The sequence below is a fragment of the Pongo abelii genome, chromosome X (genome assembly GCF_028885655.2).
Source record: "Pongo abelii isolate AG06213 chromosome X, NHGRI_mPonAbe1-v2.0_pri, whole genome shotgun sequence".
In the NCBI taxonomy this organism is placed as follows: Eukaryota; Metazoa; Chordata; class Mammalia; order Primates; family Hominidae; genus Pongo; species Pongo abelii.
The window spans coordinates 115,487,612-115,631,790 of NC_072008.2; the positions used below are offsets into that span (position 1 = coordinate 115,487,612).

The 144,179-nt window shown below is 38.7% G+C and overlaps 2 protein-coding genes across 7 annotated transcripts; one reads left to right on the plus strand and one right to left on the minus strand.

Annotated features, from left to right (window-relative positions):
• Window positions 1–6,999: 6,999 nt before the first annotated feature.
• Window positions 7,000–90,866, minus strand: ACSL4 (acyl-CoA synthetase long chain family member 4). Of its 6 annotated transcripts, none has more exons than XM_002831987.6 (16): window positions 90,683–90,858; window positions 53,565–53,617; window positions 40,503–40,742; window positions 40,085–40,262; window positions 38,634–38,743; window positions 38,373–38,511; window positions 35,634–35,784; window positions 35,357–35,480; window positions 31,779–31,850; window positions 27,927–28,066; window positions 26,991–27,163; window positions 24,243–24,317; window positions 22,033–22,224; window positions 20,342–20,456; window positions 18,165–18,322; window positions 7,000–9,853 (listed from the first exon to the last, which is right to left on the minus strand). In XM_002831987.6, the coding sequence occupies exons 3-16, from the start codon at window positions 40,728–40,730 to the stop codon at window positions 9,696–9,698; spliced, it is 2,013 nt and encodes a 670-aa protein (XP_002832033.1). In that variant the 5' UTR covers window positions 40,731–40,742; window positions 53,565–53,617; window positions 90,683–90,858; the 3' UTR covers window positions 7,000–9,695. The 6 variants fall into 6 exon arrangements, with proteins under 6 accessions (XP_002832033.1, XP_009233442.1, XP_009233440.1 ...); XM_009235167.3 differs by having other exon boundaries at window positions 40,503–40,739; window positions 90,683–90,835; XM_009235165.4 differs by having other exon boundaries at window positions 40,503–41,034; window positions 90,683–90,822.
• Window positions 89,902–95,148, plus strand: LOC103889093 (translation initiation factor IF-2). Its single transcript, XM_054544960.2, has one exon. The coding sequence runs from the start codon at window positions 90,562–90,564 to the stop codon at window positions 91,315–91,317; it is 756 nt and encodes a 251-aa protein (XP_054400935.1). The 5' UTR covers window positions 89,902–90,561; the 3' UTR covers window positions 91,318–95,148.
• The last annotated feature ends 49,031 nt before the right edge of the window (window positions 95,149–144,179 follow it).

The following is a 144,179-nucleotide window of genomic DNA, read 5'->3' on the forward strand; positions in this document are numbered from 1 at the left end:
ATAAAAAAGCAACCTGCCAGGGAGCTCTGGCCACCCCAAAGGCAGAAGGCATCAATATCTTAGGTGCATGAGGAATCTCTTGGAGATCTCTGGTGTAGAACCTCAAGCTATAACCCGTGAGATTCCTGTTGCTTTCACTCCATGTAGTCCATGAAGACTGATAGGGCCTTCAAGGACTACATGGGGTGAAAGCAACAGGAATTTCGTGGTTCAGTGGGCAGAGAGGATGCTGCTTTGAATGAATGCATGCTCCTTGTTATTATCTGGAATTTGGTAAAAGTCACTCTCACCTCTTCAGTAGTAGGCTCAGACTGGAGGCCTTCTCAGGCAACTGAATCCTGAAAGACTCTTTGTCTTTTCCAAATTCCTACATATGTAGAATCTTCAGCTCACAGTTCAGCTTCTCATTCACCCTCATGGTCTGACATCATGTGCTAATAGCACAAGAACTTTTTTGTATCTTCATAACACCTAGCAATACTACACAAGAAGGGCCAGAAGCATTTAAGTGCCATGTTTTAAGACGAAGGAAATCTAAGAGTATTGGAACTTCACAGGGTTTTAAAACAAAAATGGCTTTGCTACCTAAGAAAAGTCCAGTGCTCAGTCTGTCTTTAAAACTTGTAAAAGAGAAACTCCTAAAGTTTTAAGAAAGAGAATGAAGTCAACAGCTCAAGCTAACATATTTGTACAACCTTACTCCTGGAAACAGGATGCTGAGTCCCTGCAGCTCCAGGCCAGTTGGTTTTGGAGTTTGCCTTCTTCTGAGCGAAACCAAAGGCTAACCAAGATAGCCCACAACCCGAGGAGATGGGATCCAGAGAGCTATTGTTTATACCATAAGCAAAAAGGAAGAGTTCACAAGCAAAGAGAGCCCAGGGGGCCTCTTGCAGAGAAAACAAAGACTCCTGCTGAAATGTAACAGAAGATTCCATATCCTTTCCTTCACTTGAACTCCCTGAGAAAGGTTAATCCTGTCACCACCATGAATCTTGATGGGTAATAAAATGTAGATCTGGGTGAGAAATGATGCCACCTAGAGGAAGGCTGGTGAGCACACTTGAGCGATTTCAGCTCGTCTTTCTATATTCCTCCCTCAGTCGGTATCTAGGCAGGAGGGCTTCTTGATTTTTCTCTTTGGCCTTGTCCCTCACCTACTCTTGGAGAGCCACATTGCCACTTTCCTATGTTGATACATGCTATTCAACATCCGAAACTGAATGTGGGGCATGGAGTGCCCTATGGTAAGGAATGTCGAAGATACAGCTAAGGTGAGAAAGTCATTTGTAAGAAGAGCAGTTGGCTATAAAGAAGAAAGTATATGTGGACATGTCTGTAATTTATATGTATGTATATGTATATCTAATTTGAAGCTTCTTATAACTTCATGGGCTAGCAAATAGCCAGGTGCAAAAATAAATACCTGAACCTCAAAAGAATTATTTTCAGATTTCTACTGCAAAAGTCACTCTGGAGAGACACATGCGTGGGTGAATTTCAGCATGCTCTCTCTTCCTTTTTCCCTTTGTTTTTGTTTGACTGATTTATTATAACTTCAAGGCAAAAATATGAAATGGGAAACTTGGTGTTTAGCACTCCCAAGTGTCCCTCCACCACCACTAGAGCCCATTTTTAATTTGTGATACCCTTAGGAGTGTCTTCCAAGAAATGCTCTGATTCTATATCTCATCCTCTCAGAATCTCTCATTCTTTTTAGTGTTAAAGGAAATAGCTAGCTAACTTGCTGATATGGTTAGGCTTTGTGTCCCCAGCCAAATCTCATCTTGAACTGTAATCCCCATAATCCTCATAGATCAAGGGAGAGACCAGGTGGAGGTAATTGAATCATGGGGGCAGTTTCCCTCATGCTGTTCTCATGATAGTGCGTGAATTCTCACAAGATCTGATGGTTTTATAAGGGGCTCTTCCCCCTTTGCTCGGCACTTCTCCTCCCTGCTGCCTTGTGGAGAAGGTGCCTTGCTTCCCCTTCACTTTCTGATATGATTTTAAGTTTCCTGAGGCTTCCCCAGCCATGCTGAACTGTGAGTCGATTAAATCTCTTTCCTTTATAAATTACCCAGTCTCAGGTAGCTCTTTATAGCAGTATGAAAACAGACTAATACACCTACCAAAGTGAAAGAAAAATTGATCCTACCAAGAAGGAAGAGTTAGAAGAGCCAACAGTTAACTAGGAGCCTCCTTCCTTGGTTAACCATGAATACTGTCCACTCCTCTGTGAATTATTTTGTTATTTAATCCTAAAGATAAATGCTAATAAAGGAATTGAAATATCTAACAGGATGGCCTCCATTGGCCAGTGAGGGAGGATGAGGTATGGAAATTGTTTCTCTGTTTTGTTGTTGTTTTTAACCTTCCCATGTGATTCCTAAGTGCAGCCAGGGTGAAGCAGCACCAGGAGAGATGAGTTTAACATACTGGAGAACATACTGGAGTAAAGATCACAATAAATTTGTTGTATCAACAACTTAAAACTCTTCTGCTGAGCACATCTACAGAGGTGCTATATACACCTCTGTTACACAAAGGCTGTACATTTCCTAATTACTGCTATTGTTGTGGAAATATTGCTTCAGTCATTGTCTTCAAATATGTAAATACAAGTGAACTAAATTTATTCCAGACAGTTAAAGATTCAGAATGTGTTATTCCTCCCAGAACAATGACACCGAGGACATCATTTTTCCTTTGAGGCCTTTACCTATCCCGCTGCTGAACCATTATGTGCCCTCTCTTATTATTATTTTTTTTAACAGAATCTTGCTGTGTCGCCCAGGCTACAGTGCAGTGGTGCAATCTCGGCTCACTGCAACCTCCGCCTCCCGGGTTCAAGCAATTCTTCTGCCTCAGCCTCCCGAGTAGCTGGGACTACAGGCACATGCCACCACGCCCTGCTAATTTTTTGTATTTTTAATAGAGGCGGGGTTTCACCATGTTAGCCAGGATGGTCTCAATCTCCTGACCTCATGACCTGCCCACCTCAGCCTCCCACAGTGCTGGGATTACAGGCGTGAGCCACCATGCCCAGCCCCTTTTTTTGTTTGTTTTTATTATTTTAAGTTCTGGGATACATGTGCAGAACGTGCAAGTTTGTTACGTAGGTATATGTGTGCCACGGCGGTTTGCTGCACCTATCAACCCGTCATCTAGGTTTTATGCCCCACATGCATTAGGTATTTGTCCTAATGCTCTCCCTCCCTGTGCCCCTCACCCCTCGACATGCCCCAGTGTGTGATGTTCCCCTTCCTGTGTCCATGTGTTCTCATTGTTCAACTACCACTTATGAGTGAGAACATGCAGTGTTTGGTTTTCTGTTCCTGTGTTAGTTTGCTGAGAATGATGGCTTCCAGCTTCATCTATGTCCCTGCAAAGGACATGAACTCATTCTTTTTTATGGCTGCATAGTATTCCATGGTGTATATGTGCCACATTTTCTTTATCCAGTCTATCATTGATGGACATTTGGGTTGGTTCCAAGTCTTTTCTATTGTAAATAGTGCTGCAATAAACATATGTGTGCATGTGTCGTTATAGCAGAATGACTTATAGTCCTTTGGGTATATACCCAGTAGTGGGATGGCTGGGTCAAATGGTATTTCTGGTTCTAGATGCTTGAGGAATCACCACACTGTCTTCCACAATGGTTGAAGTAATTTACACTCCCACCAACAGTGTAAAAGTATTCCTGTTTCTCCACAGCCTTGCCAGCATCTGTTGTTTCCTGACTTTTTAATAATCGCCATTCTGACTGGCATGAAATATTTTCTTTTATGACTCTTTACAATTGTACTCTTTATTAAGCACTTTGCTGCTGAAATGCCACCTCTTGCCTTTTCAATCGTTAAATTATCTAAATATATTGTTATGGTGTCAATGTTTTTCTATCAGTTTTCTCTCCTATCCCATACCCACCTTTGATTCATTTGAAAAGACTTGAGAAATGTCTTACTACTGACACTGCTCCATGTAGCTCTTGCTTATTTACCCATCTGGGGAAACAGGATGGCTTTCTTAGAAAAGCCAATTTACAGATTACACTAAAATACTACTCCTTCTGCATCACTCAGCTTTTTAACCTGGTAAGTTTTAAGAAATTTCAACAGCAAAGTTGTTATTCAATGGGCATGATGGACTACAAGTGCCTTGAGTTACGTATATCTGCCCTAGATGTAAACTTCATTGTTTTTTGTTGGATGATATTTTAAGAGGATATAAAATAAATTGGTCTAAAGGCCAAAAAGAAAAAGAAAAAAAAAAGAAACTAGAATGGAAAGTTCCTGTTGGAGAGAGAAGACGGAAAGTTTATTGACAATGGAATAATGCTTTCACCACGGAGAGGAAATTTTCAATCCTATACCCAACCAAATTATCAGTTAAGGTCTCCAATTATTTCCCATTTATCCCTTCTCAGTAAGCTGCTGTAGAATGTATTCTATCAAGGAGAAGTAATAATCCAAGTGAGAAAAAGACGTGGGATACAGAAAACAGGAGATCCAACACATGACAAAGGTAAAGGTAAGTCTCAGGATGACGGTGAAGGTAGATGCCAAGATAATGACCCTGCACCAGAGAAAGGAGGGCAAATCATCTGGTTCTAGGAGAGATTTCTTCCAGATGAAATTGTTAGAATTCTTGTTATCTGGAAGTCTAGAGAGATTTAAGCAATTAGTTGGAGAGCCTGCGGTAGAATTAGCGGTAAGTACATAGAAAACGAAGCAAGTGAAAGAAAGACAATCATTAGCTCCAGTGGTTTAAAAGTGCAGAAGAAAATGAATCAGTTTTCCCACTACATTTCAGCTCTGAATAGCAGTTATTATAACGTAAAGACTTATTGATCTAACTATGCATTTATATTGAGAGGATGAGAAGTGTCCCTGTGTACACTCAAAAGTTGATAAAATCAAGAAGCAGGGATACAAGCATGTTATTTAGATACAAGATGGTAAACACCAAAACAATCAATTAAGAGTTAAAAGTGGTTGCCTCTGAGGCAGAGGAAATGGGGAGGATGAAGGCAGTGGATAGCTGTTTTTCAGAGACTTTGTAGAATAGCTGCCTTTAAACCTGTGCTTTTCAAACGGTGACTTACAATCTCTCTGGAGTAATGCTGTCCAATATGGACATAAAAATAAAAATCCAGTTCCTCATACTAACCACATTTTATTTTTTAAAGATCTTTTAAATTTTTATTTTATTTTTATTTTTTTTTAGAGCTGGGGTCCCACTACGTTAACCAGGCTTGTCTCAAACTCTTGGCCTCAAGCGATCCTCCCATCTTGGCCTTCCAAAGTACTGGGATTGTAGGTGTGAGCCACCGGGCCTGGCCAACAATAACCACATTTTAAATCATCCACGGCCACATGTGGCTGGCAGCCACTACAGTGGATAGTGCAGATACTGAATATTTTCAACTTCACAGAAAGTTCTACTGAACAGCACTATTTTACAGGGTAATTAAATCAATTTAGTGAGTAACAGCCAACATTTAAATAAATGAAATAGAATAGAAAACCAGTGTGCATCTCATTAGTATTGTTTTTTCACAAAATATTTTCATAAAATATGTGTGCACAGCATTGTGGATCACAACAAAAAGAAGTTTGGAAGCACTCCTTTACATTATGTGTGCAAAACCCTGATTAAAATTTTAAAAAACATTAAGGGTCAGGCACTGTGGCTCACATCTGTAATCCCAGCGCTTTGGGTGGCTGAGGTGGGAGGATTGCTTGATGCCAGGAGTTCAAGACCAGCCTGGGCAACATAGCGAGACCCCATCTCTACAAAAAAAAAATAATAATTAGCTGGGCATGTTGGTGCGTGCTTGTAGTCCCAGCTACTTGGGCGGCTAAAGTGAGAAAGAGGATCGCTTGAGCCCAGGAGTTCAAGGCTGCAGTGAGCTATGATGGAGCCACTGTACTCCAGCCTGGGTGACAGAGTGAGACCCTAACTCAAGACAAAAATACATAAATAATAAAAAAAAAAATAAGAGTCACAGACTCCTTATACCTAGTAGAATCCTCAAATTCTTGTGATCCATAGCCCCATAGCCCTATAGGAAACTCAGAACCTAGGGCATCATTTAAGAAAATAGAGCTTGGAACAGTAATATCACAATACTAAAGCTAGACATGATGGACCATAAGGACTATCATGTTCCCTATTTCTTCTGTCATTTGACTTTCCCTTTTTGCAAAAGGCATCATTTTTGAAGTTTGTTTGTTTGTTTGTTTCTTAATGGGAAGAAGAAACTAAGGCTAAGGCTAAGGTCATGAGATTGGCCCATGGTTACAAAGCTAGTGTCAATAAGCCCAGGTCTCCTGACCTCTAGATCTAGAACTTTTTTCACAAAATCTTCAGGGGCAGTCAGTTCTTTAAGGCCCTGAGTATGCTAGTCAATACTTTAAACAACCTGACTGATGAATAGTGTCTAGATACAATAATAATTATGATAATAATAGCTAACATAAGCTATTGTTCTAAACACTTTACATTTTAACTCTCACAACAACCCTATTAGGCAGATCCTATTATCCATCAACCCAATTTTTCCAGATGAAGAAATGCACCTCCAAAATGCTAATTAATCTGCTGAAAGTTACACAACTACAGTGGCAAAGCCAGGAAATAGAGCTCTTAATGCCATTTTATACACACCCTCATATAACTCAAATTAATTTCTCTCTAAAATATTAATTAGCCTAAAAGTAGCAGTTATAATTTGGTAGCACCTACTGATAATCCATGTTTTGTCCCAAAGTATCAGTGTTACAAAGGGGTTTTACTCTATTGACTGGACCAAAGTAACAGTTTGGGATTCAAATACTCTGAACTAATGGATGGGACTATACAAGCCGGTTTAACTGCTTAATGCAATTCCATAAACCTGGAGATGAGTACTTTAAAAATATGTGTTTAAAAGTTTGGTTAATAATCTTCAAACTTGGAGATTTTATCTCAATGCGTAATGAAGTACAAATTGGCTTGATAACATGGGTGAATTTATTTCTTAAGATTTGAGTGCAAACTGAAAAACAAGAACAAACAAAGCTTTTCATCAAGAATAAACATAAAATCTAAACAATTCTGCAATCGTGCATTTTAACAGAAAGTACAAATATGAATACATTATAATTTGTAACTGCATTTAAAAATTAAAATATTTCTCTCCAAATCCAAAACACCACACAATCTTTATCTGTTCTCATCTTGTTACCTTAGAAACATTTGTCATATGCTATCAGGAAAATATAGGCAAGACTTACTAATCAGTTATTCATGATCAAAGAAACATGATTCTCCTTAACTGTGACTTTTTGAATCATTTATCTGTATTTCTGAAATATCACACAATTATACCTCTACTCTAGAGAAAAAAAAGAATAAATACAAATATCAAGGAGGCAGGAACATTCATGGAATTAAAGCAAAAGTCACAAGTGTTTGACTTAGAAATGTACATATTGTAGTAAATTTTTAAAGTACAACTTTAGTTGATGGCTGACGTGTATGTAATAATTGTGAGCAAGTTAAACAGGTATAAAAATGTGAGATCAAAATCTTTAGGCTTAAATACTTGAAAAGTCACTATGGATATGGAAAGATTTGTTTACATAAACATGTATATTTTTAGATGGAAAATCAAGGGGTAGTGGCATCTCCCTGGTCCCTTAACAATATTTGGATTTTTGCAAAGAATTAGCAGCACCCAACCTTAAGTGTTAATTATGTGTTTCTAAAGGACCTATAACAGATCAGTTGGCAGTGTTCTAGCTTTTGGGAGTTGGGGGCAGATTGGGGGTGCAAATATCTGAGATAAGATAGTACATGCACTCACACATTTAAAATCACCATTCTAAATGCGAAAAAAAAATCACATATTGGAAAAGTCTAAGAAACTCATTCTTAAGGGATAAACAGCAGGGCAGGAATAAAAGCTGAACAGTAGTCTACTTGATAATAATGGTATTTCACTCTTCAAAGGCAAGTTGGGAAGAATGAGAATACTCACATACACATAACTTCAGGGAAAACTTGCCTAAAATTTTACCTTGCAAAACACTGAACAGAAATCTTTACAGAAACCTTCATTCTTGTTTATAACACTTGATTTTTCCCTTATTACCACCACATACATAACATTTAAGTATTTTCTTTATAAATATTTTAGAGCAAAAAGAATGTATTTTGTTGCAATGGTGGCCCACATCTGTACAAAACAACATAAGCAACACACACACACATATATATATATGCATATATATATAAAATGATTAAGAAAAAGTGCAAAGAATAACAGTATTAAGATTTTTTGCATTTTACAGTAACTATGGTTCAAGTGTGAATATTTATCAGGGATATATAATCCCAGGTTTTAATTAAAGATTCAAAAAGAAACCACACTCCCAAGTTACTGCACAAACATCAGTCCCTTATCAAGTAACTCTGCCCTTCTCCCAAATCTAGTATTTCCAGTTTCTAAGCTCTTCCCAAACAGGAAAAAATGATAACAGTGTTTTCTTCCCTTTAACTTCCCAAAACTCATCCAAGTTAATCACCTGTAAGTTCGAGCAAGATATTGGGGAAGTCATTCATTATAACCCGCTTTGCTAAAATTAAAGCAAAATGAAAGACTTTCTGAAATGCAAACTACTGATCAATAATCAAAGCAGCAACAGCAAACAGACCTTAAATTACAAATGTAATTTAATACATGTACATTTTAAAATCAATCCCTGTTATCAAAGATAAATTCAGAGTTTAAATCTCTTTCCCAGGTTCAGTGCTGTGCAAGGGTTCTAATTCCAAATACTTATGATTTTATCATCTTTTCTAAGAGAAAATGTTTGCCTGTTAACTTTTTACCTTCCTTGCTCTTGGTCTCAGCTTTTCAGTTTGAATAAACACATAAAGACAATTTTCAGCATTTCAAAAAATGTACTTTCCTCTTAAGTCATTCAAATAATTACAGTTATTTTTAGATCTCAAAGTTTCAAAAAAGCAGCTCAATTTCCCTTTAAATATATTACTAGATATTTTTTGGTGTTGTATATGTTGTTTTATTCTTATTTTAGGCACCGTAATTATTCACAACATTACAATGACTCTATATCTAACCTATGCAACAATTATAATCTTAATACCTTCTAAGGTATTATTTGATTTTGTGTATTATATTACTATTGAATTTTTCCTTCAAGATAAATGGTTGGAAGAGAATTTTAAAGCCCTGCAGCACTTTTGCTTTGAGTAGTGTTAATACATATTTTCTGTCATGCTTAATATTTAAACTTCTGAAATAGGAAGACAAGAGGCATTGGAAGCTGCAAATTTCCTCAAACTACATTCTACTCCAACTCCAATTTATTTTGTTCAACATTAAATATTTTTCTTTACAAAAACAAGTATATCTTAGGCTAATTTTTAAAAACAGAATTTCTGCTCTATAATAACACAGCTAAAGGGAAATAACTTTTCAATTTCAGCTGCACTAGAACTATGCAAAACTAAGTTAAAGTAAACCGGACAACAATTTTAATAACTTTTGGTTTTTTTTTCTTTTTACTCTATCTTTAGAATGATATACCTTACATTCTAACAGCTCAACAAAGGCTTAAAATTCTAGAAGTTGAAAACCACCAGGCTACCTCCTGCACAACCATCAATAAGACAGCAACATTTTATTTGCCCCCATACATTCGTTCAATGTCTTTGAGGTAATGGTTCTTCAGCTCCTTCCTTTTCAGTTTGAAAGCATCAGTTACCAAACCAGTTTCAGGGGTCCATGGCTCTGGGCTTAATCGAACCTTGATTGGAATTTCAAATCGCTCCAATTTCACTGAAATTAGAAGTGAAAGATGGGAGAAAAGGAGAGGGGGGGAAAGAGAGGAGAAAGGAGTGGGGACAGGGAAAGAAGGGGAAGGAGAAGCAATTAACAAAATATGAGTTTTTCAGGATTTACCTAGATGATTCGGGTGTTGAATCACCAATCACCACAAACTTATTTAATGGTATACTAGATAGTTTATTAATGCTACCTCTACCTTACAATTTCATTTTATATTTCTCAAAGTATACATAAGTTGTTTCAGTTGGATAGTTTTAGTCTATGTGGTTATTAAAATATACATACATATACACATTATTTATACTGACACACACACACACACACACACACACATACATGCATACACACACATCTTCCTCTTCAGAGACTTTATATTTGCCTGAGATGGTCTTTCTCAATACAGTTGTGTGTCACTTCCATACTTTATCTATATGTCTGCTCAAATGCCACCTCCCTGGAGAGGACTTCCCTGACCACTCATAATAAAAGAGAAGTCCCTTTGTCTCTCTATACCTTCTTAACACTATGCTTTGTTCAAAGTAGTTATCACCACCCAACATATTATATATTTGTTTCACCACGGAGCTAAAATGTAAGCTCCATAAAAGCAAGGTCTTTGATTTTTTCACTGCCATCCACAGGGTTGAGAGCCCTCAATAAATACATACAAGTTTATTAATTCATTCTACAGAAAATCAAGCCTCTAGACAAATATTCTTTATAAACTTTACTATATATTCAAATGCAGATAAAAAAGGGGATTGTGAATTTCATATCTTTAAATGGTATAAAAACTGATGCAATGAATATTGTATTTGAGTTAGACAACTTATACATATTGGAAAAAATATAAGGAAGGACATAAAGGTAATTAACACAGTATTAATACTTTTAAATTCCATAAATTATATGCCATCAAGTTATTTATTATGACTACAAGGGTAATTCTTTAAATTATGGAGGCCTATTAACAGTAATGTTAATCAACAGATGTTATGTTAATCAACATAAAATGTTATTTTATGTGATTATTTAAAACAGCAATTGCCAAGAAGCAAACATTCGCACATTTTAAAAAACTACTAAAAAATAGCCTAGATGAGTTTAGAAATGATTTGGTTTCAGTGGCAAGCACAAAGAACTCACATTCACCAAAGTTCTTTTCTAGTACTAGTCTACATTTTATGAAAGCTTGATTGAACTAGTGAGTTTCTCACTAAAATGACAGAAAAATATAAAGTTGAGTATGAAAAATAATCTTTTAAATATAAATTAGAACGAACTTCCTAAAAATAATGCCTGAATGGGTCGTAAAGGAACATAAAACTTGCTTGAATTAACCAGGTCTACTCTGTTATTAAAGTACAGCTCAGTTACACAGAGGTTCATAAAATAAGCTTATCTGCTCCCAAGGTCACATTTGGAACTCAAGGAAACAGTTAAATTCTCAGCTACAGATTTGGCCCCCCAATTTTTTATTTCATTTTACTTTTCTTACATACATAGGTCCTAGTCCAGAAACACTGACAAAATTGGGACAAGGCAAACACATTATTTCAGGTGCACACAAGCAAATGAAAGCAGGCTGAAAACAATCTACTTAGTTAAATTCCTACTTTAAAGCCAAAAAAATAAAGACTGCCATAGAAGTTTCATCTTGAAAACTCCTAAACATTATCTAATACTCCAAGCCATAGGAAGCAATGGACTGTCACAGTTTCCTGTAAATAGAATAAATTGCCAACAAGTGAGAAAGGTTAGGGGAAGGAAAAACAAAACAAACAAAAATGTGGCATTTTTATCTGAATTAACTAGAACATTATGAAATGTGACTTGCAGGTGGCAGCAAATATCGATTTTCATAGCCATTAGTAGTTGCTCAAATCACCCAAAAACAAGTATTTTGCATTCTTATGATACTATGTATACCTCACAATTATACTTAAAATATGAAGAGGCCTGCTATGAAAGATGTATAACTTCTGACAGATTTGCTGAATACAATCAAAACTATTTTACATTTTTTTGCATAAGTCTCTGAAATTATAATTTGCAAAATGTTGGCAAGATAAATCCTTTGTGGCACAAAAGGTTTATGATTTATACATTTAGCTCATGATTACCACTCATTATCCATATCATGAGTTACACGCCTCACTGTAAGCACAGGAAAGTTATGAGGACCTAGTGGGTCCTAGGATTTTATTCTGCCTTCTAACAAAGTGGGATACAGTTTGACTTCCCCCATTGTTGCTTCTACACAATTAAATATGCAATGGAAAATTATTCAAGTCACATTCTAATCCATTAATATATTCAGAGGATGAATAAGAGTAACTACAGTGCACCTCTGATGATTAGCCTTTTGGTTGAAATACTATATATTTCTTGAAATACTGTATTTAAAGAAAATACTATATTTGAAATGCTATACTTAAATACCTAAAGAAAATACTATATATTTTTAGAAATACTATATTGAAAGCAAATCAGGCTTTGTATCAAAAAAGGCTCTGGGAGCCTGGTGTCATTAATATAAAAGTGTGTTATATCAATAATATTATAACAAAACCACCTTGAAGAAGGAAATATTATGTCACACTATTTTTATAAGTATAAAATATATGTCACACTGCTTTTATAGGTATAAAATAAATAAGCTTTTTCAATCTGATTATGTTAACAGGCAATTGTTATTTAAAACTTTACAGTGTCTAGAATTCAGAAAATTATTCTTGGGGAGAAATTAGTTTTCAGGTAGAAAAACTATTACTATAAACTATATTTTTAAACCAAAATGTAACCTAAGTAGTTAATATTTTTAATAAATAGAAATAATAGGAGCCCAGTTAGAGAAATAGGTATATTCATATATCTCTGATAGGAATATAAGCCGGTTCAGTTTTCCTGGGGAGAGGCAGCAATTTGGCAATGAGGAAAAAAGTCTTTAAAATATATATTCTCTTTGACTCAGAAATTCTGTTTCTAGGAATTCACACTAAGAAAATAATCACATAAGAAAATAATTGAGTATACAAGATTCGTGTTATATTTGTTTACAGTGATGGGGAAGAAGGTGAAACTCACCTAAAAATCTAATAGGGACTTAAATGGCTATTTATGCACTGGGACTATTTAGTATTTAAAATGATACTGTAATCTTCTATTTACTGACACAGAAAAACTTCGATTATGTTGACAGGTTAAGTATATATACCAAAATGTAATCTCGCCACCCAAAGATAAACTACTCTCAAGTGATTTTTACTTCCTTCTTTGTAATAGTCTGTTGTCCAATATTTATAATGAGTATAGATAACCTATAATCAGAAAAATGATATTTTTATTTGTAAGAGAAAAACAATGGGTTAAAATTAGGTTAACAGCTTCCAACAAAACACAAAGAGTATATAGTTTTTCTCTGTTCTGCCTAAAAAAGAATTTAAATTGTTTAGAATAATTTAAAAATGAAAAAGGTATTAACCACAAGGCAAAAAGTGAAACAAGAGAAAATGAGCACTGAATGAGAAAGTATAACAAAATCTTAGAAGACAAAAAGCAAAGGAATTTGTGGTAATTAACTTAGGGCTGAGGAAGCCAAAGCAACTACCAACAAAAGAGGTTGCCAACAAGCAGCAAACTGCCCTCACAGTAGAGCCCAGGCAAGTGCCCCCTAAACCTGTGCCTCTGAAGATAAGAGATGAGGGGTAAAGCTGGAAACAGCAGCACTGGGCTCCAGCCTGTTTAGAGAAAAGTTCTCCCTCCCCCTATGCTGCCCTTCTCAAAGCCATTTGTAGGCAGGTCTACTTTTTGGAAAAACTGAAGCAGAGACTCGGGACTCATGGACATTAGGTACAACAGAAGGAGGGAGTAAGGCTGAAAAGAGAAGGATTCAGTGAGGGTGAGACCCACTGCTCTCCCATCCCCCCCAACAACTCCTTTACCTCTTTTGGCTACCAGAATTCTGGCAGTCAGGCTAATATCGCCCAGGTAAGAGACTGGAGAAATCTCCTTTGGAGAAACAGAATGACTTAAGAGAAAAAGACACTAACATTGGAATGCCTTTTCAGTGAAGCCTAGTAAGCTTTCCAAACAGTTTTTTAGTACCTGGTTCTTAAATATGGACATACGAGGATCAGCAGACACTTGGGACTCAATGACCAAGGCAAGCATAAAGTACAACTTGGAGGTAAAAGAGACAATAACAGGAGAAGAAAACTACATAAAAAGGATTCCTTTTAATATCCTCAGAGGAATAAGAGACAATGCATTGACTGCAACCATGAAAGAGCAACAGGGTGCTATTAAAAAGGAACACTGAGAGGACAGGAACAAGCTCTTGAAAATTAAAATTCTGATAGTGGAAATTGGAAATTCAGTAGACAGAAGAGATGATAAAGTTGAGAGAGTCTGCCAGAATATAAAACAAAAAGAGAAATACAAAATTTTAAAAAGGATAATAAAATTAGAGGATGAAAGCTGGAAGTCCAACAGCCATATAAAAGTAGTCCCAGAAACAGACACACAGGGTGGGGGGAATTATGGGGAAAAAAACAAATGAACAAACAAAAGATAAATTAACATTTCCCAGAACTGAAGGGCAGAGATCTCCATACTGAAAGGGCCCACAACAAGTATGCACAATGATAAATGATCAAAGACCCATACTAAGATACATCATTATGAACTATCAAAACATCAGAAATTAACATAATGACTCTGAAAGCTAGGAAAGATAAAATAGATCATACACAAAGGAATGGGAATCAGGATGCAGCACTGGAGTTGGAAGACAACAAAGCCAAGCCTGCAAAGTGTTCAGGAAAAATGATTTAGAATTTATCACTCTAAAATATGCCAAGACACATCTCAAGGGTGAGGACAGAATAAAAACATATTCAGACACGCAAGCACAGTCTCAAAAATTTACCTCCCATGCACCTTTCTCAGGAAGCTGCTGAAGGATGTGCTCTACCCAAACCGGCAAGTAAACCAGGAAAAAGACAGATATGAGATCCAGGAAACAGGATCCAACATAGGAGAGAAGCAAAGGAAATTCCCAGGATGATAGTAAAGGGAAGCCCTGGGGAGCAAATAGTCTAAATTTCAGCACGAGGATAAAGGGCTCTAAGAAGTATGTCTCCGAGAACAAAAATACAGACATGCTATCCTTTCCTGTATTAGGGAGAATTTTTACAATTTTATCAGAGTTTAGAGGAAGAGTTAAGAATAGGTATACAAAAAACTAATGAAGAGAGGAAATTTTAAGATCCAGGGAAACACAAAAAATTGTCCAAGAAAGGAAATATAATCATAAAACACTATGCAGTTCAGCTGTGAATATTTTCATAATCATAACGGAAACCTGCGTGTAAAATGCAAATTGTACTATTGGAAAAGAAAAAGTGTGGTGGGGAAGGCAAGGAGAATGGTCATAAGAAAGGTAAATCATCTTCTATGGTTAGAGGTCCATAAAAGTCCATAACATCACAAATGAAAAATTCAAGAAGGAGCAATATAACCATTTTCTTTAGAAAAACGGAGACGAATGCCAGAAACTTTAAAAAAACAACTAAAGTTGAAGACAGATGAGAGTTGGGGAAAAGAGGGATATAATATGGGCTGCTTTTGTTGCAAGTCCATAATACTGACATTTTTTAAACTATATATACTTGTTATATTGATAAAACTGAAACTTAAAAAAAGGTTATAAAATCAGCCACCCACATGGAATCCCTTGTTGGGAAAAAAGAAAAAAAAAGCCTACTATTGAACTTGAGCATTAATTTTTAATCTCTTTAATTTTCCAATCAACGTTCCAATAAGCTTTCTCAGTCCTTTCTGCTAACGTAAAACTGTTGATTACTCTCTTTCCTGAAACTCTCTTAGCAGTGGTCTGCATGGGCATTGCTCTCCTGGCATCTTGCCAATCATGCTTCCCCCACACATCTTCTTTCTTCATCCATTCCTTATATGCTGGTGTTATCCAGAGACCCATCCACAGCCTCCTGTTCTCCCTTTACAATCTCACCCAAGGTTGGCCCATCTACTTTCATGGTTTCAATTATCCCCGAGTCTATAGTAGAGTCCAGGCCTTTCCCAATAAGATTTGGACTACACACAACCGCCTGCTGGACATTTTAAATTTGATTATCCAAAATGTGTTTTTTATTGTTTTCTTTTTTATACTTTAAGTTCTAGGGTACATGTGCACAACATGCAGGTTTGTTACATGTGTATACATGTGCCATGTTGGTGTGCTGCACCCATTAACTCGTCATTTAGCATCAGGTATATCTCCTAATGCTATCCCTCCCCCCTCCCCCCACCCCATAACAGGCCCCAGTGTGTGATGTTCCCCTTCCTGTGTCCAATTGTTCTCGTTGTTCAATTCCAATCTATGAGTGAGAACACGCGGTGTTTGGTTTTTTGTCCTTGTGATAGTTTGCTGAGAATGATGGTTTCCAGCTTCATCCATGTCCCTACAAAGGACATGAACTCATCCTTTTTTATGGCTGCATAGTATTCCGTGGTGTTTATGTGCCACATTTTCTTAATCCAGTCTATTATTGATGGATATTTGGGTTGGTTCCAAGTCTTTGCTCTTGTGAACAGTGCTGCAATAAACATACGTGTGCATGTGTCTTTATAGGAGCATGATTTATGATCCTTTGGGTATATACCCAGTAATGGGATGGCTGGGTCAAATGGTATTTCTAGTTCTAGATCCTTGAGGAATTGCCACACTGTCTTCCACAATGGTTGAACTAGTTCACAGTCCCACCAACAGTGTAAAAGTGTTCCTATCTCTCCACATCCTCTCCAGCACCTGTTGTTTCCTGACTTTTTAATGATTGCGATTCTAACTGGCGTGAGATGGTATCTCATTGTGGTTTTGATTTGCATTTCTCTGATGGCCAGTGATGATGAGCATTTTTTCATGTGTCTGTTGGCTGCATAAATGTCCTCTTTTGAGAAATGTCTGTTCATATTCTTTGCCCACTTTTTGATGGGGTTGTCAAAACGTGTTTCAAACTACATGTGTCCCATACTGACCTCATCATCTTCTTGTATATGCCAGCTCTTCCTCTGGTATTTTCTAGCTCAATCAGTAGTAGTATTTACCTTGTCGCTTCAGCTACAAATCTGGGGGCTATCCTAGACTCCTCTTTTCCCTTATCTACATTATCCAATTAATCACTGAAGTGTGCCAATTTTGCTTCATAAACGTTTCCTGATTCCCTGCTTCAGGCCCTCATTACTCACCACCCCCCAGTCTAGGTATCTCCTACAGTCCTCTTCAACTGGCCTTCTGCCTCAGTCCAGTCCCCCTCAAATTCATCTTCAGCACGGCCTCCAGAGTGACTGCATCTCTCCAAAATGCAAACTTGACCACATCACTAACCTAGTAAAACCTGCCAATGCTCCTCACTGTCTACAGGATTACATCCAAATTTCTGAACAAGCATAGAAGGTACTACACAACTTGGCCTCTGCTAACCTCTACAGCCTTACCTCATACTTTGCACTGTACCGGTACCACCAGACTCCTTGTAGTTCCGTGCACACATCATCCTTTTCATACCTATTTGCCTTTCTCATGTTGCTTCTTGACCTAGAATGCCCAACCTAGTTAACTTCTAATTAACCCTTAAGAATGAGCTGAAGTGACATCTCTTCCATGTCCTCCCAAGTAGGTTAGGTACCCTCATCTGTGGTACCATGATTCTCTGTTCATCTCTCTATTGCTGTTAAGATTGTTGTCTCTCTCATGTGCCCCTCTCACCTGATAATGAACTACATGAGAGCAAGAAATGAGTCTTACTACTTCTGTATTCCTAGTGTGTAACACAATTCCTGGCATACACTATATAAGCAGATTTTCTCCAATTGGTTATTAATGTACCATCTGAGATAGTCCATTTACAGAGCCAAAGTATACACACAAAGCATAATCATGGTTATAACACTATTTACTAAACTTAGAGTTACTAATTTCTGCTTTACAGACACAAAGTAGATTTATGTAACAGATCTACCCAAAGATGGACCATTCCAAACACAGGCTAGATGACCACTTTGGGAAAGATGTTGAAACATGCAATAAAGAACTACATAGGTTATTCTACTATATGACATTGAAGGATCCTTCCAACATGGAAATCCATTATACATATTTCAGAAATAGGTTTCTTAAAATCCTGTATTTTATTATTAAAGCAAATGTCTTGAAGAGTCTAATGCAAAAGACATCATTAGATGACTTTTAGGGACTATACCAGTCTAGCAATTTCTTACTTACTGGCATTTGCAGCTTCTCGAATTTCTTTCAGTATTTCAGCTTCCATAGCAGGATTATTGCAGATATCAACCCAAGTTCCTTCTACCCCTTTCTGTTGTGCCAAAAGTGTCAACCTTTTCTGGTTAGGAACCACAAAACTGATCACATAGGACTGATCACTAAAAAAATAGAAAACAAAACAGAAATGAAAACATTGAGAAAAGTTATTCATAAACTAGTCAATAAAACAGTACAATACAGATAATTCCAAATATATATTTCTCTTATTTATTAAAGTTTCATTAGGAAATGATAAAACCCATAGTACCAGCATAAAGAAGGATATATAGACCAATGGAATAGAGAAACTAGAAGTAAACCCTTGTATCTATGGAGAAATGATCTTTGACAAGGGTGTTAAGACCACTCAATGAGGAAAGGACAGTCTTGTCAACAAATGGTACTAGGAAAACTGGATATCCACATGCAATGAATGAAGGTGGACCTTTACCTTACAACATATACAAAAATTAGCTCAAAATGGATCAAAAATCTAAACACTGAAAAGCTATTAAGTGGGTGCAAAAGTAATTGACATTAATGGCAAAAACCGAAATTACTTTTGCACCAATCTGATAAAACTATAAAACTGCTAGAAAAAAAAAAAACAGAAGAAACACTTTATGAGAATAGATTTGGCAATATTTCTCGGACATGACACCAAAAGCAAAGGCAACAAAAGCAAAAAACAGATAACTGGGACTACATCAAAATTAAAAACTTGTGTGTATCAAAAGACTCAATCAGCAGAGTAAAAAGGCAATCTATGGAATAGAAAAAAAACATTTGCAAATCATATATCTGATAAGGGGTTAATAAACAGAATATATAATTTCCACAACTCAATAACAAAAAACCAAATAGCTCAATTAAATAATGAACAAAGAACTTGAATAGACATTTCTCCAGCGATAATATATGAATGGCCAACAATCATAGGAAAAGGTGCTCAGTGGCACTAATCATTGGGAAAATACAAATCAAAACCAAAGCAAAATATCCCCTCACATCCATGAGTATGACTACTATATAAAACAAACAAGCGCTAGTGAAGAAGTGGAGGAACTAGAATGTTTGTGTACTGTTGTAGGAATATAAAAATGGTGCTGTTGCTATGGAAAACAGTATTGCAGTTCCTTAAAAAATTAAAAATAGAACTGTCATATGATCCAGCAATTCCAAATCTAGGTATCTATCCACATAATTGAAAGCAGGATCTCAAAGAGATATTTGCATGCTCATTTTCCTAGGAGCATTATTCACAACAACCAAAAGGGGGAAGCAACCAAAATGTGCACTGACAATGAATATATAAACAAAATACATTATATGGATACAATGGAATATTGTTAAGCCTTCAAAATGAAGGAAATTCTGACATATGCTACAACACGGATAATCCTTGAGGGCATTATACTAAGGGAATTAAGCCAATCACAAAAAGGCAAAGACTGTATAATTCTACTTATGTGAGATTTCTAGAGAAGTCAAATTCATAGAAACAGAAAGTAGAATGGTGGTTCCCAGGGGAAGGAGGGAGAAGAAATAGGAGTTGCTGTTTAATGGGTATAGAGTTTCCATTTTGCAAGAAAAAAAGGTCTGGAGATTGGCTGCACACCAATGTAAATATACACAACACTACTGAACTGTACATTTAGAAATGGTTAAGATGGTAAATCTTACGTTATATGCTTTTTACCACAATTACAATTTTTTAAAAAGAATAAAACCCATAAAAATAAGACATATCAACACATAAAGAAAATGGCTCAGTCTCTTAGGCTTTTGATTTAGAAAAACTTGGGTTCAAAATTCATCTCAACATGTAGTAGTTGTGTTACATTTTTGGGAAAATTACTTATGCTAAGTCTCAATTGTCATGGATGTTAAATGAAATAACTTGTCGCACAGCTAAGTATTTAGCAAGATGCAGGTGTCCAATAAATAGTTAACACGTCTGAGTTATCTAAAATGATCTTCAAGCTGTTGAATTCACTAACTTACATAAATGTACAATTCCCCAGATCTGATGAAAATTCTAAGAGAAGTCTATGTTACCCTTATGGTAATACGTAATCACATTATTTTCTAAATATCTTTTGACTTATGAAACAAAAAATACAACTTTGGAAAGTTACCTTTTGGCAAAAGCACAGATGTTGTCAATAAGTGGACAATTCTTCAGTGCAGCTTCTACTTTCCCAAGAGATACATATTCTCCTGCTTGTAACTTCACTAGATCTTTCTTACGATCTGTAAGTCATAAAGAATGTTAAGTCATCCATAGTCTGTTTAACTAAGGTATATGCAATTCTGACTGTCTTCTTTGAATATCATTGCCTTAATTGTTATTTACAAAACTACTTCTTCTAAAATTACTATTAGGTTGGTGCAAAAGTAATTGTGGTTTTTGCCATTACTTTTAAAATGGCAAAAACTGCGTATATATAATGCTTGCCCATACACACCAGTTAAAAATAAAATGCCTAGTTAAATAAGTATTGGCTAAAAGTTACACCTTATACCCAAAGCTTTAGCATCTTATTATAATCTTAAATACTATAATCAATTTAATAGAGGGAACTAGGACTTTGGAACATTCGATTTGAATGGTAACTCTGCCTGGTACTAGCTAAGTGATCCTGGGCATGTCAGTTAACCTCCTAATCCTCAAGTTGTATCAGGATAATGATGCCTACCTCATATAGACATATCCCACAATGTCTGGCATGTAGAACACATTTAACACATGTCAATTCTCCTTTTCCACTTGTGAAATTATCTTGTTAAAATGACAGTTCTCTAAGAAAGTGCTAGCACAGGATGGCACAGCTTGAATAATCATCACATGGCCTTGAAATGAGTATGAGTGCTGATTTGCCTACCCGTAGCCTGGGAACCCACTCTACATAAATAACCTTTGATTCCAGTGCAATTAAGGAACAAGGGGGAAAAAAGCTTGTTGTTTCTCAACTGAACCATGGTTCCTGGTTCAAATTTCTAGATGAAGAACCAATTTTCCCAGGAAATCTCTAACTATATTCAGGTCAGATATCGTGAGGTCCAGCGACGGATTGAAATCAGTCACTACATGTAGGTGAGGAAACTCTATGTCTTAAAAAAGACCTGACTGGGATCTTGCTGAGGGGTTCTCATCAGCAAGTTTTAACTTTTGCCTCATCCAAGTGAATAGCACAAGGGCCCATTTTGGAGTCATTTTTTGAACATAAAGGTCCACTTCAGTAGACTCAATGAGGACAATGCCAAAGTAACTGACATTCTCAGAACCGACTAGTGCTAAGGATTGATATTAATTTTCTAAGGTTCAGGCCTCGTTAGACCCATATAAATAGCCAACAGTAAAAAAAAAATATATGTGCCCATGCTGCCCCTTGGGTGGAGAGGTGAAGAGTGAGGAAGGCCTAGCATAGAGTATGTTATAGGAAATGGTTATATAAAATCACATGTGGTTGACCAAGAAAGACGTCCTCTGAGCTCTTTTTGTTTTCTCATTACCTATTTGCTATTTCCCTGCCCATTCTCTCTACACTCAATGCTGCTGTTGCTAGTGCTGCTAGTACTTACGCTAAAGTTCAGGCTCCGTTTAGAATATTTTACATATATCAACTCATTTAATCTTAACAACAGCCCTATGAGGTTGGTATTGTCCTTGTTTTGCTGATGGAGAAGCTCATACATAAGTTAAATAACTTGTCCAGAGTTTGAACTAATGGAACCATCAACTTTATTAATGACTGATCAATATTACCTTTCATATATACTGAAGTTATAAAAACTAAAGAAAACTATAAAAAGAAAACATTCTAACCTATAATCTGTAAACATCCATCGGGATGGAATTCTCCAATATCACCAGTGCAAAACCACCTTTGTCCATTTTCATCCACAGAATAATCTTCTGCTGTTTTCTCTTCATTTTTAAAATATCCCATGGAGATGTTCTGTCCACCAATTACGATTTCACCTCTGGGGTTTGGTTTGTCATTAATTGTATAACCGCCTGGAAATCATAAAAGTAAATTAGTTATTGTTCTACAACAAATTTCATTAATTCTTAAAGCTTATACGTATGTTAGTATTTTTCTGCTGATCAAATTTTATATAACTTTATGAGAGAACATTAGTTTATATTTACCAAAATTTACATGAGGATACTGGGTGACTGTGATTTTAAAAACACTAAGAAAGGCTCAATGATAATCACCACCAACAATCACCCATCTCAAACCTTCCCATACCATAACATTTCACACTTAGAACACCATTAGAGCTTAGTGTTCACAGAGTTCTGTTAAGATAAAATCACCCCCAGGAAGAGTAACACTTGAAGCTGTTATAAGTAAATTACTGACATACTGATATCAATGCATTTCAAATTTTTTCTAAGGAGGTTTTAACCAAAAAGAACGTGCAGTTAGTACCCAAAAATGGTAGCACCATAAAGTAAGAGGGAAAGGGGGGACTATGGGAAACAGGAAGAAAATTGCATTAATTTTGCCTGTGGCCAGTCATGACTTTAGAAGTTCAAACACTAAACTAATTGATAATAACTACTAATATATTTCATCACTACTCATTACCTCTGTATTACTGAAGGAGGCTTACTTTAAGGAAAATATACAAAAATCTAAATTTGCAAAATAAGATATAGATTAGATTTTGTGTCATAAAAGGATTAAAATCAGGGTTCCTTTCAGCTGTTAGCTGCTCTGATAAACTTAAAACTATTCAATATTTCAACACGATAAAACCCATTGTATGTTAAAAAAAAACTGAGATCATTCATACAGTATAAAGCCAAAGAGTCTTCACAGCAAGGAAAACTCCAAATACATGTTCAACAAGGGACCTACTCCCCAAAACTGACATTAAGGCCCAGTACCAGGAAATCAGAAAATAAAAATTATAGTAAAACTTGGTAAGGAGATTTTTGCCTTTAAACATTTCTCTGATTCCACTGCCTAACAAATAAAAACTTACCTAATAAAATAATTCTGATGTTGATGTCCAAAACACATACACACATACTATTTTCTTCAGATTTTCATGGTAAAATTGGAAAGCCATTACCATGGAAAAAGGGAAGACTAAGTCCCAAGGTGTAAAACTCTTGCGAATGCAACTGGCTTTTTAAAATGTGTTTTTAAAAAAGAAATAGTCATTTGCTCATAGACCACTGACAATAACATACATAATAAAAAATGCTTTAGAAACTTAAAGTTTATGTTAGATAAAAATGCATTCATTTTCTCAGGGTTTGGAAAACCTAAGGGTTGCATCCTACAAGGTAACTTGTACTTTAAATTTTTAGTCCGTGGTTCCATCCTAAGGTAAATATTCTCTTTTAAAATCTTAAGCATTTTAATTATTCTTCCTTTCTCTGACATGGCTAGGCTGTTAATTATTTGTTTTATTTAACAATCTACTTTATTGTAGTTACTGTGTATGTTTAGTATCTTTCATTAAGAAGACTGGATGATATTTGCCTTCAGCTACTTTATAGAAAGGATGATCATCAATGTCTCTAGTTTTCTTCTAAGTGGCTTGTCTCTGCAGGTACATATAAAAATTCAACTATACAAATAGCTGGACAATTGAGTCTCAACTATGAAAATATTTTCTGGGATCAAGATCTAAGAAGTTGGTGTGTGTATGAGTGCAACCCATCATTCTATCCCCTAAAAATCTGGGGTTTCTCAGCCCAAACATTCTCACTAGTAAAGTCAAGTTTCAAGGATCCTCACCTTCTCCAAACCCAGAAAGCTCCAGTAAGAATTTTTTTTCTCTTTACCTTCAAGTATTGTCAAGTTCAGAATCATTAGTCCTAGATTCTAGAGATTTTATTTTCCTCTTGGGAACCTAAAGGTATCACTGAGGAAAAAGAACGCATGGGGACAGGCAACAGCAAAACAGCAGAGAATTACTTGCTTCCCCAGACTTTAAAGAAATGAAAGTCATAAAGCTGACAGTAGTTTTCAGCATATCTTGAATCACTAGAGCTTTTCATAAAATTCTTACCTTCTTGCCAGTCTTTTAGCTTAATTTCACAGCAAATAAGAGGTGCTCCAACTCTGCCAGTAGTATAGTCAGTTACTGTGAGGGGAAAAAGTAACAGAGATATTAGCATACCACATTCCAGATTTGTACCAATGTACTGGGAATATTAGAGTTAGAGCCAGAGTCAGAAAAATGACAAAAGAAGGAGTGCAAAGTGTGATCATTTTTCAGTATTTCAACTCCATTTCAGTAGTGCAATGGATTCCATTGTTGTTACATCATTTTTGCTTTTCATGGTTATATTTTATGTAATTAAGTATAAAAATATCTATTAAAGGAGGAGAGATGGCTCCACCGTTATCTACCTAAGCTTGTCATAAGATAGATTTTGATTGGAATTCCTGCTCTACCACTCATTGGCTGTGTAATATGGACAAGTAACTTAGCCTCTCTAAGCCTCCATTTCCTCATCTATGAAATGGAGATAGTAACAAAAGCTACTTCACACAGGGATATGCTGTGAGGATTAAATGAGATGATACATGGACAATGCTTAACACTTCTTGGCACAAGCTAAGCCTTCAAAAGACGTTAGCTGCTGTTGTCAAACATCATCATGATGACGATATCCCTTTGCAATTTGTGATTATTGCTAGCAATAAACAAATATTTATGGACAGCCCATTATGTAAACAGCATTATATTAACTATTATGAAGAAAACACATGAGAGATAAGGAGACCCTGCACTCAATGACCTTACAAATGAACTGGGAAGAAATGCATGTGAAACAATTCAGAGAACATTTAAATACTAAACTGCATGGCACTGAAGGTAAGCACAATAGTAGCTTAGAGACTCAAACAATGAATGTAAAATGAAGTGGTTGGGAAAGACATTATTGAAAAGTGGGCATTAAAAGATGGTTGTGATCAATTAGCAAAAAGGGCATTCCAAGAGAAGGGAAAAGAAAATACAGAGAGATGAGACCAAGAATGCCTTTATAAGCAACAGTAAGAAGGCTGGCGGGTCTGGAGAGAAGAGCCAGGCATTGTGTATATGTGGAGAATAATGGAAAATGATGTTGGATAAGTACACTAGCATCAGATTAAAGATGTCAAAGCTAGGTAAAGAGGTGTTTAGATTTGATACATCAGGTATCAAGCAGTGGGTGAGGTGGATGTATCTAATAGAAGGATACAGGATAAATTAGAAGTGATGTAACGTAGGCAGACACAGCTGTTACAAGGCTGTTAGGTCAGGCCAGGCGCAGTGGCTCACGCCTGTAATCCTAATACTCTGGGAAGCTGAGGTGGGTGGATCACCTGAGGTCAGGAGTTCGAGACCAGCCTGGCCAACATGGTGAAACCCTGCCTCTACTAAAAATACAAAAATTAGTCAGGTGTGGTGGCACACGCCTGTAGTCCCAGCTACTCAGGAGGCTAAGGGAAGAGAATTGCTTGAACCCGGGAGGCGGAGGTTGCAGTGAGCTGAGATTGTGCCACTGCACTCCAGCCTGGGCAACAGAGCAAGACTCTGTCTCAAAAATAAAAAGGCTGTTAGGTCGGAGCAGAATGGAGCAATAAAAAGTTGGACGACAAAGGTGGTATGGAGGGAAAGGAGAAACCCAATGAAGGAATGATCTGATGACATTTAAAGATATTTTCAAATAAACAATCAGATGACTTCAAAGCTGATACCTGGAATGACTTTAAGGATGGTATTACCATTGACACAAACAAATAATTTGTCAATAGAGAGACAGTTTAGAATAATGGCATTGATTTTGGACACAATGAGTTTAAAGCGAAAATAAGATTATCCAAAAAAACAATTCCTATACCCCAGTGTTTCTCAACCTAAAGTGATTTTGCTCCCCAGGGGATATCTGGCAATGTTTGAGGATATGTTTCATTGTCACAGCTGGGGTGAGACCATAAACATCTGCTTTGGCAACTAAATATCCTGCAATGCATACAACAACCCTCAACAACAATGAATTATCGGATTCAAAATTTGAACAGTGTCAGGGTTGGGAAACCTCACTTTAGGCTGTTGAAAATAACAAAAGGGAAAGCAAAGAAGTCAGGACAGGAACACAGATTTAAGAGGGAGCATAAAAGTGATACTTCATTTTTAATAGGACAGTTCTCCAAAGAAGTGATCATTTAGAGAAAGAAGACTAAAGGACCAGGGTGACAGGATTTTGAGGACTGACTATGTGGCATAAATATTTATAAGGCGACTGGGCGTGGTGGCTCACCGCCTGCAATCCCAGCACTTTGGGAGGCCGAGACGGGCAGATCACCTGAGGTCAGGAGTTCGAGACCAGCCTGGTCAACATGGTGAAACCCCGTCTAAAAATACAAAAATTAGCCAGGTGTGGTGGCACATGCCTGTAATCCCAGCTACTTGGGAGGCTGAGGCAGGAGAATTGTTTGAACCCAGGAGATGGAGGTTGCAGTGAGCTGAGATTATGCTATTGCACTCCAGCCTGGGCAACAAGAGTGAAACTCCATCTCAAAAAAAAAAAAAATTATAAGGCTTAAAATTAAAAGGTCCACATGATACCTATAATTAAGAATTTATAAACTAAAACTACACTGATTTGCAATCAATCTGATATTAGTTAAGAGGTATTTTAAAGTTGCAATGAATCTGATATTAGTTAAGAGGTATTTCAAAGTTACCATGGTTTCCAAAGGTAATGCAAATATATTTTATTAGCAGCAGCTGATACAGAATATTTACCACATTAATAATGCTTACCTTCAGTAACTGTCCCAGCACCACATGATTCTGTCAGTCCATAACCCTGGCCAATTGGGCAGCAGAAGCAGACATTCATGAATCGGTGTGTCTGAGGAGATAGCGGGGCCCCTCCAGACAGCATCATGCGGACATTCCCTCCCAGCAGAGCCTTCACCTTTTTAAACAGTAACCTTAATAAAGGGAGGATAAATGATTTTAATGTATGCATACATTATTCTTGGCAACACACTAATTTATAAGCTCTGGGAAAGATTCCTCAACTGGTTGAACATCTCAATGTCAGAATCACGGCGAGAATGAGAGGTTAACAAGGCAACAACTAGTAACGCCTTGAAAAAATGCCAGAAAAAAACTCTTTAAAAATGAAGAAAGATAATGTGTAGTATCGGGAAACTATGCTGACACAAGTAAATGAAAGAAAACAGACGTCAGAGGAAAAAAATATTTAATTATCTTTGGAACATTTAATCACCTATCTTATCTCACTTCCAATAAAAAATGCTTCCCCATCCCCACTCCTCAGCATCACATTTCAAATAACAGTTATATTCATATACTTACTGCACTATTTTATGAATACAATAAATCAGAAACCTTCATGCAATGAAGATCACTTTTTTTAGTTAGAAATGACATTTTTTAAGCTCAAGTGTCTTGATTCAAAAGTCTATTTTAGTTTTTCTTTATGAGACTAAATTTTATAAATAAATCTTAAATATATACTCAATTATTAAAATTTGTTAAATTGCCAAGATCAGAGTCCTCTGCTTGCTGTATAAACAATAAGACTTAGAATAAAAGAGAAATTCAACCTTATGATCATGATGGTGATATTCAAATGAATTAACTTGCCATTTATTTATTCATCTTCTGGATTTAAAAGCATAAAAAAATTTAAAGGCTCAAACCACAGAGCCTATGAAATGTACTTACAGATTGCAAAGAGGTGCATCATATCCCTTTTTGATCTGTTCCAATTTGTAATCATAGCCTATCTTGAACAGAGTTTTCTGAATATAATTCATCTCTTGGACTTTGCTCATAACATTCTTATAAATTCTATCCATGATTTCCTGAAAGTTAAACAAAATATTCAATAATCTGAAAAGAATGGAGACAGTCTTTACTTGAAGATACCTTACTTGCAACATCTTGGGTAAAAGTCTTTAGCATAATGGACATATTTGTTTCTTTAATTATATAATTAATTTCACTGACTACTTGTTCACTACTTCAAAAAGACTAAGGACAGATATAGGGGTTTCTTCAGTTCTATACATTAAGTTAATCTAAATTTTTTTTTTTTTTTCTGGGGACGGAGTCTCACTCTGCTGCCCAGGTGGGATCTCGGCTCACTGCAAGCTCCACCTCCTGGGTTCATCCCATTCTCCTGCCTCAGCCTCCCCAGTAGCTGGGAATACAGGCGCCCGCCACCACACCCGGCTAATTTTTTGTATTTTTAGTAGAGACAAGGTTTCAATGTGTTAGCCAGGGTGGTTTCGATCTCCTGATCTCGTGATCCGCCACCTCGGCCTCCCAAAGTGCTGGGATTACAGGCGTGAGTCACCATGCCCAGCCAAGTTAATCTGAATTTTTAAGAAATGTTAGCTCGAGTTTAGAGAATTCACTCAGCTGTCACAGAAAAAAAAAAATTTAATCTCTGTTACAATATATTCACTTATTCTCAAACAGTACCAAAACACCTGACTATGTTGAATCTATTCATAATGCTTTTCTCTTTTTTTTACTACAACTTTGTGACCTTCTTACAGCATGGCAGAAAGCATTAGTTTCTTAAAATCCTAAGTATCTATAGTTTAAGCATTTCTATTACATTTTAACAGAAGCAAAGAACATGATTCTTGCTCACACAAACTTGGAAAACTGGAGGTAGGACCAGGTTTAAGATATACCGACTCCAAGGTTAATACAAAACAAACAAAAAAAATAAACAGCCCAGACTACCACTAAATGATGTTTTCTTGAAATTATTTAACACAAATTAAGAATTATTACATAAAGCACATCTGTTTATAAATACGTGTTTCCAAATATTTAAAATATCAATTATCAGTACAAATTAAGGTATGCTATAATGAATAATTTAATGGGCAGTTCTTTCAATATTAGAATAGAGCCACTCACAAATGAAGACAGCAGAACCATCCCTTAAAAAGGTTACCACAGGCCGGGCATGGTGGCTCACGCCTGTAATTCCAGCACTTTGGGAGGCTGAGGCAGGTGGATCGCGAGGTCAGGAGTTCGAGACCAGCCTGGCCAAGATGATGAAACTCCGTCTCTACTAAAAATACAAAAATTAGCCGGGCACGGTGGCAGGCGCCTATAATCCCAGCTACTAGGGAGGCTGAGGCAGGAGAATCGCTTGAACCCAGGAGGTGGAGGTTGCAGTGGGCCGACATCACACCACAGCACTCTAGCCTGGGTGACAGAGCAAGACTCCGTCTCAAAAAAAAAAAAAAAAAGGTTACCATAGCACTCAAACATAGTACAATATTGTTTCCTCCATTTCCACAAAAGGAATCACTATTATATAACTGAAATATTTATCTACATCTGTGACAGAATCCCCAATCATTCCCTAGCAGGACTTGAACATCCTACTATAACCATCCTTCTTAAAAAGCATATGAGATCTTAAAAAAAAGCGGGGGTGGGGAGGGGAGAGGGGTCTGGGGCTTGGGAATGAGACAGATGTGTGAGAACCATGTCTACTGCTCCTTCCAGCACTGGATACTAATCATAGACATCGGCAAGGCCTTGATGAGTAAGGAACATAATACAGTTGTAACATGTTGGCAGAGTTTATTGTTAGCACATTAAGTCACCCTTTATCTCAACCTAACATTACATGATGTTCAATGGAGCCACAGCTGATAAGTAGTGACTTATTCTGAATTTTCATTGTGAATGTTATAGTATTCAATCAATCTTTCATTCTGACCCAGGAAAGAAACAAACTCAAAAAACAGACTCTACCAAAAATAATTCTCAATAATAAGAGTTTTTTTTTTTTAAATGGCCTATTTCTGGAGGAACAGGAGGGGCTAAAAAGGAAACCCAATAATATTTGATGAGGTGCCAATGGACTAGCAACATAGGAGACCATTACTATATCAAGGCCGCAAGAAATAAGAAAAGTGTCATTGGAACCTGGATGAGGACTCTAGCCATGGGAAAGACCTGGTTACAACCAACGGGAAAGAGACTATCCAACAGGGTCTCCTGACAACTGCTAAAATCTGCAGCCCAGCAGGAAAGGAGCAAAGGTAATAAGTGTGCAGACTCTCTATCTTTCTGCCCTCTGATCTCTCATGAGGCCCTCCAATTGGCTGAACCCAACCAGAAGTCATAAGGCAAGGACGCACTGGTAATTCGTGCACAGAACATAGCCCCTCAAGACACAAAGTAAAGCAGGGAAGAATGGACAATGGGCAATTAGAGGATAAGCAGCCTATGTGCTAACTGTGCTTATCCTTCAGGCCTAAAATCGGAGATTACTTCTTTAACATCTCAGCCCTTACCTCTTCCTGTGTTATCTGAAAAGGTTTGCTAGGGAATTCTGTATGTGAAACAGTCCTAAATAGACAAGCCATAGTGGTTAAGAAGACTGGTAGACTGATACTCCACCAGTATCAGATTGGTAGAGTTCAAACTTTGATTCCATCACCTATGAGCTGTGTGGCTTTGGGGCAACTTTCCTTCTTTATAAGATAGAGTAACAGGGCCCACCTTGCAGTCTTAGAATTAAGTGAGATAATTTATCTAAGGCATTTTGCACAGTGCCTACCTAGCACATAGGAAGCACTGCACTAGCTATTATTAGCAACTTTTTTATGGTTTTAGTCAGATGCCTCTTCTTTCTGTTTGAAAACTTTATGAATTACACAGAACCTCTAAATAAAAAGGCAAAGTCTTCTCTGACCTATTCTACTTCTTTGTTATTTGGTAATTTTGCAATTAGAAGCTAAAAGGACCATAAAGTATCTTCCATCTGTAATTCTCAGAAAAACTTGGACTGAATACTTTCTTACCTAATCTCAGACTTTCCATATACAAAAGTAATTCTGTGAAAGATATTGGGGTAAGATTTCAAGTCTGATCATAATATAAGCAGTAGTGATACACAGTCTTTCTGAAGTTTCTGAAGCATAAAAAAGCTAGAACATATTTGATTACACAAATCTGAAACATGGTGTTAAATGTTTCAAAATTCATCATTACAAGGCTATAAAATGTAACATCTTTTTTTTTTAAGGCAGTATTTCACATGAGGATTCTGAATATATACAATTAAACTTTTTTCCTTTGGGAGCTCTCTCCAATTTTCAGTTTACTTAATCACCATAAGAGAGTTGGGAGGGCTTAGATCCTCGACCTTGTATACGATTCTTCAGCTCCCTAGGATAGCCTAAAGTTTCCTCATTTTTTTAATTAAGAGATTAAACAAGATGATCTTTAGAATATATTCTACCTTAAAATGGTCTGACCAATTCTCATAGTAGGTAATCTGAACTAGGTCATTTTCATCACCTAATTTTCATGTATCAGCAAACTCAAACAGGCGTACATTTCAAAATCTTGCCATTTTGTCTTCCCCAGTATGGTACCTAAGATTTTAATGAACACATTTGCTGTGATTTCAACAAGGTAAAATTATTTTAAAATGTAGACATATCTAAGAGTATTACTTTTTAAAAGGTCCAAGTACGATCAATAAATTATATAAACGATCCTCTTATGTTCATATTTATATTCTGTACTCACCGGAACAGCAGCCATAAGTGTGGGCTTCAGTACAGTACAGTCTCCTTTGCTTCCTTTTTTAATTTTGCTGGACTATATTAAAGAAAAAATAAATATGATCAGGAAAACCAACCTTAAAACATGTTGTAATTCAAGTATTAATAACAAATACAGAAGTTACACTTGGAATTTGAGCTTTTATTGCTCTGTGATTATCTGTTAACAACTATTATAACCTACAAGTCTCAAATGTAAGTACTTTAGTGCTACAGATAACTGCTTCTAGCACATTTCACCTTCCTTGGAGGAGAAACCTTGATCCAGGATAATAAGAGAATGAGATATTTTGATGAATCAAACATTCTTATTAATAACATAGTATCAAATATAGCACAGACTACTACTACATTTTCAAAAAAACTTGCTTAAGACAGATATAACACTAAAACAAAATTGAAGGTGATTTTAACTTTCTTTGATTAACAATAGGCAAAGCCACATCTTGAAGACACCACTATGAACATCAATTAACATCATACTGAAACTCTAATTTGGTAATATTCTAGTTGGTAAGATACAGAGAACACTGCCAGGGACAAAGTAGAGATACACATAAATGTGCACAAATGGCCATCCATATAGAGGATGGTTCTCCTGATAGAACTAAGTTGCCTTTCTCCTACTTTTCTTTAATATGGATAAAGGAGATAACTCGTTTTACGTATGTGCAAGGATGTGCACATTTGCAAGTGGAAACCTACACAGAAACCATGTACACCACACACAGGAGGGCTGCTCTACAGAGACAAAATGGGCTCTCATGTCCTTCAGGTTGGAGTTGCCCTCTGCATGCTATTGACCAGTTCTTGCTACAGAGAGCAGTTCCAGGATAGCAGAAGCCACAAGAAGCCCTTCTTTGTTTTTTTTACTCTTAGTAATTTTATCAGTTATTTTGTCTTCTTGTGATCATAGTAATCCTGGTTATGACAATATTGCTATCATCAGTTGGCTCCAAATGTGGTGCTTCTAGTCTCCTGCATCCTTCTGATTTCCTATGTGAAGCAAGTTCCTGTGTTTTAGATTCCTAGTAAGATTGAGAGTCTTTACAGTAAAGTTCATTTAAAAAGTAGGTGTGAATTTTACTGAACAGGCTTCTAATGTACTAGCTTAGCCTAAGAGACAGCAAGAATTAAGTCAGACCAGCAACAGACTCCAGCTGTCCCTCCTTTCCCACACTGAGGCTATTGTTCTCAGAAAGGCAGTGAAAAATCAAAGAGTGGCTAGTCCTGGCTTCCAAATTCACAAAGGGAAAAAAAAATTATACTCAAAGTTTACTGAAATGTTTTCTACATTTTGATAATGTCTCTGAGCATAAGAAAAACCCACGACAACAAAACATAATGATCAGAGATTTTACTAAATTTTTTTTAGAGTTTAAGCCTCAGTCTTATTGATAGGTCTACTTTGATTTTACTAGGTCAAGTTCTGTTATCAATTGGATAGTGTATTTATTCATACCATTACTATTCTAGCAGATTTTAAGTGTGAATTTATAGCTGAGTGGTATAGTCAAACACAACAGCACCCTGTCATACAAAGATTGTGTTTCTTAAAGTACAAAGCTAGGAGTTGTTTGGAACAGAATGCTTTCTCACAGAAAAAGCCACTTTAAAAGAAGGCTGGATTCTTCTTTCAAAGAGAATCCAATGTGGTAATGACCAGGAGGGGACACAAGGGACATTCACGGGTGCTGATAATGTTCTTTGTTTTCGTAATCTAGATGGTGATGATCACAGAGGTCTATATGTGTATGTGCTTATTAAATCTCATCAAGCAGTACACTTAATATTTGTGCACTTTAAGTCATACATCAAAAAAAAAAAACCACAAAAAAAGGTGATTGGAATCTCAAGTCCAAAAAAAACTATTTAACTTTTTTGTTTTAATAGTATACAACCTATCTAGCCTCTCCCTAAAATGGTATTTCTACAAATAAAGTATTACAATTTCTAACTGAACACTGAGGACGTATCTTACCAACTACATGCTCCATGGAGACTCTCAAACAAAAGGCAGCATTGCCTGGTGGGGGGCGGTCTGAAAAACAACAGCTGGGCCCCCACTGTTGGAAGAGCAGAGCCACTTATAGACAAGTCATTCCTACCTATACTCGCTTTATCTTTCAGCATCCAGAACCCCACAGCTTCTTTAGTGGCTCTTTTTTTTTTCCCTAAGCCTGGTTGAAGCTTTTCTACAGCAACTATTCCAAAGAAGACATAAAACAGAACTGTGGACAATAGTATTAGGTGTGTAGTTTCAAATGGGTATAACATATATGAGTTAGCCCCACCCATTGTTGGGATTTCTGCTATGAACTACAGAAAGAAGGAAGAATCCTAACTTGGTATGGTGAGCTGAGACTACCTTTGGAGGCGCCTCAGCCCCTACCAATAGAACTTTCTGTGATGGTAAAAATATTCTTTATCTTTGCTGCCTAATATGGTAGCCATTGGTCACACGTAGCTATTGAGAGCTTGAAATGTGGCTAAAGCAAATAAAAAAAATTTTTTCAATTTTACTTAATTTTTTTTTTTTGAGACAGAGTCTCGCTCTGTTGCCCAGGCTGGAGTGCAGTGGCACGATCTTGGCTCACTGAAAGCTCCACCTCCCAGGTTCATGCCATTCTCCTGCCTCAGCCTCCCGAGTAGCTGCGACTACAGGCGCCCGCCACCTCGCCCAGCTAATTATTTTGTATTTTTTTAGTAGAGACGGGGTTTCACCATGTTAGCCAGGATGGTTTCAATCTCCTGACCTCGTGATCCACCCGCCTCGGCCTCCCAAAGTGCTGGGATTACAGGCATGAGCCACCGCAACTGGCCCTTAATTTTTATTTAAATATCTGCCTAGTGGCTACTGTATCAGATGGTACTGCTCTAGAAAAATCTCGGGAAAACTGGGCCAAGACCCTAACATATCTCCTCCCAGAAACCCACCAATGCTCATGGGTAGTGTGTCAAAAAGGCTCATTGCATTTATATTCTCTATCGTAGTTCTCAAGAGTAAAAATCTAGTAGAAAAAAGTAATTATTCATTTTTAAATAATTTTAAGACTGGGCACAGTGGCTCACACCTGTAATCCCAGCACTTTGGGATGCCGAGGCGGACAGATCACTGGAGGTCAGGAGTTCGAGACTAGCCTGGCCAACATGGCGAAACCCCATCTCTACTAAAAATACAAAAAAAATAGCAGGGCATGGTGGCGGGCGCCTGTAATCCCAGCTACTCCAGAGGCTGAGGCAGGAGAATCTCTTGAACCCGAGAGGCAAAGGTTACAGTGAGCCAAGATCATACCATTGCACTCCAGTCTGGGTGACAGAGCAAAAGAAAAGAAAAAAGAAATAATTTTAAAATATATAGCTAAAGCAATGCTAACAAACCTACAGGGTAATCTCCTATAGCTACATATTGTTCATGGAAGCTATTTTGAGGTCAAGGAGAAAGCTTTAGCTGAGTTAAAATATCTCGAGTCCTAGTAATATGTTCTCAGCCAAACTATGCAGCATCATATGATCATGCCAATATACTGAAAAGTTTGTCACCTGGTCAGAGAGTGTAAGCGGAGAAGAATATCCAATCCTGCAGCCATAGGTAAAGCAAGATATCTCTGCTGTCAGTTCTAACACATGAGCCAAAGGCAAGTAGCCAATATATGTGTCCTTTGGTCTAAAACAAAATGAGAGAAATATTTTAACCATTCTTGAAAAGGCATTTGAAGTTAGAAATACCAAGAACTTTATCATTTTAATATAGATTGAGTTTAGAGAATGCTGAACATGAACTCTGATTTCTAAGAAGAAAGTTAAAGAATTATCTTACCCCAGTCCAGGTATTCTTTCACATTGGCCTGTCATTCCAGCTATCAAATTGCTATGATGCATCATCACTCCCTTAGGTCGGCCAGTAGAACCACTAGTATACATAACAATGGCCATGTCTGAAGGCGTTGGTCTACTTGGAGGAATGCCCACTAAATGAATGAATGAAAAACATCACAGTTACTTCAGTTCAAAAGTTAAATTACTAAACAATAATAGGATATTTAGATTTTGCATAATGATAAACTATCAATAGACAGTATTTGCTTTAAATCATCAAAATGAGCTGGGTGAGGTGGCTCATGCCTGTAATCCTAGTACTTTGAGAGGCCAAGGTGGGAGGATCACTTGAGCCCTGGATTTCGAGACCAGCCTGGCCAACATAGCAAGGCTCTGTCTCTACAAAAACTAAAAAAGTTAGCCGGATGCAGTGGCATGCACCTGCAGTCCTTGCTACTCAAGAGGATAAGGCAGGAGGACTGGGTGAGCCTAGCAGGTTGAGGCTATGGTGAGTTATGGTCATACCACTGTGCTCCAGCCTGGGCTAGAAAACAAAAATGTGTATCAAATTCTGGTTACAGTGAGCATTTTGGACTCAATTTGGCCCATTTTCTGGATGTTTAACCTAATCTCTGTCTGTGCATTGCCTCTCCACAGTGTTGTATACAGACCAATGTTGTGGAAAGATTTCTGAGACTTTGGAGTATCAGGAGGACAGAGTATTGTGTATAAACTTCTTAGGCCTCAGTTTCTCATCTCTAAAATAAGACAGCTGGACAGATTGTGGTTACTAACCACTAGTGGGTATCAGAATCACCTGCAGAACTTAAATAAAATACTATTTCTGAACCCCCTTTCTGAAAATTCAGATTCAACATGTCTGGGATAGAACAAAGCTCCACAAGTGATTCTCATATATGCCCCTGATTGAAAACCACTGGATCTGATCTTTAAGGTGACTCCAATGCTAAAATTTGAAGGTGATAAGTTTTAAACAGCACCCTGGAGCTTCCACTTTCAAGACAGTGTATAGTGCTAACCTAGTAACCACTTTTCCTTCCAAGAATATACCAAAATGGCTAAGAAGCCACAGATATATCATCAGAATTAAATACAAGTTTAACAGGATTATCACATTTAAAAATCGTTACACAAATTATTTACATTTTTATACCCCAGTTAAAATAACATTTTTTTAAAACAGTGAGCTATACCACTAAACAAAGATAGTTACACTTAAACTGGCTAATTTTAATGCTTTTTAAAGATATAGTCATAGTTTATAAACCAAGCAAATAAGGACTGCATATTTCCTCTGATGATTAACCAAAGCAACAGCAGTAGCTAAATTCTTCTTAATCTAAGCACATAATGTGATACTTTGCTTCTGCCCACTTTTAAGTAAATATGCAAAAAAGTGGCATCATAATAACTGTCTGTACCACAAAAATATACGTATCCTATCTATTGCAGAGATGAATAGAACCAAGTGGGATATGTGGCCTATTACATTATTGCTCACACAAAATTATGAAGACTATTGACCCCTTAGCTTGCTGCCAACACCCTTTGGTATATCAGCAGAACTGTAACTGATCCCTACCAATCAGGACTTCTCAGTCAAGTTTATCCCAATCTTACAGGGTCAACCTAGTGTAGAAAAACAATTCTCTATGGGTCTCATGTTCCGCACATCTTGCAAGCAGAGACATTGACTTTGTTCCAGACTATCTGTACAAGGATATTTGCACAGAGATAGTGTCTCTCCCCAGAGCAAACAGCAGGCATGCTTACTGTCCAGTACAATAAGATAATAAGATATTCAGGCTCTTTAAGCTCAGAGTTCCTCTCTTATGACACAAATGCTGATATGATACTCTGGCTACTGCTATTGTTGTGAGTAAAAAACTGTCCCTCATCTCAGACCCAAAAGTCTATGGCCCCAGGAAGTTTTGCAGGCTCATCTGTTTGCTGGCAAGCAGGGTAAAATCTGACTCTCTGCCATTCTGGACACACGGCAGATGTGTATAATAACACCTGTTATTATAAACGCATGCTCATTCTCTAATGGTAAAATGTTCAGAAGCTGAATAGAGGTTCGACCAACATTTTCTCCTGCAAAAATGAATCCTTTTCTCATTATAGTACGGTATTTTGACCATTGCATTAAACATGATAAGAAAACTCTTCAAATGGAGTATTAATTTCCTCAACTCTCTGCCCTGATGGCCAACTGACATTTTGCTACAAGGTACACTTACTTGTTTCAAATGAAATACCAACTACCACCTCAGTGGTAAAATAAATCCAAGCATTAATCTTGGTAAACAGCTTTGCATCCTCTGAAACATCCTTAAGATAACTAGCATTAAGCATTTATTTCAGAAAGTTTACTGAATGGAAGGCCTGAAATATTTTTCTTTTATGAGGCCCAAATTGGAAGGTTATAGTGGGTTATTTAAAAAATGAAGAAACATTTGGCAGCAACAGCCATAAAGTCTGAACCACAGATTACATCTCAACCATTTAGTGAAATTTACTAACTTATTTTTTTTTTAGGAGAAATGGAGGGAAAATCTTAATCATATATAGTCTTGATGGTTTTTAAAGATTTTTAAACTTTTTTTTTTTTTTCAGTCAAAGAACTTTTGTGGATTTACTCATGTCATTTGTTTCCCTAACCTACCGAAATAACAAACTTGGAATAGGTAAATAAAATTGTTTTTACTGCTTTACTTACAGTTTTCTGGGTCGGATCCCAACTCTTCTACTGATTGCATGCTGTGAATCTCAAATCCTTCAGGGTACTCTGCTTTATTGACAGCCTTATTGTCCACATAAATGATATGTTTAACACAATTGATATCTAACAATGCAGTCTGTTGAGCAGAAAGAAAAAAAACAGCTATTAAATTTGAGCGCAACAAAAATTCACTTACTGAATATTTTTCCGTCCTGCCAGACAACACGACCATGAATTAAAAGAAAATTTCATATTTACCTTAAGTTTACTTTCCAGAAGTTCAACACTGGTAATCAGATAGGAAGCCTCAGATTCATTTAGCCCATGAACCACTGCTTCTTTGCCAAGTGTGGCATATAAAGTCACAACTACATAATAAACATAAACACAAATATTAAGCAATAAACATCTATTAAAAATGGATATTATTGAAGTCAGTCTTTAATAATAGGTACACTTAGAGACACGAAGACATTGTATATTTTAATTTGATTTCATAGTCTCTGTTACCATCCTTCAACCTTGCTTCAAACTCCCTGGGAGCCCAAAGTTTTCCTTACAAATTCCCAGAACTCTCACTTCCTAAACCTGAAGAAACCCAGAAACACTCGCACTGCCACAGCTGATCAAAAATCTGTCAATTTAGATGCTCAAGGCCAATAGGTACTGGCTGAACTCTTAATTCAGGTCAGACTGGCCCAGCTAGGGCTTCTTCTTGATACACACTTTCATCGGCCATAGCCTCCAAAGAATGGATAAGTCCTTGAAAATCTTGAGGATCTTAAGTCATAAGATCAGCCACAGATAATGTTCTTACTCCTTCTAAGAAGCTGTTTTAGTGAGTCCAATGTCCAATGTGACTGGTGACCTCCACACCTTAATTAGAGAGATCAAGGAGATCTACTCTTTAGAAGCCACCAGAGATAACATAAACCAAGATCAGTTAGACTCAAAGGACATCTGCTAAATTTAGAAAGAACTGAAAATTCAGCTCTAGATTGGTAACCAGAAACAACGTGGTTAAAAATAGCCATTTTCACAAGCTGTTCATCGTTGAAAGTGGGTAATGGGTACATAGGGGATCATTTTCATATTATCTATTTTTTGTTTGAAATTTAAGCTCTATAATCCTACCTTACAGTGTTATATTTCATTCAACAAACAACGGAGTACTTAGTATGTGACAATACATTGTTTATTTCTTAAACAATGGCAACAACAAATGCTTTAGTATTAGAAATATACTCAATTTTACTTTCTAACATATCTAATGCCAATTCCAGCTGTCACACGCATATTTCACACGTAAAATGGAATAAGTCAAATAAGAGGTCTCAAAGTGAAGCAATGAACTTGAATTATCCTGAGAAATGGTTTTTTGTTCTTTTAATCATTACTCTTTGTATATCACCCCCCAAATACCCCCAAACTCCATCTCTTTCAGTCACAATTCATTTCCAATTGGAAAATAAAAGTGTAAATCACATTCCTTAAAGCTGCCAATTCCCATATTAGTTCTTACAAGTTACCATATTTAACAGGAGTTATCAGATATCTTTTAGCCACAATATTACATGCCGTATTATGGACATAATTTATGTGTAAAATGGCTAAACAACACCTACTTTGAAAACAAGAGCATCTCAAAACAATTTTCACATGCAAGCAAAGACCCTTCTCTCCCCTCTCCGAAAACACAAGGCACTTACGAGGAAAGTTGTACTTAAAGCAGGTCTGTGCTGCAATCATCCATTCGGCCCTGGTCTCACAGAAGATGGCAATGGTGTTCTTTGGTTTTAGTCCCAGTGCAGTGAGTCCACTACCAAAGTTATTCACTCTGCGGTTCACTTCAAGATAGTTCATCCATTTATAATTCCCAAGAATTAACTGTTAAAGTGATACATTCTCTAATATTAGTATATTCAAACAAGCAATTAAAATACTACCCAAAGCATAAAACTCTAAAAATGCTCTTAAGCGAACACACAGAAGCTACGAGCGGCTTCTGAGTAGTTTTACACAGCAATATAATAGAATGCCAGCATATTTAAAATGCACTCGATTTATGATAAAACAAATGTGTCTTCCTCTTTAAAACATAAAATGAAAAGCACCAAAATACTTTACCTTCTTAAAAACTTTTCCATTTGGCTGCATTTCATTTTCTTCACTTAGGATTTCCCTGGTCCCAAGGCTGTCCTTCTTCCCAAACTTGGATACAGCATGGTCAAATAATTTATCCAGAGTATCTGCTCCGGGGATGTCTATTACAGCTAGTGAGTCGAAGTGTGTGACAGAGCGATATGGACTTCCAGGTTTGTCTGAAGTGGGCTTAGCTTTTATTCTCTTTGCCATAGCGTTTTTCTTCTTGGCATTGGTAAGAAAATACCATGGAATAAATATAAGGGCACTGTATATTGTTATTAACAAGTGGACAGGCAGCAAAATAATGGTAAGCACATTTAGCTTAAGTTTCATAGTGGAAAGGCTTCTAAAATGGTGCTTATTTCTTGTTATTCTTTGGCTTTTGAAAGCCTTATTGTGCTGAAGAAGGCAATAATAGAAGCAGCAGTAAGAATAGCAGTACAGCCAAGGCAGTTCAATCTTAGTGATAACAGATAAAAGTTAGTAATCTTTGGAAGCCGACAATAAAGTACGCCTGTAGGTGATGACAATGAACCAAGCAGAGAGCAGGAAAAACAAAAACAAAAAACAAAAAACAAAAACAAGAGTATTAACAAGTTGATAGCACAATTGATTTAAATACTCAGGTCTTTATTAGTTTACACAATTAATTACGGAAAGCTGAAATAACTGGTCTGAAAGGCTGGCATTTTCCATTTGTAATCATTATTGACGTAAATGTCTTTGAGCACATCAACTTCTGAATTTATTTTTTTCTAGGTTTCTAGGTGTACTGGTACTCTGCATATCATTCTGTGAGTTGAATAACAACCTTAATGCTTACACAAATGCATGAATATGATATTTAAGTTTGTCAAAACTTTGGTAGAATAGGGTATGCCAATAATGAGATTTCTCTTAAACATGTGCATGTAAACTAGACATCTTTAAATAGTGTTAGGTTTATAGCCAAAGGGGGAGTGGTGGGGCAGAAACTATCAACTTAGATTTATTTCTCAAAGGTCAACCCAGAAACATTACTCTGAGTTCTTCATTAAGGTAAATTTCTCAGGTAATGCTATTTACTATCTACTATTTCCCATATGGGAGCAATACAATTGTAAAATCATTTCCTACATGTCCACTTTGTGCTCAAAACTGCACCAGCTGCCTAGGAGTGGTAATAGAAGTCTGAAGTAGTATTAATTCCTGGCCCTTGGCCATTATAAGTTAACACTTATGAGTCAACTATCACACAAGATAGATCCAGTATTTTTGAATCTGTTTGGGGGAATGGGGACAGGGGGTGCAATTAAACCATCTCTTCTAATAAACACTACTGCAAACTGCCCATATATAACACTAAAGTGGAGTTGCTCTGGCCAAAACAGGGTTTGGGGATGTCCAGAGTCCTGCCCCAGAATTCCCGGAATCCCAACTCCCAAGGTGAACACTAAAGCATTTCCACTGAAAAGCCTTGTGGTAATACATAACTAATACATAACTACCACATGCAGTATAGGCAGTAGTATAAGCAATAAATGCAAAAGCAGTTCAGAGGAAGTGCAAAATGGCCAAGAGTAACTAGGAGAGGCTTTGTGGAGATTAGATTTAAGCTGGACCTTATGTTGGGCATCTAGAAATGAAAGAGGAATGGAAGGTATTCCAGGCTCAGGGACCATATGAAAAAAGATACAAAGGTGGGAATGAAAGGACTTTGGGAGAATAGGAAGTACCAATAGCAAGGACACTAGTCTGACTGGGGCATAGCGTACACTAAATACGCTAAATACACTTGACTAAATACGCTATGGTAGTTACAAAATCTAACAAATCAGGCAAAGTAATTTTGATTGGATTACGCGGAAAGCTGGGGGCTGCTGCAGGTTAGAAAAACAGTGCCATTGGAAAGAAACCGCAGAAACAGGCTCAAGAATAGTAATATTTCTTTTCTTTTTTTTTTTTTTTTTTTTTGAGACAAGGTCTCACTTTGTCACACAGTCCGGAGTGCAGTGGCGTGATCTCAGCTCACTGCAACCTCTGCCTCCCGGACTCAAAAGGTCCTCCCACCTCAGCCTCCCGAGTAGCTGGGAACACAGATGTGCATCACCATGCCGGGCTAGTTTTTTTGCATTTTTTGTAGAGATGGGGTTTCGCCATGTTGCTCAGGCTGTTCTCAAAATCCTGGACTCAAGCTATCTGCCCTCGATGGCCTCCCAAAGTGCTGGGATTACAGGCGGGGGCCACCACACCCGGCCCAAGAATAGTAATATTTTTCAAGGAGCTTACCTTCAACTGAGAAAGCTATTTTGGTGAGTTGTAGCATATTTCAACAAGAAAAATCAAAATATTAGTTCACTTTGAAGAGACAAACTGAAGCCCATCCTTCTGCAACTTTTGTAGAAACAGACTGACAGACTTAATTCAATTGACCCCAGGCTAGTTGATTGTTTTTATACCATCTAATATAAAATGGTAGTTTAATCCTGCCTGTGCCTTTGTTCATGTAATTTACTTGAGTACAGTGAAATGAGCAAGAAACTGGAAGTCACTGGGTGTCAATCCTCATCTCTGCCCCTAACTGGCTGTGTAACCTTGAGCAAACCATCTGCCTCAGTCTGGGACCACACTAGATCAGTAGGCCTTAACCTCTTAGAGATGATGGGCCTTTTTGAGAATGAGAATGAGGAACCCAATTCCCCTCAGAAAGACATGCTAAACGATACACACAATTTCAAGTGATTCACAAGTTCCTTGAAATCCATCCATGAACTTCAAAGGGCAACAACCCTGAACTAAAAATGTCTGGCCTAGGTGATTCTTAGGGCCTTTCCAGCTTTAAATTCTATGATTTACCCTACCTGGAAAGTACCTTCTCAGTCTCTTGGACAAGTCTGGTCATTCATTTCTTCAAGATAAGGTATGTCATGTCAAGGGTTTATCATAATGCTGAATGTAAGATCCCCTCTAACAATCCTCTCCTCCCACTGAAGATTTCATAGCTACCCAAGTCCAGAACAATCTTTACTTTTTCTAATTTCACACATCATTAGCAATATCTACCACTCAATCTGAAACATGATTATACTACCATCACTTCCAAACTTCTGGGTACCTCAGTATAGAACACGGACCAGTAGTTCTCAACCATATCAAACCCAGTACCTCTTTCTTATGACAAATATTTTGTGATACCTCTTCATAAACATCAAAGGATAGTCATAATCTACCAACACACCATTTTAAAAAATGATTTCTTACTGGTAATATAAGAGTACCATAAAGAAACTAATTTAAAATTTAACAAAATACTTGTTTCAATACATACATTCTCAGAGATAATATTAGCAGACATAAAAGCATGTCTTCAGATTTATAAAATGCCCCTAAGGGGTGAGCACCACCTTACCCTCAATTGAGAAATCTTCGGACTTAAGGCTGAAGATATATAAAGAAATAGAAAATAGCTTTTGAAGAGCCTATACTTTAGTTGGACTTAAAATGCATTGTATGTTTTTTAGTTATTGATGTTACATAAATTTAATCTTTTATACATATTTGCCTTAAGTCTTGGAGAAAGAGAAATGCTTTCTAGGTAATCCTCATAGTGCTTAGTACAGACACACACACACGCATGCACACGCACACACACACACACACACACACACACAGCAGGTAAGGCTCAAAGAACATTCAGGTGAGAAGAAACCAGAGAGATCATTTAGTCTAGAGATTTTCAAATTCTTTCTGCAGGTAGTGAGGGGGTCACGGGTCATCCATTTGAATAAAACCTTATATAGATATAAAAACACAAGCGTAGATGAAAGCAAAAAACCATAGCTGCTCTGGTAGGGGAGGCTATGACAGACCCTCAAGGGACTCCTTGGAACTTCCAGTTCAGCTGAATATTTGAACCACTGATATTGTCTGATCCCTCATCTTATGAGAAGCAAATGAATGGCAGAGCACAAATCAAGCACCCAGTGCTCTTTCAAGTACACTAGCCAGCCTCTGCCCAGTTTTGCCTATCATCTTAAACTATAGTACTTCCTTGTCAGGGGTTATACTCAGTCTATAGATAAATTCATTTCAAAAAAGATTTAAACATTTCACTTCACTTCAAAAAAAAAAAGAGTTGGTGGTAAGGGTATGATGCTGAGCATCGTACCCATCATTAGGCAGAATATAATGTCTCATAAGAGAAACAACAAAAATTTTCTAGGCTAGCAGATCTGAGTTTAAAATGTGGTTCTATGCAGCCATGAAAAACAATGAGTTCATTTCCTTTGCATGGAGATGGATGAAGCTGGAAACCATCATTCTCAGCAAACTAACACAGGAACAGAAAACCAAACACTGCATGTTCTTACTCACAAGTGGAAGTTGAACAATGAGAATACACGGACACAGGGAGGGTTACATCACACACAGGGGCCTGTCAGGGGGTGGGGGGCTAGAGGAGGGATGGCATTAGGAGAAATACCTAATGTAGATGACGGGTTGATGGGTGCAGCAAACCACCATGGCACGTGTATACCTATGTAACAAACCTGCACATTCTGCACATGTATCCCAGAATTTAAAGTATATTTAAAAAAGAAAGCTCTATATTAGTGGCTTCATCTGTAAAACAGGAATACTGCTTATATTACCTACTTTATAGTGCTTTTGTGAGAAACCTTTGTCTTCTTCCTCTTAAATTCCATAGGCAATCATACTCAGTCCCTCTTGGTTGTCTCACTTGGTTGTACTTAATCATCTCAACCACAGCCTGGTTCTATCCTATACAATTCTCCACCTAATCTGTACCTGTACCTATGCAGCTGAATTTGCTGTGAGAAACACACAACTGTGTTGAATGTCTCACTTTAAACTTGTGATTGCTACCTCAAATGGACTCTCCCTGATGCAGAGAGACCACAATGCACTAGTCCACTCACTGGCCCACTCCTCTGGATTTCATACTTTACTCTCTTCAGACCACCAACATTCCTCATCCAGACTTATTCTCAGCAGCTGACCTATTTTGCAGACAAAACAGCAACAATCCAAAGATAATTTCCACAGACTCTCACTGCTACATCTACCCACCTAATCAAATCTGTGGCCACATGCTGTTTTCTCTCCTGTGACTATGGCTGAACTGTTGATGCTCCAAGCTGAGGCCAACCCCTTCACTTATGCATTACACTCTGTCTTTATAAGGACACGGAAGTGCTGCTCTACCAATTCTTCCCCCTCGTCCTTCCTCATTAATTTTCCCTGCTCTTCTGAACTATTCCCTTCAGCATCATAACCAGCTGTTATTTCTTTCATCTTAAAAAACATTCCCTCCTTTGCATCTTCTTTTCAGCTATAGCCCATTTATTTTCTATCTCTTTGGCACTCCTCAAAAGAGGTGTCTATGGCTCTCTGTCTCCCAGTTCTCTCCTATTTTCTCTTGAACCCACTACAATCAGGCTTATGTCTCCTACCACTCTATAAACTTGTTCTCCTCATCAGGGTCTCCAATGACTTCCATGCTATTAGATCCAAAGGTCAATTAAAGCTCAGTTCTCTTCTTCCTTGACCCACTGGCAGCCTTTAACACAGCTGAGCCCTCTTCTGCTTTAAACTTCTTCACTTAGCTTCCAGGAGACCATATTCTTCAGGTTTTCTTCCTACTTCCCTGGCTATTCCTTTTCAGTCTTTTTTTTTTTTCTGCTTCTTCCTCATATTCCTGGCCTCTAAATGGTATGGGGCTTGGTCCTTGAACCTCACAATTTTAAATACCACATATATGTCGTGACGACTTCCAAATTTCTCCCTCAAGCCTGGAAGTCTGCCTTAAACACCAGATTTGTATATCCAACTGTTCCCTCAACAGATCCACTTAGGTGTCAGTTAAATACCTCAAACTTAGCATGTTCAAAACTGAGATCATCCTTCCACAATCCTATCTCACCCAGTCTTGCCTATCTCTATATATTCCACTTGGTTTGACCAAAAACCTTAGATTCACCCTTTTACCCCCCTCTCTTTCTCACATATTCCACAGGCAATTCACCAGCAAATCCTAATGGTTTGACTTACGAAAAAGGTGAATCTAATTCAACTACTTCTCACCACCTCCACTGTTACCATCCTGGTTTAAGCCAATATCATCTCTCAAGTGGATAAATGGGATAGCCGATCTAGTCTCCCTGCTTCCACCTCATACCCCTACAATAAATTCTAAACTCAGAAGCCAGAGTACTATTCTCAAAATGTAAGTTAGATCATACCATTCCTCTGCTCAAAATCTTTCAAAGAATTCCCATATGACTCACCCAGAATATAAGCTAAAGTCCTTACTATAATCTATAAGACTATATAATCTTTCCCCTACCCCAAGGTTCTGACTTCACCTCCTAGTATGCTTTCCCTGGAACATTCTTCTGCAGTCCCATTTGTTCCTGCCTCATGGCCTTTGTACTTGATGTTCTCTCTGCCTGGAATGTTCTTCCAAGACACCTACGTAGCTTATTCTCTTGCCTCTTTTTTTTTTTCTTTACTCAAAGAACACCTTCTCAGTCAGGCATTTCTCCAGCTACCTTCTTTTAAAATTGTACTCCCCACACTTTCTATCCTTTACTTGCATTATTTTTTTCCTGAGTACTTTTCACTAATATACCATGTTTTATTTTTCATGTTTACTGTCTATGCTCCCAGTAGAATACAAGCTTCACAAGGCAGAGAGTTTGTCTCATTTGCTGCTGAATCTGTGACTGGAACAGTGCCTCCATGTGTTGGCTTCAATCAAATTGTTTACTGAATTAAGAATGTACTGGAATTATTCTGAATCTATAAGGTAAAAATATATGCAAGTACAATAACGTGAAGGTAGCTAGCTTTAATCACCTTAAAAAACAATCACTTGTCCATGTCAACATCCTAGGAAATACTCTTAAAATAAACTTGAACATGTTGTTAGTTGCTTAATAGAAAATATGAAACTGGAAAAACTGCCTGTTGCACAGAGTTGGAAAAGATTGGTGTTATAAAAGCACGAAGGTTACACAATTTGCACTATGTCCATTTTCACTGATACTTTTCACAAAGGTATGCTGTCCTTCCATGTATGAAGAGTGATGCTGCTATCCCACCATTAGGAGGACATGAACTTTGAGTGGTGCTTCCTTGAGATCATGTATTTGTATGTCAGCCAGAAAAAGGCAGGGCATTATCTTCAGTCACTGGATAGTTAATTGCTCCTGTTGAACTTTACCATTCCGTATGGGAATCATAGTAATAACCAGGTATTGAGCATTTACTACAGGCTAGATACTGTGCTAAGTCCTTCAGATATATTATCTCATTTAATCCTTCAGAAAACTCCTCTGAGGTAGTACCTTCATTTTAAAGATATAACAGACTCAGAGAGATTAAGTTGCCCAAGATAGCACAGCTGAGTAGAGATTCGAACCCAGGTCGATTTGATTTTAAAGTCCATGTTTTTAGCTCAATTGTCTGTGATCCTAGTCATACTGGTATAATCTAAATAAGTGAGAGTGACAAAATTTGGGTATGAAGAAATACTGGCAACAATTTTGAGCACTGATCTGTCCTACATCCTAAGACATTTTGTGTGTGGGGGGGGGGGGTGGGGGGGGGCCTCTCTAGATGTCCAGTAAGTACTAGAAGTTTTAGTGAAAAATCAGATTGAATTTTATTTTATTTTTTTGTTCTGAGGTGAGATTTAATAAGTATTTCATTCCAGTTACTTCAAACACTCCGAGATAGGTTAAATACAGAAAGCATTAATGATACATTAAGCTCTAGTACACAAAGTAAACAAACACTACATATTAATTAAAGTCTGAGTTTAAAAGAAGAAATCGTCTTACCCAGAAGCATGTGACACAACACCAATTTGAGAATGAAAGAGAAAAACTACTGAACTGCAGTTGGTTAATGCCAAGATATTTTTTCAAAAGTTTTAGAAAATGAACTAAACCAAGCAAGGATCCATGCATCTGCCAAGTTGAAATATACAGTAGTGACAAATTAACTTTGTCCTTGACATAAGATCTTACAAAAAGTTTTTAAATCAATTTTAAAATCAACAATTAACTATATAAGTACTACTTTTTTAGAAGTCTCATTTTCAAGTTACACATTATTTAAGAGTAATTTAAACACCAAATAAAGAGACAATTTGCCTTCTGAAAAAGATTAGTTGTAACTAGTAAACATTAAATCAGAAAACAATTATAAAAGTTCCAAGAGATTAAACAGATAAGAATACCTGCTGTACTTTAAAAGATCATATTTCTAAATAGATGTTGCATCACAAAGACTTTTGTAAAGGGGTGGAGTGCTTCCTTAAAATCTTATTTTCTTTCATACACTATTAAAAACTTCCAAATGATTGTAAAACATACAAGAGAAAGCTCAACTAGGTTGTCAGAATGGTTTCACTTTGTAAATGAAATCAAACTTTACAAGAGACATTACAATTAACTTTATACTTTAACATTAAAACTTAGAGAATGCCAATACCTAAAGAAAATAAAAGCATTAAGAGTTGCTAACAAGATCTTTCATCAGTCTGCAAGACGAAATAATCATGTAAAATATATGTATCATTACGGCACTTGTCTCATCTGATTCAAATTGTTATATTGCAAATAACAAGCAGTCTACTCAATATGAAATAACTTGTGCAATCAAACCTTAAGCTCAAATATACAGTAATTATAATAAATACATTTTAAAACCAAGAAAAGCAAAACAAAACCTAAGATGACTATGTAGATGCCATATACCAACACATTACACCTGTGCCTGGCTAGTATGACTGAAAGCTTTTCACAATTATGACTGATCTTTGGGTGCGTCTCTCACAAGATAAACTGAACCTGTTTACTTCATCACCTGGGGAGGTATTAATTCCTGAAGTCGCCATTCTGCCAGTCTCTTTGCAGCTTTTCCCAGCAAAGAAAGCACCTCAGCTGCCATGTTGAAGATACTTTTAATGCTCTAGAGTGAGTTCCCTCCCATCATGCCTTAAGAAGATCCCCAGCATGCATCAGATAATGTTGTTGCTAGGTCACAGGATGTTATAATCGGTATCCTATCCATCTATGTTAAAATGAGGAGCTCTAGGAGTCAATGTTGCTGCCTACACACTTCACATACACTGTGTATAATACTTCTATTCCTCATTTTAAGTGATCAAGATACACTTGATTTTTAAAAATGTAGCTTTCTAAAGCTGGGAATTGGTTGTATATAATTTAATCCAATAATTGGTTGTAAATAATTTAATCCAAACCTTACATTTAAGGAATCTTGAGGATAAATCAGGCTAGAAGTGGCACCTACTGGCTAAGCATGATGCTATAATCAAACTTTACTAAACATAATGAAAAAGGGAGAAAAACTAAGTTCTGGGTGATATGTGTTTAGAGAGCAATACAAATGGTTCATTGCTGTAGAAGGGCAGCAGATAGCATAATGACAATGTCAATGTTGTACAACTGATGCTAAAGAGTAACTGCTGCAGGTCCCTGTACACAAAACCTTGCTGCTAAATTAAACTGCCCATTGTACCGCAGTGCAGACTTTTATTTTATCTACAAAGTCTTCGATTTACTGGGTGCTTTTTCTCTGTTGGGATATACAGATGATTTTAACATAAGTTAACCAAAAATAATTGGGTTATAGAATTTAACTTTAAAGTTAACTTTTATAATAAATGTGTTTTGTTCAAGTGAAGAATATACAAAATATCTATAGGTTATACATCTATCTCCTGTCATCTTATATATTTATTATAATAAAGTAATACAACTTAGGGCTTTCAACAATGAGTGTACATTCCAAAAAAGTCTTTAAGCAGCAGTAGTAGTTCCCATAGGAATATATTCATGTTACAGGGAGAATTTTACAACTGTGCCTTTTTTTGCCACATGATCTGCCCTCCCCATTCTGCCAGAGGAGGAACCAGTTTAATAGATTAGTTTGTCAATGTTCTTTTCAATATGTCAGACTGTTAATAAATTATGCAACAATGCAGTCTTAAACCATTTCTTATAAAATGGCCAAATAAATGACTATAATTCAGCTGCCTGACCACCATAATACAAAATTGTATCGTGATTTAAAAAAAAAAAAACTCATTCTGCTTTTCAGTATTAAATAGATCTTAGAAGTGATTCTAATTAAATAACTCAAAGACTGATGAATCTGTTGAATATTGAAATCTTATGGCCATATAGTCAATGCTCACATATTAGCCATAGTAAAGAACAGAAGGGCACATATTCTAAAGACAGCAGATAATTCAAAAATGCATTTTATCCTTATTAGCATTTCATTTTGAGTATGTCTGACATTTCAGAAATTAAAGAATTCCTACCTAAAGAAGGAAGTCACACAAAGCCAAATATAAGAAGCCATGGAAAAGTACCCCTAGAGTTAATATCTCCACATTAGGATTGGGAATACATTCCATTCTGTTCTCTCCCTCCACATTCATTTGTTTATCTGGCTTATGCTTCAGTAAGATGAGTGAGACAAGGGTGATAAGGGAGCTAATTATTTCCATTTTGAAACGTATTTTGGGAAAGTTCAGACAAAGGCAATTGATGGGGGGCCTCTAAAGTGTCACAGAGTACTATCTGCAATCTCCTGAACACAACTGGCCAGATATGTTCATGCCAATGCTTCTGGTAACTCTTACTCTTCACCTTGGTAGTTTTTTCCCTTCCAAATCTAGATGGGCTGCAGATTGATTGCTATAAATATGTATGTGTGTGTGTAGGTGTGCATCTGTGAGAGAGAAAACAGTACTTTCTGTAGTTAAATTAACTATAGAAGTTTGAATACTACCACTCTTCACAGTGGCAGTATAGTCTGTCAACTTCCAAAAGGAAATAATAACTTTGCTGATATTTTAACTTCTTTGTCAGCCACTGGGTAGTGTGTAACACGCAAGTAGCTGAATTCGGTGACAGCTAATTCTGATCTGCTGATACAAATCTTTGGCCATGTTTAAGATTCTTCTAATGCAGGCTAATCAGTGGACTTCAGCACTTAGCTATACAAAAACATGGCCTTTTGAATTTCTTTATACTTGGAAATCAAAAATAGTTATTAGCACATAAGAACTACTATATCTTCAGTTTCAAATTTATAACCTATTAAAATGAAAGCAATTTTCAGAAGACCAGAAATTCTAGAGAGACAGTATCAGATATAGGGTTTTAGTCCTGGTTCACAAGCTGCTGAGCGGTAAGACCTGGAACAAATTAACCTCTCAATGTCTGTTTCCTCATCTGTAAACTGAGAAAGTTGGGTTCATATCTTAAGATATCACAAAACAGTAAAAAATGTAAATGAAAGAATAGTGGGGGGAAATGACACAGAGCTACCAAGTTGTCGTCGTTGTTCTGCCAGGCATGAATTTTTTTAAAGCCCTACCATTTACTATCACCATAATTTCATGAGATAAATAACATGTTTAATTCCCCTAAATTAGAAAGATATATTCTATAAGAAGCAATCCTTTAAACTGAAAATGTTTAGCTTTTAAAAACTCATGATCTGCTATCCTTATTTTTCTCACTTCACCATGGACCAGTAAAAATGTTTTCACTAACCAGCACTGGTCTAAAAATCAACAACTGGGGACTATAGGACTAGGTAAATTTCAAAGTCCAAGCCTCAAACACTATGATTTTAATTTTAGGTGCTCTGTTGTATTTCTTTTACTCCATATTGTAGTCTAGAATAGATGCCTCAATGAAATATATACTTAAAAATTTATGAAGATCAGAAATACACGCAAATCAGTTTGAGAGAGAGCCTCAATGTATACTTGCCCCGATACATTGAAGCTTATTCTTCAATAAGCTTCGGCGCAAGTATACATTGTGGCTGTCTCCCAAAGAATAAGCTTCAGGCTGGTATGGTGGCTCATGCCTGTAATCCCAGCACTTTGGGAGGCCAAGGTGGGCGAATCACGAGGTCAGGAGTTTGAGACCAGCCTGGCCAACATGGTGAAACCCCTTCTCCAGTAAAAATACAAAAATTAGCCAGGCGCCGTGGCGGGCACCTATAATCCCAGCTATTCAGGAGGCTAAGGCAGAAGAATTGCTTAAACCCGGGAGGCAGAGGTTATAGTGGGCCGAGATCACACCACTGCACTCCAGTCTGGGTGACAGAGCAAGACTCCATCTTGGGGCAAAAAAAAGAATAAGCTTCAACGTATCGGGGCAAGCATAAACTGCTATGGATTTAACTTCATCAATAATAATGAACCACTGAGGACGGGCGCGGTGGCTCACGCCTGTAATCCAGCACTTTGGAAGGCCGAGGCGGGAGAATCACTTGAGGCCAGGAGTTCAAGACCAGCCTGGGCAACATGATGAAACCCCGTCTCTACTAAAAATACAAAAAAATAGCTGGGCACGGTGGCACGTGCCTGTAATCCCAACTACTCCGGAGGTGGAGGCGGAGGTGGAGGTGGAGGTGGAGGCGGAGGTGGAGGTGGAGGTGGAGGTGGAGGTGGAGGTGGAGGCAGAGGTGGAGGTTGTAGTGAACTGAGATGGCGCCACTACACTCAAGCCTGGAAGACAGAGCGAGACTCTGTCTCAATAACAACAATAATAATAATAATAATGAACCCCTGATTGTGTACTTACTGTTAAACCCATTTTAAAGATAAGGAAACTGAGATAATGAGAGACTAAGTAGTTTACCAAAGACACATATTCTATAAGCCTCAGTAGTCAGAACTGGAACTCCAATCCCTGACTCCAGTTTTGGGTACGACTCAAATAGAAAGACGTTGTTTGAATTTTAATTACCACTTGTTCTTTTACAAATGAGTGGCAAATGGTTTAAATTTTAGAAGCTGCACAGGGTAAAATGTTTTCCTATTTTGCTCTATAAAATAGTGCCTTTTTAAACACAATCATAAATATTGGTAGAGTTTTTCCTCTATAAAAAGGGTCAAGATGCCTGTTAGTATGGTCACTTAATTTTCTCAAAAAGCTAATAAAATTACACATTTAGAATTTCTAAAGGACAAATACTTACAAATGTCCTCTTTTTCTCTTAAGAAGAACACGAATATCTTCTGTGATTTCAATCTGTAGTAAGAGACAGCATTTATGAGTACAGTGACATAAGAAAAGTGCCCCTTTAAAAGAAATATCGAGTGCTTGTTCACATTATCTGTGCACCTTAGCTCATAAGCCAGGTACTAAAGGAAAAGCAAGAAATGACTAGAGATGAGTGTCTGACTAGAATTAGTGCTATTAGGATCTCAGAAAGTAACTGAGCCAGACTCTAAGTGACAGTAGTTGAAACTCTATGGAAAAATGACAAGAAGCAAGAGCCATGTTCTTAACTGTTTTATTTGTATCTCTGAATCCCCCATGGTCAGGACCAAAGCCATGTTCAGACACAGAGACAATGTCTGACCACAGCAAACTAGTCAGTCACGCAAGACAGCCATCCCCACACACAGATGACTGTAGGCATCTATCCTCCCATCAAAACCAAAAACGAGTAAGTTCCTTGAAACAACACAAGGTTTCTTCCCAAATACAAATATGACACTGGTCTAAGCAGAAACCTAAATATATTTCCATCTTCTTTCAATTTGTAAACACATCATTTTTGTGACATTTTTCAAGATATACACCAAAAGGACCTGGTAATGGTGACTCACGCCTGTAATCCCAGCACCCTGGGAGACCAAGGCAGGCAGATACCTTGAATCCAGGAGTTCAAAACCAGTCTACAAAAAATGGCAAAACCCCATCTCTACTAAAAATACAAAAAATTAGCCGAACATGGTGGTGCATGCCTGTAGTCCCAACTACTCAGGAGGCTGAAGTGAGAGGATCACCTGAGTCTGGGAGGTCAAGGCTGCAATGAGCCAAGATTGTACCACTGCACTCCAGCCTGTGCAACCAGAGTGAGATCCTGTCTAAAAAAAAAAAGAAAGAAGAAAATAAAAGAAAAAAGAAAGAAAAAGAAAAAAATATATACACCAGAAATGTTTGTCAGTTTAGGGTTGAGGGTTTGACCTATTTTGGACAATGCAGGAGTAAACTAGTTACCATCTGAATACTTGGAATAGTAAAATAAGGCCCTTCAGTAATTTGATATTGCTTTCTACAGAGCTGGGGCCCCCTGGGCATGATGCTATATTCTGAAGAACTAAGGCTTTATTCCATCCGGCAGTATTCACTACTATTTGCATATGATTATGTTACGAGAATAACCCTTCGAGTTTTTTGGGTTTTTTTGTTTTTTTGTTTTTTTTAGTCTAGACGCCCCCATGGAAGTCATATAAACGAACATCCACATAACTGTAATCATCACACTAACTAGCTGGTGTTAATTCAGACAGTTAATTTTCTCCTTGCTACCATTAAAGAGATGAAGGAAAGAATGATTTATACCCAAGCCTATTACTAACAAAGGCTAGTTACTAATAGTGAACTACTTTCAACTTTATGTAATATCCACAATCTACTTTTGTTGAGGGGTTACCAGGGACAGTATCAGTATATGTCTTAACACAAATGGTTAAGATTACTTATAAACGGAAGTCAGGTTATTTCATATGTTCTTATTTTTCTTCCAGAAACCTAACATTTGCTATTAACATGAAGGGGGGGTGGGGCGGGGAACTTGCATATAGATATTAAAATAAGATCCAAAGAGCTCACAAGGAGAATGTTGGAGAAGAAAATCTTCATACTTCTATATAAAAACGTACACATTTCCCCCATAGATAATTCCAATAACTTAAAAATGACCAAAAAAAAAAACCCATCCTTCTATAAAATCATCTAAAGATCTAAAGGTGGAAGTTGCAGGGGAGAGGGATAGGGGAAAATACAAAACTATCTGCTAGTTTGCTTAATTTGGAAAATAACTCCATAAATAAATATTTGCAAAGGATAGTCAACTCTTGACCCTTGGTACTAGAGAGTGTCAGGGAATTCTCCAAGCTGGATGAGAGCCCCAGCTTAAACCTTCTACTCGTCTCCATTCTCATAGCCCCAAATTGGCTGAGCAGGAGAAGCAACTCTCAGAGGTTCTCTAATGCGAAGGAAGTAATTTTTCTCAATGCCTATCACCTTAAAAGCCATTTCTTTCATCACAAAAAAATGAAAGTAGCAGCTACCCAGCAAAGAAAAGGAAACCAAATCACATTTTGTAACCTAGCCTTAGTTCTACACAACAGAAAAACTGATCCTGCACTCTCCTCTCTCCTAGTCTCCTCCTACAAAATAGCATCTCCCTGTTAAAGTCATTATACTAAAATAAATTAAATAATTTAATATAAAAAACTAAGCAGATTACCACCATGTGGGTTGCATTTACAGATGATCAGGAATTGGGATGATTTAGCTAAAATTGTAAAACAAACTTTAGACTCTTTCACTTCAGATATATGCAAGGTTTTTGTAATATAAGAAAGAAAGTCTTAGCCTAGCAAATCTTTAACAGACTGAAGCATGTAATATTGTTTGTTTCGACCTAACAGTAACCTGGTGGCATTTAAAAAAGAAAAAAGAGATAATACAGCATCAAGGGTTTATCATCTTACAATTAGAAGGCAGCACTGAGAAAGCCCAACTCACCAAATGTCAATGAGCAAAACAAAGTCCATGCAGCTAATAGGAGAGCAAAAAGTGATATAAAAAAAGTAAAAACTGATACAAATACAAGGCAGTGTCGTTCAATTTCAGACAACCCTCATATTTGGGGACAGACTTTAAAACAAATCATTAATGTGTTTGGCTCTAGCCCTCTCTGCAAATAAGTTGGTCTGTTAAGCAATATTTTGAAAACATTCTTCCACAAGTAAAGTCCATACTAAACTTGTGATAGCATCTGTTGGAAATGTTTCAAGCATGAAGAATCATCGTCCTGTACTTAATGTCTCAAAAATCGATCTTAATAAGTTTAAAATAGAATGTTTCAGAAAACAGTGGAAAAGTATTAAGAAAGCTTTTGGCCGGGTGCGGTGGCTCATGCCTGTTATCCCAGTACTTTGGGAGGCTGAGGTGAGCAGATGACCTGAGTTCAGGAGTTTGAGACCAGAGTGGCCAACATGGCAAAACCCCATCTCTACTAAAAATACAAAAATTAGCTGCGTGTGGTGGTGCATGCCTATTAACCCAGCTACTGGGGAGGCTGCGGCAGGAGAATCGCTTGAACCCGGGAGTCAAGATCACGCCACTGCACTCCAGCCTGGGTGACAGTGAGACTCGGTCTCAAAAACAAAAAGAAAAACAGAAAAACATTAAGAAAGTTTTTAGCATTTGATGTTCAAATCTAAAAGTAAATTCTGGCCAAGTCCTTTTCAAAACAATTCCCTAAACAATGGTCCTTGATAGGTCTTATTTTAGATAAGTATACATAAATCACATATTGGTAAATAGTAGATTAAAACTGCCATACTAAAATACATTTCAATGTTTAGAAATGTTGTTATCAAGAAATACAGGTCAAAAACAGTATGTATGACTGCATTCTAAATATGTACATATATTTGAGTGTTACATATTCATAGAAAAATTAGCAAAATGTACTTCAAATACTAACAGTTATTGCTGGGTGTTAGGATTAGAGGTGAATTGTTTTAATATTTGCATATATTTTGGTTTTTTTCTGCTGATTTAGTGTCTTCCAAAATTTTCAAAACTAAAAATTGTATACTTAAAATTTATTTTAAAAATCATAAAGGAACAAGAAAATGTCTCATTAAAAACAGTACTAAAAAACTGTCGTAAGCCAGTCAAACTACTGGAAGGTATCACTCACATGCTAAGCTGTGGGAGAATCTTTTCTTTTCCCCTTAAGAATATATGTGAGCCAGGTGCAGTGGCTCACGCCTGTAATCCCAGCACTATGGGAGGCTGGGGGCGGGGGGCTGGGGGGGGGGGAGGTGCAGATCACAAAGTCAGGAGTTCCAGACCAGCCTGACCAACATGGTGAAACCCTGTCGCTACTAAAAATACAAAAATTAGCCAGGCGTGGTGGTGGATGCCTGTAATCCTAGCTACTCAGGAGGCTGAGGCAGGAGAACTACTTGAACCCGGGAGGCAGAGGTTGCAGTGAGCTGAGATCACACCACTGCACTACAGCCTGGGTGACTGAATGAGACTCTGTCTCAAAAAAAAAAAAAAAAAAAAAAGAATATATGTGAATGTGGTCAGGCACAGTGGCTCACGCCTGTAATCCAAGCACTCTGGGAGGCCAAAGCGGGCAGATTACCTGAGATCAGGAATTCAAGACCAGTCTGGCCAAGATGGTGAAAAACCCCCTCTCCACTAGAAATAACAAAAATAAATTAGCCGAGCACCACGGTGCGCGCCTGTAACCCCAGCTACTCAGAAGGCTGAGACATGAGAATTGCTTGAACCCGGGAGACGGAGGTTGCAGTGAGCCACGATTGCATCGCTGCACTCCAGCCTGGGTGACAGAGTGAGACTCTGTCTCATAAAAAAAAAAAAAGAATATATGTGAATGTGTAGCACAGGAGGACTAAGTGGTCATAAGATTGAGTCACTTGATTCGTAAATATTAAAACATATTAAATAAATGTTACAACATAAGTACAAATACCCAAAATCTAGCCTGTGCAATGTACAGAATGAACTAGATATGTTGCTTCATGGAAAAGTTAGATAACTTTTTTAAAAAGTTTTTTAAAAATATTCAGGGCTGGGCACGGTGGCTCATGCCTATAATCCCAGCACTTTGGGAGGCTGAGGCGGGCAGATCATGAGGTCAGGAGTTCGAGACCAGCCTGACCAACATGGTGAAACCCTGTCTCTACTAAAAATATAAAAATTAGCCAGGTGCAGTGGCGCACACCTGCAGTCCCAGCTACTCAGGAGGCTGAGGCAGGAGAATCACTTGAACCCAGGAGGCGGAGGCTGCGGTGAGCCGAGATCACACCATTGCACTCCAGCCTGGCTGACAGAGCGAGACTCCATCTCAAAATAAATAAATAAACAAACAAACAAACAAACAATAAAATAAAAATATTCAAACATTACCAAATATATTAAATGAAGTGAAAGTGTCCTTTTTATCCAACCACCTAGAAATAACAGCTTTTTATATTTGGTGGGTAACTTTGAAGCCTTTTTTCTAAGCATATTCTAATACACACATACATTTTTTTTTTTTTTTGAGATGATGGAGTCTCACTCTGTCACCCAGACTGGAATGCAGTGGCATGATCTCAGCTCACTGCATCTCACTCTGTCACCCAGACTGGAATGCAGTGGCATGATCTCAGCTCACTGCAACTTCCACTTCCCAGGTTCAAGCGATTCTCCTGCCTCAGCCTTCTGAGTAGCTGGGACTACAGGTGTGCACCACAGCACCCAGTTAATTTTTGTATTTTGAGTAGAGACGGGGTTTCACCATATTGGACAGGCTGGTCTTGAACTCCTGACCTCAAGTGAACCACCCACCTTGGCCTCCCAAAATGCTGGGATTACAGGCATGAGCCACCCCGCCTGGCCAACACATAGCATTTTTCTTCTTCTTCTTCTTTTTTTTTTTTTTTTTTTTGAGACGGAGTCTCGCTCTGTCGCCCAGGCTGGAGTGCAGTGGTATGATCTCGGCTCACTGCAACCTCCGCCTCATGGGTTCACACCATTCTCCTGCCTCAGCCTCCCAAGTAGCTGGGACTACAGGCACCCGCCATCACGCCCGGCTAATTTTGTGTATTTTTAGTAGAGATGGGGTTTCACTGTGTTAGCCAGGGTGGTTTCGATCTCCTGACCTTGTGATCCGCCCGCCTCGGCCTCCCAAAGTGCTGGGATTACATGCATGAGCCACTCCGCCTGGCCAACACATACAATTTTAAACAAAAATTGAATCATACTATCTATACATGTCTGCAACTTGCTTTAAAAAAAAAAAAAAAAACTGGGCTGGGCACAGTGGCTCATGCCTGTAATCCCAACACTTTGGGAGGCCGAGGTGGGTGGATCACCTGAGGTCAGGAGTTGGAGACCAGCCTGGCCAACATGGTAAAACCCCATCTCTACTAAAAATACAAAAACAAAATCAGTCAAGCGTGGTGGTGGATGCCTGTAATCCCAGCTACTCTGGAGGCTGAAGCAGGAGAATCACAAACCCGGGAGGCGGAGGTTGCAGTGAGCCAAGATCACGTCATTGCACTCCAGCCTGGGCGACAACGGCAAACCTCTGTCTCAAAAAAAACAAAAACAAAAACAAAAAACAAACTGACTCTCTTACATGTCTTTCCATGGCAGAATACATAGATCTATTTTTTTAACCATTCCAAGGCATTCCATTGATTGCATGACCATATTACAATTAAGTTAACCCATATTCTCTGTTGGTAGACATTTGGGGTTTTTCTAATTTCTGATCATTGAAAAGATCACAACGAACATCCCTATCAATATACTTACGCTAGTGATTCTAGAGGATTTATATCTAGCAGAACTGCTGATTCAAAAGGGTATGATCATTTTATATTTAGTCTATTAAAAATTGCCCTCCAGGCCTAGAAGCAGTGATACCCCAATAGCAATGAGCATATCCAGCACACAGATCTTGGGTTCCAAATACTATTCTCCAAGAAAAAGAACCAGAGCTCTTTGGAGCAGTTGATTACAGGGCTGAGGCAGGAAATATTCAAGATGAGGTTAGTGTCATCTAGTGCCAAGGAATAAAGAAGTGCTGAATTTTTTTAAATGGGGACATGTTAAAAGGACACAGGGGCCAACCCAAAAAGAGTTCCCAATGGCCAAAGCTGGCATTAACACAACCTGGGCAACAAATAACAGTAATACTAGATTATATCCCACAGAATAAAATAATACCCATGAGTCCATACTAATATAAATGAACGACTGAATAAGTAAATGAGGGAGAAGAGACTAATCTTCCTCATAGAAGAATTCTAATAAATGTAGAAGGAATAAAGGAAATAGAAATCTCCATTAGGGCACCACAGGAATAATGACTACAGGCAAAATCCATCAGTGAATGCTAATGCTGGTGAGCAAAAGCTGAAACTGGACATTACATGGTCTCAAAGTATCTCCCCCAAACATGTATTAATAAAAAGTATGTGGATATTACTTCATTGCAAAGGGGAAAATAATAACATTACTGTGGAAAAACACAGTTGATACCATCTTAACTAGGTGATCAGAGTTACCATCACCAGTAATAAGGTACATCTATATCATGTAAGCCCTAGCTTGATTCACTGAGAAGAATACAGCATCATTTTTGTGGTATTCTTGCCCAAATTGCATAATCTCAATCAAATCATGAAAAAACATTAGATTAACCCAGATTAGGAACATTTTTAGTTTTTATAATTGTACTATAATTGTGTAACATGTTAACATTGGGGAAATTGGGTAAAGGACCCATGGAAATGGTGTATGATTTTTACAACTCTATTGTGAGTCTAAAATTTATTTTTTTAAAAAAAGTAAAAATGCCCTCTAAAAAAGAATATACTGTTTCATATTCCCACCAGCAGTATATTAACATGCCCATTTCCCCATATCTCCTCCAATACTGGATTGAACTGTTTGATAGATACCAAAAACACTGTCTTAATTTTTTGCTTTTCACTATTAGCCAATGAACATATGAAAATATTTCACTGACTGGGTACGGTGGCTCATGCCTGTAATTCCAGCACTTTGGGAGGCTGAGGTGGGCAGAACACTTGAGGTCAGCAGTTCGTGGCCAGCCTGGCCAACATGGTGAAACCCTGTCTCTAGCAAAAATACAAACATTAGCAAGGTGTGGTGGCAGGCACCTGTAATCCCAGCTATTCGGGAGGCTGAGGCAGGAGAATTGGTTGAACCTGGGAGGTGGAGGTTGCAGTGAGCCGAGATCGCACTACCGCAGAGTGAGACTCCATCTCAAGTAAAAAAAAAAATCACTATGTCTGAATTTCTTAGACATATTAGATAAATATTGTGGGGTTTTTTGTTGTTGTTGTTGGCTGTTTGTTTTTTAGTTTTAAGTAGTAAAATATATCTCCTTTATGGCTTCTGGGTCATTTTCCCACTTCAAGACTATAAAATTATTCCCTCGCATTTCTTAGAAGTATGATTATTAGGTCAAAGATCTTATAAACTATGCCATATTCACATTCTCTGATGCCTTCTTACTTGAGATACCAAACTGCATATCCATGACAACGGTCATATTTCTTTGCATAGATAAATATGCAGTATTCTGATAGTTTTCACTTTATCCATTTTGAAGCAATGTTTATTTTTATTTTTCTTATTTAAATAAGGTAAAAATTAAAGCAAATAAGCATTTATAAATAAACGCTTATTTATCTTAGACCCATTCTCTTCATCTAAACTCAAAGACAGAGTCTAGTTTGAATGCCAAGAGAAATAGTCCAATCTTAGCTAATAATTCTATTATCATTCATTTTGTTATATAAATTCTCCCCCATGATTAGTAAGAAGATATATAAATACGATGTAGATCTATCAAGTGCCTAATGAACTACAAGCACACAAATTTCACTCCTTACATATCAAGTTGTAGACTCTCAGAACCAAAATAGGCTTTAAAGTAAAGATAATGAGCTTGTCTCTAAAAAAGAAACACTTCTCTTGGGCAAACCTGGAGGACACTATGCTAAGTGAAATAAGCTAGACACAAAAGGACAAATACTACATTACACCATTTATAGGAGGAAACTAAAATAGTCAAACTCATAGAAGCAGAGAGCAGAATGGTGGTGACCAGGGGCTGGGTAGAGGGACAAACAGGATGGTATTAGTCAAATGATACAAAGTTTCAGTTATGAAAGATGAAAAAGTCCCAGAGATCTACTGTACAACATGGTGCCTATAGTTAACAATATTGCATTGTGTATTTTAAAATTTGCTAATAGGGTATATCTTATGTTAAGTGTTTTCATCACACACACACACAAATAACAATACATAAGAGGGCAGGAGGAAACTTTTGGAGGTGATGGATGGGTTTATGGCATAGATTGTAGTGATGATTCTCTCCGAATTCATTGAGTTGTATACATTCCATCTTTACAGCTTTTTGTATGTAAATCATACCACAATAAAATGGTTTTAAAAAATGAGGGATGGGTCATTAACTATTATCCATTTTTGGTGCCAATAGTTTTCAAAGGCAACTTTTTAATTATATAGGTGTAATCATTCTCTAGGGAAAAATGAATACAAATTAGAGTGTGCACACAGAGGTTTCCAAATGAATCCATCCATCTCTCTTTAGGAAGTCTCTGCAGTGTACATTTCTTAGGACAGTTTTGCTTAAGGAAGTTTAGCTTGTTCTGCTACCAGTGACAGAGAGCAGGGTAAAAGACACAGGGAACCAGTGAGATGCCTACTGAAATAAGAAATGGAAGATGCTCAAAGACAAACATTGCCTGGTTTGACATTTTGTCTGTGTGGTTTATTCTGCCTATTTGCTTCCTTTACCTGAGGCTTAATTGAAATCTCCAGTTTCTGAACCATACTTTTTATCTCAGCTTTGAAATTCAGTTTAAATATGTACCTTTTGGGAAATTGTTGCTATTTATTTTTTTAACCACAAACCCACCCATCCCTCATATTTAGTGACAAACAGAAGCTATTAAAACACTAGAGGGATTTTCAATATCTGATCCAAGGAAAGCTTTTTTAAATGCCAGAAAATTCCTTTGAGAGGTGGAATTTTGCTCTTGTTGCCCAGGCTGGAGTGCAATGGCACGATCTTGGCTTACCGCAACCTCCACCTCCCAGGTTCAAGCGATTCTCCTGCCTCAGCCTCCCGAGTAGCTAGGATTACAGGCATGCACCACCACGCCTGGCTAATTTTGTATTTTTAGTAGAGATGGGGTTTCTCCACGTTGGTCAGGCTGGTCTCGAACTCCCAACCTCAGGTGATCCACCCGCCTCAGCCTCCCAAAGTGCTAGGATTACAGGCGTAAGCCACGGCGCCAGGCCTCATTTACTTTTTAGCAATAATGTTTAAATCTTGACTTTTGAATAGGGGTATATACTAGCTTAAAATAACTTACTATAACACAAAAATTATGGATGAAGTTCTAGGTTGACATTAAAATTTATTCATCTACTCTTTACCTTCTTCACAGAGGTGGTAAGAATTTTTAAAAATGAATATCATGATAACTGTAAAATAATTTTAAAAAGAAAGAAACAGTTCCCCCCACTCCATGACTAAGAAGCTAAAATAGGGTCTGCTTTCTAGAACATTAAGAAAGTACCCTATGTGCTTCCCTCTATACTAAAGTTAGGAAATTCTTTCTAATCAGTTATAATTACAGCTTTACTCTTAAGATCATCTTGAGACTAGATAAAAGATGAATGTGAGAATATGAAAAAACAAGAAAGTACACCATTCCTTTTCTTTCAGTTACCTAGAATTAAATTAGCAGCAGTATCAACAGGGAAAGCACATTCTCTTTATGAGCTCTCAATATATCAATTGCATTTAAGTTAGAATTTTTCAAAGTCATAAAAATCAACAGATCATACTTTTTGAGGTCCACACCTAAGAAACAGCTTGATTATTATGAAACAACTACTGGGGAAAAAACTTTCAACATATGAAAATTGCTGTCACACTGATAATTCTTGACTCTGAATCAAGAATCTTATGACACTGATTTTTAAATATTTTGGACAAATAGATTACATAACAGCAAACACTGACCTTACCACAACTCTCCTTTCCAAGTTTAGTCAAGAAGTGTGTTGATACATGGATGAATCTGAATTTACAAGGCATTCGTTAAAATACTAGAGACCTGATTACTTGAAGAAAGTGTCTGTTACCTTAAGTGTTCTTAACCAGAAAGTACTCCTGTGTAACAATCAAGACTTCCCACAAAATTTGTACAATTTTTGCCAGAAGGTATGTTTTGTTTTTGTTTTTTAAAATGGCAAAAACATAAGTCTTACACACAGAGAAATGCCTAACATAATGAGCAGAAAGTACATATGGAATTATAACTTTAGGAGAAAAAATAGCACTTTCCTCTACATTAGAGACTGATAAAGTATTTCAGAAAGGAAAAATATATTTTTAGAAACATAGACCCTTAGAGTTAAAATATGGTCCGTTTAGACAATTCTCAAAGTACCAGCTGGAGTTACCAGTTCCTTGCAGTACTACTACTCATAATATTACATCCTTACTTTAATTCCTGCCATGAATAACTTTTATTTACTAAAACAGATAGCAATGCACTGGGGGGTCCATAAAAACTAGTGCCAATTAAGAATAAAGAAATTACTCAGTGCTGCCAAAAGTATACAAAAAGGCACTTTATATACTGTTGACAGAAGTAGAAATTAGTACATGCTAAATAGAAAACAACTTGGCAGTATGTGACAACAGGCCTTCAGTTATACTTCCTGCACTTGTAATTTTACTTTCTATTTCTGGGAATATCCTAAAGCTGCAGTTCTCAAACTTTTGGGCACCAGAGACCAGAGGTGGAGCTCAGGCAGAAATGCTCACTTGTCGCTCACCTCCTGCTGTGCAGCACAGCTCCTAACAGGCCATGGACCAGTACCGGTCCACAGTCTGGGAGTTGGGGACCCCTATCCTAAAGGAAATCATTAGAGATTCACACAAAAAAATAGAGGACAGTCATCACGGTGGTACAGATAACAGAAAAAAAAATAGGAACAACTTCAAATGCCCAATAGGAGATTGGTAAAATAATGTATCCATGTGATCAAATACTATGCGGCCATCAAATGCAGCATTGCCAGAGTATTTAAGAGTATGAGAAAATGTTTAAGATAGATGAAGTGAAATTGGTTTAAGATGAAACTTCATACTCAAGATGAACTTCCTCAAATTTATGTAGGCTATAAACCAAAATGTTAATCTCCAGGTTGTAGAATTACAGGTGATTTTTTTTTTTATTGAGACAAGGTCTTGCTCTGTTACCCAGGCAGGAATGGAGTGGTGCAATCTTGGCTCACTGCAGCCTCGACCTCCTGGGCTCAAGCCATCCTTCCACCTCAGCCTCCTGAGTAGCTGGGACTACAGGCATGCGCCACCACACCAGGCTAATTTTTTGTGTTTTTGGTAGAGACAGGGTTTCGCCTTATTGCCCAGGCTGGTCTCCAACTCCTGGGCTCAAGCAATCCATCTGCCTCAGCCTCCCAAAGTGCTGGGATTATAGGCATGAGCCACTGCACCCACCTAGAGGTTATTTTTAGTTTCATCCTTATAATTTCCCTACATTTTCTAAAACTTCTACAGTGAATGTAACTTTTATCATTTAATAATAAAGTAGAAAATATAGCACCAGCCTTTCAATTAATTCTAATGTGTGTCTATGTATTGACAGTAACAATGAATATTGTCCAAAAGGTGTTTAGCCCTACTCAAGTGGCAAAGTAATACTGTAAAAGGAGCTAAAAGTTGGCTTTATTTGTACTAAGGAAAGCAGGTTAGATCTTCTGTTTTTAAATTAGGCTCAAAGCAAAATAAACTCTTCTTTTGCTCATGTAATATAACCTATAAGCTAAATAAAATGAGGGTTTTCTTCCTTACTATAACTACCATGGTTAACTGTTTTCTGAAGCTAAGCATCCTTTTGGTGTCCCCTATGTCAAAACGTGACTAACAAAAATTGACTAGTACAAGCTGAGTCTCCCTAATCTGAAAATCCAAAATCTGAAATGCTCCAAAATCTGAAACGTTGTGAGCACCAACATGACACACAAAGGACATTCTCATTGGAATATTTCAGATTTTTGGATTAAGGATGCTCAACCAGTCAGTATATAATGCAAATATTCCAAAACCTGAAAAATTCCAAAATCCAAACACTTCTGGCCCCTGGCATCTTGGATAAGAGATACTCAACCTGTAATAACAAGTGAACAGACAATATCAAAAAGGCAGACAACCATGAGGGGTTCTGCACAGATGAAAGTATAAATAATTTCTTTAAAGCTAAGAGTTCTACTTACTTATCCTCTTAAAACAAATGGGAACTCAAATGCCAGATTATATCTGCATGAGATAGAATAGGGATCATGCCATACTTGCAACCTTCTGCCCCATAATGAAAATGTTTTTCAACTGACCAGAATCAGTCCCCTACAGGAAATGAAGCCTGCCCCCAGGAGAAGGTAACTCAAGCAAAAGGAACCAAATGAATATCATTCCTTTGATGTCTGTGATTAGTAGACCCAGAGGGCTACTTTCCACACGGGTGATCAGAGGGCCTGTGAAAGGAGGGGATTTCAGAAGTGAGCTTTCCATCAGTACTTTCTTCTTTACAACCTGGTTCTGGGACCAAATACTCAAACTTCAGAGGATATCATCTTACCTGTCTAGCTTCAGACATTCCAATCAACTGTGCTATCACATTACAAATGTGCACTAGCTGACTTCAAAAAGTAGGAGGCAGAAAAGGCTGAATCATTTCTTTCTCTCAAAGTTTTTATTTCGAAATGTTTCGAGCAGTGGTAAAGTATCATTAAGTAATTTCACTTCCTGTAAGGCCCACACATCTACAAATGTGTCCTGCAATAACCCCAACAGGGTCTGGCAGCATGGAGTTCACAATGCTAAAAAGTACAAAAAGAATACAGCTGCTATGCATACAATTCCAGTATAATAATACAATAGAATATTTTCTCAAAAATTAACTTTTACTCCAAAGTAAAGGGAAATCTGTCATTGATGGTTTGCTAAACTGGGTTGAGCCAGTACTTCTGAAGCTAGAGTCACAAACTTGATCCCCAGATAAACTGGTTAAAATGAAGGCGAGGCCGGGTGCGGTGGCTCACGCCTGTAATCCCAGCACTTTGGGAGGCTGCAGCAGGCAGATCACTGAGGTCGGTAGTTCAAGACCAGCCTGACCAACACGGAGAAAACCCATCTCTACTAAAAACACAAAATTAGCCGGGCCTGGTAGTGCATGCCTGTAATCCCCTCTACTCAGGAGGCTGAGGCAGGAGAATCGCTTGAACCCGGGAGGCGAAGGTTGCAGTGAGCCAAGATCACGCCATTGCACTCCAGCCTGGGCAACAAGAGTGAAACTCTGTCTCAAAATATAAAATAAAATGAAGGTGAACACATTTCCCAGCTTTCTGAGCACTGTACTGTGATTGTCCCAGCATAATTATCAAACCCCTCTTTCTTTTGCAAAAATATCCTAATGATGACCCTAGTTGTATCCTAACTTTCGTCCCACAGAGAACAAGGCAAGAATATATGGGTATATTAGCAGAAGCCAACCTTCACTCCTGGAAAAACACTTCCAAGTAAAAACTCCTGTTTGAATCCACAGTCATATACGATGGGCAAGTAAATGAAAGCACCAGCTGCACACCATTAATCACACAAACACACAAGACTCTTTATTCCAAGTGTTTCAATGATATCAAATTACTACAATCTCAGTTTATGTGCAACATTTATAATCCAATTTCTAGAATCTAGATTAACACCTTAAATGATGACTTCAAACTGAAGTCAATTTCTCATCTCACAAAAAACACACTTGCATCTTAAACACATATAGGATAAATCAGATGCATTATAAGAAAATACCTCCGTGTATAGGTATTTAATTTGTGACTTTAAAAAATTATAGTCCTATTTAATAAGTTATGGTCACCCTTTAACTAATTTTATTTTTTAATTTTTAATTTTTTTTGTTTAGAGATGGGGTCTTGCTTTGTCACCCAGGCTGGAGTACAGTGGCACAATCATAGCTCACTGCTGCCTTGAACTTCTGGGCTCAGGGGATCCTCCTGCCTTAGCCTCCTATAACTAGGACTTAGGAACTCACCACTGCATCCGGCTAACTTATTTTTTTTATTTTTGTAGAGTAAGCATCTCACTATCTTAACCAGGCTGGTATCAAACTTCTGGGCTCAAGTGATCCTCCGGCCTTGGTTGCCCAAAGGGTTGGCATTACAGGCATGAGCCACTGCACTCAGCCTAACTTTAAAAATCAGAGAAAAGGATATTGCCAAGTTAACTTTAACAATCAAACAAAAACCCTAGCCTTTCAGGAAATACATATTTCACACCAATTTTATTTTTGTAATAAAATATGTAACCAGTTATAATTTCCCATCTATGGTTTTCTGGAAAATATGTGTCAATAGCCTCAGAGTTGCCTATCAAATGAAGCATTTCATTCCCAATCAAGAATAAAAGACTAAAGCAAACCTGTATTTCTAAACTAATCCAGATCCTATAAGCTCCAGCTGTTTTTATGGTAGGTAGTACCAGACACAGACCATTCCATTTACTAAGGAAGACTATGCCCCAGCTGAGAGGCAATCCAGTATGGTAGTTAGGAGCCAATATGCTACAGCCAGATGACCTGGGTTCAATTCCTGGCTGTGCCACTTACTAGAGATGGATGACCTAGGGCAAAATATTTAACATCTTTTCCTCATTTGCCACAACCATAAAAATGGAGGGGATAATATTATTACTTACAGGTACTGTCATGAGGCTTAAAAGAGTTGATCTCACAGCTGTAGCCATTACGAACTTGAACTTCTTTTAATTTCTCAGAAGCATCAAGCTTAATCTCTCATCTCTGCTTCTAGCACATGCTTTTCCCTTTGCCAGTAACATTCTCTTCTGCCTTTTCTTGCTTCCCTTTAGGTCTTCATTTAAATGAAATGTGTAGAAAGCCTTCCTTGACCTCCTATGTTATGTGAGGTGCCTCTACTATTTGACCTCAAAGTACCCTACAAGACAGCACTTAAATTTGTCTACGTTTCTGTTCCCCTGCTAGGCTGTAAGCTCCTTAGAGGCAGAGGTCATGTCTGTCTTGATAACCACTGTAATACCTGGGGCCTAGCACAGTACTGGTTCACAGTAGGTGCTGGATAAATATTTTTGGAATTAAGTTGGAATGAAATAAGAAGTCATATTATGTAGAAAGGAAACCAAAAAAGGATTTCCAAGATAAATCTTTCAATCTGAGTAGAAGTATATGCCTCTCCACATTTGAAATACATAGGAGGGCCTCCTCTCATACATTAGGAGTCTCATCATTGAACAGGAGAAGTGGCATTTTTTTAAGAGATGGTGTCCTGCTCTGTTGCCCAGGCTGTAGTGCAATGGCACAATCGCAGCTCACTGCAGCCTCAAATTCCTGGGATCAAGCAAGCTTCCCACCTCAGCCTCCTGAGTAGCTGGGACTACAGGCACTCGCCATCATGCCTGGTTCATTTTTAAAAATTTTGTAGAGACAGGGTCTCACCATCTTGCCCAGGCGGGTCTCACCATCTTGCCCAGGCTGGTCTCAAAACTTCTGGGCTCAAGCGACCCTCCCACCTCAGCCTCCCAAAGTGCTGGGATTACAGAGGTAAGCCACCATGCCTGGCCAAGAAGTGCCATATTCTGACCAAGTACAAACTTGATGCCAATTCTGGGTAAGAACCATGGCTTCATAAGCAGAGTAAGTGACAGTGTGTTCAGTGTGTTTACACTTACTATTTCACATCCTATATTCCAAAGCTTTATTAAAATAAGGGTATCACAGCAAAATTATATGACTAGTGTCCCAGAATATTATCAGCTGGCCGAAATGAAGCTCATAAGTGCCAGTGGCATAGGTGGGGAAAATAAAAGGAAAATGAGACCATGAATGTGGAAGAGCATACAAGAAAGAAAAAGAAAGCCAGGTGCCATGGCATGTGCCTGTAGTCCCAGCTACTCAAGAGGTTGAGATGGGCGGATCATTTGAGCCCAGGGGTTTCAGATCAGCCTGGGCAACATGGGGAAACCTTGTCTGTACAAAAATTTGCAGGCTGTGGTGGCACACGACTGTAGTGTCAGCTACTCCAGAGGCTGAGGTGGGAGGATCGCTTGAGCCTGGGAGGTGGAGGGTGCAGTGAGCCGAGATTGCGCCACTGCACTCCAGCCTGGGCAACAGAGTGAGACCCTGAGAAAAGAAAGAAAACAAAAAGAAAGGAAGAAGGGAGGGAGGGAAGGAGGAGAGAAGGGAGAAGGGAAGGGAAGAAAGGGAGAGAGGAAGGAAGGAAGGAAGGAAGGAAGGAAGGGAGGGAGGGAGGGAGGGAGGGACGGACGGAGGGACGAAGGGAAGAAGGGAAGAAGGGAAGGGGAAGGGGAAGGGGAAGGGGAAGGGAAAGGGATGGGAAAGGAAAGAATTTGATACGGTGAAGAGTGCTAGAGCAACATCAGCAGCTTGTCTATAACGTGCCACTGGGTGGCACCACTGTCCTTAGCTAGTCACTACAGATATGGAACCAGGATAGAGGACCATCAGGCTCTCTTGCAGAGCTTAGGTGAAAACTCAGAAGTCTATCTCTATTGTATTGACACACAGATGCAAGTCACTATAGTTAAAGTTCTCTGCATATGTCATCAACACAAGGATATGTCTTCAGGATGTTGTGTTTATCAGAGACTCCTGGAAGGTGAGTTTGTCAACATTGTTGCTTAGTCCAAAGGCTTCAGAAACAGCTCACTATTCTAAATGCAGATTCTCAGGGAAGTGAGAAATGGGACGGGGTGCAGCGTGGTCAGAATAACCTAGAAAGCTTTTTCAAGCTATTAGGTTGAACCACATAAAATTGCCAATAGTAAAAAATTTGCTACAGACAAAAAAAAAAGGCAATTTCAAGTGGTTCAACATAATATATGTACATTTAGAATCACTGGCTTATTGAGCCACTGTAATGATGACAGTGTCATATTTCTCATTTGTTAGGGGGGAAAAGATTGAGAAGACACACACAGTTGGCCTTTTACTTAAAATCATGAAGAATTAACTGAGCAAAGAGATGGAAACAACAAAATACCTAAAAATAGGGAATAAACTACAGTCATGAAACACATAACATTTCAGTCAATGACGGACTGCATATACAGTCGTCCCATAAGAATGGAGCTGAAAAATTCCTGTAGACTAGTGAAGTCACAGCCACATTATTCATGAATACTAGCAAACCACCATGGACATATCAGTATTTCTAAAAAGAATGACACCTTCTCAAGAAGCGCCTCAGGCAGGTCCTTTAGGAGGTATTCCAGAAGACACTTATAGGAGATGACAGCTGCATGCATGTTACTGCCCTTAAAGACCTTCCAGTGGGACAAGATGTGGAGGTGAAAGACAGCGATACTGATGATCCTGACCCTGTGTAGGCCTCGGCTAATGTTTGTGATTGTGTCTTAGTTTTTTGTTTTTGTTTTTGTTTTGAGACTGTGTCTTAGTTTTAACACACAAGTTTAAAGAGAAAAAAATCAATTTGAAAAATATAAAAAAGCTTATAGAATAAGGACATAAAGAAAAAAATATTTTTGTACAGCTGTACAGTGTGTTTGTGTTTTAAGCTAAATGTTATGAAAGAATCAAAAAGTCAGAAAAATTTAAAAGTTTATAAACTAAAAAGGTTATAGTAAGCTAAGGTTAATTTATTACTGAAGAAATAAAAATATTTTCATAAATTTAGTGTAGCATAAGTGTACAGTATTTATAAAGTGGACAGTGGTGTACAGTAATGTCTTAGGCATTCACAGTCAGTCACCACTCATTCACTGACTCACGCAGAGCAACTTCCAGTCCTGCAAGCTCCATTTATGGTAAGCACCCTATATAGCTGAACCATTTTATCATCTTTTATACCGTTTTTTTTTACACTACCTTTTCTATGTTTAGATATATTTAGATACACAAATACTGAGCACTGTGTTACAACTGCCTACAGTATTCGATACAGTCACATGCTATACAGGTTTGTAGCCTAAGAGCAATAGGCTGTACCATACAGTCTTGGTGCATAGTTGGCTATACCATCTAGGTTTCTATAAGTACACTCTATAATGTTCACAATGATGAAATTGCCTAACAACCCATTTCTCAGAACATGTCCCTGTCATTAAGCAACCTATGACTATGTAACTACATGTATTAAAAACAGCAAACATGGCCAGAGGTTCACAAAAAAAGTAAATGCTATATTAAGTATAAAAAAAGCAAAATGTGGGTCAGGTGCAGTGGCTCATGCCTCTAATCCTAGCACTTTGGGAGGCTGAGGTGGGGCGGATCCCTTGAGCTCAAGAGTTCCAGACCAGGAATGAGGGATATAGACTAAAAATATCAGTAGTTGTCTCTGGGTAGGAAGATTACTGTATTTTGTTTTATGTTTTTATATGCATACGTTTTCTAAAATAAACATGTATAATAATTTTGAATTCTGAAACCAAAGAAAAAGATTTTGGTAGAAAAACAAGGGAAATCCAAATAAATTCCTTAGTTTAGTTAACAGTATCACACTAGTGTTATATAAAATGTTAACATTAGGGGAAGCTGGGGGCACATTACAGAGGACCTCTGAACTATCTTAAACAAATTTTCTGTAATTTAAAATTATAAAACAGGCCAGGCACAGTGGCTCATGCTTGTAATCCCAACATTTTGGGAGGGTGAGATGGGAGGATCTCCTGAGGTCAGGAGTTCGAGACCAGCCTGGTCAACAAGGCGAAACCCTGTCTCTACAAAAAAATACAAAAATTAGTCAGGCGTGGTTGTGCACATCTGTAATCCCAGATACTTGGGAGGCTGAGGCAGGAGGATCGCTTGAACCCAGGAGGCGGAGATTGCAGTGAGCTGAGATAGTGCCACTGCACTCCAACTACATCTCAAAAAAATAAAATAAAATACATATACATATATATAGAGAGAAAGAGATCAAAACAATAAATCATATAATAAGATGATATTTTAAAAATCTAGAAGGCATGAAACTAAAACTTTTAAAAATCTAAACAAAAGTATCCACTTGGTTAAGTGGTCCCTACATATAAACAGGAATATGATGGTACAAAGCTTTTCTGGTAGTAAGTTACTATGCTCTTTTAAATTGCAACAGAAAGTTATAAAGGCAATTATATCATCTGGCCTCTCCTAAATATGACAGTGACGTCACCCCACTGGGTATGGACTCACTGAAGTGGGAAACAAATGGTTAATTCTCATTTTATTTGGTTTTGTAAACATCATTGCTGAAGAATAACATGTTGATTTAAGGAGGAAGAAAATTAAAAGTTAAGTATAGCCAGTAACAACCCTTTTCCTTCAAAATATTTTTTAAAATCTAGTTTCCCAAACCCTGGGTAGTTACAGGTACATGTGCATGCATTTGTTCAAGAAATACTCAGTAAGTATATACTATGCCCTGCCTTTGTGGAGCTTACTATTCAACTGATATTTTAAGTGGACAGCAGACTAACACAGAGAACTAGACATGTAGGTAGAATAGGAAAGGAAGGTCACACATGAGGCAATCCTCAACCCTATAATAATTGCCCAACCTGACAATTATATGCTTTTTAAAAGTTAAAAATAATAGTTACCCTCTGGAATTAACCAGTTATACCTGTTACTACTTAAGTATCACCTGGCTTGCTTTGAAAATGAATGTTATTAAAAACTTCCTTCAAATATTGGGGCAAGGAAAAGTATGCAAAGCCAAAGGATGAAAGTGAGGTTCTGAAAGAATAGAGGAAGAAAAATGCAGAGTCGAAAAGCACCAACTGAGAAACTAAAACATCTTGATCAATTTCACCTACAGACTAGCCAGCTGTTACAAACAACACTGCTGTCTGGTTATAATACTCCAGCAAGCGTAAAGTTTGGAATAGGTTAGTTCCACTGTGGAACACAGCCAATGGAGGTTTCATTCTTTAAGTACTTAAAATGCCTCAGTATAAGGCACTTTTGCATAGTGCCAAAACAAGAACTCTAAGAACAGATTTAAAGAGAAGGGCCAGAGCACTAAAAAAGCCAAGCAGAGCAGGAGTCTTTTTTCCCATCTCAATGAAATACTATTTAAGGAAGGAGAGTTATGTATCCCCATACAAAGGTCAGCCAAGAAAATGGCTGTAATCCTAAGTGTTGATATTTCCTACTAGTAGATATTGCCCATGCATCCCTAATGCATTTAGCTTCTGTTGCATCTGCAATGTAATGTACCTTTAAGATATCCTTTTGCAGCTATTTCTATGATTATCTAAGATATATCACCTTTAAACTAGGCAGTAATTCAATCCTCCTTGAAGCATCTGCAACCAATATGAATAGCAATAAAATATAAGAGGGTAGTTTGCTTTTTCATCAAAGGCAAAACTAAGGCCAACACAGAGGACAGTTTTGAAAAGAAACCTGTTCTCTCTTACCATACATCTTTAACTCTGATTGATGGCTATGTGACTGTGTCTTACAAGCCTGATTTTTTTTTTAAGAATAAGAAAAGATTGGCTCACGCCTGTAATCTCAACACTTTGGGAGGCCGAGGTGGGCGGATCACCTAAGGTCAGTAGTTCAAGACCAGCCTGACCAACATGGTGAAACCCTGCCTCTACTAAAAATACAAAAAATTATCTGGGCGTGGTGGTGAGCACCTGTAATCCCACCTACTAGGGAGGCTGAGGCAGGAGAATTGCTTGACTCAGGAGGTGGAGGTTGCAGTGAGCCGAGATAGCGCCATTGCACTCCAGCCTGGGTGACAAGAACAAAACTCCATCTCAAAACAAAAAAAAAGAACAAGAAAAGATTAATTTCAAAATGCTTTCAATAGCCCCATCTTACGGTTTTCAGGGCTGCTAATGCCTGAAAGTAGAAGGGAATGACATTGAGGTTCAGAGCCTTGTGCCAAGCCCAGACAGCATCCTGGTCTTTCAGCAGCAATGGGGCAGTGCCGGCAAGAGCAAGGGGAAAAAAATGGTCTGGCAATAGCAGGACATGGCCCCAATCCTGGCCAAAAATCAAACTCAACACAAATTCCAATAGTTTATACTCACAGCCGTGTCCAACCCTTTGAATGCGAGGACATTTTTGCTTATCTCTGGTGGTAGATATCGTGAAAATTATGTACACACCTTTAATTTTTTTTTTTTTTTAGCTCATGAGTTATCATTAGTGTTAGCATATTTTACGTGTAGCCCAAGACAATTCTTCTTCCAACATGGTCCAGGGAAGCCAAAAGGTTGGATAACCATGGTTTAGAGGATCATTCCACAGAACTGTTTTATGCAACTCAAACAGGTAACTGTGCAACTTTGATTTTAACTAAAGAGGTAGAGGTCATAAGCAAAGTCCACAATTCTAAGATTTGGTTTTCTGTCCTAAACAAATTCCTGCTCACTCCTCACAATGCAAAAGTAACATTTTCCCATGATTTCATGACAAAACATTACAGCATTTAGAAAAGACTGGACAAATAATATGACCTTAATGTTACAATTTGCTAGGAATTATGCGAAATTGAAGAAATCAACTCCAGGTTGAAAAATAATTCTTTCAACCAAAGTCAGCTGCTTCAAAATGTGTTACTTACATCTCACTGAAGTCATTAAGTACCATGTAACTGTTATATAACAATAATCCCAACTTTGAAAGACAAATTCAGTTTTGACTCAATTTTGCAGATTTTCACTGGAGACTGATCATCAAATGAAATACTGCAGACTTCTCAGTATACTACCTAGCTTAAGAAATCCCATAGTCAGCCAGGCACAGTGGCTTACTCTTGTAATCCCAACATTTTCGGAGACTGAGGCAGGCAAACTGCTTGAGCTCACGAGTTGGAGACCTGCCTGAGCAACATGGCAAAACCCCGTCTCTACAAAAAATACAAAAATTAACTGGGCATGGTGGCATGAGCTTGTGGTCCCAGTACTTAGGATGCTTATGTGGGAGGATCGCTTGAGCCCAGAAGGTGGAGGTTGCAGTGAGCCGAGGTCACACCACTGCACTTGGGTGATAGAAGTGAAACCCTGTCTCAAGAAAAAAAAAAAGAAAGAAAGAAAAGAAATCCCACAGTTTACAATTTGTTGTTTAAATATGTCTCTTAAGTACAGACTAGATCTCAGATTCTTGGTTTTTAAAACTCAATGTACACTCTGGCTATAGACTGTAAGTTCACTGCCACTCCTCCTCATCTTTGGTAGTGTCCTAGTATGGCATCTACCTCCTCTTTTAAGCTGGCAGTGCCCTAAGCAAGGTGATCCTTCAACCAGAGGGGGTGCAGGGAGACAGTCAACAGACTTCCTTAGTTGAAGACAATTGGAAACAAGATTATAAGGAAGCACTTTATCCCTATGAGGCTAACAAACAAAACAAACAAACAAAAAACTATGGTCTTCAGGGTTAGGGATTTTTCAATAAAAAGATAGCTCCGTAAAACGTGTTAGGAACAAATCTTCTGTTTTACTAAATGTTATCACTGCAATCATAAGCCAGTCACTCCACAGAAACATTTTATGTAACCAAACAACAATGGCATAGATGCAGGGTACCACAGAGATAAGACAGGGGTTAGGGAACTATCCCACCACTAGAATGTTCTCCAAAGTGCCAGAAGTGCCACCTATGTAAAAGTTGTTATGCCTATGGCAGCTTAAGAGTGACCCCTACTGAGCTAGGATTCAAGGCAGCTGGCAGGGCTGATGCAAGTGTCAACTCCCCTATTTTGTACTCCTCACGCTGAAAATCATCAATCATTCAGTTCTAACTAAGTCCACAAAGAAATGCAAAGATATGGCTGAGCTGTAATGGTGATGTTGGGGAACTCCATTTCAAAACAGGAATAAAAAAGAAGGTGGGGAATTCACCATGGAAGTTTTCATTCTGCTACTGTCTCTTCTGAAACAGTCTGTATTTTAAGGGATACCACCTATAATGAAGTCAATTCTTTGGGGGAATGTTTCCTTTAAAAAGCTACTTTCCGCCGGGCGTGGTGGCTCACGCCTGTAATCCCAGCACTTTGGGAGGCTGATGTGGGCGGATCACCTGAGGTCGGGAGTTCGGGAGTTCGAGACCAGCCTGACCAACATGGAGAAACCCTGTCTCTACTAAAAATACAAAATTAGCCGGGCGTGACGGCTCATGCCTGTAATCCCAGCTACTAAGGAGGCTGAGGCAAGAGAATCGCTTGAACCCGGGAGGCGGAGGTTGAGATGAGCTGAGATCATGCCATTGCACTCCAGCCTGGGCAACAAAAGCAAAACTCCATCTCACAAAAAACAAACAAACAAAAAAAAAACAAAAAAGCTAGTTTCCTGGCCAGGCATGGTGGCACAGGCTTGTAATCCCAGCACTTTGGAAGGCCAACGCAAGTAGATCACTTGAGGTCAGGAGTTTGTGATCAGCCTGGCCAACATGGTGAAACCCCTTTTCTACTAAAAATACAAAAATTAGCTGGGCGTGGTGGCACAGGCCTGCAATCCCAGCTACTCGGGAGGCTGAGGCAGGAGAATCACTTGAACCCAGGAGGCAGAGATTGCAGTGAGCCGAGATCACGCCACTACACTCCAGCCTAGGCAACAGAGCAAGACTCAAAAAAAAAGCTACTTTCCTACAGACATTTTAATACTTAATCTCTTGATGACCAAGAGGATGTTAAAATTAAGTCAATGCGTATATAAATTTTTAAAAACCTGCTTCCACATAGAAATCCTGGCCTTAATACTTGACACTAAAAAACAAAATCTTAGTAAAACAGCCCAAAATTTTCTGGGGGGAAATTTGAGCTGTATAACATACTTAGGTCAGTTATTTTGCTTAAAAATTTATAACATGTAACTCTATTTGAATATGCTAATACTCACATTTCTACTTCAGGAAATAAAAAAACTACATAGCTTCCTATCTACAGGTTGCTATAATTCACCAATACTGTGTGCCTGAGCCCTGCCTTTTGTAGTTTCCAGGTTATGGAAAAACAACTTGCTTCACAGAAATTCTAACCTACTCCTATAAGGAATTGTCTAGGTACAGAAGGGACCCCAATGCCTTCCAAAATGGGTCTTTGCCTTGGTTCCTGACACTTTCTGAACCCGAAATATTCCACTAAAGACTTTAAACCATCCTAGACTAACCTTGCAATTGACTGTTGACCAAATCAGGAAAGTTTCCATGGTTCCAGGTGAAGAAATATCATTATCCTAGGCCTTCTCTTCTCTTTTCTGCTCTGTTTGTCTAAAACATATTCATCTAACAATTGCTACAGCTACTTCTGCCCAGTTCTACCCTTCAGTAAAGTTGTGATTTTTCAACTATTCTTTGAAGCTGCTTCTCAACTTAGTATCTTCAGTTGTCATATGGAACATAGGATCTTTTACTTGGATTCATCCCATGTGGTATTAGTGCTAGTTCTTCTTTTTCTTCTCAAAACCATGACTGAATTTTATGCTCATTCACCAAGTTCCTGTCTCCTGACTGAGGGAGTTTTCAGTTTTCAGTTCATCTGGAAAGCAGAAATTACTAACATATCCTGAGCACAGTGAATTTTCACCATCTTAGCAGGGCAGCTCTGCCTATTTCTCCAGGTTTTCTTTGATAAAACATCATTCAGGTATTCCCCAGGAGAGTCGGTCCTTCAAAACCCTATCATTATTTATAGTATTAAAATACTTTAAGTCCACATTAAAGGTAATAAAACAGAATACCTAAGAAAAAACAGGGGCCAGGCATGGTGGCTCATGCCTATAATCCCAGCACTTTGGGAGACCAAGGCAGGCGGATCACCTGAGGTCAGGAGTTCGAGACCAGCCGGGCCAACATGGTGAAACCCCATCTCTACTAAAAATACAAAAATTAGCCAGGCGTGGTAGTGCATGCCTGTAGTTCCAGCTACTCAGGAGGATGAGGCAGGAGAATAGCTTAAACGTGGGAGGCAGAGGTTGCAGTGAGGCGAGATCCCGCCACTGCACTCCAGCCTGGGTGACAGAGTAAGACTCCGTCAAAAAAAAAAGAAAAGAAAAAAGAAAAAACAGGTATTTCACCATACCTCTCCACTGCATTAACCTCATAACTACCACAAGAATCCACCATTAACATTTTCAATGCCTCTGTAAAAGTTCAATCTCACTTGCCCTCTCATTAACCAAGTGAGAAATAGAGAAACTCTATCCTGATTCCCTTTAAAATCTGCTAACTTGATAGCACCTAAAACCCTCTGTACTGTGAAATCAATTCCAAAAAGGCCTAAATGGCTTTAGAGAATAGGGACACTGTTTCAATCATCATAACAAAAACCCGAGTATAGCTATGTTGGGCCTTCACATTAACACCATTGTCTACCAGGTAGAATCTTGTTTTGTAAAATGCACTGTTGAATTCATGGAAAATAGTAAGTAACAAAAACCCTTCAACAAAAGTAAGATATTTTCACCTCTAAGTCCTACAGCACAAACCCAGAGGAAATTATAATGGGTCTTCAGCAAATTTGTTTAACAAATACTTCTAGATGACAAGAGAAAGTAGCATACACACATACTTGCCTAAATCAAACTTAATTCTCTGACACAGTTCTCCTAATAATCAATTTGATAAACTACAAACTGAGATATCGTAGAAAAAAGGTTAATGTTGCCACAGATACCTAGATTTTCTTTACTTTTATAAGTTGTAAAAGAATACAACTACACACACCTCTACCAAAAACTAGCCACAGCAGTTGGTTTTTCTTTGAACAAAAATAACCATTCAGGTTCAGTGTTTAATTCTTCGTTAAAATCAAACTCCACCCAAAAAAAGCTTCCTAATGATATTTTAATATATTGCAATTTTACATCGTCATTGATAGCTACAATGTAAATAACATGTTCATAGTTAAATTCAAAACAGAACTGAACTGATTCAACATTAAAGACTTTAAAATTCCTTGGTTATTTACTTTGGTGACCATGACTTTTTTTTTTTTTTTAATTATGGTTTGTCCTAGAAACCAGTTATTTTAACTAAAACACTGTATTTACATGGCACGATGTTGGGCCTTTTCCCACCAGATGTCTTTTTCACTTACTTGGAGTTACTGATCCTGCAAGATGCTCACAATATAGTGTCGAGTTAAAGAAGGAAGTTACAAATCAGTATGTACAGTAAAAACCCATTTTTGTAGAAAGGTGATGTATGTGTGCACATGTGCATGCAAGTGTCCATACACATAAGCACAAGCATATATACCAAAAAGTTGACAATGGATGTTTCTGGGTATGAAATTACTTCTTTTATTCTTTTTTATACTTATATTTTTGGTGTCAAAAATTTAGAAAATACCAATAATACTTCATCGATAGCAGAAAACGTCATTTTTTAAAAAACCTGAGTGTTCAGTACAAGGCATTAATTACATTTATAGTAGAGTGTTGTTGTAGAATGAAGGAATCCTATTATAAGCATCCTCCAGTGTGCAAATGTTTCATATTAGTAATCTGCATACCTAATATCAAAATAGTAATTGTATTTTGCTATAATAGTAATCTGCATACCTACTATCAAAACTGTAATTGTAAATTATATAATATAGAATTGTATAGAGAAAAAGTAAAACTATACTGCCCTCCTCTAACACCACTCTCTTTTCCTCTAGGGATAATTACTCTTGATGTGTATCAATTAGATTGTTTTGTATTACCCATACACATGATAAGGGTTTATTTTTAGATAAGTAGAATTATGGTATACAACTGTTCTTTGACTCCCTCCCCCTCTCTTCCCCTGCTTAACAGCATACTTTGGAACTCCTATGTCAGTGTATATACGTCTAACCAAGAGGCTTTTCTTCTTTTTTTATGTAATAGCTCAATGGTATTCCACAGTATAACTTATCATTATTTAAATCATTCCCCTACTGATGGATATTTAGGAGACTGCCAAATTTTCACAGTTACAAACAGTTTCACTGCAGCGAAACCTTACATATAGTTTTACACACATGTAATATTTCCCTAGAATTGTTTTCTAATAAAACTATTGGGTCAAAATGTATGCACATTTAAAAATGAGATGATTTTGGTATTCTTCAGCAAAGAGTTATACATGTGAACTCTCATTAACAGTGTATGCAAATGCCTATTTGTTAAAAGTGGATATTAAGTTCTTGCCAATCTGTCTGGTGAAAAATGGTTTACATTTCCCTAATAACCAGAGTGAATTTGAACATCTTTTCTCTTTTATTCACCAGTACTTCTTTTCCTGGGAAATGCCCATGGATAATCTTCTGCCACTTTTTGCTTTTTGTAGTAGGTACCTTTCTCTTATTGATCTGTAGGAGCTCTTTATATATTATGGATATTATGCAGTAGAAACCCTTTTATCTAATGTGATTTGGAACAATTGGTTACATAATTAAAAAGGTTAATTTCAGGTAAACGATCATATAAAATATGTATGGCAAACATTTCACCTTCCTTTCATCAGTGGTATACATATACTCATTCAACAAAATTTTTGTGTGTGTGGTTTTGGTTTATTTATTTTTGGGGGGTTTTTTTGTTTGTTTTTTTGTTTGTTTGTTTCTGAGACAGGGTTTTGCTCTGATGCCCAGGCTGGAATGCAGTGGCGTGACCTTGGCTCGCTGCAACCTCTGCCTCCCAGGCACAAGCTATCCTCCTGCCTCAGCCTCCCAAGTATCTGGGACTACAGGTGTGCATCACCATGCCTGGATAATTTTTGTTTTTGTTTTTTTGAGACAAGGTCTCACTCTGTCACCCAGGGTGGAATGCAGTGACGTGAGTGATCATGGTTCACTACAACCTCCACCTACTGGGCTCAAGCAATCCTCCCACCTCAGCTTCCCCAGTAGTTGGAACCATAGGCACATGCCACCATGCCCAACTAATTTTTTGTATTTTTTGAGCTGGGCGTGGTGGCTCATGCCTGTAGTCTCAGCACTTTGGGAAGCTGAGGCAGGCAGATCACCTGAGGTCAGGAGTTTGAGACCAGCCTGGCCAACATGGCGAAACCTCATCTCTACTAAAAATACAAAAATTAGCCGGGTGTGGTGGTGGGCACACCACCCACAGTAGTAGTAATCCCAGCTACTCAGGTGGCTGAGGCAGGAGAATCGCTTGAATCTGTGAGGCGGAGGTTGTAGTGAGCCGAGATCATGCCACTGCACTCCAACCTGGGCGACAGAGCGAGATTCCGTCTCAATAATAATAATAATAATAATAATAATTTTCTGTAGAGATGGGGTTTCACCATATTACCCAGGCTGGTCTCAAACTCCTGGCCTCAAGAGATCTGCCTGCCTTGGCCTTCCAAAGTGCTGGGATTATAGGCATGACCCACTGTACCTGACCTGGGTCTTTTTTGTTTTTGTTTTGTTTTGTTTTTTTTATTTAAAGACAGGATCTCACTCTGTCTCCCAGGCGGGAATACAGTGCTGTGATCATGACTCACTGCAACCTTGAACTCCTGGCCTCAAGCAATCCTCCTGTCTCAGCCTCCTGAGTGACTGGGGACTACAGGTGTGTGCCACCACACCCAGCTATTTTTTTTTTTTTTTTTTGAGACAGGGTCTTGCTATGTTGCTCAGGCTGGTCTTGAACTGGCTTCAAGCAATCCTCCTGCTTTGGCCCCCCCAAAATGTTGGGATTACAGGCATGAGCCACCATGCCAGCTTCAAACTTTCTATATGGGGCCAAGAGGCCAAGACCTTTTTCTCTAACTCCAGGCCCATTGATTTTACATTTGACAAGTAATGTGAGCATAAAACCCTTTTAGATGGCTGGCGTGGTGGCTCACGCCTATAATCCCAGCACTCTGGGAGGCCGAGGCGGGCAGATCACGAGGTCAGGAGATCAAGACCATCCTGGCTAACACGGTGAAACCCTGTCTCTACTAAAAATACAAAAAAATTAGCCAAGTGTGGTGGCGGGCACCTGTAGTCAGGAGAATGGCGTGAACCCGGGAGGTGGAGCTTACAGTGAGCCAAGATCGCGCCACTGCACTCCAGCCTGGGCAACAGAGCGAGACTCTGTCTCAAAAAATAAAATAAAATAAAATAAAATGAAACTCTTTTAGATTTTTATATTTTTTCCACATATCTTGTATAGTCATCTTACCCACATCTAAGTGGACAGTATTTTTTTTTTGCAACTTGTTTTCATTAACTCTTCTCAAAACAATTTGTTTCATCATAATGAATCTAATGTAATCATCACCCAGCTTCAACAATTATTCATATGTGCTGAATCGTGTTTCTTCCATGCTACCCACAACCCACCTCCATCCCTCACCCCTTGTATAATGTTAAGCAAATCCCAGACATCATATTATTTCATTTGTAAATTTTCAGTAAAAAGAACTCCAATTTCCCCCACTCATATATTGTCAGGTTACAACATATTAAACAAATTACCTTTTAAAAACAAATCCAACCAGGCTGGGTACGGTGGCTCACGCCTGTAATCCCAGCATTTTGGGAGGCTGAGGCACGTGTATCACCTGAGGTCAGGAGTTCAAGACCAGCCTAGCCAACATGACAAAACCCCGTCTCTACTAAAAATACAAAAAAAAATTAGCCAAGCATGGTGGTGGGCACCTATAATTCCAGCTACTTGGGAGGCTAAGGCAGGGGAATTGCTTGAACCCAGGAGGCAGAGGTTGCAGTGAGCCGAGATTGCACCACTGCACTCCAGCCTGGGCAAAAAGAGCAAAACTCCATCTGAAAAACCAACAAACCAACCAACCAACAAACAAAAAAAACAAATACAACCAACATATACAGGTTTAGTAATAAAAAAACATTTACTGTACTGGTAGGTAAACAAGCACACTGGAGTACTGGAGATCAACCAACTAATACCAAGTATTCAGTGTACACTGTATTTTACAAAGGAAATAAAAATTATTCAATGTGGTGAGTCAATTAATTGGAGGTCAATTAAAGCTTCTAATGCATATGTAGACACTTTTTCATGTTTATTTATTTTATTTATTTATTTTTTGAGACAGGGTCTCGCTCTATCACCCAGGCCAGAGTGCAGTGGTGCAACCATAGCTCTCTGCAGCCTCGACCTCCCAGGCTCAAGGGATCCTCCCACTTCAGCCTCTGGAGTAGCAAAGACTACAGGCACATGCCACTATGCTTGGTTTTTTTTTTGTTTTTTTTTTTAGAGACAGGGTCTCACTATGTTGTCCAGGCTGGTCTCAAACTCCTGGGCTCAAGCAATCTTCCCACCTTGGCATCCCAAAGTGCTGGGATTATAGGCATGAGCCGCAGTGCCCGGCCATCACTTGTCTTTTTAACTGCGTTATGATGTCTTACACTTTCTAGAAGATATTTTTAATATATACTTAGATTTTTAAAATATATTCTTAAGTTATTTTTGTGTATGATGAGAGATGGAGATTTATTACTTTCTAAATACCTGTCTTTACTCAATTTCCATTTTCAACATCACACTTAGAACACTTAAAAGAACTAAAGCGTCAACTGCTTCGTTATAAAAAAGGAAGTTGTACAAACAAAATAATAAACCAACAGTCTAAGCTCAGTTTGATAGGCTCTTACTACCATGTACTTAAAGATCACATAGCAGTTTCAGGAGCAAAAACACTACCATGCCTGGCTCTCTTATTACCGCTACCGCTCACAACAGGGTCTCCAAAAGACATCATAGACTGCATACAAGTCTATCTGCAGCTTACTGATTGCCACACATGTAAATTCACATTCACATTTAAATAACCCACACCTAACAACAAAATCAACCATCTCAACTCTCTATGCATTCCTTATTGCTGCTCCTAGACCATAGTGCTTTGGAGACTTAGTAAAGAAAATGAATGCACTCTCCTGAATCACAATATTACCTGGAAATGTAGCCAGAAGGTATAAAAAGTCAGGGTAGTTTTGTTAAATTTTGTGTGTGTGTGTGTGTGTGTGTGTGTGTAATCAACAATTTATAAGGTTACCTTATCTCTGGGGTCAGCAAACTTTTTCTGTGAAGGTCCAGAGAGAAAATTGGCTTCACGGGCCATAAGGGCTCTGTTTCAGCTCTGATGTTGTATTGTGAATGCGGCCAGAAAACACATAAATTAATGGATGTGGCTATATTCCAAGAGAAGTTTATTTACAAAAACCAGTGGTGGGCAGGATTTGGCCACAGGCAGTATTTTGCCAGCCCCTGCCTTATACCAATGTTTTATCTTTTTCAAATAACAATCTACTTCTCTCATTGCATACATATTTGAGTAAATATAGTAACACTGAAGGGACAAATAATAATTTCAGTACTGCCTTACAGAAATGAATATTCTCAAAGTTAATCACTAACCTTTTCCTATAAGTCCTTCTCATATGAGCACATACATTTTTCAAGATATAAAACTGTAAACATCACCTTGAACCTAATATTTATTTCAAAAGACAGTTACAATGACTGTCATGTAGCTGCTATAAAAGGAAAAATGCAGTCTAGACAGTCAAATACAATGATCTTTTATTCATTATTCTCATAATCAACAGTGAGTAGAAAAGTCTGCTAAATACATGGTCATGAATCATAACTTCACTACTCAAAATGCAGAAGTAGACTTTCAAAGTACATTTAAATAAGAACACAAATTTGTTTTTTGGATTTCTTACCAAAATCCTTGATGGGAAATGATACATTTTGCCAAAATATTTTTAATTTAGAAAGTGAAACCAAAAACCTCTTTAGCATATCATGTGTCTATTTAATTTTAAAATACAAATTTTAATGTTGCATTTGACAGCCTGGTGAGGTAGACATTATATTTTTAAGGCAGCCATTTTAATATAGTGAGAGCATGTGTGAATATGTATCAACATTCTAAGCCATTAAGGCCACTTGTTCACAGAATATATTTGAGCTCTAAAATTGTTGAAAGAGAAAATGCTCAAATAGCTTACAGAAATAATGGATGTTATACAGAACAGAAAGGAATCAAATTAAATAACAAAAGTTTGTAAGATTTCTTGACACCAAAAGCACAGTCCATAGAGGAAAAATTAATAAACTGGACATCATCCAAATTAAAGCCTTTTGCTTTGTGAAATTCCCTGTGAAGAGGTTGGAAACACAAGCTACAGACTGGGAGAACGTATTTTCATACCACTACCTGACAAATGATTAGTATTAAGAATGAAAAGGCCGGGCGCGGTGGCTCACGCCTGTAATCCCAGCACTTTGGGAGGCCGAGGCGGGTGGATCACGAGGTCAGGAGATCGAGACCATCCTGGCTAACACGGTGAAACCCTGTCTCTACTAAAAATACAAAAAAAAAAAAAAATTAGCCAGGTGTGGTGGCGGGTGCCTGTAGTCCCTGCTACTCGGGAGGCTGAGGCAGGAGAATGGCGTGAATCCAGGAGGCGGGCTTGCAGTGAGATTGCACCACTGCACTCCAGCCTGGGCAACAGAGCGAGACTCCGTCTCAAAAAATAATAATAATAATAAAACTCTTAAAACTCACCAGGTTAAAAAAAAAACCCAAATAGAAAATGGACAAAAGACATGAACTGACATTTCACTGAGGATACAGAGATGGCAAATAAACACATGGAAAAATGATCAACATCATTAGCCACCAGAAAAATGCAAATTAAAACTAGGAGGATATATTACTATACACGTATGAGAATGGCTAAAATGAAAAATAGTAACACCACCAAATGCTGTCAAGGATGAGGAGCATTCACACATTCCTGGTGGGAATGTAAAATGGTACAGCCACTCTGGAAAATGGTTTGGCAGTTCCTTAGAAAACTAAACATGCAAGTGCTATACCACCCAAGAAGTACATTCTTGGGCATTTCAGAAACAGAAATTTATGTTCACACAAAATCCTGTGGACAACTGTTCATATGAGCTTTATTCAAAATAGGCAAAAAATAAATAAATAAATAAAACAAAAACCCTGGAAACATCAGATGCCCTTCAACAGGTGACTGGTTAAACAAACTGCAGTAAATCCATATTATGGAATACTACTCAGCAATGGAAAGGAACAAGTCATTGATAAAGGGTATATTCCTTGCACTAATCTCCAAGGAATTATGCTGAGTGAAGTAAAGCCAGTCTCCAAAGGTTATATGCTGTGTGATTCCATTTACATAAGCATTTTTAAAATGACAAAATTATAGACATGAAAAACAGATCAGTGGTTGCCAGGAGTCAGGGATGAAGGGAGATGGCTACATCTATAAAAAGACAACAAAAAGGATCCTTGTGGTGATGCAATTGTTCTGTATCTTGACTGTGGTGGTGCTTATATAAATCTACGCGTGATAACATTATGTAGAACTAAATACACACATGCAAATGACTGCATTAAAGCTGACGAAATCTGAGTAAGGCTGATGGATGGTATCGATTTCAATTTTGTAGTTGTGATGTTACACTATACTTATGCATGAGGTTACTATTGGGGGAAATTAGATAAAGCGTATTATTTCTTACAACTATATGTGAATCTACAACTATCTCAAAATAAAAAGTTAAAAGGGAAAGAAAGTATATAAGACCAGCCAATGGTAGAAGTGGAAAAACAAAGCTTTTATTTTTGCTAAAGGCTCAGCAATTGAAAGTGAAAGGATGGAGAAAAAGGTAATGTCAAAGACTCTACAGGCTACAATTAATAGAATCATCTCTTCCTCCCCTATGGAGCCTTAACTTCTCCAGAATTTTGTTTGTCCTTGATTTGACTGTTGCTGTTTTTAATAAAAATAAACTGGATGTACATCTGTCTTTCCACATGCCCCCCAACCATCTCCATCAGCCCAAAGTATAAACTCATAGAGTAGGGTTTGTCTTCTTAACCATCATGTCCTGAGGGCCTGACATACGTGACAGATGAAGGAAGAAGATAGTTGAATGAATTAATAAATGAATGAGATGCCCACATATTCTTTTAAAGTTCCTAGCCAATTACAGTTGTAAGGCAGTATGTGAGTGCAGTGGCGCGATCTCGGCTCAGTGCAAGCTCCGCCTTCCGGGTTCACGCCATTCTCCTGCCTCGGCCTCCCAAGTAGCTGGGACTACAGTCACCCACCACCACGCCCGGCTAATTTTTTGTATTTTTAGTAGAGACAGGGTTCCACTGTGTTAGCCAGGATGGTCTCGATCTCCTGACCTCATGATCCGCCGGCCTCGGCCTCCCAAAGTGCTGGGATTACAGGCGTGAGCCACCACACCCAGCCATTCCCTTATAAATTTCTAAAAGCCATGGACATTTAAAAAATAGTGTGGTATAACACACATTTCACTTGCAAGCAGAAATTAACATAATACCCAACATTTGTAAAATGCTTGAGTTTATAGATTTTCACATATAATTATTTATTTAATCAGGATTAATTAAAAACTAAGTATACCTAAATTGAAACCACTATACACAAACCTTTGAGAAAAACATTCTAGTCAACTGGTATAACAGGATTTATGACAGCCTTAACGCAAATTGCATTATGTGTGTGTGTATACCTATACATACACGTGTGTATATATATATTTGTCATATATATTCATTATAAGAATATATCATTCAAATTGGGGGACTTGTGGATCATTTCAACAATCATAAAGACACTTATTTTACAGATGCAAAAACTAAGAGAGATGAAGTGACTTGTTCAAGGTTATATATATATATCTAGAGCTGGGTCTAGAACTGGAGCCCCTCCAGAGTTCCAATTCATTTCTCTTGTCTTTGAATTGAACAAGACTCTTCTTTCTTCACCAATCTCACCCCTACCAAAAATACTGAAAGAAATATCTTAATCTAAATCACTTGTTTTTAAATAGGGGGTTTTCCAAAAAAAAAAAAAAAAACCCACAAAACTGAATTTACTCAAGCTTTCAATTGCTGTATTACACCTTCCATGGATTTTTAGTTGTCAAATTATTTCTTATATCAGGACAATAAGGTACTTTATTCTAAGGTACAAGTATACTGACAGTTTAATGTTTCATCCCCCACCTAAATGGCAGAGAGTGTTAATTCTAACAGGAGTCTTACATGTCTTACACTTTAGCAGTTTCAATCAAAAGATGAGCTATTTTACAATTTAAGGAAGAGGACTTACACTGTTAAAATCTTGACTGATTTGCTCAATGGCAGTACCATCATTGAATCTCCACCTGCTGCCTTATGTATCAAGAACATTTAAAAGTCTTTCTTGTTAGAGACAAAATAAAAGAAAAACTAAGGTGACAAGTAACTATGAGAAATAAGGCTTTAATCAGGTTAAATTTGCATTACGCAGCCTGCATGAATTTAGAGGTCCTAGAATCAAAACACTAGAAGGAACCTTTGATATGCTCTAGTTCAACAGACTGATTTTTGCAGAAGAGGAAACTGAAGCGCTGATGAGACCATTAACTGATAAAGCAAACCGCTTACTTTTTCAAAGGGATTCATTTCAATGCCATTTTACCCTTATTTTGCATCTCACTGTTGTTTCTCAGAGCGACGATTGACCTTTTTTTTAGGTGAAAAGAGCGAATAGAGCAAATTAATTTCAAGAGGGTGAAAAATGCCTTTGAAGGAGGAGATGCTGGAGTGAAGAGAAATGACGTCTTATTTAAAATATGTAACCCCTTGATGGGGTTAGACAATGAATCATATTCTCCTAGATTTTTCTATGTCTATAGACATCAGCCACAGTTCTTTCGGGCACTCAAACGAGAGGAAGAGGAAGTGAATAAAGCTCATACTAAATATATAGCACCCACTGAAGGCAGGGATGTAGACAGAAAGAACGGGGGTGGGGGAAGGAAGGAAAGCACGCTTCGCCAGGATCCAGCTGTTTTCTAACATACCTAAGCCTACGGAAGCTAGGAAGATATCGGAAGCAAAGAAGATATCGGAAGCGACGGCATCCCTCAAATTCGAGAGGGCGGATGCCTCTAGGGCTAGAGAGGCTCCCTAGCCCTCAGTTACAGAGCGACTGGGAGGGGACAAAATGGAGTTGAGGTTTAGGGGCACCCTAAAGGTCGTTTGGAGGTCTAGCAAGCACTTCATGGTCTCCTCTGGAAAGGGCCGTGGCAAAGCCTAGTACCCCGATCAGGAAGATGACTTCTGGCCCTCGGGATGCGGTGAGCGGTAGGAAGAGGCAGGCTGGGGTTCCGAGGACCCCAGACTCCATCACAGGAGCAGATACAGTGACCTCGGGAATCTTCCCGGCCCCAGCGGAGGCGAGCGGACAGATAGCCCTGGCTCAAGGGAAAAAGCGAGCCGACTCCAGGGGCTGGAATGCCCACCCAACCTCCTCCCGGCTCAGGTGAGGTACGCCAGTCCCCCTCTGGAAATGGGGCCCTGGTACCGACAGGGCAGGGGTGCCTGGGCCGCAGCCTCCCCATCCAGGGATACTCACCGGAGGGGCGGCCCACCGCGTCTTCGCAGCCGGCCGGCGCCTGGCACTCGGGAAGCTCGCAAAAAGGAACCGCGTGCCCGCTAGCGCTGGGACGAGGAGGAGCGCGCCGCGGAGGCCAGAGAAAAAGCCGCAGCGGCGCGCGCGCACCCGGACAGCCGGCGGAGGCGGGGCTCAGCGCGAGCCCGGAAAAGACGCGCCCGGAGGGGCGGGAGGAGCGGGGGCGCGCGGTGGTGTGGCAGAGCCAGCCGAATCGCTGGCGGCAGACGGCTCGGCCCACCCACGCGCCCGCCCCCGCTCGCCCGGGACGTCAGCCGAAAAGGCGGAGCCGAACGGGCTTCCCGGGGCGCGGGAGGGGCGCTGCGGGGAAGGCGAGGCGGCTAACGGCTCACCTCAAGTTGTTGCTCCTGCTGGCGATCCGCTTCTGTCAGGCTCGCTGCTGGTGTTTGTTGAGTGTGTTTCGGGATGTCCTTGCGCCTAACAGCAGTGAGGCGCAGAATTGGCCCACGCCCTCACCTGCGGCTTGCTTCGCAGGACTCCACCCCAGGATAAAAGTTCCCCTCGGGTCATCTTCCAGCTGCCCTCGAAAGACACTCACTTTTGGATTTCACTGCTCCTGGTTTAGAGAGCTATCTTAAACACTTTGACTAAAAGCATCTTGCTCCTGTAAGCCTGAACTAATGCCTCTCATCCATTTATCTTGCCTCTTACTGCGTTAAGATCCCCGCTCACTCCCTCTGATGAAATATCACAAGGACGCAGGATTTTCACGTTGTCTTTCATTTCCACGATGGTTTCATGGCAAAAGAACCCCCAACTGATAAGGAAAAGTCACCGCAGCTTTGTGACATCTTACTAGCCCTGATCATTCCTTGTAAGCCAGTCATACGAATGCTGTTCCAACAGATGCAAGAAATTGCCATTAAAATTAAAATCCCAGCGAACTATCTGAGGGCTTCAAAAGGGACAGACCATAATTGCAAATGAGGCCTGATAAACTGCCAAGAATATATCACCCCAAAAAAATAAATCTCAAGAATTCTTCCAATTCCCTGATGCGTAATGGTGAACTAGCTTCCTGTTCCTGATGGTAATCGACATTTCACTTAACTTGTTGATTTCCATTTTCCCATAGAATTACCATTTGTGCTTGTGTGTGTATGTATGTGTGTGTGTATATATATATGTATATATAAAATGCCTTACCACCTGAGATTACAGGCTAGAGTAGTTCTTAAACTTCAGTGTGCATCACAATTATCTGGGGTGCTTGTTAAAATGTAGGTACCTGGAGCTACAACCCCCAGGTATTTTGATTCTGATCTGGGTAGGGATAAGAAATTTGAATTTTTAATAAGCAGCCCAGGTGACACTAAAAGTGGTTAGCTGAGAGCACAGAGCTATAGTTTTTGTGTTACTACTCTAAAGCCATATTACCAATTCAATTTCCAAGAAACCCACCCACTTACATAAAATATACCTATAAATATTGCTAAGACAGTCATGTAGCTTTCTTTTTCAAGATTGACCTACAAAGTTCAGTACTTCAAACAACGAGTTTAATTGTCATGTTTATTTTATGAAATCTTGTTTTAATACCAGAAATAAGCAATCATATGTCAGGTATGTAATTCACTGGGCAACTATGATGTACAGAGCACTATCACCTACAGTTGGGTTAACACAAATGAAATTGAAGAAATGAATATCGCTGCTCTCAATAAAGTTAGTGTCTAGTTATGGAATTAAAATATAGATATAATACAAACCCAGTGTAGCACATACATCAGTGTGTTGGATTAAGATGAAAAAGAACTTGTAATTAAAGAGTACTTTTGCCAGTTTCCTTTATTGTCAGTCTCTTAGCCCAGACATTTTCAATTAGGTAATTTCCTCTGAACAGAGTCTTCAGCTTACTGAAGTTCCTCCAGCTCTACAAGATATAAAGGAAAGAAATCACTATAGCCTGAAACTATCCGTTTTTTGGTATACAAATGTGTGTATGATATACATATAGATATGTTTATCAGACCAAGAAACTATTTGGATTTTCAAGATCTCTTATTACTTAAGCTATTCATTAGTGTGTACAGTTCTGGCTGTCTTCATCACCTACCACATCTCACCTTCTTCCACATCTAACTGCACCCAAGTTTGAAGAGGAAAGAAGAACTATACCTCCAAAAAGGAAACCAAGTATAACCACGCTATTTCCAGCTTTCCTTTTTCGGAGTCAAAACAAACCTTGCTTAATTTCTTGTCATCAGAAACCTTCCAGAAATTACTGCCCAGGAGCAAAATATTTCCCAAGCAGCTGTCTGACATTTTAAAGAGAACATTTGCAACGTTGTTTATTAGTTAGGAAGATAGGGTATTATTATCCCTATTTCACAGATGAAGAAATAGATGCAGGTTAAGTGTCTTGTCCAGTCACACAACTAAGTAGTAACAGAGCCTGAATTTCCTACTACACTGCTTATGACTCCTAGACCAGGGTGCTTGCCGCTACATCAAGCTGCCTCTGTAATGAGTCCTACCCAGAACTACCAACCCAATTAGAAATGGAATAGATAAACGTATGGATATGGAAGAGTTAGGGAAATGTACAATGCAATTGACAGATTCGAAATACAATGTAATAAGTATTAAAAGCATGAGAATTAGTCTGTTAGAAGCTAAACAGAATTTAAAGGACAGCTCTGTTAACAGGCACTGATATTTAGGCCTTGCCTGTTTTATTATTCTGTAACAAGAAGCTGAAACAGATAGCCAGGCTGCTCTTGGCATTAGTTATTTATGGAAGGGCAGAAAACAACTGTTCTTCATTGACTGTGTAACAAGCCTTTGCGTGTTAAACTTCACAGGTTTGTAGAATAATAATAATTTTCTTCTGTGGTCTAAATACAAGCAGCAGGACTTCATAATAATATTTGCATTGACAAGTTGTGTTAGATTTTGTCATTAACAAACCTTATTTTTTGCAGACCCAACAACCAGGCCAAATATTGTCTTTAGTGGCTTGTGTTAAACAACCGGTGAAATCAGAAACCTACGTAGAAGATGATCTCACTGTGAACATAAATAATAACCTAAGCCACTCCTTTCAAAAATGATCAAAGGCATAGTAGCTACATCTAAATGTTATTTTTGAGAAATGATTTGTTTTTTCAAAATAACTATTTCTTTTCATTCTGGCACATTTTTCAGGTTTTTAAATTAATGGAAACACCAAAACAAATAGACATCTAGTGCACCCAGATAGGAAGACACAGTATTGTATGGAGTCAAGTCTTTCCAAATTAATCCGTCAAGACAGTGTGGTCCACATCAAAATCACAGCAGGATTTTAATGGAACTTAATTTCAGTTTCTCTCATGAAACTCCTTATTTGTCCTTTTTAAAGATAACTACAACACCCTCTAAATAAAATCCTCCACAGTTATCCTTGAAATTGTTTGTGCAACCTTCCCATAAAGAATCAAAAATAACAAAATATTTTTATTATCCATAAGGCCATGAGTATGTGAAAAATCTGCTGTGGTTGTCATTGAATCTGTAAGAAAAGTTGCCTTTGGTATATTTTTGCCCACTCTCTGTAGTGATTCTAGCCCAGTAATATTACGAAAAAAGATAGGTCATCAATATCATAACTTGCCTTAAATCTCTATTATCCTTTCCCTTTAACATACAAAAAGCTTCCAATATGTCCTATTCTTAAAAGACCAGTAAAATAACAAAATTTTAAAGTGTCCCTTACTCAAAATCTTCGACTATTAGTGCTGGGAAGCCACTTAGATGCAGAGTAGCAGGATGGAAACCATATGGGTTTGGACTTAAGCCAACCACCCTAGACCAAGTTATATAACATTTTCCTGAGCCTCAGCCTCTTCTGTAAATTGGGGATAATAATGGTACCTCATTCATAAGACTCTTCTGAGGGAGGATTAAATGAAATCATGCCTATAAAATTCCTGATTTATGGCAAGTGTGTATAAAATGATGGCTATTAATCACCAAGTTCAACCTCTTCATTTCACAGATGAGAAAAAGGAAGCTAGAACCAGAACAATCTTTCTCCAGATTCTCCTACTTATTCAGTAACTTTCTTTACAACTAAGGACAAATTCCTTGAGAAGTGGTCTACAGCCACTTCATTCACTAAATCACTATCTGACCTCCAAGTTAATCTCCATTCCCATCAATCCTACAAATATTCCTATTGCTAATGCCTTCTATGAAATAGACAAACCCCATAATTATGCTTAAATAATTATGGGACTATTTCACTCTGAAACTGAGTGAATAGTCCCCACTGGGACTATTGGACTGATTAAACCCTTTGATATTTATTCAAAGCATCCCTCTTCAAACCAAAATTCTGTAATAAAACTGTCTGCTTCACTTGGACCCTACATGGCACCTGATACAAGCCAAATTACTGTTATTCAAATAAAACATTTTTAACAATATGTTTCAATGAATAATTATTACTTTTAGAAATAGATATAAAAGGTTATTAAATATTTTTAATTTTTCTTTTCAAGTTGGTAAGACCTTTAGATTGATAATATTCAATTTTGGCCAGAATATGAAGAAACTTGCACTCATATATTCTAGGTAGGAGTGTAAATTGGTTTGGCCCCTTTATTTTATTTTATTTATTTGTTTTTGAGACAGAGTCTTGCGCTGTTGCCCAGGCTGGAGTGCAGTGGCACGACCTCAGCTCACTGCAACATCTGCCTCCCGGGTTCAAGAGATTCTCATGCCTCAGTCTCCTGAGTAGCTGGGATTACAGGTGCCCGCCCCCACGCCCAGCTAACTTTTGTATTTTTAGTAGAGATGGGGTTTCACCACGTTGGGCAGGCTGGTCTCGAACTCGGAACTCAGGTGATCCACCTGCCTTGGCCTCCCAAAGTGCTGAGATTACAGGCGTGAACCACTGCACCCAGTCTGGCCTTTTTAAAAGACAATTTGGCAATATCTTTTAAATTTTAAAATGCATATACTCTTTGACATTTTCATGTACAGGGCTCTACTATACAGAGAAACTTGAACAAATACACAAAGATAAATGCACAGGAATAGTAACCAGAGTATTATTTTAATAGTGAAAAATTAATCAAAAATCCCAAGTGTTCATTAATAGGAATGCGGTTAATACCTTATGGTATATCCATACTATGGAATACTGTGTTAGGTTAAAAAAAAAAAAAGAATGAGGCACAATTATTTAAATATCTATATGCAAACATAATGACATGAAATGATGTTTGTGATATATTATTAAGAGAATAAGAGCAATCTGCAGTTCGATACACATAATTCATTCTCATTTTGAAAAAAATAATTATATGTCACAGTATGTGTGTGCAGCAAACATCTGGAAAGATCTATACCAGATCTATACCAGATAATGAATAGTTGTTATCTCTAAAGAAAGGGATCAGAAACTTCTTTATATACTTACTTCTATTTGAGCAAAAGAGGTGAACAGGCACTTCTTTTGTAATATAAATAAGAATAAAGAGACAATCAGTGGAAAAATGAGCCTTACTGAATGAAAATTTGCTTTACAAATAGCCTTTCTGGAATGTGTTTAGCCTATGTACAGTGATGTACAGCTACAGAGAATTTGGAAACCTTCACATAGGGCCTATTTGCACCATGGCTCAATAAAGAGAGTATAGTCTTAGGGAGGGCCAATTCCTAAGCTGTTCTAGATCATCATACCTAAATTTTTGCCCTTTGGCAACAAAATTAGATTTGTTGAACTATTTCATAGATTCCATTGAAACAACCTTGTAAAAAGTTGAGGTTAAGACCAGATGTGGTGGCCCATGCCTGAAATCCCAGCTACTTGGGAGGCTGGGGCAGGAGGATCACTTGAGTCCAGGAGTTCAAGACCATCCTGGGCAACATAGTGATATGTCATCTCTCAAAAAAAAAAAAAAAAACTATTAACTGAGTGTGGTGGCATGCACCTGGAGTCCCAGGTACTCTGGGAGGCTGAGGCAGGAAGATCCCTTGAGCCCAGGAGTTCAAGGTTACAATGACCTATGACTGCAGCAGCCTGGGCAACACTGTGAGACCCTGTCCAAAAGAGGGAGAGAGAGAGACAAAAGAAGAAGAAGAGGAGGAGGAGGAGGAGGAGGGGAGGGGGAGAAGAAGAGGAGAAGAGAAGAGAGAAAGAAAAGAAAGGAAAGAAAGAGCTGAGGTTAGCCACAGAATCTAGAAGCTGTCTGTATAGAGACAGTGTGTATTAGATACATATAACAGCTAAAAATGATTTTCTTAAAATCTGTGATTCACCTTCAAGGTATTTGCTATGAGTGTCTTCTCATGGGAGAAGTTCACCCTGGGTTTGATTCTGGGTAGAGAGAGAGGTCATTTCTTTTGTTTGGTATTTGAAATTGGGGAGTTTTTTTTTGCGGGAGAACAATATTTTAACATTCTATTGGGAAAAAAAGAGGGAGGAGAGACAGCTTAATTGAACAGAACACATTAAACTTAGACCCTTCAGCTTTGGCCGGGTTTGGTGGCTCAGGCCTGTAATCCCAGCACTTTGGGAGGCCGAGGTGGGTGGATCACGAGGTCAGGAGATCAAGACCATCCTGGCTAACACGGTGAAACCTCGTCTCTACTAAAAATACAAAAAAGCCGGGCGTGGTGGCCGGCGCCTGTAGTCCCAGCTACTCAGGAGGCCGAGGCAGGAAAATGGCGTGAACCCGGGAGGCAGAGGTTGCAGTGAGCCGAGATTGCGCCACTGCACTCCAGCCTGGGCGACAGAGGGAGACTCCGTCTTAAAAAAACAAACAAACAAACAAACAAAAACAACAACAACAACAACAACAAAATTAGCCAGGTGTGGTGGCGGGCGCCTGTAGTCCCAGCTACTGGGGAGGCTGAGACGAGAATGGCGTGAACCCAGGAGGCGGAGCTTGCAGTGAGTGAGATCGCACTCCAGCCTGGGTGACAGAGGGAGACTCTGTCTCAAAAAAAAAAAAAGACCCTTCAGCTTCAATCATACCTCCCTTCCCCACACCCCATACTGTACCTTGTTTCCCAACATTGCAGAAGCTGCTATTTTTTTAAAAAAATAAACAAGTTAACCTAAGGCTGAAAGAAGGACTAAATACGGATACACAAGGAAAGCACTGATGCAAAGTACATTTGTAAATTAACAAAAAAGAAATAGCCATGGGGTAATAAAAATATCAAAATAAGATTTTCTGATAATCCAGATCAGATCAGTTCCCTGATAAAGTTATCTGATGGTGAAATTTAATAGAGCCTTTATCTGCTACAGTGTTCAAGATGAGAAAACCTCTAAAATTGAAAAAAAAAAAATACTAATGTATCGACCATGTCAGCGACATTCATCTGAGATTGCTAGCCTTTCCCTTTCCATTGGCTTTTTGTATTAATCCCAGGATTATGAACAAACTCATGCTGTGCTGTACCTAAATGCAACATAATCCTTCCCAGGTAGATCTTAAACTCCTGACTCCTCATCAGAGACTGAAGTTGCCAGTTGTACTCTTGTGGCAATGAGATGACCCAGAGCTCACTGGGGCCTATGTTAGAAGAAAACCCCTGTAGTGGCAGGGCAGAATGACCTCACCATTTGTTATGACTTTTCCTACAAATGGAAAAAAAAGGGGAGGAGTTTCAAAACCCAGTACCTTCCTGTAGAAAATAAAATGCATCATCAGATTAAGTGAAAGTCAAAGTGTCCTCATTTGAGATCATCACAGAAGTTACAGCATGAAAGACTGGAAAAATGCAGAAGATGAAAAGTGTTTTAGCTACTGAATAGGAGACAGTGCTATGTCCTGTCTGAGCCCGTTGCACCATGTTTGAAAAACAAACATCTATGACACACATTGCAAAACCTAGATTAAGAAACCTCAGGGCAGAGGGCAGATCATCACACGTACAAGTGTACCCAGGCACTTGGCCAGTACACAAAGAGGTGCATGGCTTCAGCACTTCGAAGTCTGTGTCCTTGGGCCTCTTTGTTTAAAAAAAAAAAAAAAACTATTTTCATGATACAGGTTTGATCAAGGCAACAGTTTTACTTTCTGTAAATGTAAACAAAGAAAGGATATGCATTTGCCTATGAAATTTAAAGTACCTAACACATGAACTTTTCAAATAGAATGATAGAGCAGTAAAGAACTTTAAAGATCATCAAAAGTCCAGTCACTTATTTATTTAAAAATGAGGAAACTGGGGCTCCAAGAGGTTAAATAATTTACCCAAGGTTACAAAACTTGTTATTTCAGAACTGGGGACTGGAACACAGATCTCCTGACTCTCAGTTCAGTGATCACTCCACTTTGCCACGTTGCCTTGCCTACCTCATACTATTTCCTAGAGATTTTACAATATAACCATAAACAAAATTATCATAACCACACTTTCTAAAGTGCCCTGATTTGCTTGGATTAAAAAATCAACAGGAATATCTAAGGAAAACAGAAAAAGATGATCTGTTGGATTTATGTGGAATATGTCTGAGGAAGCAACTGGAATTTTTGAAGAAAAGATTATTTCTTCTCCTTTACATAATTTGTTATAGAAAAAAGTCTAAACTTTTCCAATACATTTGTTATCATCTGGATGTGCTTAATCTACCCCTCAACAAACGTCCACTCCAGGTTGCAAACTCCTCCTTACCCAACGTGCTGATGGCGTTGATAACTTGCTTTTCTTATTTCCTATCTGCCACTTTTTGTTTGCTTGTTTGTTTTTTGAGATGGAGTCTCCCTCTGTCGCCCAGGCTGGAGTGCAAGGGTGTGATCTCGGCTCACTGCAACTTCCGCCTCTCGAGTTCAAGCATTTCTCCTGCCTCAGCCTCCGGAGTAGCTGTGATTACAGGCGCCCACCACCACACCTGGCTAATTTTTGTATTTTTAGTAGAGATGGGGTTTCGCCTGTTGGCCAGGCTGGTTTCAAACTCCTGACCTCAGGTGATTCGCCTGCCTCAGCCTCTCAAAGTGCTGGGATTACAGGCGTGAGCCACCGCACCCGGCCCCTGTCTGCCACTTTTATGACATTCTTGCTATTTCATTTAACTATATGAGCAAATATACCAAGCCTGTAGACTTGATATCAGAAAGGAACTTCCCAGTGTAGCAGAAAATGTAACACTCTCAGGGGTTAGGGCCAGGAAGCCATTTGGGGCATTTGACAAATATAATTTTGTAAAAACAGCTTTCTCATTCTTGTTTGCTTCTGATCTTTCCATCTTCTGTAATATATAACAGAAGCTGTAGAAGTTCAGAAATATCCAAATGTAAGAAATAAGCTACATTAAAAATGACCACGAAACACATGAAAAGATGCTCAGCACTACTAGTCATTAGGGAAAGGCAAATCAAAAACACAATTAAATATCACTCCATACCCACTAAGATGGCTATAATGATAATTTTTTTTAAAAACACTGGAAAATAACAAGTGTTAGCAAGAATATGGAGAAACTGGAATCCTCCTACATTGCTGGTGGGAATGCAGAGTGGTGCAGCTGTTATGGAAAACACTTCAACAGTTCCTCAAAAAGTTAAACATAGAGTTACTAATAACCCAACAATTCTACTCCTAAGTATATACCCAAAATAATTGAGGCTGGGCGTGGTGGATCATGCCTGTAATCCCAGCACTTTGAGAGGCTGAGGCAGGTAGATTGCTTGAGACCAGGAGTTTGAGGCCAGCCTTGGCAACAAGATGGACACCATCTCTACTAAAAATTTAAAAAAAATTTTTTTTAAAAAGCTGTGTGTGGTGGCACATGCCTGTAATCCCAGCTGCTCAGAAGGCTGAGGCATGAGAATTGCTTGAACCCAGGAGGCAGAGGTTGCAGTGAGCTGAGATTGTGCGACTGCACTCTAACCTGGGTGACAGAGCAAGACTCTGTCCAAAAAAAAAAAAATTTGAAAACAAGTACTCAAATATATGTACACTCACGTTCATAGCAGCACTATTTACAAAAGCCAAAAGGTGGAACACTCCAAATGACCATCAGCATATAACTAGACAAAGAAATTTGGTACATCTATACAATGGAATATTTTTCATCCATAAAAAGGAATGAAGTACTGATACACGCTACAACATGGATGAAACTTGAAAATAGTACATTAGGCCAGGCATAGTGGCTCACACCTGTAATCCCAGCACTTTTGGAGGCCGAGGCAGGTGGATCACCTGAGGTCAGGAGTTCGAGACCAGCCTGGCCAACATGGCGAAACCCCATCTCTACTAAAAATACAAAAAAAAAAAAAAAAAAAATAGCCAGATGTGGTGGCACGTGCCTGTAATCCCAGCTACTCAGGAGGCTGAGGCAGAGGTTGCAGTGAGCCAAGACTACACCACTGCACTCCAGCCTGGGCAACAGAGCAAGACTCTGTCTCAAAAAAAAAAAAAAAAAAAGAAAATAATACGTTATGTAAAAGAAGTCACACACACAACATCACTTATTGTACTATTCCATTTAAATGAAATCTCCAAAATAAATTCGTACAGACACAACACAGAATAGTGGATGCCAGGGGCTAAGGAGAGGGAAGACATTGCTTAGTGGATAAGTTTTATTTTGGAGAGATGGAAATGTTTTGAAACTAGATAGAGGTGGTGACTGCACAGCATTGTGACTGTACTAAATACCAGTAAATCGTTCACTTGAAAATGGTTAATTTTGTTATTTGAATTTCACCTCAAATTATTATTAAAAAATAAATAAACTGCATCGGAAGGATGAAGCAAAAGATTGTAAACTTTCAATATTCAAAAGTTCATGTAATGAAGCATTAGAGAAGATATGCAGAAAATAATATCTCAGAAAATAAAACGGAGTGGACCAAGTTCCCTTGGGGTAAAATTTAGGTTTGAAGAGTTATGAGGTGTTTTTCTTGCTCGTTTAGCTTGGCTAATTTTCTAAGATTTTTTTTTTTTTTTTTTTTTTTTTTTTGAGACGGAGTCTCGCTCTGCCGCCCAAGCTGGAGTGCAGTGGCGCGATCTCGGCTCACCGCAAGCTCTGCCTCCCAGGTTCACGCCATTCTCCTGCCTCAGCCTCCTGAGTAGCTGGGACTACAGGCGCCCGCCACCACGCCCGGCTAATTTTTTATATTTTTAGTAGAGACTGGGTTTCACCGTGTTAGCCAGCATGGTCTTGATCTCCTGACCTCGTGATCTGCCCACCTCGGCCTCCCAAAGTGCTGGAATTACAGGCATGAGCCACCGCGCCGGGCCAGAATGAATATTTTCTATGTCTGCTTAGAACCCTAAGTGTTAAGACATAACATCTTAATTTGTTTTACTATAGCATCAATATTTTTATCTGTCCTCAAGGGTTTTTCTGCTTCTCTCTAATGGGCAACATATAGGGATAAAATTTTAATTATTTTATTAATTCAACTTTAAATTTATAATTATTTGAATAAATTTTTATTTACATGCAATATAAACAAATACATCATTTTGTGCTCTAACCACATTTGCATACTATGTCATATGTTCCTAAATGATGTGGCATTAAAATTATAAATGATTGTTTTAAAAATTCCATATTCTGGCCAGGCACGGTGGCTCACGCCTGTAATCCCAGCACTTTGGGAGGCCAAGGTGGGCAGATCACCTGAGGTCAGGCATTCAAGACCAGCCTGGCCAACATGGTGAAACCCCATCTCTACTAAAAATACAAAAATTAGCTGGACGTGGTGGCAGGCACCTGTAATCTCAGCTACTCGGGAGGCTGAGGCAGGAGAATCGCTTGAACCTGGGAGGCAGAGGTTGCAGTGAGCTGAGACCACGCCACTGCCCTCTAGCCTGGGTGACAGAGCGAGACTCTGTGGCAAAAAGCAAACAAACAAACAAACAACAAAACAACAACAAACAAACATATTGTATAACTTTACTCCCAAATTTAAATTTCTTTTTTTTTTTTGACAGGCTTGTCTCGAACTCCTGACCTTGTGATCCGCCCTCCTTGGCCTCCCAAAGTGCTGGGATTACAGGCTTGAGCCACTGTATCCGGCCCCCAAATTTCCATTTTTAAGAGGCTAAGGAAACAACAACAAAAAAATGTGTTCCACAAATATAGAATTTCAAGAAATTTTAAATCTTTACCTCAAACTCATTCATGCAGTCATTCAGTCATTCAACAAATATTTAAGTGTGACTTTGTGACCAACTGGGAGTGGGGAACACAGATATGGTGCCAAACTCAAGAGACAGATCACCTCCCTTAGGGAGCTTATATGTTGATGTATAAGACAACCAAATGAGATAACTTCAGAAAATGATGTGTCATAGACAACATAAAACATGACTATGAGATTAAAGGTGCATTTTTGTGTAAAGCTGTACTTTTTTTTTTTTTTTTTAGTCTAGTGTAGTAGTGAGAAGGTGGGAAAGAGTAGAACAAGGAGTTTGATCTGTAACTGACTGTGAACAATCAATTGAGATAAATTACTACCTTTGGACCAGCCTCAAGGTGTATTTTTTATTTTTATTTATTTTATTTACTTATTTATTTATTTATTTATTTGAGACACAGTTGCTCTGTCACCCAGGCTGGAGTGCAGTGGTGCAATCTTGGCTCACTGCAACCTCCGCCTCCCAGGTCAAGCAATCCTCCCACCTCAGCCTCTCAAGTAGCTGGGATTACAGGCATGTGCCACCATGCCCCACTAATTTTTGTGTTTTTAGTAAAGATGAAATTTCACCAGGTTGGCCAGGCTGGTCTCGACCTCCTGACCTCAAGTGATCCACCGGCCTCGGCCTCCCAAACTGCTGGGATTACAGGCATGAACCACTGCGCCTAGCCTTAAGGTGTACTTTAAATAGGGTGATTTGGAAAGGCCTAGCTGCGAAGTCAACATCTGAGCTAAGATGTGAATAATAAAAGGGACCCAGTCAGGCCCAGGTCAGGAGGAAGAATGGTCTAGTCAGAAGGATCATCAAGAGCCAGACATGGTGGCTCACGCCTGTAATCCCAGCACTTTGGGAGGCTGAGGTGGGTGGATCACCTGAGGTCAGTAGATCCAGATCAGTCTGATCAACATAGTGAAGCCCTGTCTCTACTAACATTACAAAATTAGCCCGGTGTGGTGGCTCATGCCTATAATCCCAGCCACTTAAGAGGCTGAGGCAGGAAAATCACTTGAACCCGGGAAGCAGAGGTTGCAGTGAGCCGAAATCACGCCATTGCACTCCAACCTGGGCAACAAGACCGACCGATACTCTGTCTCAAAAAAAAAAAAAAAAAAAAAAGGATCATCAAGAGCAAAAGTCACAAAGAAAATCTGGCAATCTGGGCTTGGGTCTTGTACAACTGGACGGATCATAGATAACTAGAGAACTAAGGGCAGAGGCGACATGGAAAGAAGTCAGAGAGGTGAGGAGGAACTGGTTTTTCAGGGTAGTATAGTCCAGGGCAAAAAGTCTGATTTTATTTAAGTACACCTATGCTCTGAAATGTTTACAACACCAAGAGTAATCTGGTCAAAGCAGTAGATAAAAGGGATTGGTGAAACACAAACAACACACACACACACACACACACACACACGTTTAAGAGAGGATATACCAAAACATAATACTTCCCTTTGGTTGTCAGAAATTAATTTGATCAACCTGAAAGATTGTTTTCTTTTCCTTCTAGCCCAGGATTTCTCAAACTCAGCGCTATTGACATTTGGGCTGGATAATTTTGGGAGGAGCTGCCCTGTACATTGCAGAATGTTTAACAGCATCCCTGATATCTACCTGCTAAATACTAGTAGCACCCCTCTCCGAGGCTGTGACCACCAGAAACATGTCTAGAGATTGCCAACTGTCTTATAGAAGCAAAACTGACCTTGGTAGGGTACAACTGTTCTAATGCAAGGCAGGAAAGTGAATAGATGACATGTAGGGAGGTAGACTTTGAAGGAGGTGGCATTTTCTTTTTAATTTCGCCTTTCCCACCTCCAGCCTCGTTCCAAAGCCTCTCCTGATTCCCCAGCCTATGGAACACATACACTGGTGTTAAGTAAATATTCAGTAAATTCTTCCAATACCGACTGCCAATCTGTACACACTGAGCCAAAATTTTTCTTCAACAACAGGGTGGTAGGTGGAGGATACCATTGGATTTGAGTAGTCTGGGTAACTGCCTCAACTTTTCAGCTCATTTTGTTTATACAGAGCCTTAAAGAGACAAAACCTCCTACTGGATGTCTACAGAACACCAAAAGAATTATTCATTTTCTAAATTCCAACAAAGTTTTCTGAAAACACAACTTTTATTCACTGACTTCAATTATAAACTTAGAGTTGCATTTCCATAAGCAGGACCTCCTAACAGAGTATGAGACTGTGAGAGTAGCAGAGAGAATAGTCAGAGACTCTCGGGAAGGGTTTCCCATTCTTGGTACCATTGACATTTGGGGCCAGATAATTATTTTTGTGGGGTCTGTCCTGTGCATTATAGGATATTGAGCAGCATCCCTGGTCTCTGCCCACAGGATGCCAGAAGCACCCACCCCAGTCCTTTTGCAAAAATAAAAAAAAAAACTGTTCGTAATGAATATCCAGGAGTCCATACTGATGTAAAGAAATGATGGATAAATGAATAGATATGGGAGAAGATACAAATTTCCCACAGAGAAGAATTCTAAGTAATTTATGTAGATACACTTTACTCAAGGAGGTAGTACATAATTCCTCACTCTTTGAGTGAGGGCTGCACATAGTGACTTGCTTTCAAAGAGTAGAGTATGGAAAGGCAGGAAAATAACTTTACAAAGAAGAAACTTCGGCCAGGTGCGGTGGCTCATGCCTGTAATTCCGGCACTTTGGGAGGCCGAGGTGGGCAGATCACCTGAGGTCAGGAGTTTGAGACCAGCCTGGCCAACATGGTGAAACCCCACCTCTACTAAAAATACAAAAACTAGCCGGGTGTAGTGGCGCACATCTGTAATCCCAGCTACTGGGGAGGCTGAGATAGGAGAATTTGTTGAACTTGGGAGACAGAGGTTGCAGTGGGCCGAGATCACACCATTGCACTCCAGCCTGGCCAACAGAGCGAGACTGTCCCCCCGGCCAAAAAAAAAATCTCACAAACACTACCTTGGATAAGTGGCCAAGATTAACATCATCAGTGATGTCATGTTGATAGTCTTAGATATGATATAATGAGAATGGCAGTTCACCTCTATGGTGCCTCCCCCTCAAATCCCATATCAGAATAACATGAGATAAATTGGCCAGGCATGGTGGCTCACACCTATAATCCCAGCACTTTGTGAGGCTGAGGCAGGCAGATCACCTGAGGTCAGGAGTTCCAGACCAGCCTGGCCAACATGGTGTAACCCCATCTCTACTAAAAATACAAAAATTAGCCGGCCGTGGTGGTGGGCGCCTGTACTCCCAGCTACTAGGGGGCTGAGGCAGGAGAATCGCTTAAACCCAGAAGGCATATTTTGCAGTGAGCCGAGATCGTGCTACTGCATTCCAGCCTGGGCAACAGAGCAAAATAATAACATTAGACAAATCCTAACTAAAAGATATTCCGCAAAATACCTAATCAGTACTCCTCAAAACTGTTAAAGTCATCAAAAACAAAGAAAGTCTGAGAAACTGTTATAGCCAAGAGAAGTCTAGCTAAATACAATGTGGTTTCTTGGATGGGGTCCTGAAACAGAAAAAGGACATTAAGTACCAACTAAGTGTGTCCAGAATTGGTGGGTTCTTGGTCTCACTGACTTTAAGAATGAAGCCGCGGACCCTCGTGGTGAGTGTTACAGTTCTTAAAGGCGGCATGTCCAGAGTTTGTTCCTTCTGATGTTCGGATGTCTTCAGAGTTTCTTCCTTCTGGTGGGTTCGTGGTCTCACTGGCTCAGGAGTGAAGCTGCAGACCTTTGCAGTGAGCGTTACAACTCTTAAGGCGGTGCATCTGGAGTTGTTCCTTCCTCCCGGTGGGTTCATGGTCTCGCTGGCTTCAGGAGTGAAGCTGCCGACCTTCGCGGTGAGTGTTACAGCTCATAAAGGCAGTGTGGACCCAGAGAGTGAGCAGCAGCAAGATTTATTGCAAAGAGCAAAAGAACAAAACTTCCATGGTGTGGAAGGGGACCTGAGCGGATTGCCACTGCTGGCTCAGGCAGCCTGCTTTTATTCCCTTATCTGGTCTCACCCACATCCTGCTGATTGGTCTATTTTACAGAGAACCGATTGGTCTGTTTTACAGAGAGCTGATTGGTCCGTTTTGACAGGGTGCCGATTGGTGCATTTACAATCCCTGAGCTAGACACAAAAGTTCTCCACGTCCCCACTAGATTAGCTAGATACAGAGTGTCCACACAAAAGTTCTCCACTTCCCCACTAGATTAGCTAGATACAGAGTGTTGATTGGTGCATTCACAAACCCTGAGCTAGACACAGGGTACTGACTGGTGTGTTTACAAACCTTGAGCTAGATACAGAGTGCCAATTGGTGTATTTACAATCCCTTAGCTAGACATAAAGGTTCTCCAAGTCCCCACCAGAGTAGCTGGATATAGAGTGTCGATTGGTGCATTCACAAACCCTGAGCTAGACACAGGGTGCGGATTGGTGTGTTTACAAACCTTGAGCTAGATACAGAGTGCTGACTGGTGTATCTACAATCCCCTAGCTAGACATAAAGGTTCCCCAAGTCCCCACCAGACTCAGGAGCCCAGCTGGCTTCACCCAGTGGATCCCCCACTGGGGCCACAGGTGGAGCTGCCTGCCAGTCCCATGCTGTGGGCCCGCACTCCTCAGCCCTTGGGTGAGGATGGGACTGGGTGCCGTGGAGCAGGGGGCGGCACTCGTCGGCGAGGCTTGGGCCACACAGGAGCCCACAGAGAGGGCAGAGGCTCAGGCATGGCGGGCTGCAGGTCTGGAGCCCTGCCCCGCGGGGAGGCAGCTAAGGCCTGGCGAGAAGCTAAGGCCCCGGCACTGCTGGGGGACCCAGCACACCCTCCGCAGACGCTGGCCCGGGTGCTAAGCCCCTCATTGCCTGAGGCGGCAGGGCCAGCTGGCTGCTCCGAGTGCGGGCTGCCAAGCCCACACCCACCCGGAACTCCAGCTGGCCCGCAAGCCCCATGTGCAGCCCCGGTTCCCACTTGAGCCTCTCCCTCCACACCTCCCCGCAAGCTGAGGGAGCCGGCTCGGGCCTTGGCCAGCCTAGAAAGGGGCTCCCACCATGCAGCGGTGGGCTGAAGGGCTCCTCAAGTGCCGCCAAAGTGGGAGCACAGGCAGAGGAGGCGCCGAGAGTGAGCGAGGGCTGCGAGGGCTGCCAGCACGCTGTCACCTCTCATAAGGACACGGAAATAAAGTATAAACTTTAGTTAATAATAATGTGTGAATATCTCTTCCTTGTAACAATACATCACACCAGTGTAAGACGTTAACAATAGGGGAAACTAAGTGAAGATACATGCAAGTCTTTGTACTATGTTTGCAACTTTTTTTGTAACTCTAAAACTACTGTAAAAACTTTTTAAGTTTATTTTTTAAATGTCTTCAGATATTGCCAAAGTTCCCCTAGGGAGCAAAATCTCCTTCAGTTAAGAATCACTGTTCTAGGTCAATCTAGTCATATGTTTTATCATTATAACACTTTCCACCTTTTACAATATTTTTACTAACTCCCAGCTCTCCTCTATGTTGTCAGCAACTCTTAATATTCAAGAATTCTTATGACTTTAAGATCTCCTTTGTTCTCACCCACAGCTTCCAGAGCTTTCCTCCTCTCCACTTTTGTCTGTCTATTCACTACATACCAATTGAAGTGGAGTTCAATGTCATTTCCCTCATAGGTAGTGCTGTCTAACAAATCAAGTCTGTAAATTCTTCTACTTCAAGACATGAGGTAATAGTTAAACTACTTTTTTCAGCTTGAAAAATCTGCACATTGTGATTATATTAAAAAGGGCTACTTGCACTTCATCAGTGTTGCAAAAACTTCAGTTCAAGAGTGATACTGTCTTAATATTAAGACTGCTTTGCCCTGAAAAGATATTCCACCAATATATGGAACAGAGGCTTCAGCTGCAGATATGAAATAGAATTATTTTAAGGTGAAATGGTCTGCCAAATCAAACATTGTCAGTCACTCTCCATAACATTTTGTGATTTTAAAAAATTTTACCTAGTAGTTGTTTAGCCATGAATATGAATTTCTGCCTTCTTCAGGGTCTAAATATGAAGAAACAAAAGAGTTTGACCCAATATTGAAATTAAACCTGAAAAAATTAAAGATACCAGTAAAAAGAAAGACAAGTGGAGCCACTAACGTAATTTATTTTTATTTTTATTTTTATTCTTATTTTTTGAGACAGAGTCTCACTCTGTCACCCAGGCTGGAGTGCAATGGCACCATCTCAGCTCACTGCAACCTCCACCTCCTGAGTTCAAGCGATTCTCCTGCCTCAGCCTCCTGAGTAGCTGGGATTACAGGCACGCACCACCACGCCCAGCTAATTTTTGTATTTTTAGTAGAGGCAGGGTTTCACCATGTTGGTCAGGCTGGTCTCAAACTCCTGACCTTGTGATCAGCCCGCCTTGGCCTCCCAAAGTGCGGGGATTATAGGCATGAGCCTCTGCGCCCGGCCGCCACTAACGTTTCCAACGTGTAATCCTCTTTTTGAGGTGGTGGTTCCTTTTATACCACTATTTCCTTCCTCTGAATTGCTGTTCCTATTCCCACCTAGCTCTAATAGAAACATAGCCTATGTTTTATTATATGTGTAGCAGTGTCTTGGCTGGGCTGAAGGTAGTGCCAGAACCTTGTCTGAGAGAAATTAGATGACACTTCCCCCATCCCTTCTTTTATCTATTTGCATAAGTTTATATGCATGGAGACTGAGGTTTGGGCTGAAGGAGGAGTGATAAGTTGGTTTTCATTTGTTGTTATTTGCTGGAGCACACAGAAAAAGATAATGAAAGCTGGAAAGAAAAGAAGGTAAGGTAGAGTGCTGGTGCTATGGCTGAATCTTTGGATTTGAGGCCTAGTAGGGGAGAAGGGTATATGGCCAAAGTTGAGGGAGTCATTTTCTTGAAGGACTTTATGTGATTCTGGGCTGAAATAATGCTGTTTAGGTACAAAGTTAGAAAATTATTGTAGAGTTGGGTGAGGGGCCTGGATCCCAGTACCTCAAGGACTGGAAACTTTGTGAAAATAGGGAGCCAGTACCCTTGGCACAGACAATGTTGTTTGCACAAAGGGCATCTGCAGCAGAGGCAGTGATAAGGTGCTTTGCCTAGCAGGCTAGAGTATAAGAATGTAAGTGAACTTGTTACAAACACGCGGCAAACAACTCTTCTGAAAACAGCCAGAAATAACTAGAGAGTCCTTGGAAGGGTTTTAAATTCCTCTGTGAGCAGGTGAGGGCTTGCAGCTGATGAAATTTGGATACAAGTGTACATGTGATCTCATTTTACCAGCAGGAAAAATCTGGAATATTTGGGTTATATAATTTTTGTTTTCTAGGATTCAATTCTAATAAGATCTGAGATTTCTTAAAACTGTCTCCATCTTAGAAGAATACTACTTCATACCTGAGCCATCATTTACCTCCCAAGTCTAAAGACACACTATTATAGTTTCCACTGAGAGTCCTTTGAGCAATCTTGTCTAACAGCATACTAACTGGCTATAGGTCTCATTCTCTGGAAGTTCCCTAGAGTTAGCCTTCCTCAGTCACCTAAGTTAACAAGGATACTTCTCCTTCAGAAAAGTAATGTAGCTTATTTTTACTTTAACCCCCTTGGAAGCCTCTAAATATCCTTTTAAAAACACTTATCATAGGGAGCCACATGCTCCTTTCAATAACCAGTGTTTCTTTCTATGAAAATAGTCCTCTTCGGGCCGGTCACGGTGGCTCATGCCTGTAATCCCAGCACTTTGGGAGGCTGAGGTGGGCGGATCACAAGGTCAGGAGATCGAGACCATCCTGGCTAACATGGTGAAACCCTATCTCTACCAAAAATACGAAAAAAAAAAAAAAAAAAAAAAAAAAATGAAGAGAACCTGGGAGGTGGAGCTTTCAGCGAGCCGAGATCGTGCCACTGCACTCCAGCCTGAGCAACAGAGTGAGACACTGACTCAAAAAAAAAAAAGAAAATAGGCCTCTTCAGATCATTACTCTTTGCTGAAAATCCAGACTTTTGTGTCCTAGATAACTACAATAATTATCTTGCTCCTTTTCTATTTTTCTTTGTACTCTTTAGTTAATACGGAAAAATAGACACTCATGTTCTCTGCATATGGCAAGTACAGAAAAAAATTCAATGAACACCAAGACATCTAGACTATATATCAACTAACAAAAGATTTAGAAAGACAAATTTCTTGGACTGTAGCCACATGTCTTCTTGCCTAAGAATTTAAAGATTCATTTAAGATCCACTTAATATTCCATAATAATATGGTCAGTTAGGACATAGATGTTGACCTCGTGAACATTTTCCCCATTACTAAGGAAGTGAAAGAAGATTGCATAGTAAGTTCAGTTTTATCTTTGGCTACAAAAGCTAATAACCCAACAAGAAACTTACAAATTGGTCTTTGGACTAAGCTTCCAATTTGCCTTTCAATTAAAATGAGTTTATACGAGATCTAAGTACTCTTGTAGACTGACTATGTGCCATGGAAAATATTCACAAGATGATGTGCAAAGGATCCAGAAAATAAATATATTTACTACTGAGGTCATGTACCAGTCTATATCATGGAAATTTAAAATAGCATCCTAAGATATTCCTGTAGATAGGCAGCTGAACACTACTGCCAAATCTTACTTTCTAGACAAAGCAGGAAACCAAAGTTATAGACTCAATATGTCAGGAGATTTAGGTAAGCAGAAATAGTGTTAAAGCAACATGAATCCAAAGGTCATCAGAGTTGAATGTCAGGTTTCTTTAATAGCTACATGACCATTGCTTTTCTTTCTTTTTTTTTTTTTTTTTTTTTTGACTGAGTTTCACTCTTGTAACCCAGGCTGAAGTGCAATGGTGCAATCTCGGCTCACCACAACCTCCGCCTCCCGGGCTCAAGTGATTCTCCCACCTCAACCTCTTGAGTAGCTGGGATTACAGGTGTGTGCCACCACACCCAGCTACTCTTTTTGTATTTTTAGTAGAGACGGGGTTTCGCCATGTTGGCCAGGCTGGTCTCAATCTCCTGATCTCAGGTGATCCACCTGCCTCGGGCTTTCAAAGTGCTGGGATTACAGGCATGAGCCACTGCACCTGGCCAACCATTGCCTTTAAGAAATCCTTGTTGGGAAGTGGAGCAAGAGGGCTGAATAGAATTCTCCAGCAATTAGGCCAGGTGTGATGGCTCATGCATGTAATCCCAGTATTTTGGGAGGCCAAGGTAGGTGGATTGCTTGAGCTCAGGAGTTCGATACCAACCTGGGCAACATGGTGAAACCCCATCTCTACAAAAATAAACTAAACTAAACTAAAATAAAATAAAATAAAATTAGCTGAGCGTGGTGGCATGCACCTTAGTCCCAACTACTTGGGAGGCTGAGGTGGGGGGATCACTTGAGCCTGGGAGGCAGAGGTTGCAATGAGCCATGGTCATGCCACTGCACTACAGCCTAGGTGACAGACCAAGACCCTATCTCAAAAAAAAAAACAAAATTATCCAGCAATTGTCTTTCCCACAGGAACAACAAATTGAACAAATATCACCACAAGTTATAAAAAGAAACAAAACTGAAAAAGTAGGAGAGGGAGATGATGTTAAAGTGTAGAGTTTTTATTAGTTTTCTCTTTGTTTGCTAGTTTGTTTTTGCAGAGTTAAGTTCTCATTGGTTTAAAATAATGGGTTTTAAAATGTTGTTTTCAAGCCTCATGGTAACCTCATATCAAAAAACCTATAACAGATACACAAAAAATAAAAAAGCAATAAATTAAAACATACCACCAGAGAAAACTACTTTCACAAAAAGAAAGGTAGGAAGGAAGGAAGGAAGATAATGCCACAACACAAGCAGAAAACAAATAACAAAGTGGCAGGAGTAAGTCTTTACTTATCAATAATAACACTGAATGGAAATAGACTAAACCCTCCAGTCAAAACACATAGAGTTGCTGGGCATGGTGGCTCATGCCTGTAATCCCAGCACTTTTGGAGGCCAAGGTGGGCAGATCACTTGAGGTCAGGAGTTCGAGATCAGTTTGGTCAACATGGTGAAACTCCATCTCTACTAAAAATAAAAACAATTAGCTGGGTGTGGTGGTGGTTACCTATAATCCCAGCTACTGGGAAGGCTGAGGCAGGAGAATTGCTTGAACCCAGGAGGCTGAGTCTGCAGTGAGCTGAGATTGTACCACTGCACTCCAGCCTGGGTGACAGAGTGGGACTCTGTCTCAAAAAAACAAAACAAAACAAAACAAAACCACATAGAGTGGCTGAATGGATGAAAAAAAAATAAGAACCAACTATCTTCTGCCTACAAGGAACACTCATCACCTATAAAGACACACATAAACTGAAAATAAAGGGATGAACAGAGATATTCCATGCAAATGGAAACCAAGAAAGAGCAAGAGTCACTCTATTTATATCAGATAAAATAGATTTCAAGACAAAAACTATAAAAAGAGACAAGGAGGGTCATTGTATAATGGCAAAAGTCAATTCACCAAGAGGATATAACAATTGTAAATATATATGCACTCAACACTGGAGCACCCAGATATACAAAGAAAATATTACTAGAGCTGAAATGAAAGACAGACCCCAATACATAAATAGCTGGAGACTTTGACAACCCACTTTCAGCATTGGACAGATCATCCAGATAGAAAATCAACAAAGAAAGATCAGACTTAATCTGTACAGTAGGCCAAATGGACCTAATAGATATTTACAGAATGTTTCATCCAATGGCTGCAGAATACACATTTTTCTCCTCACTACATGAACATTCTCAAGGATAGGCCATATGTTAGGCCACAAAACAAGTCTTTAAAATTTCAAGAAAACTGAAAGCATATCAAGCATCTTCTCTGGCCACAATGGAATAAAACTAGAAATCAATAATAATGAGAGGAACTTTGGAAATTATACAAACATATGGAAATTAGATAATATGTTCCTGAATTACCAGTGAGTCAATGAGGAAATTAATAATGAAATCAAAAATTTATTGAAACAAATGATAATGGAGACACAGTATACCAACACATATGGGATATAGCCAAAACAGTACTAAGAGGAAAGCTTATAGCAATAAGCACCTACATTAAAAAAAAAAATAGGAAAACTTCAAATAAACAACCTAACAGTGCATCTCAAAGAAGCAGAAAAGCAAGAGCAAAGTAAGCCCATTAGTAGAAGAAAATAAATAATAAAGACCAGAAGATAAATAAATGAAATTAAAACAAAAAATACAAAAAATCAAGGAAGTGAAAAGTTGGTTTTTGAAAGGACAAAATTGACAAACCTTTAGCCATACTAAAAAAAGTGAAGAAAAGAGGGAAAAAAAAGAGTGGAGGCCCAAATAAATATAATCCTAAATTGAAAAGAGACATTACAACTGATACTGCAGAAATTCATTAGTGACTACTATGCTCATTAGAGACTACTATGAGCATCTATATGGCAATAAATTATAAAACCTAGAAGAAATGGATAAACTTCTAGACACACACAACCTACGTAGATTGAACCATGAAGAAATCCAAAACCTGAGTAGACCAATAACAAGTAAAGAGATTGAAGTTGTAATAAAATGTCTCCCACCTAAGAAAAGCCTGGGACCTGATGGCTTCACTGCTGAATTCTACCAAACATTTAAAGAAGAAATAACACCAATCCTACTCAAACTATGTTGAAAAATAGAAAAGGAGAGAATACTTCCAAACTCATTCTATGAAGCCAGTATTACCCTGATACCAAAAACAGACAAAAGCATATCCAAAAAATAAAACTACAGGCCAATAGCTGACGAACATTAATGCAAAAATCCTCAACAAAATATTAGCAAATCAGATTCAACAATACATAAAGAAGATGATTCATCAGGACCAAGTAGGATTTATCCCTGGGATGCAAGGATGGTTCATCACATGCAAATCAATCAATGTGATACATCTTATCAACAGAATGAAGGACAAAAACCATACCATCATTTCAATTGATGGTAAAAAAGCATTTGATAAAATTCAACATTCCTTCTTGATAAAACCCTCAACAAATGGGGTATAGAAGGAATGTACCTCAACACAATAAAAGCCATATATGACAGACCCACTGCTTATATCAAATTGATTAGGGGAAAAAATGAAAGCCTTTCCTCTAAGATCTGGAACAAAACAAGGATGCTTACTTTTACAACTGTTATTCAACATAGTACTGAAAGTCCTAGCTATAGTAATTAGACAGGAGAAAGAAATAAAGGGCATCCAAATCAGAGAGGAAGAAGTCAAATTATATTTGTTTGCAGATGATATGATCTTATATTTAGAAAAAACTGAAGACTCCACACACACAAAAAAAAACTATTAGAACTGATAAATTCAGGAAAGATGCACGATGCAAAATCAACATACAAAACTCAGTAGCATTTCTATATGCCAACAATGAACAGCTGGAAAAAGACATCAAGAAAATAATCTCATTTGGAATAGCCATAAATAAAACAAACTATGTAGGACTTAATCAAAGAAGTGAAAGATCTCTACAATGAAAACTATAAAACACTGATGAAAGAAATGTTTCATCATTTTAAAATGTCCTTTGAAGATGACACCAAAAAATGGAAAAATATTCCATGTTCATGGATTGGAAGAATCAATATTGTTAAAAATGTCCATATTACTCAAAGCAATCTACAGATTCAATGCAATCTTGATCAAAATACCAATTACATTCTTAACAGAAATACAAAAAAAATTCTAAAATTTATATGGAACCACAAAAGACCTAGAATAGCCAAAGCTATCCTGAGCAAAAAGAATAAAACTAGAGGAATCACATTACCTGACTTCAAATTATACTACAGAGCTACAGTAACAAAAACAGCACGGTACTGGCATAAAAATGGACACATAGACTAACGGAACAGGACAGACAACTCAGAAACAAATCCATATGTCTACATTGAGCTCATTTTCAACAAAGGTCACAAGAACGTACATTAAGGAATAGACAGTCTCTTCAATAAATGGTGTTGTGAAAACTGGATATCCACATGCAAAGGAAAAAACTAGACCCTTGTCTCTCACCATATGCAAAAGTCAAATCAAAATGAATTAAAGACTTAAATCTAAAACCTCAAATTATGAAACTACTACAAGAAAATCTCCAGGACATTTGGAGTTGGCAAAGATTTCTCGAGTGATACCCCACAAGCACAGGCAACAAAAGCAAAAGTGGACAAATGGAATCACATCAAGTTAAAAAGCTTCTGCATGGTAAAAGAAACAATCAACAAACAAACAACCCACAGAATGGTAGAAAATGTTTGTAAACTACCCATCTGATGAGGCATTAATAACCACAATATATAAGGAGCTCAAACATCTCTATAGGAAAAAATCTAATAATTCAATTAAAAAATTGGCAAAAGATTTGAGTAGACATTTCTCAAAAGAAGACATACAAATGGTAAACAGGCATATGAAAAGGCGCTCAATATCATTGATCATCAGAGAAATACAAATCAGGACTACAATGAGATATTATCTCCCCCAGTTAAAATGGCTTAAATCCAAAAGACAGGCAATAACAAATTTTGGCGAGGATGTGGAGAAAAGGGAACCCTCATGCCCTGTTGGTAGGAATGTAAATTAGAACAACCACTATGGAGAACAGTTTGGAAGTTCCTCAAGATCCAGCAATCCCACTGCTAGATATATACCCAAAAGAAAGACATCAGTGTATCAAAGAGATACCTGCACTCCCATGCTTGTTGGTATACTGTTCACAATAGCCAAGATTTGGAAGCAACCTAAGCATCCATCAACAGAGGAATGAATAAAGAAAATGTGGTACCTATACACAATAGAGTACTAGTAAGCCAAAAAAAAAAAAAAAAGAATGCGATCCTGCCATTTGCAATAACATGGATGGAACTGGTGGTCATTATGTTGAGTGAAATAAGCCAGGCTTGGAAAGACAAGAGGATGGTTACCAAAGGCTGGGATAGGTGATGGGAGGTTTAGAGGGTGTGGGCAAAGTGGGGATAGCTAATGGGTACAAAAAAAAGTTAGAAAGAATGAATAAGAACTAGTATTTGATAGCATAGCAGGGTGACTACAGTCAATAATAATTTAATTGAACATTTAAAAATAAGTAAAAGAATATAGGCCGGGTGCAGTGGCTCACGCTGTAATCCCAGCACTTTGGGAGGCCAAGGTGGGCGGATCACCTGAGGTCAGGAGTTCAAGACCAGCCTGGCCAACATGGTGAAACCCGTCTCTACTAAAAATACAAAAATTAGCTGGGCATGGTGGTGGGCGCCTGTAATCCCAGCTACTCGGGAGGCTGAGACAGGAGAATCACTTGAATCCCGGAGGCGGAGGTTGCAGTGAGCCGAGGTTGTACCACTGCACTCCAGCCTGGGCATCAAAAAGTGAAACTCCCTCTCAAAAAGAAAAAAAAAAAGAATATAATTGGATTGTTTGTAATACAAAAGATAAATGCTTGACGTGACAGATACCCCATTTATCCTGATGTGATTATTATGGATTGCATGCCTATATCAAAATATCTCATGTAACTCATAAGTATATACACCTACTATGTCCCGACAAAAATAAAAAATAATTTTAAAAAAATCAAATGACAAACCAGAAAAGTCTTTGAATGAAGGTGAGTGGAATTATAATAGTTTTGATACCCATTCCAACAGTTTTCACATAGCAAGCACAAGTTGGGTAACTATATACAGGTAGCCCCTATCCCCAAGAAAATGCCATATAGTCAAAGTAAAGCAAAGTTTTGACAATTTTTTCATAACTATAGAATTTCAGACATCCATAGAAGTAAACACTCCAATGTGTCAGACAACAATTAAGCAAGTCATCAACAAGCAAAAGCGGCTATGTGCCTTCCACTGTGCTAAATGCTGTGGGGCATATGAAAGAGACAAGATATAATCTCTTATTGAGGAGACAGGCTCTGAATACATAAGACAAAGGAAGCCATACAACAAAACAAAAAGGCTGAATGCGGTGGAGCAGACTAGAAGAGTCAAGATAAGTCCAAAAAGGCCAGAATAGTGGAGGGTTTCACAGAGAAGTCTGGATTTGAGCTGGATGGCACAGAGGAGGGCAGAATGCATCCTTGGAAGAAGAAACAATATGAGCAAGGGTAGAGACTGGGAATAAAGAGGGCACATTGGGAAGAGTCCAGAAACTACACTAAAAGGAGCAGAGGATTCTTGTCAGGGAAGAATGATAAGGAAGTTTGGGAGAGACAGTCTGCAAGTTGAAATAGAATTTCAGAGCTGTAAACCCTGAAAAACCACAGAAATGATTACTAGATGTTCTTATGCGCACTGGTATAGAGAGGGCTGCATCACTAATGAGACCCTTCAGTCACTCGTTCACATGCGGAGGTCTCTGCCAATAGTGTCTCTTTGAATAATACAAAAGGAAGAGATGATGATGTAGAAATTGGGTAAACATAAAAAGTAATGTTTTGGGGTGTAGTCTCTGTATTCTGAAAGCAAAACACTATTGCATGCTCCACCCATTGAGGTTGAAATTCTTTTCTTACAAAAAAACTTAACCTTTGCCTGTGGAGAATAATAGCTATTTAATCTATCGTACAGTTAATACACAATTAAGTGCCTGCCTTTCTACCTTGCCAATATTTCAGTAAGCAATTCACATTTTAACGCAGATCAGATTACTGTCTTTTGTGTTTCAAATGTTTATCTAAGAGTTGCAGAGATAACATCTACATTGAAAAGTGGCATTAAAAACCCAACAGACATTTCTGGTTTCCTGTCCAATATGTAAGGAGCTTGAAAGTTGCCATTCCATCCTAACAATGAGTAAAAAACTGAAGAAACTGAAAAATCAACAGCTCTTCTTACATCTGTCGGGGAAGTAAGGTCACAGTGGAAACTGCTGCCCCCAGAATTGGAGAGACAGTCAGGGGAATCCAGAGAATCACAACTTACCTGAGCAGAAACATCCACAGGAACCAGCACAGGGTAGGAAAACCTAGAATGTAATTGATGAATTGCTGGAGGCTCAGTGTGGACAAGCCTGTGAGCTGAAAACTTCTTTGTTTTACCTCCTGGGAGTTCTACCAGGTTCTCACAGTAAAGATCAGACAAGAACTCCTTAGGGTTTCAAGTAGCGGGAGGAAAGTAATTATTTTGAAATATGCCAGAGCATTCTGTTCTTAACAGGGCCTGCCATCAAGATAATCTATTTTACTGGAACCTAACCTATTGGGGTTTCATCAGAGCCTAACAGACCTGGCTGAAGGGAAATGGCCAACTCGCGTCTGCTCTACCCTTCTGCCTGTAGGAAGGGAAATACCCAACTCCAGCTCCAGTCCCCTCCAGCCATTCTATCCCATCTAAGGTGGGGGGAAGGGAGGACACAGAGAGGCACTTTTGAAGTTTACAGCCCAGGGGCACAGCATCACTAAAATAGTGAGACCTAATTATAAAATTATAGAATGCTTCCCCTCTCCCAAAACCTTAGCACCATGTCACTAAAGGCCTGTTGAACAGTTTCTTTCACCCAGTACCTGTACATCATGACCAGCTTTCAACAAAAAATTATAAAGCATACTAAAAAACAAAAAAAAATACACTTTGAAAGACAGAGCAAGCTTTAGAACCAGACTCATACATGGAAGGGAAGTTGGAATTATCAGTTGGTAGATTGAAAGAAACTATGTATGATTAATGTGGTAAGGGCTGTAATTTAAAAAGTAGATAATACACAAGAACAGCTGAGTAATGTAAGCAGAGATATGGAAATTCTAAGAAAGAATAAAAAAATGGTGAAGATCAAAACACTGTAACAGAAATGAAGAATATTTTTAATGGACACATTCGTAGACTGCACACAGCTGAGAAAAGAGTCTCTGAGCTTGAGTATATGTCAATAGAAACTTTCAAAACTGAAAATCAAAGAGAAAAAAAACACTGAAAAAAAGAAACAGAATGTCCAAGAACTATGAAACAAAGACATAACACATGCATAACAGAAATACAAGGAGACTTCAACAAGTTTATGGAAAAAATAGAATTAAGAGATAAAAATAGGCAACATAGCAAGACTCATATCTACAAAAGAAATCTTTTAAAAAGCCAGGGGTGATGGTGCATGCCTATAGTAGTAATTACTCGGGAAGCTGAGGAAGGAGAACTTGCTTGAGCCCAAGAGTTTGAAGCTTAATTGAGCTTTGAAAGCACGACTGCATGCCAGCCTAAGCAACAGAGCAAGACCCTGTCTAAAACAATTTTTAAGATAAAAATATATAAACTTTATTTCTCAATACAATTTCCATCAATGTCAAGACACTTTTATAAGCAGTAATACCAGCTATCTAGTCTATCCCTGAGGGCCCTGGGAATTTAGTTATGTCAATGTAGTCTTTTTTATATAACTAACGGAAGAAAAAAATAGGTGCCATTTAAAGAATTTTTAAAATTAGGAAACAAAAAGAAGTCAGAAGGAGCCAAATCAGGGCTGTAAGGTGGATGCCTAATAATTTCCCATCAAAGCCCTCACAAAATTGCCCTTATTTGATGAGAGGAATGAGCAGGAGCATTGTTCTGGTGAAGAAAAACTTTCTGGTGAAGTTTTCCCAGGAGTTTTTCTGCCAAAGCTTAGGCTAACTTTCTTAAAACACTCTCATAATAAGTAGATGTTATTGTCTTTTGGCCGTCCAAAAAGTCAACAAGCAAAATGCTTTTACCATCTCCAAAACCCATTGGCATGACCTTTGCTCTTGACTAGTCTGCTTTTGCTTTGACTGGACCACTTCCACTTCTTGGTAGACATTGCTATGATTGTGCTTTGTCTTCAGGATCATACTGGTAAAGCCATGTTTCATCTCCTGTTACAATTCTTCAAAGACATGCTTCAGGATCTTGATCCTGCTTATTTAAAATTTCACAGCAAACTAACACAAGAACAGAAAACCAAACAACGCATGTTCTCACTTATAAGTGGGAGATGAACAATAAGAACACATGGACACAGGGAGGGGAACATCACACACCAGGGCCTGTTGGGGGCTGGAGGGCTAGGGGAGGGATAGCATTAGGAGAAATACCTAATGTATGTGATGGGTTGATGGGTGCAGCAAACCACCATGACACGTGTATACCTATGTAACAAAACTGCACGTTGTGCACATGTACCCCAGAACTTAAAGTATAATTTAAAAAAATAACAAACAGAAAAGTAAACAGAGCCAGAGCCCAGGACCCTTCTAAATCAGGATACTTTGCAGCTATACAGATGGGACATTCATGGAGCCAGACTTACCCTTTCAAAGTATCTCCTCACAAAATATTTAGATGTGTGGGGAGCTGAAAAAACAATTTTTTAAGAAGCGAACTCCCTACTAGCAAAGTTGCACATGACCCCCTAACCACACAAGAGTCAGCAATAAGAATTCAAAACCACCAAGTATGGTGCACTTGGACGCATACAAGACTAGTTGAAACACCTGGTTCTAGTCCCAACCTTTACTGTTTCTAGTCCCAACCTAGTCCTCACTTTGCTATGAGACCATAGGCAATGCATTCTCATTTGTAAAATGAAGGGATTAAAGTATATGATGAAAATGTCAAAAAAAATTTCAATTGAGCTTGAGAGGATGGATACTCCATTCTCCATGATGTGATTATTACTCATTGTATGCCTGTATCAAAATATCTCATGTACCCTATAAATATGTACACCTACTATGTACCTACAATAATTAAAAATAGTTTTTAAGAAATGTAATACAATCTCCATCGAAAGCTCTGCTCTTGTCTGAAGCTGATCTGGGTGCAATGGTTTCAACACTCGTCAAGTGGAAAGTTTGCTCACCTTTAATTTTTCAGTCAGAATTGTGTATGTTGAACCAACTGAGATGTCTATGGTGTTGGCTATTGTTTCTGCTGTTAATTGTTGGTCCTCTTCAATTAGGGCACGAAAAAGATGAATTTTTTCCTCACAAAGTGATGTGTATGATCTGCTGCTGCAGGATCATCTTCAATATAATCTTCTCCCTTTTTAAAATGAGTTATCCATTTTTTAACTGATGATTTCTTTGGGGCATTGTCACTGTAAACTTTTCATAAAACATCAATTATATCACCATTATTCCACCTAAGTTTCATCACAAATGTAATGTTGGTTCTTGCTTCAATTTTAGCAGAATTCATATTGTTCTCATAGAGACTTTTCAAACTAATGTCTTATTCTTCTTAGTTCTTCAAACTAGAACCTGTTCAGACATGTTAGAACAAGTTAGGGTGACTTTACTTTGGTGCAAATAATTTTTAAGTCATGTATAGTTTTTTATAATATACACTTTCCATGAACTTTTAGAAGACGCTTTGTACAACAAGGAGAAGTAAAAGAGAAAGGAACAGAAAATATTTGAGGGAATAATGACTAAGAATTTTCCCAAATTAATGTCAAACCCCATCCCACAGACCCAGGAAGCTCAGAGAACGTCAGGCAGGATAAATATTTAAAAAAACTACAGGTAGGCATATATTATCAGGAAATCAAAGATAAAGAAAAATGCTTAAAAGAAGACAGAGGGAAAAACATCTTACCTATAGAGGAGTGAAGATAAGAATGACATCTGATTTTCTTTTTTCTTTCTTTCTTTTTTTTTTTTTTTTTTTTTTTGATGGAGTCTCACTCTGGTGCCCAGGCTGCAGTGCAGTGGCGCGATCTCAGCTCACTGCAACCTCTGCCTCCTGGGTTCAAGTGATTCTCCTGCCTCAGCCTCCTGAGTAGCTGGGACTACAGGCGCACACCACCACGCGTGGCTAATTTTTGTATTTTTTAGTAGAGACGGGGTTTCACGATATTGGCCAGGCTGGTCTCAAACTCCTGACCTCGTGATCCTCCCACCTCGGCCTCCCAAAGTGCTGGGATTACAGGTGTGAGCCTCTGCACCCAGCCTGATTTTCTAAGAAACTACACGAGCAAGAAGAGTGGAGTTAAATATTTAAACTGTTGAGAGAAAAAAAAAATAACCAAGCTAGAATTAAGTATCCTGTAAAAAGTTTCTTCAAAAGTGCAGGAGAAATAATGACTTTTGCAGACAAGAAAACATCGACAAAATTTGTTGACGGTGATTTGCTTTGTAAAAAAAAAAAAAAAAAAAATGGTTTAGGCTGGGAGTGGTGGCTCATGGCTGTAATCCCAGCTAATTGGGAGGCTGAGGCACAAGAACTGCTTGAACCCAGGAAGTGGAGGTTGCAGTGAGCCGAACTCGCACCACCGCACTCCAGCCTGGGTGACAGCACAATACTGTCTCAAAGAAAATAAATAAATAAATGAAGTTTTAAAGGTTCTTCAGAGGGAAGGAAAATTATATAGATCAGAAACTTGGATCTATATAAGGAAAGAGAAAGCATTAGAGATGAAATTTAAAAAGTAAAGGAAAACTTTTATTTACTGATTTTTAATTGATTTAACAGGTAATAGTTGTTCAAAATAATAAGAGCAACAAGGGTTAGATTACATATGCACATTTATGTGTATATAGATATATAGCTACGTACACTTGTGTATTAGTGAAATAAATGATAGTGATAATGCAAGGGACAGGAGGGAAGGATTAGGGATAATTTGTTATAAAATACTTGTGCTACATGTGAATTAGTGAAATGTTATTTGAATGTGACTTGAATTTAATTGTAAAAGTATATTGCAAACTCTAAGGCAACCACTAAAAAAAGCTTCGAAAAATGTATAATTGATATGCTAAGAGAAGAAAGAAAATCGGATCATATAAAATACTCATTTAAAACCAAAAGTGGCAGGAAAAGGGTAGAGGACAAAAATAGGAACAAATAAAAAGGGCAACAAATAGAAAACAGTAATAAATATGGCAGATATTAATCCAGATGATTGATCAATAGTGATTTTAAATGTCAACGATCTAAGTATACCAATTGAATAACAGAGATTGTAAGAATGAGTCAAAAAAACAAGACCCAGTTAGATTATTTCTACAAGATGTCTATTATAAATATAAAGACACACATAGACTCAAAGTGAAGGGATGGAGAAAGATATACCAAGCTAACACTAATCAAAAGTCTTGAGAAGCTATCTTAATTACAGACAGAGCAGACTACAGAGCAAGAAAAATTATCAGGGATACAAAGAGGCATTGCATAATGATAAAGGGGTCAATCTTCAGGAAGAATAACAATCCTTAATGTGCATTTGTCTAATAACAGAGTATTAACATAAATGAGGCAAAAATTTATAGAACTACAAGGAGAAATAGATAAACCCACTATTATAGTTGGAAACTTCAACACCCTTCCATCAGAAATGGACACATGCAGCAGGCAGAAAATCATTAAGGACATAGCTGAACTCAACAGCACCATCAATCAATTGGTTATAATTGACATCTATAAACGATTTCATCCAACAACAGCATAATACACATTCTTCTCAAGCTAAATTGAAACATACATCACATTCTGGCCATAAAACACACATTACATTTTTAAAAAAATAGAAATCATTCACCGTGTGCTCTCAGACCACAATGAAGTTAAACATTAATAACTGAAAGACAGCCTGAAAATTCAAAATATTTGGAGATCAAACAACACACTTCTAAATAACACATGGGCTAAAGAAGAAATCTCAAAAGAAACTCAATAATATTGTCAACTAAATTGAAATGAAAATACAACTATTAAAATGTGTACAATGCAGCAAAAGCAATGTACTTAGAGGGAAGTTTATTGCATTACATGTGTATATTAGAAGAGAAGAATAATCTAAAAGCAATTATCCAAGCTTGCACCTAAGGAAACTAGAAAATGAAGAGCAAATCAAATCCAAAGTATGTAGAATAAAATAAATAATGAAAGTTAGATCAGAAATCAATAACATTGAAAACAGGAAATCAATAAAGAAAATCAACAAAACCAAAAAGCTGGCTCATTGAAAAGACCAATAAAATTGATAAATGTCCTGCCAGCTAAACTAAGGAAAAAAAGATGACACAAATTACTAAGATCCGAAATGAAAGAGGAACCATCACTAAAGGTCCCATGGACATTAAAATGATAATAAAGGAGGTTGAGTATTGTGGCTCACACCTGCAATCACAGCATTTGGGAGGCCAAGGCAGGAGAATCACTTGAAGCCAGGAGTTTGAGATCAGCCTGGGCAATAGAGAGAGACCCTGTTTCTACAAAAAAGAAAGAAAGAGAAAGAAAGAAAGAAAGAAAGAAAGAAAGAAAGAAAGAAAGAAAGAAAGAAAGAAAGAAAGAAAGAAAGAGAAAAGGAAGGAAGGAAGAAAGAAAGAAAGAAAAGGAAGGAAGGAAGGAAGGTAGGAAGGTAGAAAGAAGCCAGGTGTGGTGGCATGCATCTGTAGTCCTAGCTACCTAGGAGGCTAAGACAGGAGGATCACTTGAGCCCAGGATTTCAAGGTTGCTATGGTCACAAAACTGCCCTCTGGCCTGAATGACAGACAGAGTAAGATGCAGTCTCAAAAAAAAAAGATAATAAAGAAATACTATGAAAAAAAATTTGATAACCTTGATGAAATAGAGCAATTCCTTGAAAGATACAATCTGCTGAAACTCACACAAGAAGAAATAGATGATCAAAATAAGAATATAGAATTTCTTAATCTATTAAATAAATTGAATCAATAATTAATAACCTTCCACAACAGAAAGCACCAGGCACAGATGGTAAATTCTATCAAGGTGAATTCTACCAAACATTTAAGAAAGAAATTATACAAATTGCAAATTATCTACAATGTCTTTCAGAATATACAAGCAGAAGGAATACTTCCTAACTCGTTCCTAACTCGGCCAGCTCTTCCCTAATACCAGAATCAGACAAAGCCATTAAAAGAAAATAAAACTACAAACCAACAACTCTCATGAACATAGATGCAAAAATCCTCAACAAAATTTTACCAAATCAAATCCAACAAAGAATTTTTGAAAAACCCTGCACCACAAACAAGTGGGATATAGCGGGTGTACAGGATGGTTCAACATTTGAAAAATCAATTAATGTAATCCATTACATCAACAAGCAAAAAAGAAAAGTCTCATAATTATATCAACAAACGGAGAGAAAGCAATTAATAAAATCCAACACCCATTCATGATTAAAAGAAAAAAAAAAACTCCCAGCAGAATAGGAATAGAGGAAAACTTCCTCAGCTTGATAAAGGACGTCTACAAAAACCTACAGCTTACAAAAAATCTACAACTAACATCATAGTTTATGGTGAGAAACTAGAAGCTTGTTTGCAAAGATATGGAACAAAGACATCTTTTCTCACCACTTATTTCCAACATTGTATCAGAAGTCCTAGCTAATGCAATAAAACAAGAAAAAGAAATAAAAGATACATAAGTTGGAAAAGAAGAAATAAAACTTTGTTTGCAGATGACATGATCATCTATGTAGAAAATCCTTAAGAAACTACAAAAACAAAACAAAGTCCTGGAACTAATAAACAATTATAGCAAGGTTGTGGGATATGAGGTTAATGTACAAGAGTCAATCACTTTCCCATACACCAGCATATTGCAAATAAGTGGAGCTTGAAATAAAAACACAATACCATTTACATTAGCATTTTCAAAAATGAAATATGCAGGTATAAATCTTGGGAAATATGTACAAGATTTATATGAGGAAAGCTATTGAACTCTGGTGAGGCTGGGCATGGTGGCTCACACCTGTAATCCCAGCACTTTGGGAGGCCGAGGCGGGTGGATCATGAGGTTAGGAGTTCCAGACCAGCCCGGCCAAGATGGTGAAACCCCGTCTCTACCAAAAATACAAAAAACTTAGCTGGGTGTGGCGGCAGGTGCTTGTAATCCCAACTACTCAGGAGGCTGGGGCAGGGAATTGCTTGAACTTGGGAGGCGGAGGTTGCAGTGAGCTGAGATTGCGCCACTGCACTCCAGCCTGGGCGACAGAGTGAGACTCCATCAAAAAAAAAAAAAAAACTCTGATGAAGGAAATTCAGAGAACTAAATAAGAGGGATAATCCATGTTCAATATTGTCAAGATATCAGTTCTTCCCAACAACTTAATAAATAGATTCGATGCAATCCCAATCAAAATCCCAGAGAGTTATGTTGCAGATACTGGCAAATTGATTCTAAAGTTTATAAAGAGAGACAAAAGTCCCAGAATAACCAACATAATATTGGAGAAGAGCAAAGTTGGAGTACTGACACTACCCAACTTCAAGACTTACTGTAACGCTATGGTAATTAAGATGATATGGTAGGCCGGGCACGGTGGCTCAGGCCTGTAATCCCAGCACTTTGGGAGGCCGAGGTGGGAGGATCATGAGGTCAGGAGATCGAGACCATCCTGGTTAACATGGTGAAACCCCGTCTCTACTAAAAATACAAAAAATTAGGCAGGCGTGGTGGCGGGTGCCTGTAGTCCCAGCTACTCGGGAGGCTGAGGCAGGAGAATGGCATGAACCCATGAAGTGGAGGTTGTAGTGAGCAGAGATCGCGCCACTGCACTCCAGCCTGGGCGACAGAGAGAGACTCCATCTCAAAAAAAAAAAAAAGATGGTATGGTATTGGTAAAAGAAAGACAAATAGATTAATTGAATAGAATAGACTAAAGAGCATAGAAATAGATTCACATGAACATAGTCAACTGATCTTTCACAAAGAAGCAAGGACAATACAATTGAGCAAAGAAAGTCTTTTCAACAAATGGTGCTTCGGCTGGGCATGGTGGCTCACATCTGTAATCCCAGCACTATGGCAGGGAGGATTGCTTGAGCCCAGGAGTTTGAGATGAGCCTGGGCAATAGAGCACGACCCCATCTTTAAAAACAAAAACAAGAAAAAAAATGGTGCTTGAACAACGGAATATCCACATGCAAAAAACAGAATCTAGACACGACTTATACTTTTCACAAAGATTAACACAAAATGAATCATAGAGCTAAATGTTAGATGCAAAAGTGTAAAACTCCTGGAAGGTAACATAGGAGAAAATTAAGATGACCTTGGGTATGGTGATGACTTTTTAGATACAACACCAAAGGTACAGTCCACAAAAGAAATAATTGATAGATGGGATTTCATTAAAATAAAAAACGTACAGTCCTCAAAAGATGCTGTTAAGAGAATGACAAGACACAACACAGGCTAGGAGAAAATATTTGGAAAAAAATATCTGATTTAAAAACTGTTATCCAAAATATGCAAATAACTGTCAAAACAGAACAATAAGAAAACAAACAATTCAATCAAAAAATGGGCAAAAGACCTAGTCAAAGAAGATATACAGATGGCAAAGAAGCATGTGAAAAGATGTTCCACATCTTATATCATTAGGGAAATACAAATTAAAACAATAATGAGATACCACTACACTCCTATTGGAATCCCCAGAATCCAGAACACTGACAACATTAAATGCTGGTGAGGATGTGGAGCAACAGGAACTCTCAATCATTGCTGATGGAAATGCAAATTTGTACAGCCACTTTGGAAGACAATCTGGTGATTTCTTACAAAACTAAACATATTCTTACCATAAAATCCAGCACTTGTGCTCTTTGACTTTTACCCAAATGATCGAAAACTTCTGTCCACATAAAACCTGCACATGGATGTTTATAGCAGCTTTATTCACAATTGCTAAAACTTGAAAGCAACCAAGATGTCCTTCAGTAGGTGAATGGATAAATGAATTGTGGCAAATCTAGACAATGAAATGTTATTTGACTCTAAAAACTAATGAGCTGTCAAGCCATGAAAAGGCATGGAGGAAACTTAAATGCATATTGCTAAGTGAAAGAAGCCAATCTGAAAAGATTACATTCTGTGTGATTTCAACTATATGACATTTTGGAAAATAAAAAAAAAAAATGGACATGGTAAAAAGACCAATAGTTGCCAGGGGATAGTGAGGAGGAAGGAAAGAATAGGCAGAGCAGAGAGGATTTTTAGGCAGTGAGGCTATTCTGTATGCTATGCTAATGGTGGGTACATGTCATTATACCTTTGTCCAAACTCACAGAATGTACAAAACCAAGAGTGAACCTTAATGTAAACTATGGACCTTGGGTGATAATGATGTGTTAGCATAGCTTTATCAATTGTAATGAATGTACCACTCTGGCTCATGATGTTGATAGTGGGACGCTGGGGTTGGGGGTGGTCAGGGGGTATATGGAAACTCTCTGTACTTTCTTGCTTAATTTTTCTGAGAACCTAAAATTGCCCTAAACAATAAAATCTATTTAAAATAGAAAAAAAAAATGCCAGATGTGGTGGCTCATGCCTGTAATCTCTGCACTTTGGGAGGCTGAAGTAGGAGAATTGCTTGAGCCCAGGAGTTTAAGCCTAGCCCAGACAACATAATGAAACCCCATCTCTACAAAAAAATATTAGCCAGGTGTGGTGGCATGCGCCTGTGGTCCCAGATACTCGAGAGGCTGAGATGGGAGGATTGCTCGAGCCTGGGAGGTCCAGGCTGCATTGACCATGATTGAGCCACTGCACTCCAGCCTGGGAGACAGAACAAAACTCCCAAAAAGAAAAAAAGAAAACCAAAATGGAAAAACAAAACACAATGGAAAAATGTTAAAATTCAAATTATTGTAGTGTCACTATAAGGTGACATTCGTTTCAGAGATTCACATCAGAAATTCCTGTTGCAAAACTCTATTTATTCTTCTCTTTAAACTGGTATTTAAATTTATGGGAGCCATGACTAGATCTATTTTTCTACCATCATAGAACATACTGTTATAAAATGTACACAACTATTTGAATTTGGGCATGGATATGGAATCCAGTCAGTGGTTTAAAGAAGGTGAGAAAATAGCTGGGCGCCATGGCTCACGCCTGTAATCCCAGCACTTTGGGAGGCCAAGGTGGGCAGATCACCTGAGGTCAGGCATTCAAGACCAGCCTGGCCAACATGGTGAAACCCCATCTCTACTAAAAATACAAAAATTAGCTGGACGTGGTGGCAGGCACCTGTAATCTCAGCTACTCGGGAGGCTGAGGCAGGAGAATCGCTTGAACCTGGGAGGCAGAGGTTGCAGTGAGCTGAGATCACACCACTGCTCTCCAGCCTGGGTGACAGAGTGAGACTCTGTCAAAAAAATAAAAAAGAAAGGAAGGAAGGAAAGAAAAAGAAGTTGAAAAAGCTGAAAATGTTTAGTACTTTGCTCCCAGAGAAAAAAATTACTGACCTAACGTCCTTAAACATGTTCAGTCATTCATGCAACGTATATCTATTAAAGAGTGTACTATGTGCAGGCTGGGCAAGCTGGCTCACACCTGTAATTCCAGCACTTTGGGAGGCCAAGGTGGGTAGGTAACCTGAGCTCAGGAGTTCAAGACCAGCCTGGCCAACATGGCAAAACCCCGTCTCTACTAAAAATACAAACATTAGCTGGGTAAGGTGGCAGGTGCCTGTAATCCCAGCTACTGGGGAGGCTGAGGCAGGAGAATTGCTTGAACCCAGGAAGTGGAGGTTGCAGTGAGCCAAGATTGTGCCACTGCACTCAAGACTGGGCGACAGAGTGAGACTCCATCTCAAAAAAAAAGAGTGTACTATGTGCTGAGCACTGTGGTAAGCACTAGGAATACCATCGTGAGTTCTTGCTCTAAAGGAACTCACAATTTAGTGACAGATGATAATCAAATAATCAGGAACTGGGATGCTAGTCTCTGAGGTCAGCTGCTCCTTGGCATACCCTTGGAAGGTCAGCCCTTCTGAAAGAAGGTTGACTGTCCAAAGTCAAGAAGCCCTCAGTGATAGGCAGGCTGAAGGGGCAGCAAGGAGTCCTCATAACAGAGGAACTGCATTGCTCTGTTCTTTAGATGTTTCCAGAGAGTAAGCCCAAAGCTACGTAGAAAGAAGGGCTTCAAGCTGAGCATTGTGGTTCATACCTGTAATTCCAGTGATTTGGGAGGCTAAGGCGGGAGGATCATTTGAGGCTAGGAGTTTGAGACCTGCCTGAGCAACATAAGGAGACCTCTACAAAAAAAAAAAAAAAAAAAAAAAAAAAAAAAAAAGGGCGGGGTGTGGTGGTGTGCACCTGTGGTTCCAGCTACTCAGGAGGCTGAGGTAGGAGGATCACTTGAGCCCAGGAGTAAGAGGCTGCAGTGAGCCATGCTCGCACCACTGCATTCCAGTGTGAGCAACAGAGCAAGACCCTGACTATATAAAATAGGAGGTGGGGGTGGGGGTGGGAGGTGGTTGCTAAGGAATCAGTGTTGCGGCCCCTGACAAGGAAGAGGGCTAGGGCACTCTCCATGCAGGCTGCCACTCCTTGGTGTTGATCAATAAATATTGTTTTCATGAAAAAACATAATCAAGTAATCACACTAACAAATTTAAAAAGCAATGGTGACAAGTGCTCCAAGGGCATAGCACACAGTGCTATGATAATTTTTAACAGCTGGATTGACCTAGTGAGGGGGATCAAAGAAGGCTACCCTGAAGAGATTGCTCAAAATGTGATCTGAAGCATGAATAAATGTTAGGTGAGAAAAAAAGGAGAAAGGGTTCCATCTGAAAAAAAAGAAAACTCAAAATATGCAAAGTCCCCATATCAGGAGGGAGCATGGTGACATGAATAACTTAGAGATAAATGTAGCTGTGGTGTGGACAGTAATGGGGTTTCAGGTGACGTTGGAAACTAAACATGTGCCAGATCACACAGGGCCTTGTAGGCCACATTAAGGAGTTTTGTGTTTTACTGTAAGGGTGGTGGGAAGCCATAAAGTTTTTAAGTATGAGGATGATAAAGCATTCCTTACAAAAAGACCATTCTGACTATAATCAGAATAGATTGGAGGGGAGCCAGAGTAGATATGTGTAGATATTAGGAAATGCTGCAGTACTCCAGGTGAGAAGTGATGGTACAATAGTGATAATGGAGACGGAAAGAAGTGGATAGATTCTGAATTTTGTTAGGAATTAGAATAAGCAGAATTTGGCAAAACACAAGTGTCAAGTTGAGGGGAGGGACAGGAGATATCAAAAGACTCTTAAGCACAACTAGATAGAATGGTAGGGCAAGCCACTAAGATAAGGAAGGCTGGAAGAGTACCAGGTTTGGGGAGTGAGTTGAGTTTGAGGGGGCTTTAAGACATCCTACAGGAGAGATCAAGTAGGCGGTTGGATATACAGTCCTAAAGGTCAGAGGAGCAGTCCGAGATGGAAATATAGATTGGGCTCATCTGTATGCCAGTGGTAGTTAAGCTGTGGTTATGGGTGAGCTTGCTAGGGAGACAGTACAGAGTGAGATGGGAGAGAACTGAGGACTGGGCCTTAGGAAAAGCCAGCATTTGTCATGGGAAAGAAGTTGCAACAATACATGGGTTATTCCTCTACTTCTGGAATTCAGAAACCCTGAATTTTTTTTTTTTTTTTTTGGCTTGGCCACTCAATTACTTGGCACCATCCCCAAAAACAACTCTCCTCTGTTTAAATCAGCATTCCAGTTGTCGAAGGGAACTGTGTCATTTTTGAGGAGTACTTTAGCTTTTTACCAAATATCATTAGGAAAATGATCATAAATATAGTGTAAATTGAGCGTACAGCAACAGAGGTTTAACTTGTTAGAATATTGTGCAAAACAAGTAGGACTCACAGTGACTGCTGTACCCTTCCAGAGTGGTGGGAAGAGGGATGGCCCCTCGACTATTATGGTCTTCAAGATGGTTGTGGTCCTACATGCCTAGCCATTCTCTAAGAATACAGCTATGCTTTCTAAGTATAAAGGCTGTTCTGGAAGAAAGAGTGAGAAAGGAAAAGAAAAAAGCAAGGGCTTCCCCTCCACCTTTGTTAGCTTCATTCTGTAGTGCATACTTTTATGCCCTTGGGAAGTGGAAGGGAGGAATGAGCTAATAATTTGGTTGATTCAACCTTCTGACCTCTGAGTCAAAAAATTACCCAATAGTCCTTTTAGCAGGCGATGAGGGGGTAGTGCATTCAGAGTCAGGAGTCTGTGCCTCTGATAATGATTCATATGCTGAGTGACCTTCGGGTAAGCCATGCAAACTCCCTCCATTTCAATATCAGTAATACCAACTGTCCCCCCTATCTCTTGGGGTTGTTATGAGAGTGTGATGAGATCACAGATCTGAAAGCATTTTTTAAATGTCAGACATTATCATGCCAAAAAGGAAGCCGTCCACCAAGAGCTAGTCTGTCTTGATATAACTTTGTTACATGATTGATGTATTAATTCCTGTTCTATTTTTCTAGCTAACTGCTTCTACCACTACAAAGTCAGTATCAAAATGTCTAAATAAGCAGTTATATTAATCAATGTTCCAGTTTACAACTGGAAACTCTGCAACAAAAAATGTAAAAACCTAGATTATTTTTATCATAATGTGAATTCAAAGGTCTTGACTTAGCCCACTGGGCCCTACATTATCTAGTTCCCAACTATGTCTTTGACCTCATCCTTGACTTTCCCTCACTCTGCTTTGACCTTTTTTGACTTCTTGCTGTTCCTTGAATAACCCAAGCACTGTCTTACCCAAAGGCCTTTGTATTGCTGCTATTCACTCAGAATGCAATCAATTCCTCCTGACATCCTTCATTTCATTTGAGTCTCAGCGGCCTAAGATATGATGCAGAGGCCTTCTCTAACTACCCTATTTAACTACCCTAAATACTCCTATCTAAAGTAGCACATACCCCTAACACTTGCCACCCATGTGTCTGTTTCCCTCCTCTTAGGTTTGCTTTATTATTTTGCATAGCACTAAGCACCACCTGACATCCAATATTTGTTTTTCAGTTTTCCTTCCAACAAGAGTGTAAGTTTTATAAGAACAGGATATTTTTGTTTGGTTTGTTCCTCTGCTGTATACTTAGCACTTATAATATAGCCTGGCACATAGTAGGCACATGATAAATAGCTGTTGAATAAAAGAACGAAGGAACATAAGTATACTACTGAACTAGCCAGAGCTCATAAGAACAATGAAAAAAACATAGAAAGAAAAAAATAGAGCTAACCAATTGTTGTGGATGTAGTTGTGATAGAACTGTTCTGATGAAGTCTGTTAAATCACATCAGAAAACTGAATAAAATAGGTCAGATTTTGCAGTCACATTTCATTTCATGAAATGTATTATTCTTTTTAAACTCTATGGAGTATAATTTATTGATTTATTTCTATAGTTAATTAATTACTGCCTGCTTCTGTCTTCTTTTGTTTACAAGAAATAAATAGTTAAAATATTCAGATATTTCTGCTACTTTTTCCAGGCTCAGAGGGAGCCAGATCCCTAAGTACTACAACCAATACCTAGAACTATGTCCTCATTCATTGGCAATGACCTAGGATGAGACAAAACTCCTAGTAGAGATTTCTTTGTCTTCATCCTCTTCCTCCTTGACATCATCTCACTTTTAACAACAAAAAAGACATTTGTTGATTGATTTTTTGTGTGTGTATCTGGCAGTCTGGCAAGCATTGAGATTTTAATAACCTTTCTATATCTTACCCCCAACCGCAAAACTTTAAGTGGTCTCACTTGGAAACAATGGCACATAAACTGTCTTTGTATTTAGAAATCAGAAATAAGATGGCACTTTTGAAGTAAAGGCTTCGTGAAAACAGGATAGTGGAATGGTTAGGAATAGGTCTTGTCTGGAGTCAGAGGTCAGAGCGCTCAAACCAAATTCCTGCTCAGGAACGTCCACAAGCTGTGTGACACTGGCATGCTGTACAACCTCTCTGTTCCTTACTGTCTTCATGTGTAAAGCAATAATAATAAATGTATACCACAGAGGAGTTTTGAGGAATAAACGAGGTAATTCATGTAAGGTGCTTAGGACTGAACCTGGTAAATTGAAAATGCTCAATAAGTGTTAGCTATTATTGCACAAGGGATTCAAAGTTTGCAGAGTCTAAAAAAGGCAACTCTGGCTGCAAATCAAAGAACATCTTCTTATGTGAAAAAGGTGGAAAGACTAACAGTTACTCAATATCATTTGTGTCAAGCCCTCATACACAGTGATCATTTTAAGTTTATAACTAGGAAGGAAGTCCAGAAACATACTGGAAACACAGATACAAGGCTTTCAAAAAACACATACATTTTTGAAAATCAGGAGTTGGCAAACTTTTTCTATAAAAGACCCTATGGGAGATATTTTAGACTTTACAGACCAGACAATGTCTGTTGTGATTACTCAACTCTGCTGCCATGGGGCGAAAACACTCATCAGCAATGTGTAAATGAATGGGCATAGCTAATAAAACTTTATTTACAAAAACAGGCAGTGGGCTGGCCCGTGGGTCATTATTTGCCCACTTCTGCTCCAAATAATGATCCTAGTCTATCAGGGTTCTAAAGGCCACTTAAGCTGAGTAACCACAGAAAGCAAATACATTAGGGAGGAGAATATAAGGAATGAGGATAATTCAATAAATGTAAGAATAAACAATGGGTCATTTAATGCCTTTCCTCTCCTATCCCAAATAGTAGTAGATGCCTTAGATGACAAGGGAACGGTGAACTTCGTTTACTCTCTCCTTCATTTAACACATAATTGTGAAGCACTTATGCCCCAGGCATTGTGCTGTGATCTATGATGCAGAGTGAAAACAGATCTAGTCCCTGCCATCACGTAACTTACAATCTAATCAGATAGGGATAGGGATAAACATCAGCCAAATAATCACACGAACAAACTTAAACCTGTACCTATGCTAGATCCTACGAAAGCTTATAAGAGGAGGATGGCTCTAGTTATGGAGCTCACGGTTGGCTTCCCTGAGAAACGTGAACCTAAAACTTGACCTGAGATCTGACAAGTGAGTTGCTCTATTTGGCAATAGAATAACTATTCGGAGCAAAGGGAACAGCATACGTTCTTTTAGAATAGAAAGGATGGTGCATGCAAGGGATGAAAATAAGATCACTATGACTGGAGTCCAGAGATCCAGACAGAGCATGGTGAGAGATGGGGCTGGAAAGATAGGCACAGGTCAGACCATAAAGGACCATGGCAGCAATCAATGCTTTATTTATTCAGCAAATATTTACTGAACACTACTCTACATCAGGCTCTGCGGATACTGTGGTAAATGAGAAAAGCAGACATTAAACAAATAAACACTCAAATCTTTAATTACAAAGTTCTGCCTTTAGAAGTTCTATGTCCTGGCTGGGTGCAGTGGCTCATGCCTGTAATCCCAACACTTTGGGAAGCTGAGGCAGGCAGGTCACGAGGTCAGGAGATCGAGACCATCCTCGCTAACAAGGTGAAACCATGTCTCTATTAAAAATACAAAAAATTAGCCAGGTGTGGTGGCAGGCGCCTGTAGTCCCAGCTACTTGGGAGTCTGAGGCAGGAGAATCACTTGAACCTGGAAGGCAGAGGTTGCAGTGAGCCGAGATCGCACCACTGCGCTCTAGCCTGGTGACAGAGCAAGACTCCATTAAAAAAAAAAAAAAAAAAGTTTTATGTCCCAAAACTCTGTCCAGTGGCTTGATTTGTTTTTTAAAAAATTACCTGGCCTGTTTCCACAATGCAGTCCCAATTTAACAAGGTGCCCACGTTAGAACCACATTCAGGCCAGGCACAGTGGCTCATGCCTGTAATCCCAGCACTTTGGGAGAGCGAGGCGGGTGGATCACCTGAGGTCAGGAGTTCGATACCAGCCTGGCCAACACGGTGAAACCCCATCTCTACTAATAATACAAAAATTAGCCGGGCGTGGTGGCGCACACCTGTAATTCCAGCTACTGGGGGTGCTGAGGCAGAAGAATCGCTTGAACCCGGGAGGTGGAGGTGGCAGTGAGCCGAGATCACACCTTTGCACTCCAGCCTGGGCGACAAGAGTGAAACTCTGTCTCAGAAACAAACAAACAAACAAAAACAAAACAACAACAACACAACAAAACTACATTCAAATGTATTACTCTATCAATATCTTTTTGGCAATCATGAGTGGATTTGATATAAGATCCCCAGTACTCAGCCTGTGAAACACCACGCCAAATTATTATTACTATTATTATTATCATTATTATTATTATTATTATTAAGACTGGATGTTGCTGTGTCACCCAGGCCAGAGGGCAGTGGCACAATCACAGCTCATTGCAGCCTCAGTGAGCCTCACTTGAGGGATCAAGTGATTCTCCCACCTCAGTCTCACAAGTAGCTGGGACTACAGGTATGTGCCACCATGCCTGGCTAACTTTTTTCTATTTTTGGTAGAGACAGTGTCTCACTTTGTTGCCCAGGCTGGTCTCGAACTCCTAGGCTCAAGCAATGCTGCTGCCTTGGCCTTCCAAAGTGCTGGGATTACAGGTGTGGGCCACGATGTTCAACCCAATTCCAGATTAATAATGAGCCACTGATAGTCTCTTTTCTGGGATGTGGGCTTCCAGACAGATGTGGCCTTTCATGCTGTCCATAGTGACAAGTCTTTATAACTTGCTATTGAGGATGGTATCATGGACAGGACTGTGACAATAAACCAGATCTGAGTATCTGACATACTAATTCAATTGTTTATATCTGAGGTGTTTTCTTTTATTTTGCTATCTGCTTTTTAAACATATTTATTACTGTGGTGAACTGTGTAGATATAGTCTAGCTTACATTATAAACTCTTAGAAGGGGCAGAAAACTCTTCTGGGGAATTGCAAGATTAACAAATGCTTTTCCATGTTGATTGTGAAAGCCTAACAAGACTTTTAAATAGTTTCAAAGTGATTTCATTACAATGATACTATTTCACTCTTAACTCCATGGTCTATTTTTTCTTTCAAAGAAGAAAATTAAAATGTCATAGGATGGGCCAGGCACAGTGGCTCACACCTGTAATCCCAGCACTTTGGTAGGCCAAGGCAGGCGGATCGCCTGAGGTCAGGAATTTGAGACCAGCCTGGCCAACATGGTGAAACCCCGTCTCTACCAAAAATACAAAAATTAGCTGGGCGTGGTGGCAGGCGCCTGTAATCCCAGCTACTTGGGAGGCTGAGGCGAGACAGTCGCTTGAATCTGGGAGGCAGAGGTTGCAGTGAGCTGAGATCGTGCCATTGAACTCTAGCCTAGGCAACAAAAGCGAAACTCCATCTCAACAAAACAAAACAAAACAAAACAAAACAAAACAAAAAAGTCATAGGATGATTTGCTTTATATGAACCTGGGCTGATTGCTATCCAGTACTTGATGCTAGTCTCTATGGGTAAATGAATTACATGATGATCTCCACTGCGGCAGTTCTGGTTCTCGACATGTTGTCCACAAATGCCTGGGGGTTCCTATGACCCTTTTAGGGAGCTGAAGAGATTGAACTTATTTTCAAAATAATACTAAAATATTATTTGCCTTTTCCCGAGTGTTGGTAATTGTATTGGTGGTGAAAAAGCAATGGTGGGTAAAACTGCTGGTGCTGTAGCATGGATTAAGGCAGGGGTACCAAACTATACTACTGGTTATTGTGTGCTTTATTACCACATATTGGCAGAAAAAGAAATGCCATCTCACTTAAGAATGTCCTTGATTAAGCAGAAGAAGTTATAATTATTATTCATTAAAATGCTATTTAACACACAATGGGTTGTTTTTTATTTTTAATTAATCTACCAAATATTTTTAAATGTATTAGTTTTAATTTCTAACTTGATAAATATAGATAGTTATAGCACATAAACAAAATATCTTTTGGGTCCCTAATAATGTTTAAGGGTACTAAGAACTCCTTAGACCAAAATGTTTGAGAACTACTGCTCTCTTAGTTTTCCAAACATCACTCTTTTCAATTATGGGTTGTATGCAGACTTTTCACTTCACTAGGTCTAGCTATTCTTCATGACTTCTCAAAAATAGTGACTAAGACCTCTAAAACAAACTTCTAAAACTCCTTAAATGCTATCCTTTGTGTTTGACCAGTTTGTTTCACCTCATTCTCTCTTAGCACGGTGTTTTAGAAAGAGCCACCTGGACTTTCCAGAATTTGAGTGTAGTGGGCTGCAATACTTGGTGTTTTTGTCCACCTCATACACATTCTTCTTTGTCCAGTAACATCATCCCTTTCCCTTTGAAGAACTCTTTCCCTATTTGTTGTCTTCCAGGTGAAGCTGGCAATCATGGTGCACCTGCCCTTACCCGACTACAAGGGTGGGCACATGATTCAGGCCTGGTCCAACCATAGTGAGGCAGGAAAATAGGGTCTGGAGGCAGGGAACATAAGGCCAATTCACACTTCATCTATGACAGTAAATATCCTCTCCATAGGGCGTAGGCCAAGTTAACTTTGTAACTTTACTTCATCCTCTTCATTTACATAGGACATACTCCAAGTAATCAATGGAATCCTCGAGAGGGTATTTAAACTCTTACAAATTCTGCAACAGGGCCCTTGAGCCCCTATGCTTAGGCTAGCTCCCGCACTGTGGAGTGTACTTTCATTTTCAATAAATCCCTTCATTCCTTCCTTGTTTTTTTGTGGGTGTTGTCCAATTTTTTGTTCAAGACACCAAGAACCTGGACACCCTCCACCGGTGACAGTAGCACTGCACCTCCTGGGAAACAGTGATTGGTCCAAGAGAGAGATTTCATGATCTAAGCTAAGTGAATTTGAGTCTTACCCAAAAGTGTCTGAAGTAAAGGTAGCCCTCACTTTGATCATGAATTGTAAGGGTACATGAGTAGGCTACCACCCACCATCTTTCTCACCATATATAGGGAGACTATCTACAGAGTGAATCCAAGCAGAGACAAGAAAAATAAAGATGAGTAGAGAGAATGTTCTGGCAATTTTGAATCCTTATTAAAATCTCTGAACCCCAGGTTTCTGGCAACACTTTCTCCATTCAGTTCTGCCAGGTACCATGTAGTCATGTGAAAAAATTCCCTTTTGTGCTAAAGTCACCCTTCTAGTTGAAAGAGTTTGGCATACTACATTTGAGGAACTTATTTAATCTTCTGACTTTAGTTTCCTTGTGAGAATATCATCAACTCCTTCACCACACAGGTTGAGGGGATTTAATAATACAATGTTTAAACACAATGAAAACTATAAATCATTATACAAGTGTTGCATACAATAAATATTTTCTCTCTACATCCAAGTAGTATGGTGGTTAGCCTCTGTTTTCCAGCAATCATTTTTAGATCACTAAATATACTCATCCCAAATCCTTGGGCCCAAGAATAGCTTAAAAAATCATTAAATTTCCTCTGGAAGTCAAGTTAGATTTAGGGACACTTTCTGCCATAGTTACCCTATCTGGAGGGCTCACCCTGCACCTAGGCAGTTTGGTTTGGATTAATTCTCAGAGAACTTCAGAATATCCAGACCCAAAAGAGAAGTGGCAGGCGGGGGGCAGGGTGGGGGCGGTGGGGGGATGGAGGGAGAGAGAGAGAGGAGTATTAAAACCATTGACTCTTCCTTACTAAGAAGATTCAAACAACCAAAAATAAACAAGACTAGAAAGACTTCAGGGGATTGTCACACGTTAACCAAAAGGATTCCTACACAAATAAATGCCACTTACTACGAAGCATAAATGAATGAAGCCCATCTCCCCCACAAAAAAAACCTAAATTGTGGGAGAAACAAAGCCAGGTGCATCACTGTGGCATATGGAATTTGGGGTGTAGGTGGGGGCTAAATGCCATGGGAGCATTAGTGATTTTGACAGTGCACTCAGCAGCTCTAGGTTTCAAAGGTATTTTAGCCAAGTATTTTCTCACTGCGGCCTAAGCTATCCAAGGACACTACTGAATCAGAACCAAGATTTTCTCATTCGCTAGTGGCTTGCTATGCTGTGCCGTTTTAGAAAATGACACAAGGAAATGTCATGCCTCCTGGGGAACATTCTTTGGTTCTGCCTTATCAATAGACTGACTTCCTCCTCAAACGAATCTTCTAATATTTCTCATTGTCTCTGTAACTACATTTGATTATGTGACTACAGAGAGCACAATTTCCCAGGTGAGGCTTCCCACCAACAAGTGGATCATTTCGACGTGAATGCATGATAAACCACACAGCAAGAGGGTGAGCGCAGCAGCAGAGTCATTGAATTTCAGTTGTTAGAATAGCAATCCTCCCTACCCATTTCAAAAAATCCAAGGACAGTGAGACAGGCATTTGCAGTTTATATTCCAGGTAAATATGCATCATTTTTACTCATTAGACGAGGAGCAAAATAGCTTTAAACTTTGAACAAGGACTTGAGAATGAACATTCTTTGTTTCATTTTCAATTCTGCCAAGGACCTGCCAGATGGCCGTGTTTCTGGAGGTGGAAGGATGTCTTACTCATCACTCAGCTTACTTTTTAATATAACAATCTAACAAACCTCCTTCCGTTCTAGTAGCCTTTATGGCCTCTCCCCTGCCCCGCACACACCCACCATTGGTGAGAAATCATGGGGCCTCGTAATTGTTAAATTCAGAGATGAACATAATATATCACCGGTTGATGCTCTGAATTTACAACCACCCTCTCCCCTGCAAATGTGGTTGAGCCTACTCCTTCTGTTAAAAACCAAATTGAACCTCTGAGAAATTTGGTTTGCCTTTCTCAGTAGACAGTATTCCCTTTACAACTACACAGGAATAGACTTTGCAGCAACTTGAAGTAAATTTGGAACATGAAACTTGTAGCTTTACCAGACTAAACTGGAAAAAATGAAGTCAGTTCGGTTCACCACAGAGAATGAAACTCAGTACCCTAGTGAGGCCGGAGGCAATGCTCTAAACAGCCCCCGTGACCCAAACTGCCTCAGTTTTGGCCCTACGGCCTGAACAGACCAGAGCAGTGAGAGTGAATTGGATTTTTATGAGCTCTGCCTTAATGAAAAGTAGGTTTGCTTGATATAGGGAAACAATCGGTTAATGTTCTATGCCACTCAGGTGTAGGTTTATTAGTACTTTTTTTATAATCAAAAGAAGTGGATTTAGCTGGAACTGGAAAATTGCATAATAGGAAAGGCCAAGATGGGGGTGGAGGTTAGAACAGTTAGCCACGTCTCTGACAAGTATAAATCTTTGCTTAACCCTGTTACAAGGCCATTTGGCACACTTTGCTTCCTGATCCAACTCAGCAGGTACATTCCGGGCTCCAGGGCACCCCCAACCCACCCCTCCCAACTCCAAGTTTTTCCAGTACTTTGAATGCCTTCCAGGCCTTATTCTCTTATAGGAAACATAACCGAGATTTTAGGAGGCAGTATTCAGCAACACTAGCTTTGCAAATGTTCACAGAGACATAGACAGTGATCTTACTGAGGCTAGACCTTTGACTATGACTATTTAGCTTATGTGGGATCTAGAACTTATCTGGAAAAGTCATGTTTGTATCTCAAGGATGAACCAATAGAGCCTTGAAAGCAAAAGTCTTCAAGCCCCTTGCTTCACTTGTACAGATTTGGTCAGCTTCTGGGTGAAAGAAAACACAAAGACCAATTGCCCAAATTATTAGACGATAATACAGTCTGACTCATTTAAAGAACAGGGTATGGAAATATTTATTTGTACCCATTGAGGTACAAACATTAAGCAGAAGTGTACCTCCCAACATGTATATTGGTCAAGAATAATAATAACAGTTGTTGACACTTACAAGAGGCTCAACATAGACAAGTGCTTTAGACAAATTCCTATTTAATCCTTATACCAACGCTATGAGGCAAGTATTGACTTCACCACTCATTCACTGGGAATTGAAAGTCTGTTAGTAGAACCTGTACTGTTAACCACTGTGTCCCATTTTTAGAGGACAATGATGAAGATTCTGTGAACTTAAATTAACTAGATCAATCACACTAAAAGTGTGTGCTACAGACCAGTGCTGGTCTGTGACGAGATTAGTCAGAGACTGAGAGTTAGAGTTTTTAAAAATGTATAGCGATGTAACAGAATATTCTTGTCTGTTGAACCTAATTATTTAAAAAAATTGAGCTTGTATTTTTACAACTTTGGTTTTTATTAAATATCATTTTATAATAATTTATTTTTATTATTTTAAAATAAAGTATCAGTCTATGACAGATTGGAATTTTATTTTAAAGAAAGGAAAACTGTTCCTTCACTATAAATAGTTTGGGAAGCACTGCACTAAATAATATATCTTAATGATGACCATTGGAGAAAGGAAAATGGAAGATAGTGAAGTTTGACCTTCTTCATGAGGTTCATGGGGGTTTTCTGTCCTTCTTATCAGCCGTCTCCACTTCTTTCTGATAAATCTACTCATTTCTCTGTTGGGTTTTAAGAGATCAGTAACATCCCCTTTCCTCTTTCTAATTTAAAAGCAACTGAGACACGAACACCAGAATCAGATAGCAGCTCAAAATGTCAGTTATAAAACTGAACTGGCGGATGTAGCTGAGAATGTGCAACCTCAGCAGTCTTTCTAATACCTCCCTCACCTCTGAATTAGGGAGCCTCATACACCTATTCACCAAATTTAATCTCTGAGAAATTTGGGATAAGATTCTGAGAAAATTAGGAAACAGAGAGACAAGCTAAGGCCTGCCTCACAAGCTAACAGCAGACCACAATAAAATCTTTAGAAAGACTACTTGAAAATGGCAGAGCATTCTCAATTTATTCTCAAAAACTCATTACTCAGATAAGTCTTTCTTCACTCGGTAGGATGTAATGGAGGGGCACAGAGAGAGACTATGTCCCTCTAGTGCATTCCCTCAAGGACATGCAAGGCTAAGGGAATGTTGGTTCCCCTAAGTTGTCATTTAACCATTTATTTAATTCCCATCTCCGAATATTCTACAAAAGTACACCCAACTCAATTCTACTAGCTTTTTCTCCCATCATTTAAACAGCTCTTGAAATCTATCACCACAAGACAAGCCTTGAAAAAGTGGCAGTAATTCCTTGTTCTAGCTCCTTTGCTCAACTTTGGTAAATGCACTTTCCCTCCTATTTGCACTCAATGAAAATATGTAATTTACTAAATTAATGTAAGTTATTAATTTTTCACATTCTACATGTGTTTACTATACTTCCATCACAGAATTGTCTACACCATTATAAATCCCATGTTGGCAGGAGATCATGCACGTGTTTACTCATCTGCTACAGCTCAGTGCACCAATAGGTATTTAATGACTGCTTTAATCCCAAGGATGATGAAGATGCAAATGGCAGTAAAAACATCTCTCTTGGCTATTTGCGTTTAGCTCCTTAACCCTGGATGATAAACCAGTTTTCCCACTTTCACTCTTGTTTTCTGGTAATACCTGATTTGCAACTTTGGTTCCAGAGCATCAGTTCTCAGCCAAATGCTTTTCAACAACA

Excerpts from the sequence above, each read along its gene's own strand:
- ACSL4 (XM_009235166.4), bottom strand. The coding sequence starts at position 40,853 with ATGAAACTTAAGCTAAATGTGCTTACCATTATTTTGCTGCCTGTCCAC. Across the intron at positions 38,744-40,084 it reads CTTTAAGTACAACTTTCCTC|TTGTGACTTTATATGCCACA; the intron begins GTAAGTGCCTTG and ends TTTATTATGTAG. Across the intron at positions 9,854-18,164 it reads TCGAGAAGCTGCAAATGCCA|TGAAATTGGAGCGATTTGAA; the intron begins GTAAGTAAGAAA and ends TTCTAATTTCAG.
- LOC103889093 (XM_054544960.2), top strand. The coding sequence starts at position 90,562 with ATGCCCACCCAACCTCCTCCCGGCTCAGGTGAGGTACGCCAGTCCCCC.